Source organism: Pagrus major, chromosome 5 (assembly GCF_040436345.1).
Source record: "Pagrus major chromosome 5, Pma_NU_1.0".
NCBI classification, from domain to species: Eukaryota; Metazoa; Chordata; class Actinopteri; order Spariformes; family Sparidae; genus Pagrus; species Pagrus major.
Genome location: NC_133219.1, coordinates 39831874 through 39953769, shown reverse-complemented (window position 1 = coordinate 39953769; position 121896 = coordinate 39831874). Strand labels below are relative to the sequence as shown.

The 121896-nt window shown below is 40.5% G+C and overlaps 14 protein-coding genes across 16 annotated transcripts; 6 read left to right on the top strand and 8 right to left on the bottom strand.

Annotated features, from left to right (window-relative positions):
* Positions 1–216: 216 nt before the first annotated feature.
* Positions 217–26704, top strand: LOC140995343 (RNA-binding protein Musashi homolog 1). Of its 2 annotated transcripts, none has more exons than XM_073465308.1 (15): positions 217–379; positions 590–630; positions 1098–1179; positions 1347–1431; positions 10362–10403; positions 12315–12407; positions 17115–17163; positions 17621–17703; positions 19141–19258; positions 20809–20889; positions 22738–22794; positions 23143–23205; positions 23610–23764; positions 25108–25153; positions 25235–26704. In XM_073465308.1, exons 1-14 carry the CDS (start codon positions 321–323, stop codon positions 25147–25149), a joined length of 1050 nt encoding a protein of 349 aa, XP_073321409.1. In that variant the 5' UTR covers positions 217–320; the 3' UTR covers positions 25150–25153; positions 25235–26704. The 2 variants fall into 2 exon arrangements, with proteins under 2 accessions (XP_073321409.1, XP_073321410.1); XM_073465309.1 differs by having other exon boundaries at positions 251–379; positions 19141–19249; positions 25235–25323.
* A 2169-nt stretch (positions 26705–28873) lies between these two features.
* On the top strand, positions 28874–34983 carry prkab1b (protein kinase, AMP-activated, beta 1 non-catalytic subunit, b). Its single transcript, XM_073466189.1, has 8 exons — positions 28874–29248; positions 30053–30205; positions 31051–31220; positions 31294–31387; positions 31482–31596; positions 32620–32753; positions 32839–32907; positions 33161–34983. The coding sequence occupies exons 2-8, from the start codon at positions 30059–30061 to the stop codon at positions 33236–33238; spliced, it is 807 nt and encodes a 268-aa protein (XP_073322290.1). The 5' UTR covers positions 28874–29248; positions 30053–30058; the 3' UTR covers positions 33239–34983.
* Positions 34110–35481, bottom strand: LOC140995999 (acidic phospholipase A2 HTe-like). Its single transcript, XM_073466190.1, has 4 exons — positions 35442–35481; positions 35129–35285; positions 34916–35043; positions 34110–34231 (listed from the first exon to the last, which is right to left on the bottom strand). The coding sequence occupies exons 1-4, from the start codon at positions 35479–35481 to the stop codon at positions 34110–34112; spliced, it is 447 nt and encodes a 148-aa protein (XP_073322291.1).
* Positions 35482–39579: 4098 nt separating this feature from the next.
* Positions 39580–41583, bottom strand: LOC140996056 (phospholipase A2-like). Its single transcript, XM_073466276.1, has 4 exons — positions 41544–41583; positions 41231–41387; positions 41009–41145; positions 39580–40464 (listed from the first exon to the last, which is right to left on the bottom strand). The coding sequence occupies exons 1-4, from the start codon at positions 41581–41583 to the stop codon at positions 40343–40345; spliced, it is 456 nt and encodes a 151-aa protein (XP_073322377.1). The 3' UTR covers positions 39580–40342.
* Positions 41584–44395: 2812 nt separating this feature from the next.
* LOC140996057 (phospholipase A2-like) lies at positions 44396–45329 on the bottom strand. The gene is made up of 4 exons (XM_073466278.1): positions 45290–45329; positions 44977–45133; positions 44763–44890; positions 44396–44517 (listed from the first exon to the last, which is right to left on the bottom strand). Exons 1-4 carry the CDS (start codon positions 45327–45329, stop codon positions 44396–44398), a joined length of 447 nt encoding a protein of 148 aa, XP_073322379.1.
* Positions 45330–48077: 2748 nt separating this feature from the next.
* Positions 48078–50047, bottom strand: LOC140996115 (phospholipase A2-like). The gene is made up of 4 exons (XM_073466373.1): positions 49989–50047; positions 49676–49832; positions 49463–49590; positions 48078–48803 (listed from the first exon to the last, which is right to left on the bottom strand). The coding sequence occupies exons 1-4, from the start codon at positions 50026–50028 to the stop codon at positions 48682–48684; spliced, it is 447 nt and encodes a 148-aa protein (XP_073322474.1). The 5' UTR covers positions 50029–50047; the 3' UTR covers positions 48078–48681.
* A 6666-nt stretch (positions 50048–56713) lies between these two features.
* On the bottom strand, positions 56714–58066 carry LOC140996153 (phospholipase A2-like). Its single transcript, XM_073466439.1, has 4 exons — positions 58027–58066; positions 57733–57892; positions 57511–57647; positions 56714–56936 (listed from the first exon to the last, which is right to left on the bottom strand). Exons 1-4 carry the CDS (start codon positions 58064–58066, stop codon positions 56815–56817), a joined length of 459 nt encoding a protein of 152 aa, XP_073322540.1. The 3' UTR covers positions 56714–56814.
* Positions 58067–61087: 3021 nt separating this feature from the next.
* On the bottom strand, positions 61088–62697 carry LOC140996782 (phospholipase A2-like). Its single transcript, XM_073467267.1, has 4 exons — positions 62643–62697; positions 62371–62530; positions 62156–62283; positions 61088–61385 (listed from the first exon to the last, which is right to left on the bottom strand). Exons 1-4 carry the CDS (start codon positions 62680–62682, stop codon positions 61261–61263), a joined length of 453 nt encoding a protein of 150 aa, XP_073323368.1. The 5' UTR covers positions 62683–62697; the 3' UTR covers positions 61088–61260.
* A 1985-nt stretch (positions 62698–64682) lies between these two features.
* On the bottom strand, positions 64683–68038 carry LOC140996781 (C-type lectin domain family 4 member E-like). Its single transcript, XM_073467265.1, has 8 exons — positions 67980–68038; positions 67406–67489; positions 67241–67324; positions 66497–66583; positions 66346–66396; positions 66124–66263; positions 65936–66051; positions 64683–65001 (listed from the first exon to the last, which is right to left on the bottom strand). The coding sequence occupies exons 1-8, from the start codon at positions 68026–68028 to the stop codon at positions 64848–64850; spliced, it is 765 nt and encodes a 254-aa protein (XP_073323366.1). The 5' UTR covers positions 68029–68038; the 3' UTR covers positions 64683–64847.
* A 1760-nt stretch (positions 68039–69798) lies between these two features.
* On the top strand, positions 69799–72151 carry cox6a1 (cytochrome c oxidase subunit 6A1). The gene is made up of 3 exons (XM_073467268.1): positions 69799–69916; positions 71593–71735; positions 71838–72151. Exons 1-3 carry the CDS (start codon positions 69814–69816, stop codon positions 71925–71927), a joined length of 336 nt encoding a protein of 111 aa, XP_073323369.1. The 5' UTR covers positions 69799–69813; the 3' UTR covers positions 71928–72151.
* A 1394-nt stretch (positions 72152–73545) lies between these two features.
* LOC140996698 (uncharacterized) lies at positions 73546–78077 on the top strand. Its single transcript, XM_073467167.1, has 7 exons — positions 73546–73815; positions 74895–75069; positions 75155–75225; positions 75309–75482; positions 76356–76453; positions 76526–76597; positions 76684–78077. Exons 1-7 carry the CDS (start codon positions 73800–73802, stop codon positions 76825–76827), a joined length of 750 nt encoding a protein of 249 aa, XP_073323268.1. The 5' UTR covers positions 73546–73799; the 3' UTR covers positions 76828–78077.
* A 1629-nt stretch (positions 78078–79706) lies between these two features.
* On the top strand, positions 79707–88783 carry hps4 (HPS4 biogenesis of lysosomal organelles complex 3 subunit 2). 2 transcript variants are annotated; one of them, XM_073467165.1, is made up of 12 exons: positions 79707–80036; positions 81161–81251; positions 81678–81821; positions 81961–82068; positions 82991–83107; positions 83555–83649; positions 83748–83820; positions 84560–84678; positions 85526–86156; positions 86671–86797; positions 87070–87181; positions 87463–88783. In XM_073467165.1, exons 1-12 carry the CDS (start codon positions 80005–80007, stop codon positions 87632–87634), a joined length of 1821 nt encoding a protein of 606 aa, XP_073323266.1. In that variant the 5' UTR covers positions 79707–80004; the 3' UTR covers positions 87635–88783. The 2 variants fall into 2 exon arrangements, with proteins under 2 accessions (XP_073323266.1, XP_073323265.1); XM_073467164.1 differs by having other exon boundaries at positions 79789–80036; positions 85511–86156.
* Positions 88784–89354: 571 nt separating this feature from the next.
* On the top strand, positions 89355–94557 carry LOC140995722 (uncharacterized). The gene is made up of 3 exons (XM_073465800.1): positions 89355–89760; positions 93902–94046; positions 94136–94557. Exons 1-3 carry the CDS (start codon positions 89355–89357, stop codon positions 94431–94433), a joined length of 849 nt encoding a protein of 282 aa, XP_073321901.1. The 3' UTR covers positions 94434–94557.
* Positions 94558–108596: 14039 nt separating this feature from the next.
* Positions 108597–118626, bottom strand: mlec (malectin). Its single transcript, XM_073466915.1, has 6 exons — positions 118457–118626; positions 117818–118041; positions 115309–115487; positions 114370–114546; positions 110619–110676; positions 108597–108896 (listed from the first exon to the last, which is right to left on the bottom strand). The coding sequence occupies exons 2-6, from the start codon at positions 118020–118022 to the stop codon at positions 108652–108654; spliced, it is 864 nt and encodes a 287-aa protein (XP_073323016.1). The 5' UTR covers positions 118023–118041; positions 118457–118626; the 3' UTR covers positions 108597–108651.
* Between the last annotated feature and the right edge of the window lie 3270 nt (positions 118627–121896).

Below are 121896 nucleotides of genomic sequence, written 5' to 3'. Positions count from 1 at the left end.
TTCATAAACATCAGTAATCAAAATATGTTATTTTTATCGATTAAAAATAAAATGGAATTCGGCTTTTATTTTGAAAGGCGGCGGCGGAAGCGGCGTGGTTCGTATCCGGCAGCTTGACGTCGCAGCCACGTGCCCCTCGGGCCGGAGGAGGGGGCGGAGTCAGCCGGTCCGGCCCACACCGGCCCTCTCCCCTCGCGGTCACCCCGGGCCAGACCCGCCTCGCTCCTCTCACTCTGCGCCCGCTCTCCCGCACGGCACCGCACGGCTCGGACACACACGGCCCTCACTTCTCACACACACACGCACGGCTCGGACACGGAATGGAGACAGAAGGGAGCCAGAGCGCCCTGTCCGCCGCGGACTCCCCGCACGACCCCTGGTAACTACCAACTTTCTGTTCAAACTCTAGAATTCACTGTTTTCTAAGTGGAGTCTGGTGTGGACTGTAAAATCAGAGATGCTGCACTCTTTGAAGTTTGTTTTTATTTCCAGGAAAAAACCTCAATAACTATTTTATTTTATTGTGGAAAAACCCTTAAATATTCACCTGAATGAGTCCTCATAATTTATTTTTATTTTTCTTCCACAGTAAAATGTTCATAGGTGGACTCAGCTGGCAGACCACACAAGGTAAATCTTTGAGCTCCCTTAAAATGCCTCCATATGTTCACAGATCCCAACACGGCTCAGGTGGAACTCATAGAAACTTGTTTTTATAAAGCTCTGTCTCTTAATATTTTTGTTTGCCTGCATTGAAATAGTTTATTTATTTATTTTTTTCACTTCTCTTTAAAGTTTTATATAAGAGCCCTGCTCCAGAATGAATGCACCCATTCAGAACTGCATAGACGGAATCAGTGATTCTGAAAAGCTCATTTAAAAAAAAGTGTGAAATTCAGTTTGAATTATGTGATTTTATGGTTTTTGGACTCTTGCTAACAGTTTAGTTTATGTTGGAAAATTGTTTGAACTTTCTTGAGGAAAATCTCAGCAGCGGAGTGAAACAGTCGCACTAAGACGTCTTTGCTAATTTTCCTGTTTCGCCCTGTTGATTCTTCGGCTCTCGTGTCTTCTCTCCATCTTGTTTTGTCCCTCAGAGGGTTTGAAGGAGTACTTCTGCAAGTACGGCGAGGTGAAGGAGTGTATGGTGATGCGAGATCCGGTTACTAAGCGCTCGAGGTGAGGGAGCTGCGAGCCCGGCTTCTCGGGCCGCAGTTGAAAGTTTATCTGACCTGTGTGATTCCTCCCTGCTCATAACGTATCATTACATGTCAACATCAGTTTCTGTGTCATTAATACTCCCCCTCCTCCTCCATCCACCTCCTCTCCCTCCCCGATGTCTGCAGAGGGTTCGGATTCGTCACCTTTGTTGATCAGGCAGGCGTGGATAAAGTTTTGGCCCAAACCCGGCACGAGTTGGACTCCAAAACAGTGAGTTCTCTGTATTTACTTCCCACCACCAGCTAATCCCATCGCTCAGTGTTTGATTAGTGGATTTTCCAATAATCCGCTGCTACATTTTAGCGTGTTTACTGAGGTTCCACTATGCTGATGTTTCCTCAAACCGTGCCCGCCGCCGCCACACCTCAGATGTGATCGCTGTGACACGTTTGAGTCGGCCGTAGACACATGGAGGCACACGGAGAATGTGCTCTCTCTTCAGCCAACACAATGTCACCCGGTGTCAATTTCCATAGAAACAAGGAGGGGAAGCAGACGGGCAGAGTCGCTCTCACTGCCGAGCTTTGATTTGCTCTCACCAGAACTTTCCTCCCCGAGGGGAAACCGAGCCCAGAAAGTTTCTCAGGTGTGAAAGAAGCAGCGAGTCGACAACTTCCTGTTGATTTCAGGGAGAATTAAACTGTCAGCTGTCTGAATTCTTACTCAACATATATCAGTTCCCTGCAGCGCGGTGTCATTGATGAATGTGCGCTCGTTTGGGAACAATGTGGTCGCCATAGGGACCGCGGCCCCAGCCTCTCTCCTGCAGGTCACTCACTGTATTTAAATGAGGAGCAGCTACTTCCTTTTGTGCTCTTATTAGTGACGCACTTCTTTCAAATCTTCAGGAGTTAACGGAGAAGTTCGGCTCGAAAATGAAAACTGAAAATGCCGATGGAAAGTCAGCTGAAGTCTCGTAGTCCACGACACATTTCTGGAGCTTCACAGTAAAACAGAGTTGCAGCGTTCTGCTAAACAACTGAAGCAGCTGGAGATGATTTAAAACAGAAAAACAACCAAAAAACATAATAAAATTCTCCAAAACTACATTTAAACTTTGCTGAATTAGCTTTAAGCACTTCCTGTTTGCAGTGAACCTGTGGACATACAGACAACTATCACTGGATTACTTTGATACTGAAGAAAACTTAAAAACATGATGTTTCTAAGGCAAGTTCTGCACATATAAGGACCTTCTTTTCTTAAGGATTTCTAAGCAGATTTCAGCCATCATCTCCTACTGATGATATAAAGTCAGGTGAAGTCTCGTAGTCCACAAACATTTCTGGAGCTTCACAGTAAAACAGAGTTGCAGCATTCTGCTGAACAACTGAAGCAGCTGGAGACTTGATTTAAAAACGGAAAAACAACCAAAAAAATGCATAAAATGGCTCCATGCAGCTCGTGCGTGCTAACACCTTTAGCTTAGCAGCTACAGCGAAGGTTTTATCTTAAAGAGCGTCCTTTCTCAGGGCTTCTAGACACTTGGACGAGCTGTTCGGAGCCATTTTATGTTTTTCAGGGATTCGTTTTTTTACATTTTCACCCTTTTTGGAGCTGAAATCTTCACTAGCTGCGAAGCTAAAAGTGTTGGCACGCACCCCAAGATCAGTTTGTGATCTCGGGGCTTCTGGAGACTTTGACGAGCTGTTTGGAGCCAAATTATGTTTTTTTGGTTGTTTTTTCCGTTTTGAAACGTCTCCAGCTACCTCAGTTGTTTAGCAGAGTGCTTGTTGAAATGTTTTGTGGACTATGAATTATGGGTGTGGCAATATATGAATTATATATATATGTGTGTTAACATATTAAAGGAGCACTCTGCAGTTTAAAGATCTTCACTGACTGATTTTAAACAAACTGAATAAACAAACTGACCTTAAAGGACAACACAGTTTTACTCAGTTCATATGTGGCGGACCCTGCCACCTTTATAGCTTCTAGCTTATTTGTATTGTTACCTCATTAATATTGTAAATATTAAATCAAAACGACATAGTGCTGTTAATATGGTGTTAATAATACACGTATGCTGATACGGTCAGAATGATCCAGCGAGGATGTTCGGCCTCGTGCGTCTTTTCTTTACGAGTTCATCGAGTCATTTTTCTGTTGATACACAGACTCTGTTACAGACTCTCTCCGCCTCCCCACACTCGTATTTTGTGGGCAGTTTATTCGCTTAAAAATGAGACGAAAACACAAAATTGCTAACATTTAAAGAAAGAGTTTCGACAGGTATCCTGATAATATCGTTAGTAGTTGTAGTTGCAGCTAAACAACTGAAGTAGATGTTTTAAAGCGTAAAAAAACAACTGAAAGAAACCGAGAAATGATTGGAAAAGATGTCATTTTCACCCTCGACGTGCGGTTGAGCACGCCAACACTTTTAGCTTAGCAGCTACAGCGAAGACGTCGGCTTAAAATAACGTTTTTTCGAATCATTTGGGATCTCGGGGCTTCTGGAGACGCTGAACGAGCTCTGTGGAGCCATTTTGTTTTTTTGGTTTTGTTTTTTTGAGAATGCTGCGACGCTGTTTTACTGTGAAGCTCCAGAAATGTTTTGTTGACTATGAAACTTCACCTGACTGTCCGTCAGCATGGAGGGAGGAGATGATGGCCTGATTTTTGTGTGAGCTGCTCCTTTAAGTGGACGCTCTGAAGCAGAAAACGGAGAAAGAATAAGAAAGTTAGGAGAGAATCAGATCATTTAGTTGCTCTGAATCTAAAATTAGCAGCATTGGAAGCTGTTTGATTGTGAAACTGAATGTAGTTTCACTTGCAGGCGCCCGAGCTGTGACAAGTAGCGCCATCATGCTTGGACGCCAGTAACTCGCCATGGGGTTTGTTTCCATAGTGACCTCCCCCCCCTCCTCCTCCACAGCTGAAAAATGGCTCTGTCACAAAAGACAAAAAGGAAGATAACAAAGCGTTTCATTAACAATCATTTCTTGGGTAAGAGAAATGCAGACAGCGTGAACAGATAGAGGAGGTCACGATGCCGACTGTTTGTCCTCACGTCGCCTCCTCTGATAAGTCATTAAGTGTATTCATGGAGGACCCCAGAGACGACGGTTCCCTTTATTTTAATTTGAGTTTCTCCTCTTAACTCCGGCCTCGTGGGCCGCGGCGGGGCCTCTGGTGGCGGGCGGTCGGGTGTGTCGGTGGCGTTTTTTGCGGCCTCGGATAGAGTGTGTGTGTCCGGTGCGGAGAGGGCTCAGCGATCAGCCGCAGGGGTTGGATGGTGAGTAGAGTGGGGCCTTTGCAGAGCGCTCACCCTGCCCCCCTCCGCCTCGCTCTCATGCAGACAGGTTATCCTGTTAGAGAGAAAAGTTCTCCAGTGGCAACAGAAAGAATGTGCCATGCTGTGACCGACTGAACCGCTCCGCCGCTGGAATTAACAGAGCTTTGCACAGGCGAGAGGCTAAAGAGCAAATACAGTGCTGCAGAGGAATTTATTGGTACTTATTGTGTTGAAGGACAGATGCGGCCCGGTTTTGACGAGGCAGTTTTTACTGAGATTTAAGAGTGCGGCTCTGTTAGTCGCCCCTCTGGGTGCCCTCCCGGCTTCCTGCTATCTGTAAAGCCGGTGACGGCCGATGTAAACTGCACCTTTGTGGGACAAAGTTTCCATTCAATCGCAGCTCCGAGGTTCAGCGGAGAGTTTTTACAACGGTCACACAGCTCTTTGCGCTGTTGCATATTTGTGGCCCCCGTTAACCATTTCCATGCTGACCAGAGTGTTGAGGAGGAGGTGGAGGAGGTGGAGGGGCAGGATAACCCCATCTGTGATCAGTATGGCTCTCCTGACTAATAGGATTGGAGTCAACAAGCTCGAGTTGTTCCTCAGAGATGTTGAGTGCTGCCCAATCGGCATGTTGTGTTAAGTGCGCTCGCAGCTCAGGCTGTGACGGGCGGCGCGCTCGGCCAACTGTTGCATAGCTGGGATGTATTTGGTCAAAGGGGATTGGCCTGATTACATAAACCTCTCTGAGAATTACCTCCAGCTTCTTCGCCGTTACCTCGCTGTGAGTGCGGGGAGGTAAAACTACCTTCAGACGGCTCCATAGATGTTGTTTAAGGTGAAGATCTGCGTCAGAAAGGTTGGATGACATTTAAAAAACACTCTGCTTGGAAAAATAATAATAAAAATGGTTATTATGACGATTACAAACTAACTGCTGGACACAAGATGTCCCCCACTTCACTCAAAACAACATTTTGGGGCAACTGACGTCACAAAGCATCGTAGTAAATTCGGGGCCAGTTCACCGTGAATCAAAAACACACATTGTTCCTCTCACCTGTGGTGATTTTATCCATCTAGATTGTTTTGGTGTGAGTTGCAGAGTTTTTAAAGACGTCTGCCTTCTCCTCAGTATAATGAAACTAGACGGTGCTCAGCTGGTGGGGCTCAAAGCACCAACACAAAAATTTGTCTCTTTCAAGAAAATCGCGACCTGGTTACCAAAGATAATCCCCAGACCTCGTCGTGAGCAGTTTCATGTAGGAACTACTTTCCTTCTGTATCAACGTGCAGACTGAAGCGTCCATCTTCTGATGGGGTCCTCCCGGCTGAGCTGTAACGTTAGCTAGCCTCGTGAAGTGGTCGCTCATCCACGGGGACTTGTAACTTAAAGCAGAGATGATTGTTTTACCTTCGTTATCATCGCTGTTTGTGTCCTGTGAGACCATAACCACCCAACAGTCCCCTTTACTTCAATCAAGTCTAACTCATTATCACAAAATAAAACTTTTAAGTCCACCAGAGCCACATTTTTAGTTGGATCCACATCAGATTGTACTCACTCGCAGATACCAGCCACCTAAACATGCTCCGTTTTATTCATCAAGATCCATGAATTATTCCCTGAGAAATTAATGTAAATGTCATAAAAAGTCATAACTCGCAATGTTAAAGAAAGTGAGAAATAATCCCTGGATCCACACTGAAAGTTAATGAGGTTTATTCTGGGCCGAGACTCGTCCTCCATCTGAGTTTGGTGGAAATCCTTCCAGTAGTTTTTTTGTAACCCTGCTGACAAACCAACAAACAGACAACAAGGAGTTTCTGAGCTCAGCACGGACACCCGTTGATAGGTGATTACTCGTGACGTGTAACCTTTGAAATATTGTTGTTATCGGCACGTTGAGTGAAGACAGAGTGGTCACTGTAGATGGACAGAGGATTTTTAAATTAATTTATTTTTATTGGCAACTGGACTCCAAAAACACAGATACTATACAGAACTGAAAAAAAGCTGAATATTGCTCTAAAAAGAAAATAGTCTGACGTTAAACTGCTCACAGCGACGTCTGTGGACGATCTTGAGTCGTGATTTCTGCAAAGAGACTCGTATCTCCAAGCGTCTGCGTGGATAAATGACGCTGCAGGCGAGAGGACAGATTTTCCTGGTGGTCTGTTGAAGGTAAGTACAGAGAAAGTGTCGTCCTCCTGCAGATGAACCAAACATCTGCAGAGTGAAGCTTTAAACTCATCAGCACCGTTTGATGCCAGCAGCCACTTTCTGTGTTTAATGTCCACAGTTTCCTCCCCCCTCCTCCCCCGACCGCCTCCCCCCGGACGTGCTGTGGGCTGCCATGTGTTTGATTCTTGTTTGTTTGTGTGTGTGTGTGTGTGTGTGTGTGTGTGTGTGTCTGTTTGTTTTTGAATGTGCACAGGAGTGTTGGACATCAGGAGGGTTGGTGACCGGAGGTGACTATGAGAGTAGTGTAGCCACCATAGAAACTAAACAGTAGACTCTTGCATCTGATCCTCCAGTTTTAGCCTCTAGTCTTCTCACTCTGCTCTCTAGAAACAACAGACAGAAACGTGACAAATAAAGAAAAATGAACAAAAACTGGACGGTGACTGTTGAGTAGAGTCGACACTGTCGGCCTTCACTCTGGTAAACTCTGGCATGTGTTTTACCTCAGAGGCTGTAGCTCTCTGCTGTAGTTCAACTCTACCCTCTCATGGTTACGGACTAATCTTAGTGCTGTACTGTCTCACCATCTCTTAGAGTAACTGCAGTACAGTGTGGAGTAGTCTTAGTCGTTCTCTAGCTCTGTTAGACCAGAATAGACTAATATAGAGGTCTGAGACTCGGCTCTGTCCACACGCACGCGGACGTTTCTGAAAATGGAGGTTTCTCTACGTGGTTTTGGCTTTTTCGTTCACGTGGAGACGACGTTTCAGGACACAGAGGACGGACGAAGATATCCAGACGGTCTGTCGTCAGTGTTTACGTCTGGACGAGCAGAAAACACACTTCTGTTTGCTGATTGTGTGTCATCGTCAAAATGCAAACACTGTTTATTATATTCGTGTATTTAGTATTTGAGTGTCTGTATTGACGGATGGATGTTTTTCTGTCTGTATATAGACGACACAAACAGACTTTTAAATACAGCAGCGGGACGGACGGACACATGTGTCTGTTGACAATGTTTTAATAACTAGAATGGGACTCAGTAGTAGAGTGCATACCTCCGCCAAGTCCCAACTGTCCCCTCTAACTTAATGAAGCGTAATCCGATATTAACCTCGATCGCTCCGTGTCAGAGTTTTGTTTTACAATATATGCACAAAAAAACACAGAAAATCAAATTTCTTTTTGTATTTTTTCTGTTGAACTCAATATCACGTGTGCTTACGTCAGCTTGAACCGACCGCTGTCAACCAATAATATCTCCTCATCAACCCGTCGATCAGTCTTTAACTTTGAGCGCTGAGCGAAATGTTTTACTGTGAAACTTTATTCAGTGATTTGCTACCACAAAGGCCAATCAACATTTTTAACACGTAAATATGTGTAAGCAGACAGTAAATCTGGGCCGATTCTCTCCTCCATCCAAGTTTGGTGGCGATCCGTTCTGTAGTTTTTGTGTAATCCTGCTCACAAACCAACAAACAAACAAACAAACGGTCCCTGGACGAGTTGAACACAGAATTATCCAGGAGGATTCTGGGAGGAGCAGTCACGTGTCACTGCGTCATCATTTTTGTCCTGTTTTGAAGGAAACCCGCTCTGATCCCATTTATAACAGGAACTCAAATTAAAGTAAGTCCGAAGGAGACGATTAAGAGTCGGTGAAAGCAGAATTCGTCTCAGAACCAGAGCTCAAACTGAGATCGTGTTTGTCTTTAAACCTCGTTGACGAGCGTCCTCGTGTGCGTGTGGACTCGGCCTGCATGGTGTGGTTCTCTCTCCAATCTTCACCGTGGTGCCGTGTCAGTCAGACGATATGGATTTGTGTTTTATTCTGTGTTCAGATTAATGTGAGTTACTGAAGTGAAGCTCTGTCGAGTGTCGTTGTCGTCTGAGGGAGGCAAAAACAAACACACACACACGAACGAGACTGGGTGGATCTGCTGTCGGTGTGGTTTGATTGACAGCTTCCCTCTCCTCTGTCCCGTCCTCCTCTCCTCCGTCCTCCGTCCGACACACTCGTCCTTCGTCCCGGCTGGCTCTCGTCTCCTGGCCGGCCGGCCTGTCGAGCCGAGCCGAGCCGAGCCGAGCGGAGGTGTGTTTGTGGTTGTAATGCCTGTGTGAGATTCCAGCAGATCACATGTCACATGATGGTGACGAGAGGCAGAGGTTCAGAGGACATTCACACACACAGACACACACACACACACACACACACACACACACACACACAGTGGCAGAAGTTTCCAGATCCTTTATTTTAACCCCAAAAACAGAGAAAGCTTAAAAATATCTTATATATATATCTTATAATTATATAAAATGTGTAATAACTGTTAATCTGATCCAAGTCGAGTTTCTCTGCTTTTTTTAAGTCTTGTTTGAGCCTTCAGGGGCACCGTAGTGAACGTGATTAAGCCGTCACGTTCTGCAGAACTGGTTCCTTAAGAAAACCCACGTAGTTTCTTCCTCCGGGCCGACGGGCAACAAGCTGCGTTTGTGGTTCATGTTCGATGGGTCGTATATTTCTCTGTCTACATGTTCAGTGAATGAAATGTAGGATTACACCTGTTTCTCACTGAAAAACTCAGAGGATGATGTTATAATAATGTCTGTGACTTGATGAGAAAAAGGTCAGATGGAGACAGAAATTCATAAAACATCCAAATGCGTCATTTTAAATAAAAAAAACAGCAAAATTGACTGTTGTTTTTTTTAAATTGTGGTAAATTCATCCATTCTCGATTGGGACTGAAACTTCAGGTTTCTGCTGAATCAAATGATTTATGACACTTGATGGTGAGTGATAGACTGAAAAAATACAAGGAGGAAATGCGAAATGTACTTTAAGTTAGACAGTTCATATTATATCTGATGTTTTTGGATTAAGGTGACCAGATTTCTGAAATGAAAACTGGCGACTTTCCAGTTCAGCGATCAATCAATCGTCAATATATTCAGTTTTATTATCTATCAAATGGGACAATTTTGGTTTCATGTATTTTATTAAAATGAATTTAATTTTCTACATTTAATTTCTCCACTTTCTCATTAAAGTTCGTGTTATTTATAATGTATCCTCTTAATTTACTCTCAAAGACTTCAAAATGTGGAAGTTTATTTGTGTTTTACTTTTATGAACTTAAAAGTGGGTCAGTTTAATCCCAAGAAGTACTGAAGCAGTAAAAGTATATAAGTATACTTAGTACATAAAGTAGACCTGGGAAATATACATGAAACTTGAAGTGTACGACTTCTTTGAAAGGGAAACCTCATTGTTATATTTTCTACCATTTCTTATTTATTTTAATTTGATTTATTCCTCTTGATTCTGCTCTCAGACTGAACCAGGCGACAGACAATATGAAGAAATCTGAGTTTCGACCCGTTAGAACGTTTCGTTTAAGTTTTGGCCTCCGAGGGAAAACGTTTGCAACCCGACACGACGACAGAAGACGTCAAACTTTATTCTTTGATAATAAAAAGGATTTTCTCTACATTTCACATCAACTTCACCCAGATTCTCCTTCAGCGTCATGACTGCCGCTCTGTCGTCCAGGCGTTTGGTTCTGCTTTAGGATTGGTCGACAGAGACGTGTCACACTTCAGTGATGAGTCGTTAAAGAGTGAAAGTGTGTGATGTCACAGAGGGAAGGTGTTCACCTGAATCACAACACAACACTGACCTGTTCCACTTCTTCTCTCCTGTAGATCGATCCAAAGGTTGCGTTCCCTCGCAGAGCTCAGCCCAAGGTGAGTCAAACACTGTGTGTGTGTGTGTGTGTGTGTGTGTGTGTGTGTGTTGTTTGCAGCAGGTTAGTTAGTGTGTGTGTGTGTTGTGTTTCTTATCGGGGCTAATGCCTGGTAATCTGATGAACCTGAGCAGCGCTGACATCACCGGACTGTTACGTGATCGTGTGTTAACAAAAACGTTCACAACTTCAGAGACACTCACTATTGTTGACGCTCGCTAAACGTCCGGATTATGTTTCCAGAACGCTCTGTTCCTAACATCCACAACAACACGGTGTGAAAGGGAGAGGATCGCTTAAAGGAACAGTTCGCTTAGAAAATGAAACTTCAGTCATTATGTTCTCAAAGTCAGGTGAAGTTTCTGGAGCGTCACAGAAACACAAACAGCTGAAGAAGCCGGGGACGTAAAAAACAACCACAAAACATGAAATGGCTCCGAACAGCTCGTCCTGCATCAGTTTGGGGTCTCGGGGCTCCTGGAGACCTGGATCACGCCTGACGAGCTGTGTGGAGACATTATTTAATTATTTATATCTTATATCTTGATATTTTGTTTTAAAGGTGTAATTTGTAAAATACGACCAGAATTCGAAGGCAGCGTATCACCAGAGTAACTGACAACTGCTTCCTGCCAGCTGTCGGCTGTAATTACCTACCATTAGCTCGTTAGCTCATTAGCTCATGAGCTCATGGCTCAGTTAGCCACCAGAGTTTATCTGGAAATGACTTGTGTTATTCTTAAAATCTGTGTTTTTTTTTTTGTATGTATAAACTATTACTATTAAAAAGTGACAGATGTATATAAATGACTGGGTGATAAACATTTGGAAACATTTGTTTAGTTAGTAACAGTTGTATTTAATCAGTCGGGTGTAAAACACTATTTTCATCACGATATGAAATCATAACGATTCTTCGGACAACGATACGACTGATCTGATTCAGCCTCGATAAAGAAAATAACAACACATAAATGATTGTTAAGTGCAGTAAAATGTACTTTAAACTAGTAATATAAGATTTGACAAAACACTTGTTTTTTGCTAGTCAACATTATTAGCTTAATCTTATGGCATTTTACATTACATAAATTAGCCTAGCAGCTTGTAAACTTTTTCCTCTTCTCATATCTAACAACAAACTAAATGTATTATTATTATTTTATTTATACTTTCTTACTCTTTAACTCACTGCATCTCCCGACTCAACATCACGGGTGAATTTCAGCAACAAGTTAACTGTTGACGCATCTTTTCTCCAAAGTATTTCCACCTCGTTGATTTATTCTTGTTATAGAGAGGAGTAAACATCCTCCTCCTCCTCCTCCTCCTCCTCCTCCTCCTCCTCTTCTTCTTCTTCTTCTTGGCTGTTTGCACTGTTTGAATGTTGAGGAAGAAGAAGGTGACACAGAATTTCAAAATAAAGGCGCATCTTAAAATTGATTATGGTTCAATGTTTTCATAATTATCTGCATTAAATTGTACTCACTCATAGACACCAGCCACCTAAATACGCTTGATTTTTTTCATCGTGGTTGATGCATTATTCCCTCAGAAATCAACGAAGAAGTCAAGTTAGAAAAAAGTCCTGGATCCGTCTCTTCATCAGGATCCACACCAAATGTTAACGGGCTCTTTTCTGAGCCGAGACTCATCCTATGTCCAAGTTTTGTAGAAATTTGTTGAGTAGTTTTTGTTTAATCCAGCTGACAAACCAACAAACACACACAAACACGATAAGGAAAAAAATAAATGGATAAAAAACGAAGTTTGGATGAAATGAAATAGGATAAAAAGCAGAACGAGGCCGACTGGAAATGAGTTAGAAAGGGACTTGACACAAACCTCAGAGGGTGGAAAAACACGATAAAGTGCATAAAAATGTGTTGATCAGCGTCTTTCTCTCTTCCAGTTAGTGACTCGAACCAAGAAGATCTTTGTGGGCGGCCTGTCGGTGAACACGACCATCGAGGACGTGAAACAGTACTTCGACCAGTTCGGGAAGGTGAGTGAGGTTTAAAGAAAGTGATTATCGTTAACGTCGTCCTCGGCGGATCAGAATCATAAAATCAGGATCACTTCTGTCGGTTATTGGGGATTTACAGAAGTTGGCGTTTGGTGCAGAAACACTTGTTACCGCATCACAGCTGCTCGAACTATCTGAGAAAAACTTCACTCGGAGCGAAGCCGACCCGCTTGGAAGTCAAGGGGGTTACAGCGAGAGGGAGAGAGAGAGAGAGAAAGGAGGGAGAGAAACTCGTTGGAGAGGCTAGGAAGGGAAAAATAACGAGGCTGAGAGGCTCCGGGAGCAACGGGCGAAGTTCTGGGGACTTGAAGAGGGGAGAGCGAGGGGCGAGCGAGGGGCGAGGGAGGGAGGGAGGGAGAGAAAAGTTTTGTAATGTGTGTGTGGTGATTGTGAAGAAGGAGGAGGGATTATCAGAATCTGAATTAATCTGATGTAACAGCTGCTCCTACCCACAACCCCCTCCTGGCCCGTTACCGTGGCGACCTGGCTTGCCTATTGTCCCCAAGTAATTCTGTGGGTGAGGGGGTGAGGAGAGGGTGAGGGAAGGGACGGGAAGGGACGGGGGGGTTCGCTGCTCTGAAGGAGGAGGGATGAGGTGGTGGTGGTGGACGGGGGCTGTGAGCATGTGAGTTCAGGAGTTTAGTGACAAAAAGTCGACAAAAACCTGCTCGAGCTGCTTCTTCTTCTACTTCTTCTTCTTCTTCTGCTTCTTCTTCTTCTTCTTCTTCACGTGTTTTTATGATATTTGATGTAAAGTTTTCTAAAGTTTTTCGAATTGTGACGACTGAAAGACACGAGGCGGAGAATAGATGATGGGCTGACAAAAGGAGGGAGGAGGGAGGGAGGGAGGGCCTGATTGAGAGGGAACTGGGGCAAAGATGGGGTGTGTGTGTGTGTGTGTGTGTGTGTGTGTGTGCGTGCGTGCGGGGGGAGTTTACGAGGGCCATTATGCCTCGGCACAAAGCTGGACAAATATTTTGTTGGTTTGCTCAGAAGTTATCTGCATACTGGGAAGTTTTGTGGGTCGTTCGCACTCGTCGGGGAAACTGTGATTTAAAGTGCAAAACAAGAAAACATCACACAAACTTTCTCAGCGAACAGCAGGTGCACAATCATCGTCCAACTTTACAAAGTCAAACATGCCGAAGACTTCTGTCTCAGCCGCTGCGTTTCCGACTGCGTGGCACTTTATTTTCAGCGCCGGAGGTTCGGCCTCGAGTTTCCCCGAGCTCCCTCCTCAATCATAACGCGGAGATGAATTTTTGCCGAGAGAGATATCGAGGGATGGACGGTGAAATGCGGGCTCCAGCCATCCATGGAAGTTCCTGATTATACTGCCTCACTGGACCTTTTGTGTCCCGTCCTGGTGAGGACAAAGGAGCGCAGAGAGGGATGGGCAGGGGATAACAGGGAAGATGAGAGGTGGAAAAAAAGAGGATAAGAGGGAATATTGTCCGGCGGTACGCCATTAAAATGCCCAGTGTTTGAAATATAAAGAACGATGTGCCAGTAACTCAGTTTGTGGCTGTTTTCACTGCAGGCGTTGTTGTGATGTTGTGATTGGATCCTTCAGAGCGATTGTGTTGTTTTAAAACACTAAAGAATCCTGTTTGTTTGTTTGTTTATTAAAACCTGAACTCTATATTTACATGTGTTGCTGTGGAAATGAGTCCGACTTACCAAAAGTTTTGGGACGGGTCCAGTAGATCTCCTCAGCTGGCAGCCTCGACTCGACTGCCGTGTAATCTTTGGGGCAACTGCGACCGTGACGTTGCGTCCACTTAAAGGCTTTGTTCCTGTCACTGACGGGCTGAGGTCGTTACTCTAACTGTCTGACAACATTACAGAAATGATCCTTTTTGTGACCAGAAACAGAAAGTCTCACTCTGAAGTGACCTCGAGAGATGTGAGCTGTTGCAGGAAGACGACGGTGGAGACGTGAGTCAGAGTCGGAGTTCACCTCGAGGAGCTGCGAGCTCGGTTTGGGCCATATCCAAAATTTATATAAAAAAATATTGTCCCGCCCAAATATCACGATCAGCAAAGACGACATGTAGCCTCATTCAAATCCTTCGGCTCGCCATTTTCTCTCGCTGTAAACCCGAAATAATACCCGACTCCTCCGTGTCTGTATGTTAAAGCGCTGTGTGCATCAGACCAGTTAACCTGTCGTAACACTGGCCGGCCCGGTCCGACTCACACATGTTGCCTTCGCTGCCACGACAGCTCAGTGTGAGTTTTCTTTTCAAAATAAAAGCTTGAAGATGCCGTAACAACAGTTTGATTTTCGATATTGTGAGAAATATTGAAAATGGCTGTGAATACACTGCCAGAAAGAACTCATTTCCAAAGTCACGACTGAATATTTAGCTGATTTTGACGATCTAGATGAGACAACAACAACTCAGAGACTTCTTGTGTTTCTGGTTACTAAAGGATCTTATTGTTAAACAGAATAATTCTCTTTCTGTAGGAATTGTTTCAGATTATAATGTAAAAACAAGCCTGTTTAGTGGACCTAACTTTGATGGTCGCAGTTGCCCCAAAGGATTACATTACAGTCATGTCGCAGTGATCTGCTGGACTTATCCTGAGCTTTTAGTAAGTGTGAATCAATAACAGCAAAACATGGGTCCTGGTTTAAAATAGCAGAATCCTCCTTTAAGTCTGGATGTTGTAATCAGCTGGAACTTGGATCTGTAGCATTAATGACAAAGTGTCAGCTGTTGGTTTAGTTTCAGTCAGTTAGATATGAGACAGTATGAAAATGTCCTGTCTTGATTATCCTGTCCAACATAATTGTGATACATGATATTATCCTGATACATTTCAAAATATTCTTAAAACTTTAAAGTTGCAATATGTAAGAATTAGCCACCTGCCACGTTAGCGAATTAGCTCAGTTAGCCGTGCAACTAGAGGTCCAGACTGGGAGCTCGGAGAAAGTGTTGGCGTTTACATCGCTAGCACAGGAGCTTTGGACGAGGATGGGCCGAGGCTAGCTGGTTAGCATGCTAATAACTTAAGTAGATATCACTGCAGTGAGGTCATAATGAAAAAAATAATTTTTGAAAGTTTTCAGCTAAGATTTTTACATATTACGCCTTTAATACTGCATTAAAACATATTATATTTTTATTGCGTCACAGAGAGGACACACGATAAACAATCAATCACAGAGTCTTGAATAAATAATCATAAATCATAAGGCTGTCCTGCACACATAGAGGATGAATAAATGGTGGGGACCTCTTCTTCATTGTCGTTCTTTAGTTTAAATCCAATTTTAACAGGCTGACGCACTTCAAAATAAATCAGGAAACCAGTTCAGGACTGAACATCAACCACTTCCTCGACACACTCGTGTGAGGATATTCATGATTATGCTGATAAAGAGTGTTTTTTCTTATCGTCCCATCTCTTCAGTTGATTGTTTATTAGTTTTTACAATCTGAGGAGCTCCTGCGGTGGGTCGGTCGGTCCGTCTCAGATAAAAGTGTCAGCTCAGATAAAGAGACGCAGAGTCCAACATGTTGCCGACTGGAAGGAAGCGCTGACTCGAGAGGCATCAGAGTAACAGGTCCTCTTTCACACTGACACTCCGCGCTCACCTTTGACCTTTCTGTAGGCAAACTGCCCTTAGGGGTCCACACACACACTCACACGCACACACACACACACACACACACACACACACACACACACACACAGACTGTGTGCTAGTATGTGACCAAGACAGATTGTTCAGTGGAGCAAATCCAGTAAAACTTATTATAGCTCCGAGATTCATTTACCAAATGTTTATGCGGAGACTGGAGTGTAAACATGTCGGGAAAAGACGAGCGAGAAACAGTTTGACATAAGAAACTCAGTGTGTGTGTCAGTGTGTGTGTGTGTGTGTGTGTGTGTGTGTGTGTGTGTGCAGCAGACACCTGTGTCTCTGCTCCATAAAGGGAGGCCGGGCCGGAGGGAGAGGTCAAAGGGAGAAGAGGAGGAGGACTTCTGGCTGACTGTGCCAACAAACAAAGCCTCCAGGCCTCTTTGTTCTGCCTCTCTTTGTCTCTCCTCTCTCCTCCCTCTCCACTTTGACCCAATCTTTCTCCCCTCTCTCTCTCTCTAACAGGACTCTCTGTGCTCTCTCTTTCACCATATCTCCACCTGTCGCTATTCCTCTCCTGGCTATCAGCGCTGCCCCTCTCATCGGGTCTCCTCCGGCCCACCTTTTCTGCCTCTGACTGGCTACTTTCTCTCTTTGTCTCACTGGCCACTCTCCCACTATTCATAAGGCATATTTGATGTTGGCTCGAGCTCTTTTATATGGACTTTTTTTGTAAAGTTGCCATGGGAATGTCAAGCTTTGGAGGGCAGATTATGGGCTCACTGTGCGAAGGATTGTGAGCACAACTTCACAACTAAGTCATATCCAGCAGCAGCAGCAGCAGCAGCAGCAGCAGCAGGGCTTGTTGTACAGTATTTCTTCCTCTCTTCACCCCTCCTCCTCCTCCTCCTCCTCCTGCCGGCCTCCTCTTTGTAACCTGTCGCTCGTCTCCCTCTTCCCCCTCCTCTCTGTCCATCTGTTGCTGAGCCTCCCTGCAGAACTTGAGAAGGGCTGAGGTCAGGCAATATGCCGCGTGGCAACAGAGAGCGAGCAGGAACTAAAAAACGGTGTTGTTTGTCTCCCCTCAGGTCGACGATGCCATGCTCATGTTCGACAAGACCACCAACAGGCACAGAGGTGAGACGACTGACCCCGTCTCCCCGTCCCATCGCTCCCTCACTTATCTTCCTCCATTTACTACTCTTCCTCCAGTCCTTCCACCATATCTATCGATCCCCCTCCACCCCCCGCAGGCCTCCTTCCTGTGGGCTGAGCTGGAGGAGACGAACGGGGCTAGTCTAATTAGCCAGTCCGTTAATCTGGATAAGGATAAAGCCTCCTTAAGCACCTCCTCCCCACCCTGGGACTGATCGATTATGACAGCCTACCAGCTTTGCCCGGGCCTTCTGGCCTGGAGGGGAGGGAAGAAAGGATGAGTGCAGAGTAGCAGTATTGAATCGGGGGGAAGGGGGGCAAATGTGTTAAGCGGCTATTACAGCGCTGATTACTGGAGACTATTAGCTGCAGAGAAAAGCCTTCTGTCTGAGTCCACCGCACTGTGTCTCCTCGTGAACACTGCCTCGTCCTCCAACAGGTTTCGGCTTCGTGACGTTTGAGAACGAGGACGTCGTGGAGAAAGTCTGCGAGATCCACTTCCACGAGATCAACAACAAAATGGTGAGCGGTGTGAAGGGAGAACTGGAAGTTCAGTCGGTAACTCACCCCCCCCATGGTGATGGAAAGTCAGGTGAAGTTTCGTAGTTCACAAAACATTTCTGGAGCTTCACAGCAAAACAGCGTCGATGCATCTCAAAAAAACATAAAATGGCTCCATACAGCTCGTCTTCTGTAATCTGAGTCTCCAGCAGTGCAAGAGGCAGGAAGTGACAAAGTACAAATACAAATACTGTACTTCAGTACATGTTTCAGGTATCTGTACTGTACCTGAGTGTCTCTGTGTCTTTCCCTCTCTACATCTGAACACAAACATCTGAACTTTCTCCTCCTCACAGCTTCAAACAGCCTCGTTACTTTAGTTTGATGCATTTGAGGTGAATTATGGATTATTGTTATTTGGCGTCATCGCACGCCGCCTTCCCAACATCACAAGACTGATGTCGACCTATCAGAGCACATCACGCACGGCAGACGCAGCGAGACGAAACAAAGACGTAAAAGACGTAAACAGACGGAGAGGGAGGCTGAATGGGGAGAAAAGGCGTGTTAGTGTCTCGTATCTGCAGAGATTTTCTTATTTTCTCACTTTGTTGCTGCTCGGGACGCTTTACCAACCCAACATGTGGCTGTTTGACGTCCTGGGAATGAGACTCAACAATCAACTATCTTTGTGGTGCGTTCAGGAACAGCTGGGACAAATCCTACTGACTCTACCTTTAACTTTAATAGTCTTTGAATTATATTAATATGACGTGAGCTTCAGTTAGCTTTGACCACAAATGTCCTTCAGAGGGAGACTTTTTACTCTGATACTCTGAGTACATGTCAGAGCCTGTACTCTATTACTTTTACTGGAGTAAACAAGTTGAATCAGTACTTCTACTTTGTCCGTCCGTTCACTCTTGTTCTGCCTCGGTTTCTATCATCGCCGTCTTCACCTTCTTTGCCTCCTCCATCAGCGAGCTTCTTCTTCTTTTGCAGAGTAGTTTCCTCCGTTACCTGTGGACAGTGACCGGGGAAAACGATGCCTACAGCGAGGAACCAATCTTTATATGGATGGTTTCATTTAAAACATTAAACTGTGACATCGGGATTCACTTCAGAATGAGAAGTTAAAGCCAAAAAGTTGTCCAGTTTACAATGAAATCTCTGCTGTAGCTGTTCAGCTAAAAGCATTAGCACGAGCTCAACCACACATCGATGGTGTAAATACGTTTTAGCAAATACATTTGGGATCTTCAGGAGACTTGAATTACGCCTGACGAGCTGTACGAAGCCATTTTATGTTGTTTTGTCGAGTGTGAAGCTCCAGAAATGTTAACCTGACCTGAGGTTTCATCAGCCTGGAGGAGATACTGACTGGATTTCTCTCATTAATGAGGGAACTATTCCTTTAAAAACAACATAAATGCTGATTTCTCTTCCGTCTGCTAACAGGTGGAGTGTAAGAAAGCTCAGCCCAAGGAGGTGATGTCCCCCACGGGCTCAGCCAGGGGGCGCTCTCGCGTGATGCCCTATGGGATGGACGCCTTCATGCTGGGCATCGGTATGCTGGGTAAGGTAATATTGATCAGGACAGGAAGGAGCCAGACGGGCCCTTAAAGGTCACCTGGTGCCTCGTGGGGAGACAGCTGACCACTTAACTGAGCTGCAGCCTCCATTATAGAACAAAGAAGTGATCCGTGTAACTAAGTACATTTACTCAAGTACAGTACTCCAGCACGAATCTGAAGGACTTTACTCGAGTCTTCTTCTCTGCTTCTGCTCCTCCACACCTCAGCAGGTAGCATTGTACTTTTTAATCTGCATGTAATCTGTTTAACTGCCTCCAGTGATGTCACTCAGTGGCTGAGCTGCATTGTGGGTAATGTAGGTCCCTTAAGGTTTTGAGAAGCAGCCGGCCATTTGACTCATTTTGGACGGTTTAAGAATGAAATCGATCCACCAGAACCAGAGACATCGACTTGTTATTCCATGTTTTCTTCTACCTTTTCAAAACCTGGAGCCTACATTACCCACAATGCACTTTAGCCACTGAGTCACATCCCTGGAGGCAGTTTATCAGATTACAGCAGCTTCCTCTGGAGCCACAAAACACTTTATACTCCTCTTTTCTTAACACCTGTAAACACACTTTAATGTGGAAAATTTGTGGAGTTACCCTTTAATTAGTAAAGTAACTAGTAACTAAAGCTGTCAGATAAATGTAGTGGAGTAAAAAGGACAGTATTTCCTCCTGAGATGTACTGAGATGTAATGGAGTAGAGGTAGAAAGCGGCCTGAAAAGAAGAGTAACTGTAACTGTGAAAGCTGAGGGGGAGAATTAGTGGAATGGCCCTTTATCGGTTCTGATCCGCTCATTATCCTCCACAGACTCATTAACAGTTTATTTGGACTCACAGGAGTCGGGACCTGTTGCTTCACCGATGCTGCCACCTGCTGTTCAGTCTGAGAACGGCAGCTGTGATTTTAAAACACGTCGATGCTGCCGACAAATTCAGAAAAATCAGATATTCACAGAAAATAATGAAGTTAATTAGACTTTACATCATTAAATAAATGATCTTTGAACTGTTTTCAATTGAGTAGAAGTCGATAAAAGATCAGCTGATTATATCAAATGTGTTTTAATTATCTTTTTACCAACATCACAACTTTTTTGGGAGGTTTTGGGTTGTAAAATATCTTGTGGGACTCATAAGAGATTGTCTAAGTAATAATAATAACAACAACAATAATAATAATAATATGTCTTAAAGGGTTTTCTGAAGAATTTTACACAAATTATGACGTTAAAAACAAGAAAACAGGTCTCAATAATAACAATAAAAAGCATTAGTTAAGAAGAGATGTAAAGGAGGTGGGCTGTTGTGAGGTCACTTCTGCAGCTGTCGGGTCGTAAACAAAAGAAATCTGTGCTTTGTTCACGGCTGAGACTAAAGTCTGCTCGGTCCTGTCCTCCTGAAGAAATCCAGAGCTCAGGTGTTGAATATCAGCACCTGCTCAGACTGTACCAGGCCTCACCGACAGGGGGCAGCGCACACTCACCTGTGTTGTGTCCTGTGTCGGCTCTCAGATGTTAACAGCGGTTCTGTCTCCCTGCAGGCTATCCGGGCTTTCAGACGGCTACTTACACCAGTCGGAGCTACGCTGGCATCACTCCTGGATACACCTACCAGTTCCCTGGTAATCACATTACTGACACACTGTCACATGACCTGATGGATCAATACACAGCCAGAGTTAGTCAGCATGTCGTGTTACAGTATTCACTGCTGTAGATGTTCGGTGGTGACGGCTCAGTGATCGCCTCAATCAAAGCACTGACACTGAATCATCCTGTCGTCTCTTGTAGCCTGTTCACACTCGCAATTATCTAAAATGACTCGCTGCAAAGTCTTCCAGCTGGTTTTTAAACACATTTTATATAATTACAGATCAGAATCTGCAGATATAAAAACTCTTTTTAGAGATTAAAACAGAGAAAAAGATGCTCGGGGTGATTTATAAGGATTAAACTCCCTGTTTCAGTTCACTGATGTAAATGTGAACGATACAGTTTATTGTTGACCTGTAAAAAATCCTGATATAATGCCAACATGGTTCACCGTCACAGTTCGGGTTGTTAGCATGCTAACATTTGCTAATTAAACCAAAGTTGGGTTGTTGTGTTACTGATAAGAAATCAGACATGGTGCCTAAAAATGTTGGCTCAGGTGTCGGTGACTGCCCGAGTCTGTGCTCCGCTCTGACACCACGTCCTTTATATGTTAGAAACAGGAAGCTGCAGCGTCCCGACACCTTAATGCAGCATAACAGAGTCATGACAGGGTTCACACGCGTCCTGGAAAACCTGGAAAACTAAAATAAAAGCAAAATGTCCTGGAAAATCTACAGTATTAGTAGTATACTGTATAGTATTATAAAACATAGATCTTTCTTCAAAGGAAACCAGTTAGTCTTATTTTTTCTTTTTGTATATTAACTGTTGCTCTTCATTAAAGCAAAACTTCCAGCAACCCTTAGTTACAGGTGTTCATGCTATTCAGGTATTGGTGTTCAGGCAGCCGTGGATCATATCCTGTAATTCATAAGAGAAAAAGGCGTCGGGGTTATAAATTGATTAATTAAGGAACATACTAGTGTACGCCTTCTCCCTGTCTGTCGGACCGGCTGGATGGTCACTGCAGAAGTCCTGGAAAACCTTGTGTTACTGCACATTAAGTCAATAAACTACGATCACACAGGGTCAGCAGTGTACAGCCGTTAAACAAACAATTCTGTATCAGGAAGGACAAAATGGTGTCAGAGTGGATGAATTGAAACTATGACCTGATGGTGGAGAAGACGTCAGAATTTATCTTATAGAAAATATCACTGCGACCCGTCCGACCGTCGTCAAGATGTCAGAACAACAAGATGGCGACCTCACGGTGGCGCTAGAGGAAAAAGTCAGTGTGAGACGTGTGGACCGACTGCAGCGGGTCAACATGTTGTTAAACAGGATGGTTGTGGTGTCAGTGCTCCTCTGAACAGATACATTAAGCTTGTGTAGTTGTGCGTTTAACACTGTCACAAATACAAACATGTTTCCATAGAAACACGTCCGACACTGTAAAGAGAGTAAATGGCTGCTTGTAAACATCAGGGAGTGGAATCACATCTGCTTCACCTGTAAACAAGTGTGTGTGTGCGTGTGTGTGTGTGTGTGTGTGTGTGTGTGTAGCATGTGTGTGCGTGCGTGTGTGTGTAGCATGTGTGTGCGTGCGTGTGTGTGTGGCAGTGTTTTAACATGTTGGTGACATCAGAACACACTCCTGAACTGAAGTTTTCTGTAACGTTTGCTGTGTTTCTTGCTCTTCTCAAAATGATTTTTAACGCTCATCCTTTTTATAATTCCTGTTTGCATTCCTCGCCCTGTGTTTGTGTTTAATTATACTTCCTGTCCTCGCCCCAGTGTGTGTGTGTGTGTGTGTTTTTGTCCTTGCCGGCGGCGCCGTGTGTCTCAACAGCACTCTGATGTTTCTGTTTTAGAGTTCCACTTAGAGAGGACTCCCCTTCTGACTTCACCCCACCCCCCTGAGCTCACAGGTCAGTCAGTCCCTCCTCTGGACTTTACAAGCAGCACGTTGTCAGTCTGCTACACGACACGTTAGCACCAACACCTCATCACTCTTCTGTGGTCTGCATGTTTGTGTTTGTCAGTCCTCCTCGGTCTCAGTCTGAAGGCAGGATTGCTGACAGTAAATGAGGAAGGTTGAAAGTCTTCCTCCAGCGACCTCCTCTTTGTTTTCTGCTACTTTCTTCTGTTGTAATCACATTTTTTTAAAAGTTTGAGGCGTCACTGGAGGAAGACTTTACGTTCTGTGATTAGTTATTTGTTATGTTCATGTTAAGACACATTTGACCTCAATCTTTGTATCTTTTCCGTCTCTTCAGCGATTCCTCTCACAGCGTACGGGCCGATGGCGGCAGCAGCGGCGGCGGCGGCAGTAGTCCGAGGTACGAAAACTGAAACGTGACACTTTAAGATTAACATCTTCATGCAGGTATATTAAACACATGTAAGCCTGCTGGGAGGACAGCAGGTCTGTGGAAGGTTTGCCTCTCTGTTTCTATGTTTGCATTATGACAAACACGCCGGAAACACAGGGACCAGCAGAAAAGCAGAGGAGGAATTTAAAATAACAAAAATATAACTTGCTTCCTTGAAAGTTATTTAAAGTTGCTAAAAGAAACTTTATAGTTGATGTGGCGACTCCGGCCACATGGAGAGACTCCTCAAACATCCTCAGCACTCAACCAGAGTAAATGTTTTAATTTTATGACTTCTCCAGCTGACAGGTAACAGTAACTATAGTATATATAGAAAACGCTGACACTGTTGTTTTTTATTCTACCTCCAGGCTCCACCCCGTCTCGTACAGCTGGATTTCTAGGAACCAGCAGCCCGGGCCCGATGGCCGACCTGTATGGAACAGCCAGTCAGGAGTCGGCTGTCAGCAGTTACCTCAGCGCTGCGAGCCCGGCCCCGAGCACCGGGTTCAGCCACAGTCTGGGGGTGAGACGAGCTCTTTACTGAAACATCCTGAGCCGTGTTACAACAGTTTCTCTACCAGCTTCTTTTAAGAGTTTAAATGTTGTTTCTATACACATTTATAAGTGAGGGCGAAAGATTACAACGTTTATGCAACTCACAGCTGCTCCGCTTTAATGTTATATTTTCATTTACGTACTCGATTGTTTTTTACATCCACACTTGCTGTGTTTGGCTCTTTTCACTCCTCTACTGTTTTTTTAATGTGGCTTTCTGGGTCGGCAGAAGAATTAGAGTCCAGTATTTTGGGGAAATACACTTTAGACAGAGCCACACAAGCCTCTTCCTTGTTACCAGTTTTTGTGCTAAGCTAAACTAACAGCAGCAGCAAAGGACGATGTTGGTGTGGCCTCTTTTTCCCTGTTACTCGCCTCAAAAGCTGCACTTGAACACACCACACAGATTACAGCTGACGACAACCAGCTCAAGCTTCTGCACCTGCATGAGAGGACATAACTCTCCACACCACCAGGTGGCAGTAGTCTGTATTCATCATTCATAAAGAGAAAACAGGAGACTGACAGGACTGCATGTCTTTACATCCTGTCGTTATTATAGTCGAGAATACGTCTGATAAAAAGTTGATGGCAACAGACAAGAGGAGGAAGAGAATAATAAAGATGTAAACAATAAAAAAGTTTGATATTTTAACTCTCAGAGATGTAGACAGCCAGCAGCAGCTAACGATATCTACTGTTCCAACATGTTTAATAACTTTTGAACCTCTAATCCTTTAATAACTCATGTAAAGTGGAGTTTCTCAGCTTTGCAGTCGAATCACCTTCATTCAGGCGCATCGTAGTGAACATGATTAGACCATCACGCTCTGCAGCATTGATTCATCAAGGACAGCCACAGCATGAAATGAAGGACTGAAAGCATCAGATAATATTATAATAAATGGCTTTAACTTGTCTAAAACATCCAAAAACATCTTTTAGAATGAAAAAACTAAACTTCCTGTGGTTCTGTCTGAGATAAATGAACTGATTCTCAGACAAAGCGAAGGTAAAATTGGGACTTTAGATGAGTCAGACTGAAACTTCAGGCTCTCCTTAAATAAATGATGTATGACACCTGATGCTGACGGAAAATCTGAATAAATACAGGAGATTCAGGCGCCCGGAAACTTGTTCCAGGTCTCTGAGGGTTAAAGAATGAGCTGCATCAACACCTTCGTCAGGTCTCAAGCATAAACACACTGAATGTGAATGTAACAGGGCCCCTTTAAATAAAATGACAAGAGGAAGAAGCAGAGGTCCAACTCAGCTGTCTGTGCCATCACTGAACTTGTATTTGCTCCACAGGGTCCTTTGATCGCCACGGCCTTCACCAACGGCTACCACTGAGAGTGTGAGTCGCTTTTCTTTATGATCCTCGTGCTGTTTTTAAACCTGACGCTGACCTGTGAGTAACCCGGCCGTCCTCTCTCAGTGCAGAGCTGTCGACTGAGAGCTGGAAGGAGTTGAAGCCGCTCTGGAGCTGATCTGGTCCGTCTCTGTCCACCAGCCCACCTCTCCGGCCGGGGCAGCCGAACCACCACCCCTGACGATACTGACGCCTCACTGAACTCCACCTCCTGAGAAGAAGAAGAAGAAGACGTTCAGGACGGGAGCGAAATGTTTCTCACTATATCGTACAGATGCTGTATTTTTAGTTTTTTCCTGTCGTTATGTTTGCTGTTTTTTTGTTTTTTTTGTGACGGCTGCGTCGTTTCTTTGTGTTTTATTGGGTTATCCTGATCTCTGATGAGAAGAGAGCTCTCTCTCTCCACGTGACGCCTGTTTGAAGGTCATGAGCTGTAATTTGTAGTCAAACTGTATATTTGTCTCTAGTTCATACTGAATGTTAACAAAACATTTGTGATTAATACGATTTCTTGACAATGTGTCACAAAGTGTATATCTTGGTAGGTTTTTAACTCGTTACACTAATAATGGTCATTAGTCACAGTTACGTAATAGGCTGACATGAGCTGTACAATTCTGTAAAATATTGTAAATACGACTCTGGTTTCTGGGAGGGATCTGCTGATTTTTGTGTTGGGCGGCGGGAGGTTTTTGGAGAAAAGGTTCGATGGATCGCGTCGTCGATCCTTCTGTGTTGGAGACTGTTACACATCGTAGCTTCACGTGAAGGTCAAGAACACGTCGGTACGTTTCACCAGCCGAGACGCTGGGACGCTGTACTGATGTTGATGTTTGGGTGCGAGGGGATGAAAAAAAAAAGATGCTGTTTTCTTACTTTGTCATATTGTTGTTATAACTGTGATTTTCAATATGAGACGATTGTTTGTGAAGGAAAATGAAGGACTAACGCAGACGATCAGTTGGGACTCTGCAGGTTGTGTTGATGTGTGTGTGTCATACGGTTTTAATGCTGTTTTTCGGGCGGGGCGGTACCTCAGCTGCAAATGTGAAATTTGTGAAATTTCAATCTGATTTTTTTTTGTTGTTTTTACATTAACATCGATGTCAACGTGTGGATGTTTGAACCTTTAGAAAGGTGAGAGCGTGAGGTGTTTTTAACTCTGGTTCACCTCCCCGATCATCACTGCGTATCACTGGAGGTCACAGCTGTAGCAACGTGACGGCTTCTTTAGACCAAAACTAAATGTTCAGAGCTACATAGGACGTTGCACTGGCTGATCACGGTAAATGTTTTTATTTTATTTTTTTTCCTTTGAATGTTAGTTTAAGAACAAACACTCTGGATCTGCCAGTTTTTACACTTTCATACACTCGCTCACACTGCTGGTAGTTCACACTTTGATGCTGTTTTCACTGAGAAATAACAATCTTGTCGACACTGTAACATTTTCTGATTTTCTTTTTTCTGTCATGTTTTATTCCGTTGAAAAAAAAATAACTTCTTAAAATTCCTAATAAATTATTTTAAAACATTCCATTAATACGTCCTGTTTGACTTCTTTGATGCAATTATTTGGCTGTGCTTGTTCTTAAAGGGTAACTCCGCTATTTTACCTATAAAAAAGTATTTAATTGTTTTCTTACTTTATTGCTTTTATAAATGAAATCTTGGTCGACATACAAAAAATGTACAAAACAGAAAAATTACAAAAAACAAATCTTTAATGTCAAAGTGAAGAAAGATTTTCTTCAAAGTCATGTGAATTAATTAAAATATATAATGTAAAATAAGTGATTGCAGTATTCAGCTGACCTAACTCAACAGAGGTCCAGCCAGTTGGTGCCGGCAGCCTCACAATTAGTGAAATGGAGATCAGCTGTCTCAGGTGACTGTAGAGTAAAGACACCTGTGTCTGAAGGTCCAGTCGCTGGTTAATATGTGTTCCTATATAAGATTAATTTTCCAGCATGACAATGACCCGAAGCAAACAGAGAAAGCTTCACAGAACCGGTTTAAAGACGACAAGGTGAATGTTCTGGAGTCAAAGCCCAGATTCAGAGTCCAAAGGTGCATCTTCTACATACTGACGTGAATACTTATGCAATCACTTATTTTACATTATATATTTTTAATTAATTGACATTACAATGTAGAAATCTGTTTCCACCATGACACCAGAGATTTTCTTTTGTAATTTTTTTGTCTTGTATATTTTTGTATATCGACCACGAGTCCATTTATAAAAGCAATAAACAAACTAAGGGGCTGAATACTTTTTATAGGCCCTGTATGTGAAAAAGTATTAAAAAGGTGAATACCCGTCAGTGATGTCACTCAGTGGCGAAGTTGCATTGTGGGTAATGTAGGCGGCACATTTTGAAAAGCGGTCCGCTGCATTTTATTCCCGTCACACTGTTGGACTCATTCTGGACAGTTTAAAGAACAAATGATCCAAATCGATACGGCAGAACAAAGTTATCTCCTTCTTACTCCACATATTCTTCTTTTTCACGACAGACGGAGGAATAAGAGAGAAAAATGGATGTTAATTAAAGGTCATCCACAGTCAGTCTTCAGTTTGGTATGAAACAAGTATTGAGTAGTGATACAGAACATTAAATAGTTAAATGTTACATTAAATGTTACATTAAATGTTACATTAAATGTTACACGGGGCTGCTAGAGGAGAAAATGTGAAATTACAGGTGCTGTTCAGTCTCCAGCACTGAGAGTCTCTGCTGACACTGAAACACTGATGTGAACTCTGGACATGAAACAGAAGAACCGTGAGAACGTCTCAGAGGAACCAGTGTGAAACGGGACGAGACCAGACTGTTCTGCTGACGTGCAGAAGTCTTTATCACCGACAGACGTCCTCACGTCCACCACACAGCATGAAACATGTTCACTCAGCTAAATAAAACACAACTCAGCCACACAACATGAGCACAGGAGCTGATCCATGCTGGGAGCTGCAAGTAACTAAGTAAACTTACTCAAGAGATACTTTTACTTTTCTGAAACATTTCCAAATCTGCTATTTTACACCTGAAATATTGTGCTTTCCCCCAAAACGTTAATGTGATGCCTTTAGTCAGGTACCAGATTCAGATAAACAACATCTAAAAAATAAATTAAAGAATACATTATTATTATTATTAGTAGAAGTACTAGTAGTAGTACTAGTATTAGAAGTAGTATTAGTAGTTGTATTAGTCATAGTAGTAGTAGTATTAAATATAATAAAGTAAAAAGGAAGTAGCAGAAAATGGAAATACTCAAGTAAAGTAGAAATATTGTAAATTGTACGGTACTTGAGTAAATGTACTCAGTTACCTTGTATCCTGCCCTCAGTGTGTATTTGATGAACTTTGCAGTACTTGAGTAAATGTACTCAGTTACATTGTATCTCACTCTCAGTGTGTATATTATGAACTTTAAGGTACTTGAGTAAATGTACTCAGTTACCTTGTATCCCGCCCTCAGTGTGTATTTGATGAACTTTGCAGTACTTGAGTAAATGTACTTAGTTACATTGTATCTCACTCTCAGTGTGTATATTATGAACTTTAAGGTACTTGAGTAAATGTACTCAGTTACCTTGTATCCCTCAGTGTGTGTCTCAGTGTCCTCGGTCACAGTGGGGTTAAACTTTAACTCCCTGAGCTCGAGGACAGGAGGCGGAAGAGGTGTGTTTTCTTCACTTCACGCACACTCACTCACTCACGCACGGACACAATCACGCAATCTGAAGTTTAACAGGAAAAAGGAGAAAAGTTGCGGGTCGCAGCTGCTTAAAGGAGGTTTACAGGAGAAGACGCGGAGGCAGGAGACAGAACCGAGCCGACAGCAGCTGGTGGATCCGCATCTGTGGACTCGGCACCGAGTTTTCAGCCCGAGAGGAAAAACTGCAGCTGCGGAAACAACAGACACAGCGGAGACACGACAGAGACACGACAGAGACACAACAGAGACACAACAGACACACAACACACGGTCCAACTCCAGAGACGCACTCAGATGTTCATGAGCGCACAGACCTGCACCTCCACGTAGACGCAGGAGCGCAGGATTCAGGTGGGGTCGTGGTTTTATTTTGAAATCCGCTCGTGCAGCTGGAAAAGTGAAACTTGTGCTTAAAGGGTCATTCCGACATTTTACACATCCAAGTGTGTTCACAGGTCCGACAGGGGGAAGCTGCTGCTGCTGCTGCTGCTGCTGCTGCAAACTGAAACTGTCAGGAAAACCTGTAAATAATCAGAAAGTTTGAGGATTCAGGAGTCACATTGTTATGCTCAGCAAAGCATTATGGGTATTAGGGTTTAAGAGAAACTGGACTTTTCACTACTTTCACTACACATCTAGATAGATAGATAGATGCATAGATAGATAGCTAGATAGATAACATTGATGACAACTTGTTCTTTCACAAAATATTAACACGATTACATTTTTGACAAATAATCATCAATAATGTGGATCTGACCACTAAGTGACTAAATGACTGAGACGATATAAAGTCTCATATCACGATAACGATATAATATCTTTGTGTTGCCAGCCCTAATAGATAGATTACTTTATTAATCTGCAAGAGAAATTTCACTGTCGCAGCTGCATATTCACACAGAATCACAAAAAACTCACGCACAATATAAAACAGACACAATAATGACAAATATAACACAATATTTACAAATATATTTACACGTACACATGGAGAGATGGAGGAAATAGATTTTATGAGCTACACTGTGCAGGTCAGGAAAAAGCTTCTGGAAACGTAAATGTTAGATTTTTATATCTGATTTTAAACCTGAATCAGCAGAGACACATGAAGGTATAAATGAAATAACTCCGGGTGTGTTTGATGTGTTGCAGAGCGAGATGGGGAACAGCAGCAGCGATCGGTCCAGCGGGGGTCAGGGGGACCGGACCTACAGAGATGGACAGCAGGGAGGGAAGGAGGCTCGTCCCAACATCCTGATGGACAGCTCCGAGGACGCGGACCTGTTCCAGAGAGAAGACCCGAAGGTGTGAGAACGAGCTCGTACCAGAACCCCAGACGGACTTTTAATAACTTACACATAACATCAACTCATGAACGATCCTCCCATGACAGTTTTTATTGACAGAATTACAAAAATCAGTAGTTTTTACACCACAGACCAAAGGTGAGACGAAGATGTTTCAGGTATCTGTACTGTACCTGAGTATCTCTGTGACTTTCCCTCCCGACATCTGAACACACACATCTGAACTTTCTCCTCCTCACAGCTTCAAAACAGCCTCGTTACTTTAGTTTGATGCATTTGAGGTGAATTATGGATTATTGTTATTTGGCGTCATCACGCACGGCAGACGCAGCGAGACGAAACAAAGACGTAAAAGACGTAAACAGACAGAGAGGGAGGCTGGAATGGGGAGAAAAGGCGTGTTAGTGTCTCATATCTGCAGAGAGTTTCTTATTTTCTCTCTTTGTTGCTGCTCGGGACGCTTTACCAACCCAACATGTGGCTGTTTGACGTCCTGGGAATGAGACTCAACCATCAAATATCTTTGTGGTGCGATCAGCAAACTTACAGCAAATATACAGGATGTGCTGCATGTACAGTCGTATATTTTGTATAAATATATTTAGCTAACTGATTTGGATAAATTAAACTTACCTGAAGGTCCAGTCAGAAGAACCAAATCTGAAAATGTCCAAGAAGCTCGTGCACTTCGTCTCTTCTCTCCTGCTGGTGTGAGGAGGACTCACAACACGAAGCAGAGATCAGATAACATCCAGAAAAGATGGTGTAGATGCAAACACATGAACTGGCGCATGTTCATGTCCCTGTCAGCTGCCAGCAGCTCACTGATGTCATGTTCTTCAGGCTCCACAGGAAATACAGGAGTTTCTGGCCTGGCAGCAGGACCTGGAGAGCGAAGGCAAGAGTCCGACGCAGGCCAGACCCACTGTGTTCAGGTGGTCCGGCGTCGCCAAGGAAGTCTTTGTGTCCGGCTCTTTCAACAACTGGGCCACCAAGATCCCCCTGAACAGGAGGTAGTTTGACTCTCGCTGAATACTGAATGATCTGTGTGTGTTGGTGTCACTCACGGTTTCCTCTCAAACTCAGTCAGAAGAACTTTGTGGCGATTATGGACCTGCCGGAGGGAGAGCACCAGTACAAGTTCTGCGTGGACGGACAGTGGACCTTAGATCCTACCGGGGTGAGAGAGAGAACGCTTCAGAGACAATCCTCCTCTTTAAAATACATCACTGTACTCTTAATTTGTGACTTTATCTGTTCTCGCTGTCTCCCAGGCCGTCGTGACGTCTAAAACAGGAACAGTTAATAATGTCATCCAGGTGAAGAGAACTGACTTCGAGGTGTTTGATGCCCTCAGGATCGACTCAGAGGATTCTGCAGACCTCTCAGGTACTCACACCTGTATTCATTCGTCAATGACTCCTTTCAGACCGTCCAGAAACGATTAACACGAGTCCGTTCAGACCTGGTGTCAACATCCGTCCTGAGTGATCCAACCCCAGAGACCTCAAGACACATTGATGACACAATGTAGAGAAGGAGAAGAAGAAGAGGCATTGAACTAGTCACCACAACATCACCAGACTCCCTTAACAAATGCAGTGATTTTAAGAGTTGTTTCATGAGGAGAAACTTAAACTTTGTGAAACGACTACGACAGATTCTGAATCATTGTCTCCTTCTTGTAAATTCAGCATTAAATGAAAACAGTAAGTTGTGTGTTTCCTTGTAAAAAGTGTCAGTTGGTGGCAGCATGGCTGCACCAGCCTGTCTGCTTCTGTGTCTAAAGTGCTAAAGTCTGACCTGCCAACATTTAGCAGCTGTTTGAACACACTGTTTACACTGATTTCACCATTTACACTCAATTTATGAAAGAAGAAACATTTTATTGATGCTAAACATGTCACATTTTACAAATACACTAAACAGTAACCAGTATAGGCTACTTCTGGGAGAAGTCCCCAGACTCCCTTGAAAAATCGCTCAATTTAGTGAGTTGTTAAGTTGGAGACACTTTATAAACTTTGTGAAACTCTGTCTCTGACTAATTCTTCATTATCAGGGTTTTCTTGTAAATTCGGCAAATGTGCTACATGAACTTCTTTCTGTCTTTGTGTAAAAAACATGGTGTCCGTTTGTCCCAGTGATGTTTATTTGCGTATAGAGCTGGAAAGTGACACCTGATCACAGGTGGTCACTCAGGACGGATGTAAATGTCAGGTGTGAACTGACGGACTGAGCTGAACACTTGTGATCGGATCACTCAGGATGAATGTTGATACCAGGTCTGATCAGCCTCTGATTATTTTAATCCGCTTGACACTAGCTGCAGTTACATGGCTGCACAGACCTTCTTTATTCATTAAATGTACGGCTGTTTTTAAATAGTGTCGTGTGGTCTTTCTTCAACAGACTTGTCCAGTTCCCCTCCCGGTCCCTACCAACAGGATCCATATATCATCCGATCAGAAGACAAGATCAAAAATCCTCCTTTTTTACCTCCACACCTGCTGCAGGTGCTGCTCAACAAGGACACAGGAGTCTCTGTAAGTACAGACTGCACGACTCTGTAAATCTGCTACTACAGCATGCAAACTAGTGAAATGCATCCTCTCTCTGATTCTTCATCAGTGTGACCCGACGCTGCTTCCAGAGCCGAACCATGTGATGCTCAATCACCTGTACGCCCTCTCCATCAAGGTAACAAGTTCACCTGGAACACAAGAGCTTTTATTGTGAAACTGGGGGGAAATCATGGCTCAACTCCTCTGTCTGTTAGACAAAAGATCATGGACAACACTAAATGGTTTTTTTTAGATCTGTCATTATCCAGAATCTTGATGCTGCAGCTCAAATCTTAAATGTCAATAATCGGTATACTTTAAATTATTTTCCTATTAAATTGAAGAAAAAGTGATAAAAACATTGTTAACCTCCAGCTTTATTTTTTCAGGATGGGGTGATGGTCCTCAGCGCAACACACCGATACAAGAAGAAGTATGTGACCACTCTTCTCTACAAGCCAATATAATCCACAGAGCCATGATCCAGGCTCTTATTTTGAAATAATAATAATAATGTGTTGTTGCTGCTACTTGGAGTGTTTTGTTAAAACTGGACCTAAATATTCTCCTGATATTTTTACCTTCCTGTAATCTCAAACTGTGGAAATCTTGAGCCTATTTTAGTTCAAATTTCTGCACAATGATTGTGTATTTATAATCCAACCATAATGACAGTTTAAAGCTTCCTCTCTTATAAGTTAGTATCAATCAAAAACTGACAGAAGACACGAGAAACACACATGAATGCTTTTATTTTAATATTGAACTGATTGGACCCAGATTTGTCAGTAGATTTGTAGTTACACATGATGAATAAACAGACAACACATGATGTTGATTATTCTTTAAAGGAACAGTTTACCCACAAATGAAAATTCAGTCATTTCATGTTTCTTTGGTTGTTTTTCTGTTTTAAATCAAGTCTCCAGCTGCTTCAGCTGTTCAGCAGAATGCTGCAACTCTGTTTTACTGTGAAGCTCCAGAAATGTTTTGTGGACTATGAGACTTCACCTGACTTTCATCAGCATGGAGGGAAGAGACGATGGCTGGATTTGTATTTTTAAGTGAACTGTTCCTTTAACTGATAAAACAGTAGAAATCATAAGAGACTGTGACTGGATGGTGAGATAAGCACAGATCTGCTACAGAAGCTCTGCAGACATGAGGACACAGAGAGGCTGAAATCCAAACTGAGAATCTCACTTCCTGTCTTTGATTTAGTGAAACATTTTTTATAGAATCAAACGCCTTTTAAATCAGGTTTTGTTTAAAAATCATAAAGAAATTAAACTTTAGAGAGAAATCCAACGTTCTCTCTTGTGTTTTTTGTTGGTTAACTCATTTTTTACAGAGTTTCTGATCCAGGTGCCAGTGTTTACGGTTGTATTTGGCCCGAGCGAAGCAGAGAGCTGCTGCCCGATCACACTCACATGCAGCAGCCTTGCACTTGTTGTTGGTCGCTGTGGAGACAGAAAATACACATAATACAGATTGTGAGGTTACAAACACTAAATAAATGAAAGTTCTCCACAGAACTATGAGAGAGTTTGTTTGTGGACAAAGTACTCAATCCCTGGCTGTGTAATACCTATATATAGCTGTTTAAAGGGACAGTTCACCCCAAAATCAAATAATACTCATTGTTCCTCTTTCCTGTAGTGTTATTTATCCATCTACATAGCTTTAGTGTGATTGACATGGCATTATTTGATTCATATTTTTCTGAAAATTAGACATTTTCTACCCCAGGAACAGATGCACTCTACCCTGGGAATCTCAGGAACTGCACTTGTTTTTAAGGTATAACTTCAGTTACAGCCAAAAACTAAAGCAACAAGGAGAAATATGCATATTATTAACAGCTAACTGTACCAAGTTAACACGGTCAGTGTTGGTACTGAACACCAAAACAAAACAAAAAAAATACAAAACAAAAAAAAAAATTAAAATAACACTACAGGTCAGATATGCATTTTTGATTCTGGGGTGAACTGATCCTTTAAATTCACACACAGTAAGAAAAAAAAAGGCTTTTTGTCAAATTGTCATCAGCGTCGCTGCAGATTTTCACCACAAAAGAGTTTAAAAACACCTCAAATTTGATGTTTAAATTGTTGTGTTGAAGCATCCTGGTTTAGTCTTACCTGAGCAGGTTGCCTGGCCTTTTGAACAGGTGTAATCATATGTAATAAAATATGGCTTGTCAAAGAAACCGCTGCATTCAGGAATCTTCATTTGTGCTCCATAGCAGTCATCATGAACTTGGCAGCACCTGAGAACACAGAAGGAAAGAGTGCATGTTTGAGAAAATCACACATTTATTTAGTTTTCAAATGTTGACTGGAAAACAAACTTACCTGTCCAGGTCATCCACAGGAGTTCCCTGCCCACCATAGCCGCAGTAGCAGCCGTAGTCGATGTACTTTAAAGGGTCAACACCAGGCTGAACACAGTTGATCATGTACCCAAACTGCCATACAGCATTGGACTGGTCCTCACCGCTGACCGTACAGGCTGCAGAGGCACACAAATACAAATATGGATCAAATCAGCAGAACAGAAATATCCATGAAACAGTGGTACAACATTGACAGAGAAGTGGTGGATTAAAAAAGACCTAAAAGAGACATAAAGATCATTTCATGGTGCATATTGTCAGTTTTTTCTTACCAGTGAGAAGCAGCATCAGCAGAGGACCTGACACATTCATGGCTGCAGTCAGAAATGGTATGGATGGTGAGGATGTTGGTGCAGCTGTTCTTATAGAGCAGCAGGGGAGAAAAAAAGAGATAAGATGGAGACAAGTGGGTGTGAACTTTAAATAAGGGCTTACCTGACAAACTGTGTTTGGATCAGTTCCAAGTCTGACAATCAGTTCATGAAACAAACTCTTGACGACATTGAAGAGACGTCCAGTGGAGAGCCAGAATTAAAGGTCTTTGACGTCTTTTAAACGATCACTAGTGATGTCCAGGTGACGTCCTCACAGGGTTCAGAATTAAAGTTTTTACAATGTAATGTCAGACTTCTTTTCAACTTCAGTCACAGACGTCTAAACAACTTATTGTGGTTCAAAATTAAAGTTTTTATGAGGCAAAATGCTGAGCCTCCACCTCATCAGGCTGCATGAAGCATGTACCTCATCAGGAGAGCTACTCATCAGCTTTAATAAACACCATGTTTGGTCACCCAACCTTGGAATATCAGCCGACCTGATGAAGGCTGGATGACCTGAACATGGTTAAAGCTGATAAATAGCTCTCATGTTGAAGTACATGCTTCATGCAGCCTGCTGAGGTGGAGGCTCAGCGTTTGAATCCTCTCTGTGGTTTTTGCTCATTATTGATCATTATTATTATTGATCATCATCATTACTGAATTATTACACACTGAAAAAATGAAGGTCAAGGGAGTAGAATAAAGTCAATCAGAGCTGAAATTACAGAGTATTAGAAGAGTATCGTTATGATGCTGCTTGAAAAAAGTTTTTTTTAGTTAAAAATAAAAAATATTTGACTTTGCTTTATCTAAAAATTGCCACATGTAAACATTTCCTGACTAACTTGAGAACAAATGATCGTTTTAATAATATGAATTCAAAGATATAAATTACTGAATAACTTTAAATCAAGATATTTCATCTCATCTCTCCAAAATCTAAGATTTTAAATCTTGGTGAACTCAGAAGTTTTTTGTTATAGTTGATCATCTTTCCTCAGTTAGATGAACATTTTAGCTGCTCGTCATCTTGTTTGATAGAGTTAATACACAGGTGTTGAATTTGTGCAGCAGCAAAAGCATTAAGATAAGATTTAAACAGCTCATAAAGTTTATGAGGACTGATTAAAGCGTGTGTTCAGTGACACTGATAAGAGCTGTTAAAAGGAGTTCTGGCTAAATCCGGGATCTCGCAGACTGCCACCGGCACCTATTTGATCAGGATCAGTCACCTCCTTTGTCACTACCAGAGAAATATTAGTGTGTAAACATTTTGGCATATGGCCACTGTAGAGTTCACAAGAAACTGGGAGTTATCTATCCATGAAGGATTCAATATTCTTATTTAATAGTCCCGGATTCTGTCAAGGATCTGGGTCAAAGTGAGCTCTGATGACACTGGTCACACTCTAATTGGTCCTCATTAACTACACTGCCCGGCCAAAAAAAATAGTCACACCCTCTCATATTTCATTGGACCGCCTTTAGCTTTGATTACAGCACACATTCACCTGCATCAGTTTGATGAGCTTATACAATATCACAACATTTATTTCTGTCCAGAGTTGCATTAAAGTTTCGCCAAGATCTTGTATTGATGATGGGAGAGTCGGGCCGCTGGGTAAAGTCTTCTCCAGCACATCCCAAAGATTCTCAGTGGGGTTCAAGTCTGGACTCTGTGGTGCTGATAATGATGTCTCACGCTGCCTGAACCACTCGTTCACAGTTTGAGCCTGATGAATCGTGGCGTTGTCATCTTGGAATATGCCGATGTCATCAGCGTAGAAAAAATCATTGATGGAAAAACCTGCTGATTCAGTATAGTAGTGTTTCATGCAACAGTAATAGGGAGTTTTGGGTTAAATTTGACTGTCAATGATACTTAATGATTATCAGGGATTATTATTAATTATGATAAATATTAAGATTCAATTTACATTAGATCAGCTCGGGGCACCACCCTTGAAGAAGAGAAAAGAGCCAATTTACCAAATCCGTCCCATTAAAAGTTACTAAACTGTCAGTTTGTAACTCTGATTAATAATTAACTTAATAACTACAACCAATATTACAATAACAGCTGTAATGGTTGAAGGATTTCAGAGTCCTTGACAGAGTAGAGGTTGGCAGCATTCACTCTTGTACAATATTAAAATAGACAGCATGAAGGTTCAAAAGCCTTTTATCTAACACAAAGATGAAAACACACTAACATGTACTGTATACAGATGTGTGTGTGTGTGTGTGTGTGTGTGTGTGTGTGTGTGTGTGTGTGTGTGTGTGTGAACAAAAGCAAAATGGTGGCTAGGGTTCAAAGTGCCCCGCAGCATAGCATGGCCAAAGAAAGACTACAAACAAAATGGCTGATCGGAGGGGGACTATAACATAGCTGACGAGGGGTGGACTCAGGTCCAAGATGGCGTAATTCGACTAACATCAAATTAGCCATGTAGCAAAGCAAACTACCAATAACCTGACCTGAGATCACAATAACACCCGAACAGTGAACAAACACATAGACTGGACACATGTGCATTACATCAACCAGAGTTAAAAAGTCCTGTGCTTGGCCGTGCTATGCTATGATGTGTGCTATCTGGGCCCAGTTCAACACTACCAGTCTTTGAAGAAAAGGTGCTGGTGGTTCCTTGGCTGATGAGCCAAGCATGAGAAGGTTGTAATCCCAATGTTGAACAATGCTGTTCTTACTGTGCAATGTCTGATGAAAGACAGCAGGTGGAGGAAACTGGTCGTTCCTTTCCTTTGCAGGGATAGCAGCTGGGTGCAAACTTGCTTCGTGTTCCTTGGATTGTGGAGTAAGCTGGTCAGCTTTGTGTCGCAGTTGCTGGTGCTAACTGAGCTGGGGTACTAGCAGGACCTCATGTCGCTGCTGTGAGGAGAAGCATGATGGGTGCATCACTTCATCTGCCTCTCTTCTTACCCTGATGTGTCCATCAATCTAGAACAGGGTCAATCTGGACTCATCAGACCACATGACCTTTTTCCATCGCTCCAGAGTCCAATCTTTATGCTCCACAGCAAACTGAAGTCTTTGTTTCCGATTACCCTCACTGATAAGTGATTTTCTTAAGACTACACAGCTGTTTAGTCCCAATCCCCTCAGTTCTCTTCACACACATACCAAACGTTTAAGTGATCTCCGAACACGATCATTCAAGGATTGTTTTTCCAACCACATTTCTTCCTGGAAGACGATGGGTCACCACTATCCTTTAAGGTTTTAATAATGTGTTGGACAGTTCTGAACATAATTTTAGTAGTTTCAGTTGTTTTCTTTGCTTGATGCAGGCCAATAATTTGACCCGTCTGAAACAGAGTAACATCTTTTCAACGACCACAGGATATATCTTCTGATATAGACAATGAGAAGGAGAAGCATTGAACTACTAACCCAATATCACCAGACTCCCTTAACAAATCAAGCGATTTAAAGAGTTGATGATTAAGCAGAAACTTAACAAACCTTCTGAAACTTTGCTATGACAAATTCTATATCATTGGTGCCTTCTTGTAAATTCAGCATTAAACCAAAACATGAAGTCATTTGTTTCCTTGTAAAAAGCGTCTGTTTACACTGATTTCACCATTTACACTCAATTTATGAAGAAACATTTTATTGACTCTAAACATGTCAAATTTTACAAACAGTAGCCAGTATAGGCTGCTTGTGGAGAAAGTCACCAGACTCCCTTAAAAAATGGCTCAATTTAGTGAGTTGTTGAGGTAGGAAATAGAAATGTTACTACAGCATGCAAACTAGTAAAATTCATCCTCTCTCTGATTCTTCATCAGTGTGACCCGACGCTGCTTCCAGAGCCGAACCATGTGATGCTCAATCACCTGTACGCCCTCTCCATCAAGGTAACAAGTTCACCCGGAACATTAGTGCTTTTATTGTGAAATAAGGGGGAAATTATGGATCAATCGCTGTGTCTGTTAGACAAAATATCATGGACATAGTTCAATTTTGCTCAATGATTGTGTATTTATAATCCAACCATAATGACAGTTTAAAGCTTCCTCTCTTATAAGTTAGTATCAATCAAGAACTGACAGAAGACACGAGAAACACACATGAATGCTTTTATTTTAATGCTGAACTGATTGGACACAGAGTTGTCAGTAGATTTGTAGTTACACATGATGCATAAACAGACAACACATGATGTTGATTATTCTTTAAAGGAACAGTTTACCCACAAATGAAAATTTAGTCATTTCATGTTTTTTTGGTTGTTTTTCCGTTTTAAATCAAGTCTCCAGCTGCTTCAGGTGTTCAGCAGAATGCTGCAACTCTGTTTTACTGTGAAGCTCCAGAAATGTTTTGTGGACTACGAGACTTCACCTGACTTTATATCAGCATGGAGGGAGGAGACGATGACTCCATAAATCTGCTTAGAAATCCTCAGAAAAAGACACTCCTTACATGTGCAGAACTTGCCTGAGAAAAATCATGTTTTTAAGTTTTCTTCAGTATCACAGTAATCCAGTGATAGTTGTCTGTACATCCACAGGTTCACTGCAAACAGGAACTACTAATAGATAATTCGGCAAAGTTTAAATGTAGTTTTGGAGAATTTTGGAGAAAAAATCATGAGAGACTGTGACTGGGTGTTGAGATAAGCACAGATCTGCTACAGAAGCTCTGCAGACATGAGGACACAGAGAGGCTGAAATCCAAACTGAGAATCTCACTTCCTGTCTTTGATTTAGTGAAACATGTTTTTATAGAATCAAAACGTCTTTTAAATCAGGTTTTGTTTCAAAATCATAAAGAAATTAAACTTTAGAGAGAAATCCAACGTTCTCTCTTGTGTTTTTTGTTGGTTAACTCATTTTTCACAGAGTTTCTGATCCACGTGCTTGTGTTCAGGGTTGTATTTGGCCTGAGCGAAGCAGTGAGCTGCTGCCCGATCACACTCACATGCAGCAGCCTTGCACTTGTTGTTGGTCGCTGTGGAGTCAAAAAATACACATAATACAGATTGTGAGGTTACAAACACTAAATAAATGAAAGTTCTCCACAGAACTATGAGAGAGTTTGTTTGTAGACAAAGTACTCAATCCCTGGCTGTGTAATACCTATATATAACTGTTTAAAGGGACAGTTCACCCCAAAATCAAAAATACACATTGTTCCTCTGACCTGTAGTGTTATTTATCCATCTACATAGTTTTAGTGTAATTTGATTAATGTATAACTTCAGTTACAGCCAAAATCTAAAGCAACAAGGAGAAATATGCATATTATTAACAGCTAACTGTACCAAGCTCCAAGTTAACACAGTCGGTGTCGGTACTGGACACCAAAACAATCAACAAAAATAATTAAAATAACACTACAGGTCAGATATGCATTTTTGATTCTGGGGTGAACTGATCCTTTAAATTCACTCAAATAAAAAAAAAAAAAATCAAGCCTTTTGTCAAATTCTCACCAGCATCGTTGCAGATTCTCACCACGAAAGAGCTTAAAAAGCATCCTGGTTTAGACTTACCTGAGCAGGTCACCCGGCGTGCTGAACAGGTGTACCAGTAATGAATACTTTTTGGTTCTAACAGAAAACGGAAGAATCCGCTGCATTCAGGACTCTTCATGCTCGCTTTATAGCAGTCATCATGAACTTTGCAGCACCTGAGAACACAGAAGGAAAGAGTGCATGTTTGAGAAAATCACACATTTATTTAGTTTTTAAAATGTTGACTGAAAAATAACTTACCTGTCCAGGTCATCCACAGGAGTTCCCTGCCCACCGAGGCCGCAGTGGCAGCCGTAGTTGTTGTACATTAAAGCTGTAACATCAGGCTGAACACAGTTGATCATGTACCTAAACTGCCGCCCGGAGCGTGCACTCTTCTCACCGCTGACCGTACAGGCTGCAGAGGCACACAAATACAAATATGGATCAAATCAGCAGAACAGAAATATCCATGAAACAGTGGTACAACATTGACAGAGAAGTGGTGGATTAAAAAAGACCTAAAAGAGACATAAAGATCATTTCATGGTGCATATTGTCAGTTTTTTCTTACCAGTGAGAAGCAGCATCAGCAGAGGACCTGACACATTCATGGCTGCAGTCAGAAATGGTATGGATGGTGAGGATGTTGGTGCAGCTGTTCTTATAGAGCAGCAGGGGAGAAAAAAAGAGATAAGATGGAGACAAGTGGGTGTGAACTGTAAATGAGGGCTTACCTGACAAACTGTCTGTTTGGTTCAGTTCCAAGTCTGTCCATGGAGCAAGATAATTTGACTTGACGAGAAATCTTGAAATAAGTTAGAAATGATGAAGCTCTGATGGTGTTCAAAGGTTGGAAACAATAAGTGCAAAATGGTTTTACATTAAATTGAGATCAGACTTGCTCGTCATCTTGTTTGATGAAGTTAATACACAGATGTTGAATTTGTAAAGTAGCAAAAGCATTAAGATTAAACAGCTCATAAAGTTTATGAGGACAGATTAAAGTGTGTTCAGTGACGCTGATAAGAGCTGTTAAAATGAGTTCTGGCTAAATCCAGGACCTCGCAGATTGGCAGTCACATCCTGTGTCACTACCAGAGAAATGTGTGTAATAAATAATCTTATCTCTGCTGTCGTCCTTTTATTTGCCAATGAAGTTCCTGTCCTTGTTAGTGTGTAAACATTTTGGCATATGATCACTGTAGACTTCTCAAGAAAGAGGGCGTTATCTAACCAGGACAGGATCATTTAAGATTAAATATTACACTTATATTATCTGACAGTGATGAAGGAGGTGCCGGATCCTGATCAAATTGGCGCTGGTCCAGATCTTGGAGGTCCTGGATCCCGTTCCAGCAGGATCTGGCATAAATGAAGCCCTGATGACACTGATCACACTCTAAATGGTCATCATAAACAATATGAGCTATTGAAACTGCCCTTGTTATATTTAACCAACATATCCTTCAGTGTCTCCATCTCTAAATGTTTTCGATGTCTTTTAAACGATCACTAGTGATGTCCAGGTGACGTCCTCACAGGGTTCAGAATTAAAGTTTTTACAATGTAATGTCAGACTTCTTTTCAACTTCAGTCACAGACGTCTAAACAACTTATTGTGGTTCAAAATTAAAGTTTTTATGAGGCCAAATTTTACTTCATGCAGCAAAAACTACAGAGAGGATCCAACCCCAATTAAAGTTCACGCCCACTTGTGTCAGTCTTATCTGTTTTTTCCTCCCCTGCTGCTCTATAAGAACAGCTGCACCAACATCCTCACCATCCATACCATTTCTGACTGCAGCCATGAATGTGTCAGGTCCTCTGCTGATGCTGCTTCTCACTGGTAAGAAAAAACTGACAATATGCACCATGAAATGATCTTTATGTCTCTTTTAGGTCTTTTTTAATCCACCACTTCTCTGTCAATGTTGTACCACTGTTTCATGGATATTTCTGTTCTGCTGATTTGATCCATATTTGTATTTGTGTGCCTCTGCAGCCTGTACGGTCAGCGGTGAGAAGCTGATCGGTGCTGATTTCTTTTACTGTGTTTGAATTTAAAGGATCAGTTCACCACAGAATCAAAAATGCATATCTGACCTGTAGTGTTATTTTTTCCGTCTAGATTGTTTTGGTGTTCAGTACCGACACCGACCGTGTTAACTTGGTACAGTTAGCTGTTAATAATATGCATATTTCTCCTTGTTGCTTTAGTTTTTGGCTGTAACTGAAGTTATACCTTAAAAACAAGTGCAGTTCCTGAGATTCCCAGGGTAGAGTGCATCTGTTCCTGGGGTAGAAAATGTCTAATTTTCAGAAAAATATGAATCAAATAATGCCATGTCAATCACACTAAAACTATGTAGATGGATAAATAACACTACAGGTAAGAAAAACAACGAGTATTTTTGATTTTGGGGTGAACTGTCCCTTTAAACAGCTATATATAAATATTACACAGCCAGGGATTGAGTACTTTGTCTGCAAACAAACTCTCTCATAGTTCTGTGGAAGAAAAAAGAAGTATGTGACCACTCTTCTCTACAAACCAATATAATCCACAGAGCCATGATCCAGACTCTTATTTTGAAATAATAATAATGTGTTGTTGCTGCTACTTGGAGTGTTTTGTTAAAACTGGACCTAAATATTCTCCTGATATTTTTACCTTCCTGTAATCTCAAACTGTGGAAATCTTGAGCCTATTTTAGTTCAAATTTCTGCACAATGATTGTGTATTTATAATCCAACCATAATGACAGTTTAAAGCTTCCTCTCTTATAAGTTAGTATCAATCAAAAACTGACAGAAGACACGAGAAACACACATGAATGCTTTTATTTTAATATTGAACTGATTGGACCCAGATTTGTCAGTAGATTTGTAGTTACACATGATGCATAAACAGACAACACATGATGTTGATTATTGTTTAAAGGAACAGTTTACCCACAAATGAAAATTCAGTCATTTCATGTTTCTTTGGTTGTTTTTCTGTTTTAAATCAAGTCTCCAGCTGCTTCAGTTGTTCAGCAGAATGCTGCAACTCTGTTTTACTGTGAAGCTCCAGAAATGTTTTGTGGACTATGAGACTTCACCTGACTTTCATCAGCATGGAGGGAAGAGACGATGGCTGGATTTGTATTTTTAAGTGAACTGTTCCTTTAACTGATAAAACAGTAGAAATCATAAGAGACTGTGACTGGATGTTGAGATAAGCACAGATCTGCTACAGAAGCTCTGCAGACATGAGGACACAGAGAGGCTGAAATCCAAACTGAGAATCTCACTTCCTGTCTTTGATTTAGTGAAACATGTTTTTATAAAATCAAAATAAATCAGATTTTGTTTAAAAATCATAAAGAAATTAAACTTTAGAGAGAAATCCAATGTTCTCTCTTGTGTTTTTTGTTGGTTAACTTATTTTTCACAGAGTTTCGGATCCCTGAACTTGTGTTTACGGTTGTATTTGACCCGAGCGAAGCAGAGAGCTGCTGCCCGATCACACTCACATGCAGCAGCCTTGCACTTGTTGTTGGTCGCTGTGGAGTCAAAAAATACACATAATACAGATTGTGAGGTTACAAACACTAAATAAATGAAACACATATGCATTTTTGATTCTGGGGTGAACTGATCCTTTAAATTCACACACAGTAAAAGAAATCAAGCCTTTTTGTCAAATTCTCACAAGCGTCGCTGCAGATTTTCACCACAAAAGAGTTTAAAAACAACTTCAAATTTGATGTTTAAATTGTTGTGTTGAAGCATCCTGGTTTAGTCTTACCTGAGCAGGTCACCTGGTTTTCTGAACACGTGTACCGATAATAAATAAAATATGGCTTGTCAAAGAAACCGCTGCATTCAGGAATCTTCATTTGTGCTCCATAGCAGTCATCATGAACTTTGCAGCACCTGAGAACACAGTAGGAAAGAGTGCATGTTTGAGAAAATCACACATTTATTTAGTTTTTAAAATGTTGACTGGAAATCAAACTTACCTGTCCAAGTCATCCACAGGAGTTCCCTTCCCACCATAGCCGCAGTAGCAGCCGTAGTTGTTGTACTTTAAAGGGTTAACATCAGGCTGAACACAGTTGATCATGTACCCAAACTGCCATACAGCACGTGACGTGTTCTGACCGCCGACCGTACAGGCTGCAGAGGCACACAAATACAAATATGGATCAAATCGGCAGAACAGAAATATCCATGAAACAGTGGTACAACATTGACAGAGAAGTGGTGGATTAAAAAAGACCTTAAAGAGACATAAAGATCATTTCATGGTGCATATTGTCAGTTTTTTCTTACCAGTGAGAAGCAGCATCAGCAGAGGACCTGACACATTCATGGCTGCAGTCAGAAATGGTATGGATGGTGAGGATGTTGGGTGTGAACTTTGTGGGTGTGAACTTTAAATGAGGGCTTACCTGACAAACTGTCTGTTTGGATCAGTTCCAAGTCTGACAATCAGTTCATGAAACAAACTCACTGAGCAGGAACATATTGAAGAGACGTCAAACCAACGTCTTTGATCACGTTGAAGAGACGTCCAGTGGAGAGCCAGAATTAAAGATCTTTGACGTCTTTTAAACGATCACTAGTGATGTCCAGGTGACGTCCTCACAGGGTTCAGAATTAAAGTTTTTACAATGTAATGTCAGACTTCTTTTCAACTTCAGTCACAGACGTCTAAAGAAGTTTCATTATGATGCTGCTTGAAAAAAAAATTGGCTTTGCTTTATCTAAATTTGCAAATTCTTAACATTTCCTGACTAATAGAAGAACAAAAGATCATTTTATGATAAAAATTCAAAGATATAAATTACTGAATTATGTAAAGTTTATGAGGACTGATTAAAGCGTGTTCAGTGACGCTGATAAGAGCTGTTAAATTTAGTTCTGGCTAAATCCGGGACCTCGCAGATTGGCACCGGCACCTTTTTGATCAGGATCAGTCACATCCTTTGTCTCTACCAGAGAAATGTTATGTGATATTTAATAATATTTGATTATGTAATCTAATATGTGCTGTCCTTCTTTTATTTTCCACTGATGTTCCTATCCTTCTTGGTATGTAAATATTTTGGCATATGATCGCTGTAGACTTCACAAGAGGGCATTATCTAACCATGACAGGGTAGTAAGATTAAATATTTGTCTTGTAGTGACAAAGGTGCCAGATCCTGATCAAACTGGCGCTGGTCCCGATCTACGAAGTCCTGGATTCTGTTTCCAGCAGGATCTGGGTCAAAGTAAGCTCTGATGACACTGGTCACACTCTAATTGGTCCTCAGTAACTACACTGCCCAGCCCCCCCCCAAAAAAAGTCACACCCTCTCATATTTCATTGGACTGACTTTGGCTTTGATTACAGCCCACATTCACCTGCATCAGTTTGATGAGCTTATACAACATCACAACATTTATTTCTGTCCAGAGTTGCATTAACGTTTCACCAAGATCTTGTATTGATGATGGGAGAGTCGGGCCGCTGGGTAAAGTCTTCTCCAGCACATCCCAAAGATTCTCAGTGGGGTTCAGGTCTGGACTCTGTGGTGCTGATAATGATGTCTCACACTGCCTGAACCACTCGTTCACAGTTTGAGCCCGATGAATCGTGGCGATGTCATCTTGGAGTATGCCGGTGTCATCAGCGTAGAAAAAATCATTGATGGAAAAACCTGCTGATTCAGTATAGTAGTGCTTCATGCAACATCAACAGGGAGTTTTGGGTTAAATTTGACTGTCAATGATACTTAATGATTATCAGGGATTATTATTAATTATGATAAATATTAAGATCCAATTTACATTAGATCAGCTCGGGGCACCACCCTTGATGAAGGGAAAAGAGCCAATTCACCAAATCAGTCCCATTAAAAGGTACTAAACTGTCAGTTTGTAACTCTGATTAATAATTAACTTAATAACTACAACCAAAATTACCATAACAGCTGTAATGGTCGAAGGATTTCGGAGTCCTTGACAGAGTCGAGGTTGACAACATTCACTCTAATACAATATTAAAATAGACAGCATGAAGGTTCAAAAGCCTTTTATCTAACACAGAAGAAAACACACTAACTAACATGTACTGTATACAGGTGTGTGTGTGTGTGTGTGTGTGTGTGTGTATGTCTATGCCTGTGGAAAAACAATAGCAAAATGTTGGCTATGGTTCAAAGTCTACAAGACTACAAACAAAATGGCTGATCGAAGGGGGACTATAACATGGCCGACGAGGGCTGGACTCAGGTCCAAGATGGTATCACATGTAGGTGTGATATGGTCCAGGCTGAAGGAGTGTGTGTGTGTGTGTGTGTGTGTGTGTGTGTGTGTGTGTGACGTGATGCCAGGTTATAGAAGATGGTTAGTTGAATGCAAAGATCCTGAGTCTGTGTGAAGCATCATTCAACTAACATCAAATTAGCTGTGTAGCAAAGCAAACTACCAATAACCTGACCTGAGATCACAATAACACCAAACAGTGAACAAACACGTAGACTGGACACATGTGCATTACAACCAGAATTCTGGGGAACTGAGTTCAGTTCAGAGTCCATTATGAAATCCACAATGAATGGCTTCACCTGTGGGTCCCAACAGTATATTCAGGTAATCAGCTGACCTCATTTTTGGGCACATAACATTGCTGAACCTTGACTTGACCAACTGAATCAACCCCAGTTCATAACACTGCCCCCACAGGTGTGTATGGTAGGCACTAGGCATGATGGGTGCATCACTTCATCTGCCTGTTAAAGGTCCTCAGCACAACACACAGATACAAGAAGAAGTATGTGACCACTCTTCTCTACAAGCCAATATAATCCACAGAGCCATGATCCAGACTCTTATTTTGAAATAATAATAATGTGTTGTTGCTGCTACTTGGAGTGTTTTGTTAAAACTGGACCTAAATATTCTCCTGATATTTTTACCTTCCTGTAATCTCAAACTGTGGAAATCTTGAGCCTATTTTAGTTCAAATTTCTGCTCAATGATTGTGTATTTATAATCCAACCATAATGACAGTTTAAAGCTTCCTCTCTTATAAGTTAGTATCAATCAAAAACTGACAGAAGACACGAGAAACACACATGAATGCTTTTATTTTAATGCTGAACTGATTGGACACAGATTTGTCAGTAGATTTGTAGTCACACATGATGCATAAACAGACAACACATGATGTTGATTATTATTTAAAGGAACAGTTTACCCACAAATGAAAATTCAGTCATTTCATGTTTCTTTGGTTGTTTTTCTGTTTTAAATCAAGTCTCCAGCTGCTTCAGTTGTTCAGCAGAATGCTGCAACTCTGTTTTACTGTGAAGCTCCAGAAATGTTTTGTGGACTACGAGACTTCACCTGACTTTCATCAGCGTGGAGGGAGGAGATGATGACTGGATTTGTATTATTAAGTGAACTGTATCTTTAACTGATAAAACAGTAGAAATCATAAGAGACTGTGACTGGATGGTGAGATAAGCACAGATCTGCTACAGAAGCTCTGCAGACATGAGGACACAGAGAGGCTGAAATCCAAACTGAGAATCTCACTTCCTGTCTTTGATTTAGTGAAACATGTTTTTATAGAATCAAAACTTCTTTTAAATCAGGTTTTGTTTAAAAATCATAAAGAAATTAAATTTTAGAGAGAAATCCAACGTTCTCTCTTGTGTTTTTTGTTGGTTAACTCATTTTTCACAGAGTTTCTGATCCAGGTTCTTGTGTTCAGGGTTGTATTTGACCCGAGCGAAGCAGTGAGCTGCTGCCCGATCACACTCACATGCAGCTTTCTGGCACTTGTTGTTGGTCGCTGTGGAGACAGAAAATACACATAACGCAGATTGTGAGGTTACAAACAGTAAATAAATGAAACACATATGCAACTATGAGAGAGTTTGTTTGTAGACAAAGTACTCAATCCCTGGCTGTGTAATATTTTTATATAGCTGTTTAAAGGGACAGTTCACCCCAAAATCAAAAATACACGTTTTTCCTCTTACCTGTAGTGTTATTTATCCATCTACATAGTTTTAGTGTGATTGACATAGAATTATTTGATTAATATTTTTCTGAAAATTAGACATTTTCTACCCCAGGAACAGATCACTCTACCCTGGGAATCTCGGGAACTGCACTTGTTTTTAAGGTATAACTTCAGTTACAGCCAAAAACTAAAGCAACAAGGAGAAATATGCATATTATTAACACCAACTGTACCAAGTTAACACGGTCGGTGTCGGGACCAAATACCAAAACAATCAAAAAAGTAATTAAAATAACACTACAGGTCAGATATGCATTTTTGATTCTGTGGTGAACTGATCCTTTAAATTCACACACAGTAAAAAAAAAAGCCTTTTTGTCAAATTGTCATCAGCGTCGCTGCAGATTTTCACCACAAAAGAGTTTAAAAACACTTCAAATTTGATGTTTAAATTGTTGTGTTGAAGCATCCTGGTTTAGTCTTACCTGAGCAGGTCACCTTGCGTTCTGAACAGGTGTAATCATATATAATAAAATATGGCTTGTCAAAGAAACCGCTGCATTCAGGAATCTCCATTTGTGCTCCATAGCAGTCGTCATGAACTTTGCAGCACCTGAGAACACAGAAGGAAAGAGTGCATGTTTGAGAAAATCACACATTTATTTAGTTTTTAAAATGTTGACTGGAAAATAACTTACCTGTCCAGGTCATCCACAGGAGTTCCCTTCCCACCGAGGCCGCAGTAGCAGCCGTAGTTGTTGTAATTTATAGGGTCAACACCAGGCTGAACACACTCGATCATGTCCCCAAACTGCCATATAGCACGTGCCCTCCTCTCACCGCTGACCGTACAGGCTGCAGAGGCACACAAATACAAATATGGATCAAATCAGCAGAACAGAAATATCCATGAAACAGTGGTACAACATTGACAGAGAAGTGGTGGATTAAAAAAGACCTTAAAGAGACATAAAGATCATTTCATGGTGCATATTGTCAGTGTTTTCTTACCAGTGAGAAGCAGCATCAGCAGAGGACCTGACACATTCATGGCTGCAGTCAGAAATGGTATGGATGGTGAGGATGTTGGTGCAGCTGTTCTTATAGAGCAGCAGGGGAGAAAAAAAGCAGATAAGATGGAGACAAGTGGGTGTGAACTTTAAATGAGGGCTTACCTGACAAACTGTGTTTGGTTCAGTTCCAAGTCTGACAATCAGTTTATTAAACAAACTCACTGAGCAGGAACATATCGAAGAGACGTCAAACACACTGAATATGAGCAAAAAATTCTCAATTACATTTATTGTAAATCTTGATTCTATCACACTGAAACAATTATGATCAAAGAAGTACAATGAAGTCAATCAATCAGAGCTGAAATTACAGAATATTAGTGGAGTATTGTTCAAAATAGTTCAAAATAAAAATATTTGGCTTTGCTTTATCTAAAAATTGCAAAATGTTAACATTTCCTGAATGATAAAAGAACAAAAGATCATTTTAATAATATGAACTCAAAGACATAAATTACTGAATAACTTTAAAACAAGGTATCTCATCTCAACTCTCCAAAATCTAAGATTTTAAATCTTGGTGAACTCAGAAGTTTTTTGTAATAGTGATCATCTTTTCTCAGTTTGATGAACATTTCAGCTGCTCGTCATCTTGTTTGATAGAGTTAATACACAGATGTTGAATTTGTACAGCAGTAACAACATAACAGTTATTAAAACTAGTTCTGGCTAAATCCAGGACCTCGCAGATTGGCACCGGTACCTATTTGATCAGGATCAGGCACATCCTTTGTCACTACCAGAGAAATGTGACAAAGGTGCCAGATCCTGATCAAACTGGCGCTGGTCCAGATCTACTGATTCCTGGATTCCATTTCCGGCAGGATCTGGGTCAAAGTAAGCTCTGATGACACTGGTCACACTCTAATTGGTCCTCAGTCCTCAAGTGGGTGTGAACTTTAAATGAGGGCTTACCTGACAAACTGTCTGTTTGGATCAGTTCCAAGTCTGACAATCAGTTCATGAAACAAACTCACTGAGCAGGAACATATCGAAGAGACGTCAAACACACTGAATATAAGCAAAAAATTCTCAATTACATTTATGCAATTCTTGATTCTATCACACTGAAAAAATTATGATCAAAGAAGTACAATGAAGTCAATCAATCAGAGCTGAAATTACAGAATATTAGTGGAGTATCGTTCAAAATAGTTAAAAATAAAAATATTTGGCTTTGCTTTATCTAAAATTTGCAAAATGTTAACATTTCCTGACTAATAGAAGAACAAAAGATCATTTTATGATAGAAATTCAAAGATATAAGTTACTGAATTATGTAAAGTTTATGAGGACTGATTAAAGCGTGTTCAGTGATGCTGATAAGAGCTGTTAAATTTAGTTCTGGCTAAATCTGGGACCTCGCAGATTGGCACCGGCACCTTTTTGATCAGGATCAGGCACATCCTTTGTCTCTACCAGAGAAATGTTATGTGATATTTAATAATATTTAATTATGTAATCTAATATGTGCTGTCCTTCTTTTATTTTCCACTGATGTTCCTATCCTTCTTGGTATGTAAATATTTTGGCATATGATCGCTGTAGACTCCACAGGTAAGAGGGCATTATCTAACCATGACAGGGTAGTAAGATTAAATATTTGTCTTGTAGTGACAAAGGTGCCAGATCCTGATCAAACTGGCGCTGGTCCAGATCTACGAAGTCCTGGATTCTGTTTCCAGCAGGATCTGGGTCAAAGTAAGCTCTGATGACACTGGTCACACTCTAATTGGTCCTCAGTAACTACACTGCCCAGCCCCCCCAAAAAAGTCACACGCTCTCATATTTCATTGGACTGACTTTAGCTTGTGATTACAGCACACATTCACCTGCATCAGTTTGATGAGCTTATACAACATCACAACATTTATTTCTGTCCAGAGTTGCATTAACGTTTCACCAAGATCTTGTATTGATGATGGGAGAGTCGGGCCGCTGGGTAAAGTCTTCTCCAGCACATCCCAAAGATTCTCAGTGGGGTTCAGGTCTGGACTCTGTGGTGCTGATAATGATGTCTCACACTCCCTGAACCACTCGTTCACAGTTTGAGCCCGATGAATCGTGGCGTTGTCATCTTGGAATATGCCGGTGTCATCAGCGTAGAAAAAATCATTGATGGAAAAACCTGCTGATTCAGTATTGTAGTGCTTCATGCAACATCAACAGGGAGTTTTGGGTTAAATTTGACTGTCAAAGATACTTAATGATTATCAGGGATTATTATTAATTATGATAAATAATAAGTTTCAATTTACATTAGATCACCGCGGGGCACCACCCTTGAAGAAGAGAAAAGAGCCAATTTACATTAGATCGGCTCGGGGCACCACCCTTGAAGAAGAGAAAAGAGCCAATTCACCAAATCAGTCTCATAAAAAGGTACTAAACTGTCATTTTGTAACTCTGATTAATAACTAACTTAATAACTACAACCAATATTACCATAACAGCTGTAATGGTAGAATGATTTCGGAGTCCTTGACAGAGTAGAGGTTGGCAACATTCACTCTAATACAATATTAAAATAGACGGCATGAAGGTTCAAAAGTCTTTTATTTAAACACAAAGATGAAAACACACTAACTAACATGTACTGAATACAGGTGAGATAAGTACAGATCTGCTACAGAAGCTCTGCAGACATGAGGACACAGAGAGGCTGAAATCCAAACTGAGAATCTCACTTCCTGTCTTTGATTTAGTGAAACATGTTTTTATAGAATCAAAATAAATCAGGTTTTGTTTAAAAATCATAAAGAAATTAAACTTTAGAGAGAAATCCAACGTTCTCTCTTGTGTTTTTTGTTGGTTAACTCATTTTTTACAGAGTTTCTGATCCAGGTGCCAGTGTTTACGGTTGTATTTGGCCTGAGCGAAGCAGTGAGCTGCTGCTCGATCACACTCACATGCAGCAGCCTGGCACTTGTTGTTGGTCGCTGTGGAGACAGAAAATACACATAATACAGATTGTGAGGTTACAAACAGTAAATAAATGAAAGTTCTCCACAGAACTATGAGAGAGTTTGTTTGTAGACAAAGTACTCAATCCCTGGCTGTGTAATACCTATATATAACTGTTTAAAGGGACAGTTCACCCCAAAATCAAAAATACACATTGTTCCTCTTACCTGTAGTGTTATTTATCCATCTACATAGTTTTAGTGTGATTTGATTAAGGTACAACTTCAGTTACAGACTAAAACTAAAAGCAACAAGGAGAAATATGCATATTATTAACAGCTAACTGTACCAAGTTAACACAATCGGTGTCGGGACCGATTACCAAAACAATCTAGATGGATAAAATAACACCACAGGTCAGATATGCACATACAGATATACATTTTTAATTCTGGGGTGAACTGATGCTTTAAAATCAAGCCTTTTTGTCAAATGTTCACCAGCGTCGTTGCAGATTTTCATAATGAACAAGATATGGATTTAAAAAAAGATACAAGAAACCCCCAGAGTCAGGATTATTCATTTGTTCTCCATAGTTCATGAAACAAACTCACTGAGCAGGAACATATCGAAGAGACGTCAAACCAACGTCTTTGTTCATGTTGAAGAGACGTCCAGTGGAGAGCCAGAATTAAAGATCTTTGACGTCTTTTAAACGATCACTAGTGATGTCCAGGTGACGTCCTCACAGGGTTCAGAATTAAAATTTTTACAATGTAATGTCAGACTACTTTTCAACTTCAGTCACAGACGTCTAAAGAAGTTTCATTATGATGCTGCTTGAAAAAAAAATTTGGCTTTGCTTTATCCAAATTTGCAAAATGTTAACATTTCCTGACTAATAGAAGAACAAAAGATCATTTTATGATAGAAATTCAAAGATATAAGTTACTGAATTATGTAAAGTTTATGAGGACTGATTAAAGCGTGTTCAGTGACGCTGATAAGAGCTGTTAAATTTAGTTCTGGCTAAATCCGGGACCTCGCAAATTGGCACCGGCACCTTTTTGATCAGGATCAGGCACATCCTTTGTCTCTACCAGAGAAATGTTGTGTATATTTAATAATATTTAATTATGTAATCTAATATGTGCTGTCCTTCTTTTATTTTCCACTGATGTTCCTATCCTTGTTGGTATGTAAATATTTTGGCATATGATCGCTGTAGACTTCACAAGAGGGCATTATCTAACCATGACAGGATGGAAAAGATTAAATATTTATCTTGCAGTGACAAAGATGCCAGATCCTGATCAAACTGGCGCTGGTCCAGATCTACGAAGTCCTGGATTCTGTTTCCAGCAGGATCTGGGTCAAAGTGAGCTCTGATGACACTGGTCACACTCTAATTGGTCCTCAGTAACTACACTGCCCAGCCCCCCCCAAAAATAGTCACACCCTCTCATATTTCATTGGACCGCCTTTAGCTTTGATTACAGCCCACATTCACCTGCATCAGTTTGATGAGCTTATACAATATCACAACATTTATTTCTGTCCAGAGTTGCATTAATGTTTCGCCAAGATCTTGTATTGATGATGGGAGAGTCGGGCCGCTGGGTAAAGTCTTCTCCAGCACATCCCAAAGATTCTCAGTAGGTTCAGGTCTGGACTCTGTGGTGCTGATAATGATGTCTCACGCTGCCTGAACCACTCGTTCACAGTTTGAGCCCGATGAATCGTGGCGATGTCATCTTGGAATATGCCGATGTCATCAGCGTAGAAAAAATCATTGGTGGAAAAACCTGCTGATTCAGTATTGTAGTGCTTCATGCAACATCAACAGGGAGTTTTGGGTTAAATTTGACTGTCAATGATACTTAATGATTATCAGGGATTATTATTAATTATGATAAATATTAAGATCCAATTTACATTAGATCAGCTCAGGGCACCACCCTTGAAGAAGAGAAAAGAGCCAATTCACCAAATCAGTCCCATAAAAAGGTACTAAACTGTCAGTTTGTAACTCTGATTAATAATTAACTTAATAACTACAACCAATATTACCATAACAGCTGTAATGGCCGAAGGATTTCGGAGTCCTTGACAGAGTCGAGGTTGGCAGCATTCACTCTTGTACAATATTAAAATAGACAGCATGAAGGTTCAAAAGCCTTTTATCTAACACAAAGATGAAAACACACTAACTCACATGTACTGTATACAGGTGTGTGTGTGTATATGTGTGTGTGTGTGTGTGTGTGTGTGTGTGTGTGTGTGTGTGTGTGTGTGTGTATGTCTGTGGAAAAACAATAGCAAAATGTTGGCTAGGGTTCAAAGTCTACAAGACTAAATGGCTGATCGAAGGGGGACTATAACATGGCCGACGAGGGCTGGACTCAGGTCCAAGATGGTATCACATGTAGGTGTGATATGGTCCAGGCTGAAGGAGTGTGTGTGTGTGTGTGTGTGTGTGTGTGTGTGTGTGTGTGTGTGACGTGATGCCAGGTTATAGAAGATGGTTAGTTGAATGCAAAGATCCTGAGTCTGTGTGAAGCATCATTCGACTAACGTCAAATTAGCTGTGTAGCAAAGCAAACTACCAATAACCTGACCTGAGATCACAATAACACCCGAACAGTGAACAAACACATAGATTGAACACATGTGCATTATATCAACCAGAATTCTGGGGAACTGAGTTCAGTTCAGAGTCCATTATGAAATCCACAATAAACAGCTTCACCTGTGGGTCCCAACAGTATATTCAGGTAATCAGCTGACCTCATTTTTGGGCACATAACATTGCTGAAACTTGACCTGACCAACTGAATCAACCCCAGTTCATAACACTGCCCCCACAGGTGTGTATGGTAGGCACTAGGCATGATGGGTGCATCACTTCATCTGCCTGTTAAAGGTCCTCAGCACAACACACAGATACAAGAAGAAGTATGTGACCACTCTTCTCTACAAGCCAATATAATCCACAGAGCCATGATCCAGGCTCTTATTTTGAAATAATAATAATGTGTTGTTGCTGCTACTTGGAGTGTTTTGTTAAAACTGGACCTAAATATTCTCCTGATATTTTTACCTTCCCGTAATCTCAAACTGAAGAAATATTGAACCTATTTTAGTTCAAATTTCTGCTCAATGATTGTGTATTTATAATCCAACCATAATGACAGTTTAAAGCTTCCTCTCTTATAAGTTAGTATCAATCAAAAACTGACAGAAGACACGAGAAACACACATGAATGCTTTTATTTTAATGCTGAACTGATTGGACACAGATTTGTCAGTAGATTTGTAGTCACACATGATGCATAAACAGACAACACATGATGTTGATTATTCTTTAAAGGAACAGTTTACCCACAAATGAAAATTCAGTCATTTCATGTTTCTTTGGTTGTTTTTCTGTTTTAAATCAAGTCTCCAGCTGCTTCAGTTGTTTAGCAGAATGCTGCAACTCTGTTTTACTGTGAAGCTCCGGAAATTTTTTTGTGGACTACGAGACTTCACCTGACTTCCATCAGCATGGAGGGAGGAGATAATGACTGGATTTGTATTTTTAAGTGAACTGTTCCTTTAACTGATAAAACAGTAGAAATCATAAGAGACTGTGACTGGATGGTGAGATAAGCACAGATCTGCTACAGAAGCTCTGCAGACATGAGGACACAGAGAGGCTGAAATCCAAACTGAGAATCTCACTTCCTGTCTTTGATTTAGTGAAACATGTTTTTATAGAATCAAAACTTCTTTTAAATCAGGTTTTGTTTCAAAATCATAAAGAAATTAAACTTTAGAGAGAAATCAAACGTTCTCTCTTGTAAGTTTTGGTGGTTAACTCATTTTTGACAGAATCTCTGATCCAGGTTCCAGTGTTCAGGGTTGTATTTGGCCCGAGCGAAGCAGTAAGCTGCTGCCCGATCACACTTACATGCAATAGCCTGGCACTTGTTGTTGGTCTCTGTGGAGACAGAAAATACACATAATACAGATTGTGAGGTTACAAACAGTAAATAAATGAAACACATATGCAACTATGAGAGAGTTTGTTTGTAGACAAAGTACTCAATCCCTGGCTGTGTAATACCTATATATAGCTGTTTAAAGGGACAGTTCACCCCAAAATCTAAAATACACATTGTTCCTCTTACCTGTAGTGTCATTTATCCATCTACATAGTTTTAGTGTGATTTGATTAAGGTATAACTTCAGTTACAGCCAAAATCTAAAGCAACAAGGTGAAATATGCATATTATTAACACCAACTGTACCAAGTTAACACAATCGGTGTCGGGACCAAATACCAAAACAATCTAGATGGATAAAATAACACTACAGATCAGATATGCATATACAGATATGCATTTTTGATTCTGGGGTGAACTGATCCTTTAAATTCAAACACAGTAAAAATAAAATCAAGCCTTTTGTCAAATTCTCACCAGTGTCATCAAAAAATGTTACCACAAAAGTGACAAAAACAACAAAACAACTTAAATTTTATGTCTAAATTGTGTTGAAGCATTTAGTCTTACTTGAGCAGGTCACTTTGCGTCTTGAACAGGTGTAAGCATAAGGAAGAGTATATGGACTCAACAAAAAAGACCAGACACCACTGCATTCAGGATCGTTCATTTGTACTCCATAGCAGTCATCATGAACTTTGCAGCACCTGAGAACACAGAAGGAAAGAGTGCATGTTTGAGAAAATCACACATTTGTTTAGTTTTTAAAATGTTGACTGAAAAATAACTTACCTGTCCAGGTCATCCACAGGAGTTCCCTTCCCACCATAGCCGCAGTAGCAGCCATAGTCGATGTATTTGTGAAAGTTAACATGAGGCTGAACACAGTTGATCAGGTTCTTGAAATCCCATAAGGAACGTCCCCCCCCCCGATCGCTGACCGTACAGGCTGCTGAGGCACACAAATACAAATATGGATCAAATCAGCAGAACAGAAATATCCATGAAACAGTGGTACAACATTGACGGATACCTTAAAGAGACATAAAGATCATTTCATGGTGCATATTGTCAGTTTTTTCTTACCAGTGAGAAGCAGCATCAGCAGAGGACCTGACACATTCATGGCTGCAGTCAGAAATGGTATGGATGGTGAGGATGTTGGTGCAGCTGTTCTTATAGAGCAGCAGGGGAGAAAAAAACAGATAAGATGGAGACAAGTGGGTGTGAACTTTAAATGAGGGCTTACCTGACAAACTGTCTGTTTGGTTCAGTTCCAAGTCTGACAATCAGTTTATTAAACAAAATCACTGAGTAGGAACATATCGAAGAGACGTCAAACACAGTGAATATAAGCAAAAACTTCTCAATTACATTTATTGTAAATCTTGATTCTATCACACTGAAAAAATTATGATCAAAGAAGTACAATGAAGTCAATCAATCAGAGCTGAAATTACAGAATATTAGTGGAGTATCGTTCAAAATAGTTAAAAATAAAAATATTTGGCTTTGCTTTATCTAAAATTTGCAAAATGTTAACATTTCCTGACTAATAGAAGAACAAAAGATCATTTTATGATAGAAATTCAAAGATATAAGTTACTGAATTATGTAAAGTTTATGAGGACTGATTAAAGCGTGTTCAGTGACGCTGATAAGAGCTATTAAAACTAGTTCTGGCTAAATCCGGGACCTCGCAGATTGGCACCGGTACCTATTTGATCAGGATCAGGCACACCCTTTGTCACTACCAGAGAAATGTTGTGTATATGTAATCCTTCCTAGTCCCTATCCTTGTTAGTGTCTAAACATTGTGGCTTGTGATCACTGTAGACTCCACAGGTAAGAGGGCATTATCTAAACATGACATGGTAATAAGATTGAACATTTATCTTGTAGTGACAAAGGTGCCAGATCCTGATCAAACTGGCGCTGGTCCAGATCTACTGAGTCCTGGATTCTGTTTCCAGCAGGATCTGGGTCAAAGTAAGCTCTGATGACACTGGTCACACTCTAATTGGTCCTCAGTAACTACACTGCCCAGCCCCCCCCAAAAAACGCCACACCCTCTCATATTTCATTGGACCACCTTTAGCTTTGATTACAGCCCACATTCACCTGCATCAGTTTGATGAGCTGTCCAGAGTTGCATTAATGTTTCGCCAAGATCTTGTATTGATGATGGGAGAGTCGGGCCGCTGGGTAAAGTCTTCTCCAGCACATCCCAAAGATTCTCAGTGGGGTTCAGGTCTGGACTCTGTGGTGCTGATAATGATGTCTCACGCTGCCTGAACCACTCGTTCACAGTTTGAGCCCGATGAATCGTGGCGTTGTCATCTTGGAATATGCCAGTGTCATCAGCGTAGAAAAAATCATTGATGGAAAAACCTGCTGATTCAGTATTGTAGTGCTTCATGCAACATCAACAGGGAGTTTTGGGTTAAATTTGACTGTCAATGATACTTAATGATTATCAGGGATTATTATTAATTATGATAAATAATAAGATCCAATTTACATTAGATCACCTCGGGGCACCACCCTTGAAGAAGGGAAAAGAGCCAATTCACCAAATCCGCCTTTGCGGCCTTCGAAGGCGAGTCCTTCGGAGGTAACTTCAAAAGCAGCGTTAACCGTTGATAAATGGGACGGTCTAGCCTTCGGAGCATTTCCTGGTTGCGTCATCAGATGTTCCCGCCCCTTACCCTTACGTCACGATTTCTGCCGCCCAGGCCCGCAAAAGTGACGATCTACACCACTTGAGGATCTTGGGATATGGGAGGCCGCGAAGGATAGTAGCGGTGCATCCTCCAAAAAAAGGGAAAAGAAGGCTGCATTTGGAGGGGCCTTCGAATTGGGACGGCCTTCGCGCAGCGTTGTGATGTAATTGGCCTTCAAATGCGCCCTTCGAAGGCTGCAGCCCCTGAATTGAGACACAGCTTGAAACAAACTGACGAGGGGTGGACTCAGGTCCAAGATGGTATCACATGTAGGTGTGATATGGTCCAGGCTGAAGGAGTGTGTGTGTGTGTGTGTGTGTGTGTGTGACGTGATGCCAGGTTATAGAAGATGGTTAGTTGCATGCAAAGACTCTGAGTCTGTGTGAAGCATAATCCAACTAACATCAAATTAGACCTGAGATCACAATAACACCCAAACAGTGAACAAACACATAGACTGGACACGTGTATTACATCAACCAGAGTTAAAAAGTCCTGTGCTTGGCCGCGCTATGCTATGCTATGTGCTATCTGGGCCCAGTTCAACGTTACCAGTCTTTGAAGAAAAGGTGCTGGTGGTTCCTTGGCTGATGAGCCAAGCATGAGAAGGTTGTAATCCCAATGTTGAACAATGCTGTTCTTACTGTGCAATGTCTGATGAAAGACAGCAGGTGGAGGAAACTGGTCGTTCCTTTCCTTTGCAGGGATAGCAGCTCAGTGCAAACTTGCTTCGTGTTCCTTGGATTGTGGAGTAAGCTGGTAAGCTTTGTGTCGCAGTTGCTGGTGCTAACTGAGCTGGGGTACTAGCAGGACCTCATGTCGCTGCTGTGAGGAGAAGCATGATGGGTGCATCACTTCATCTGCCTCTCTTCTTACCCTGATGTGCCCATCAATCTAGAACAGGGTCAATCTGGACTCATCAGACCACATGACCTTTTTCCATCGCTCCAGAGTCCAATCTTTATGCTCCACAGCAAACTGAAGTCTTTGTTTCCGATTACCCTCACTGATAAGTGGTTTTCTTAAGACTACACAGCTGTTTAGTCCCAATCCCCTCAGTTCTCTTCACATTGTTCGTGTGGAAATGCTCTTACTTTAACTATTAAACATAGCCGTGAGTTCTACTGTTGATTTTTCACAACTTGATTTCACCAAACGTTTAAGTGATCTCTGATCACGATCATCAAAGGATTTTTTTCCCGACCACATTTCTTCCTGCAAGAGTAGTTTCAATTGTTTTCTTTGATGCAGGCCAATAATTTGACCCTTCTGAAACAGAGTAACATCTTTCATTCAGAGGTTTTGGGTGAACTGTTCCTTTAACTGATTTGTAAAAAGAGAGAGTGTACCTGTGAGATAAGCAGCTGTAACCTCTCATACAGAAGCTCTGCAGACGTGAGCAAACAGACGTGAGGACACAGAGGTTGAAATCCAAACTGAGAATCTGACGGCTAGTTTTTATTTTAATGAAACATTTATTTCTTGACAAACTCTAACTTCAACAAATCAGGATTGATTTACAAATTATAAAGAAATTAAACATTGAAAAGAAATCCAGTGTTCTCTGATGTGTGTTTTGTTTAGTCTGTTGGTGAAGTCAGTTGACACAATGGACTTTCTGATCCACGTTCTTGTTGTCGGGGTTGTACTGGGTCTGAGCGAAGCAGTGAGCCGCCACCCGATCACACTCACACACAGCAGCCTGGCACTTATTGTTGGTCGCTATGGAGACAGAAATGAGCGAGGAAATTAATTACAGCTGCTCAATAATCAGAAAACATGAAGCACATAAGGAGATAGTGAGGTTAAAAACGCTAAACACCCATTTACATCTGTTTAAAAGGGACAGTTCACTACAAAATCTTAAAATATTTAATCGAGATAATCAACAGACCTTCTCGTGAGCAGTTTAATGTTGGAACTATTTTCTTTCTATTGAACTTCAAACGCCAACGAAGGCTGCAACTAATGATCTTTATTTATTTCTATTTTCTTGGCTATACAGATGATTATTTTCTCGATCAATCAATTAGTCATTTGGTCTATAAAATGTCGTAGATATTCAGTTCACTGTCACACTGTCTTCTTAAAAAAAATATCCAAATTGATGTATTGATCATCAAAATAGTCATCAATATTGCCGGGGAGTTTTTCAAACATCAAAAACTCTGCACCTCACACTAAAACAATCTAGATGGATAGATAACACTCCAGGTTTTGATTTTGGGGTGAACTGTCCCTTTAAAGTCACATGGGGCCACAGTTGTTTCATTTAAGCTTCGTTCACTGAATACTGTAAATGCTGGAGCTGCTTTCAACCTGCCAGAAAATGCTTTAAAGTTTGTAGAAATGAGTAAAATATACAACTCAAATTCATCAATAAAGCCGAGCCTGCTGAAGTGATCTGTGCCCGAGGAGCAACAGTTTGAGAAAAACACTGGTGGTGTGTGTTTTTGTGTCAAAAGTGTCAGAGCACCCTGGTTTAGTCTTACCTGAGCAGGTCACCTGCTGATTGGAACAGGTGTGATCATAAACAAGAACGTAAGGAAGGTCAGCGACAGCCGTGCATCCAGGAGCCAATCTGCTCGCTTTGTAGCAGTTGTCATGAACCTTACAGCACCTGAGAGCACAGGAGGAACGAGTGTGTGTTGAGAAAATACCACGTTTCTTTCTTTGTTTTGAGAATGATGACTGGAAAACAACCTACGCGTCCACGTCATCCAGAGGGACTCCCTTCCCCCCGAAGCCGCACCAGCAGCCGTAGTCGTTGTACAAAAAGGGGTTAACACCAGGCTGAGCACACTGGATCATGTTCCCAAACTGCCATAAGGCTTTTGGCAGCATGGCACCGCTGACCACACAGGCTGCTGAGGAGCACAAATGCAGATATATAGCTCAGGAATCAAATCAGGAATATCCTAAAAATAGTAAGAGTCATAAAGATCATTTCATGGGTGAATACTGTCCGTTTTTTCTTACCAGTGAGCAGCAGCAGCAGCAGAGGACCTGACACATTCATGGCTGCAGTCAGAGAAACTAGGATGTCGGTGCAGCTGTTCTTATAGAGCAGCAGGTGAGGGGGAAGTGGGAAAAAGAGATAAGACGGCAACAAGTGGGTGGGAACTTAAAATGAACGTTTACCTGACGAAGCTTCTATATTTGGAGAGTCTAAGTGCTGTATCGTAGACAACTGGACTTCAGTTTCAGAGGAATTAGGGCCACTTGTGGGTCGCTGACCCAACCGGCCTTCATGTGGGTTGCCAGGGCTCGGTGGGTCCAGGTGTGAATGGTTGTGAAGCTGTCAGGGGAGAGAGATCAGTACAGGCCACCTCCTCTGTTCAAAGACGGTCGTTCCAGTTTGACATAGATGGATTCTTTTACTCCTCTTTCAAACCATCTGTCTTCTCTGGACAAGATGTTCACAGTGTTGTCCTCAAAGGAATGATTTGTCTCCTTCAGATGTAAGTGGACATATATTTGGAGAAGTGAGTGAATCTGTTCATGAAACATATGATCAGTCTGTGAGACCAATCAATGACTCCTTTATCTGAAAAACACTTATCTTAAAAGGAGCAGTTCAACCCAAAAATATAAAATGTCAGTCATCACCTCCTCTCCTCCGTGCTGATGTAAAGTCAGGTGAAGTCTCGTAGTCCACAAAACATTTCTGGAGCTTCACAGTGGCGTTGAAGCTGGAGGCAGGAGATGATGACTCCATAAATCCACCTAGAAATCTTCAAACAAAAAGACATGGGCAGAACTTGCCTAAGAAAAATCATTTTTTTAAGTTTTCTTCAGTATCAAGAATTTATGGACAACACAAGAACAGTAATTCTTCAAACCTTTGGTCCGGTCAGCTCTTTAGTGACGCTCTGATCCGATCTAATAATCGATCGAGCTGCTTGATCATCATGTTTAACGCACAAGAGACTTTAACTTTGTAATGTAGCAAAATCTGTGAGAATGAGTGATATTTTAATCGCTCATATAGTTGATGAGGTGTGAGTGTGTTTCTTGTTTAACATTAAAAGCTCAGATTAAATCTCTAAACCTCTTTATCATCTGCTCAGAGTTGAAGCGTTCAGGTAAATTCACACTGTTGTATCACAGTGATGGATGAGACAGCCACAGGAAACACAGCAACAAAAAGACGATCAGTGAAGGTCACATTTTGGACTCAGGTTAGCTGGTCTGCTCGATATATTAAATATTATATTAAATATAACCCGTACGTTTACACTTCCTAATCAAACGCTCCCTAATCTATTTGCTCTTTGCCCTCCTCTCACTCTGTACTCACTCTGTACTCACTCAGTTTGCATTTTCCTTCTTTAAATAAAGTTGAGTTTAAAACAGCTGTTTAAACAGCCGGCACCTGCAGCAGTTCTCACCACTTTCCACTGCACAGGACGACTCAGGCTGAGTGTTCTGGTGTTAAATCTAAAGATTTACTATATGTAACACACCACACACATGTACAAGTGTCCAGTATGTGCGTCAGAGTGTATATCTTTAACTCTGTGTGTTATACAATCTCTATACATTCAAGTTGCATAATCAGGACGGACGGGTCGACCGCTGGCAGCTGGTCAGACCGGACCACCTCTCAGCCTTCAGCTTTATTCACACGGTCACCTGAGAGACAGTCTCAGCCAGGGAAATGATTAAAAACTCATTTTTAACTCATAAAACACATTTTTGGGCATCATTCAAGAATTCATGCGATAATTACTATGCAACTTTTCACACAAATGTCTGAGAGGATAAAATGATGAAGGCATTTGTCACTGTTTTTTTAGTTTCAACTTCCTGTCATCACTCTGGTGTGGACAGGAGGGTTTGATTAGCAAATCAGTGTATGCGGGAGCTCTCTTTTCTCTTGTCGATGGATATTTCCTCCTGCACACCTGTAAACACAATAAACTGACTGTGTATGCGAGCCTTTACAGCTGAGATACACATGCAGGTAACGCTCACCTCCCCAGGGCTCGCTGCAGGGAATCAATAAGTGAGAATATGTGTCATTATAATCAAAGTTTTATTGTCAAACAAAAGCCTCACACACTTTCTGTATGGAAGTTAATTACAGAAGAACTGATTTCAGAAACATAATTTCCATCTTCTTTCCGACACGTCGGCTCAGTCTCGTGGGTTCAGGAGCTCTGAGACGTTCACTGTCTCTCATCAGGACTTGATTTCACAGATGAACCGGTACGTCAGGTGACAGTCTGCATCGTTCCACATCTTGCGTATGCGTTGTTGGGATCCGTGAATCTGCCCGCAGTCCTCTCCGTTCTCTCTGTAGTCCCAGTTGTCAGGCTGACCTTCATCCCAGTAACTGAACACAAGCAGAGACGAGGAACAATTTATATCTATATTTTATATGTTTCTCTTTTCTACTTCTATGAATATTTCATATCATAACAAATGATAAAGAAAAAACTTACAAACCTGTGAAATTAACAGCAAAAGCAACAACTTCAGAAAGTTTGTGCAAAACCAGATATTTAAATGCATTTTGATCAGATTTATTCCAGTAAATGTAGCGTCAGTTCTCAGGTTTGTTGTTTTGTTTTGTTTTTAACAATCATAAATGATTAACATGCTACATTTTGAAAAACGGCTCTTCTCCCTGATGCTTTAGCTTCTGTTCAGGATTATATCTTAAATAACAGTCTAAACTTTAAAAAATAAGCATTTCAAGTAGCTTTCTTCACAGGCAGGAATGATTTGCTGAGATATAGGCTGACATATATTTTTTAAAGCAGCAACAAGGAGCTGTCATATTGTGTTGATTCTGGCGCCTCCTGTGGACGAAATCAGCATGACCACCGCCTGTCTACAGATCATGAACCTACTAGTGAGTGCGCAACATGTTTTTATACTGTCTCTATATTTTTAAGCACAGCTGTGTAAACTTCAAACTATAAATCTACCGACCCAGCTTTGAGTCAGTCTCACACGTGAAGGGCTCCACAGTCAACATCAACATCAGACTTTCAAAATAAAGCTCGCTGACAAACATTGTCAGCCCTTACCTCTCGCTGATGGTCTCATTTGCTTATGTAGCTCACATACAGACACCAGTATGAAATTAAGCCTTTATCATAAGAAGTTAAAAACTCCTTGTAGTACGTTTAAAATCAAGAAGGCCTCACGACCACATGTGAAGTTTCAGCGGCCCACTATATATATATAGTGTAACATATTAAAACAATCAGAAACATTTCTCTGTGATGTCGTCATTTATTACAGCATGATATCTGTCTTACGTTGGGGTTGAGTTGAAGTCGGTTCCATCCACCCAGCTCCAGTGTCCCTCATGTTCTCGCTCCACAAGTCCAATCCAGTAGTTGCGCGGGATTTCAACTATTTTTGAAATGAAGTCCTAGAAATGAAACAACAGCAGCGTGTTATTTTTTAAGTCTTTTCACACACTCACGTGTAAACTGAACCTCACCAGTTCCTCCACGCTGTTCAGAACCACCAGGTGTCCTCCGGGTGCCCGGCACTTCTCCTCAGCTTGACTCCAGGTGAGAGTAGCGACTGACAGCATGTAGCAGCTCCTCTGGAAAGACACCCATCCTTCCCTACATGGTCCTGGAGGGGGGAGGATCAAGAAAAGTAAAGAGGACTGGTCGGTGAGAAAACACTGAATTTCATCGATCTATTCAGTGTTTACCTCTAACTGGGGTAATTTTCTGCAAGGGGACCTTCTCCACAGGTGCAGCACCTTTAGTTTGAAAAGCCAGAAGATAAAAGAAAAATCCTTACAGAGGGCATCAATAAAACAGCTGTATCATCATATCCAGACCTGAAAACCTTTTCCTGACCTGCAGTGGACGATGAACCTGCTCCTTTATGGCTCATTCTCTCCAGGTGACCTTTGACGTCACTGATTTCCTTGTTCAGCTGGGAGACTTTGAGAGAATTGTCATATGATGAGACAAAAAAAAATGATTTAGCGACATGAAGTTATTTGATAATAGGCGTTATCAAATAACTTCCAGCTCTGGAGGAGAGAGTCTGTGCAGATCCAATAAACACCCAGATCACATCAGATTCTGCTCTGATCGACGGGAGGAGAGCTCAGAGATTACTTCTTAACTTTTGGGATTAAAAAGTGGATTTATCTTCACTCCTGTTTATCAACTTGACTGCAGCAGTGATCTGCGGAGGTGACCTCCATTGTCGGCTGTTTATGTTCTGTTTATGTTTCTGCAAAACCACAGATAAGTCGAAACTTTACATTAAGGTCAAGCCTAGTTTAACTGATGGTTTGGGATGGCGGCCGACCCGTCCTATAATCCCAAAGTTTCAGTTTTTGACGAGTTGGGAACAAACGTTCACAGTCGACTTAACATTTGAGAGTTTTATTCGCGTTACTCTGACCATCTCCTGGAAGTTACAGCGACCAAATGAAACGCACCGTTACTTTGAGTGAATGTGTGGATTTCTCTGGTTTGAACATTGTTGGATGTGAGAACACAACTCAACAGCATATAAAACAAAGGTCGAGCTGTTTTTAGACATTTTACTGCAGAAATCTTAAATATTATATCTTTAAAAAAACGTACATTTAATGCCGGTGACCATCAGCAGGATCAGCAGCAGCAGCACCAGGACTGTATAGAGGACGTAGGCCACGGCCCTCTTCATACCTGCGGACACACACAGACTTTTTCTCAATGTCTGAGTTGACTTTTGAAATTATTGGCTCACATTCAAATGACATGTTGTACCTCCTGGTTGTGTAGACATCCTGTGCCCCCCTTGAACCGAGCTGTTATCAGATGAGCTGAACTGCTGATACTGAGAGTCCATTACTGAAAGAGATTTTGTTTTTTTAGACTTTTTAATGCAATAAATAAACATGTATACTTGTCACTATAAAACTGTCATTGGCAATTTGTCAAAGAAAAGCTCATAGTGTTCAGTCAATCCTCATTTTGCTAATCTCGGAGTGCAGCGGCAAATCAGAGGTCAACTAAATCTGTCCTGTTTGTTCTAAAGCTAAATGTGTTAACTATTAACGGCTCAATAAATAAAAGAGATTTATGTCATTATATAAGATATAATGCATATCCATTATCAAAGAAATGCAGCTAATTTTACTAAATAACTCACTAAATTTAAATGATGATATACAAGCTTTGTCTTCACTGATAAAGATGATTTAACAGTCTGATTACTGGTGTCATTTACAGATACACATGACATCAGATTAATGCACATTTCTACACATTTCTAGAATAATTTAAAATATATTTAAATAACAAATAAACTAAAACAACAGAGAGAACTTTTATCACTTACCGTCATCAACCAGAATACATCTGAATTTCTGTGGTTGGACTCTGACCATGAGATCACAGATATCCTCCCCTTTAAAGAGAAACGCTTCTGAAGTTAAATCACAGGAAATGTTGTTTTTTTAAATGTGCCAATTTAAATACAGTTATTATTTATCATCATCATCAACCGTCACATAATCAGACAGGAAGAGAGAGTTTGCAACAGAATGTGAGGTGTTTACGAGAGTGTTTTTCATTTCTCACATAGTTTTATTCAGATTTGTTTTAGGGGCCTGAACAAGTAAACTAATGGTGAACTGTTGCCTCAGAAGATGCAGGAGAAATATGATTCATAAAGTATAATTCAACTCCTGGAAACATCTGTTTAGTTTCTTGAATAGGATTAGGAAAAATAGGAATAGAAATAGGAAAATTGGATTGCTGAGATAAAACAAGTGAAATAACTTGACTCAGTGTATTTCACTGTTAATAGCCTATAACACTCTTTAATCAGTGGGTTAAATTATGGAATGATGCAAATATAAATTTAAAAATTTTGGTTTTCAAAAGACTATTTTTGACTACTTAATACATATACTGTTGGCTTTGTTTACACAATTTATATTTATCGTATCATCTGTGATGACTTAAAAAAATACTACTGCTACTTAACCTCCTCTAAAGCGCTTCATAAATGTTCGGGCAAAATCAAAAATCACAATATTTTTGACCAAATACCTTGATATCAATATTGGTACTTTCACAAAATATTAAAGAGGTCATATTATGCAGATTTTCAGGTTCATGCTTTTATTTGGGGGTCCTAGTACAATAGCTTTACATACTTTAATTTTCAAAAAACACATTATTTTTCTCACATGATTCAGTTCTGCAGCATTCCTTTACACACTGTGTCTTGAACGCTCCGTTTTAGCCACAGAGTGAGACATCTCGCCTCTGTTCAATCTTTGGTGAGAGTTGCACGTGCGCATTACTTAACAGTCAGGATGTAGCCAATCAGAGGCGGAGTGTGGCGGGTCATGCCGAGCAAGGTAGTGTGATCTAAAATAACGCTGCTAGAGCAGTAGCACCTGTGTCTGCTGACCGACTGGAGTGTATTATTTTATTATAAATATATACAGAGTACAGCTTTTACACACCTTAAGATCGACAGGTGTGAAGGAGAAGACCGAGGGCTGACAACATCAGGAAACAAAACTCCTGCACACTCAGGTTATCTTGTCTTATCTTAGACAACCTGATGAAGGTCTAAGTACCAAAACATTGTTGTCAGTTGGAGTATTTTTTCATGACAATAAATATATAAAACTATATATTAATATAACGCCTGTTAGATAGTGACGCACATAAGTTACGGAAGTGAAGGCTCGACTCCAAACCAGGCGTTTCAGGCGGTGCAGGAGCAGTGTTTTCTGTGGGAGAGAGTAACTCCCTTTGGCGTGGACTTTTTCACTTTGCAGACCTTTTTACAGGCACTAAAATGCTTCATAACACAATAAAGGAAAGCGTAATATGACCTCTTTAACACAATGAGATTTTTGATCAATAATCATCAGTAATTGCTGAAACTAAGCAGTGACTTAATTTCTTCTTACAAACAGACCTACATTCTTACATTTAATTCCCTTGTCTTGTTATATAATAATAATAATAATCCACATTTCAAAGTAAAACCCCCTGAAGTGTCTCAATGACACCAGAGTTGACCTGTGTTTCCTCTGAGTCTCCCTGCAGTTCTCAGTCTCGCCGCTCGGTGCAGCAGCGGCGCTGTCGGACCTCCACGTGACTGCTCCGTACAAAGTGCTTCCGGTCTCCGCGTCTCTCAGAAAAGCAAAATGGCGGCTCTCGGACGGCTCTCTCAGGCGCTGCTGCGGTCTCCTCTGACCCAGAGCCGGCGTCAGCTTTCTGCTGCTGCTCACGGACACGGCGAGCAGGCAGGTAACTGTATCGCTCCACTTTGAGTCAGTAATTGTGTTTAATGTCGTTTGTTTTACGTGAACTTTTTACTTTTTCCACCGTGACCTTGCTGCGCTAGCGTTAGCTTTTAGCATTAGCGGTTAGCTTAACATCCTTGAGCGGGCAACACGTAGAAGAAGCAGCCAAAACATCAGCTCCTTAACTGTAATCCTTTGTGTTATTCGACCTGTCAGCTCATTAAAACACTCGCTCTCAAATGTATTTGTGTAGTTACAATTTATTTGTGTGGCACAAAAGTGTAGATGTCACGAAAAATGTGTCCTGTTAGCTAAAGAGCAACGACCAAGTGTCACATCAGGTCAACGAACATCACGTATTTTTAGCTCCTCAGGTTTTAAAATACAACACAGCACAGTTAAACAAACGAGGGAGGGAAGAAACAACAGTTAAAGCTAAGGAATCAGCCAAAACACATGAATATATACTTTATAAAGGGGCAATGGTAAACTTAAACAGTGTTATCCCTTCCAAAATAAATGTGTACATACAAGAGACTAGTACAATAAGATATATAACTCGTATGTATGTAGTTTTATGCTTTAAATGAGACGACTCAGCAGAGATAATGTTGACGAGAGGTGTTTATTAGACCACCTTAAATGTGAATGTGGTTATTAATACTCAGTGAAAACATCAAATTAATAATATCCAGCTGGTTAGATGCTCATGTGTCTTTTAAAGGCAGATCTTAAAGCTCTGAGTTGAATGTCACCTCAGCTAACAGCAAGCTAACGTGGCGTAATATGACTTATGTGGGACCTTATAGAGGTCTTTTAAGGTGTTGTGGTAAACTGGGTACAAAGTCTGTATCACAGAGCTGCTTCGACTTTGATCATCACTAATCAGCACATTTATTCAATCACAAAGCTAAAGAAAAATAATATCACCACTGCTGTGTATTTTTATCTAAATTGTTTCTGTAACTGATGATGAACCCGTTCTAACATCACAAGATTATGTTTTTAAGAAGATCTACAGTGAAAACATTTTGCATCATATATGATATGTCTTTTGCAGATAAATATATTTTTGTTTGAAATGTTGATATTTTTGTCGGCCATAACTGCGAGGTGAAAGATTGAATCAGGAAGCTCTCAACCTCAAGACTGTTTTTTATCATCCTGACAGTCAGTCCTTCATAAGCTAACTCAGGTTTATAAATCCACTTCAAGGGCCGTCCACAACAAAATGATAACTACATCAAAAAACTACAAATGCAGTACATTGCTTAACTAACTCAAGCGAATGACCACACTGCAACTATGAAGACAACAACAGAGACAAAATATATCTTGCCAAACAGTATGATGGGGACTTTGAAAGATGTCAGGATAATTGATGTAAACTCATACAAAATTATTAATAAAACTTGTCTTCAAAAGACACCAAGTCTTGTTACGGTGTTTGAATCTGCAAACTCGTCTCCTGTTTGTAGAATTTCATAGAACAATATCCCTGAACTAACATTTATGTTGGCTGGCATTTCCTCATGTCAAACCATGTCAGTGCAGATACGGAATAAAGTAAATAAACGTGTCCCAAAGGAGCGTTTTACCTCTAAATAATCATTGAATTCTCAACAGTCTTAAACATAAATCCTTGTTTGTTAAACTCATCATTATTGTCTCCTTTTCCAGCCCGAACATGGAAGATCCTCTCCTTCGTGGTGGCCCTGCCCGGTGTTGCAGTGTGCATGTTGAACATGTACCTGAAGGAGCAGAGTCACAGCCACGAGCAGCCGGAGTTTGTCCCTTACAGCCACCTTCGCATTCGCAGCAAGGTCCGACTTTAAGCTGCATAAATAATTCACATTCAAAAATGACTGTTCTAAAGGCCACGTTTTGACTCACTCATGTGTTGTCTTACTTTGTAACTCCCACAGCGTTTCCCTTGGGGTGATGGCAACCATTCTCTTTTCCACAACCCACATGCAAACGCCCTTCCTGACGGCTACGAGGGTCACGATGAGTAAACCCTCCCTCCAGACCTCCTAACTGGCACCGGGACCAGTCCTCCCTCAGCATCTGTTACTGGACCACTCCTCATTCACAGTTTACTCTCCATTCTTGTTGCGTTTGTTTACCTCTGTGCTCTCGACACGGGGCACCTGAACCAACTGTTTATTCGCTCTGGACCATAAAACAAAATGTCCGTTTAAACTGAATTAACATTAATAAAGTAACTATTAATACCTCAGTTCACGGTTTATGTCTTCTGTGTGTTGACATGAAGTGTTTGAGGTTTTTCACCTTCAGAGTATTTAAAGGAAGAAGCTTTTCAAACGGGTCAAAACAGTAAAAGTTTAGGTTTAAATAATAAATATTGATGGCTGAGTTCCATTCAGCTGCTTCAGTTTGAGGCTCCTGGTACCGTGCATGCTGAGTCACTGCCACACTGTCAAATTATACACAAACATCTTTAATGTTTTAAATAACAACATACTTGTTTATTTATTTATTTTTTTTACCTGTTCAGGTGGGACAAAATACAACTAGTGAGTTCTTACTACCAGTGTGAATGAAGAACATGGTTAAAAAACAAACCAATGAGATTATTTTGACAGATATTGCAGCTGCCATAAAATCTGTGATTCGTGGGAACCATCATTTTTGCATCACATTTTTTACATTTTCATTGAAAATAAAACTATTGAAGTCTTAAGTATGTGATATTTGTTGGGGTCTGTACCAAACAAACGTCGTCTCCTCCATCTGGAGAACAGAGATTTGTTGGCCGGGACATCTGCAGCTCTACAGAACTTTATTCAATTTATTTGAATCAGAAATGTTCCAGTATCATGTCTTACCTTCCCAGTATCAATTCTGATACCTGGACTTTGTGTATCGGCTGATTCCAAGTAACAATTCGTACATACAGTATTTATTTAACAGCTGCATGGATGCTGGCCACTTTGTGCACTAAGAAAACAAGTTTTTAAGTTGTAGGAGACGCTGCTGAGAAGAAGCAGGGTGCCATCAAAGTAAACAGAGTACATTGATGCCACATAATTTGCTTTTTATATGTATGTGCTTTTTTTTGCAATTTTGATTTTAATGTTTTCTTTCAGAGTCTGAAAAATGAAGCTATAAATCTGAGAACAGTGAATTCACCTGAAGATGACAACCACCAAACACACTGGAGTCACATCAGTGGGTATAACTCTCTAAATATCCTTTATAAAGGAAGAACCTCACATTTAAACTCTAACAGGCAGATATATTTGACTCGTCTCCATGTATTTCCACATTACAATAACAGGGACAGTTCACCTCAGTGTGAGACCACAGACTGTCTTTATCTTTATAACAGAAGCTGAATGAGTGTAGAGGCACTTTATTCCTTCCTGACACTTTCACCACATGTTGTTTATTTTTGAGGGATTTAAATGAAAGTGCGAGCATCAGCTGTTCTCCTTCACTGCTCACACCAACATGGCTCCTGTTAACGTGTCTGTCTGTATAATCTGAGTTATTACACCTTCGTGTCTCAACAATGGTTAATATCGGAGTGTTTGATGTCTGCACCACGTGACTCTTTGTTCCCGACTCCACCTCCTTCACGTGAACGCGCCATAAGCCGAATTAGAAAATCCTGGGTTAACAAAGCTCGCTGATATCCGGCTTCTCTGAGCCGGTTCTCTCCCGCCTGTTCCCGCAGCGCACGCAGCTATTGATCACCTGACGCGGGTCGGATTTAACCGTCGCATCGATTAAATCCCGGGTCTGTTCCGTCTCACGTCCGGAAGGTTCCGATCTGATTATTAAATCTTGCATTGAAACATCTCGGATAACTGCGCGTCCCCGCGTCCACATCAAGGGGAGATCAGTCGAGCTCCGATAGCAGGATGAACCCAGACAGAGGTGAGCAGATCCACTACACACTACACACAACACACTACACACTACACACAACACACTACACACTACACACAACACACTACACACTACACACAACACACAACACACTACACACAACACACTACACACTACACACTACACACAACACACTACACACTACACACTACACACTACACACAACACACTACACACTACACACAACACACAACACACTACACACTACACACAACACACTACACACTACACACTACACACTACACACAACACACTACACACAACACACTACACACTACACACAACACACAACACACTACACACAACACACAACACACTACACACAACACACTACACACTACACACAACACACTACACACAACACACTACACACAACACACTACACACTACACACAACACACTACACACTACACACAACACACTACACACAACACACTACACACTACACACAACACACTACACACTACACACAACACACTACACACTACACACTACACACAACACACTACACACTACACACAACACACTACACACTACACACAACACACAACACACTACACACAACACACTACACACAACACACTACACACTACACACAACACACAACACACTACACACTACACACTACACACAACACACTACACACAACACACTACACACTACACACAACACACAACACACTACACACTACACACAACACACTACACACAACACACTACACACTACACACAACACACTACACACTACACACAACACACTACACACAACACACTACACACTACACACTACACACAACACACTACACACTACACACAACACACTACACACTACACACTACACACAACACACTACACACTACACACAACACACTACACACAACACACTACACACTACACACAACACACTACACACTACACACAACACACTACACACTACACACTACACACAACACACTACACACTACACACAACACACTACACACTACACACTACACACAACACACTACACTTTGGACTCATTCATGAATAAGTGATTTACTTTTATGTTTTATTATTTTTTTTTTATAGATTTCCAGATGATGAGAAAAAATGAGCGGGCACATTTCTTCAGCCCCAAAGAGCAGGAACTCATCCTGAAGTTGTACGAAGAGGAGAGAGAGATTCTGACGGCCAAGTCCAACACGACCAGCGCCTCCAAACTGAGAGAGGAGGCCTGGCAGAGGATCGCCGATAAAATAAACACGTAAGAGTTTAATTTAAAATGTTATTCGGTCTTAATATTTTTGACTTTAACCTTTTGACACGTGTTCTGCCTCATCACCTCCCAGTGTGTCGGACAGCGGCTACAAGAGGTCGTGGCAGCAGGTGAAAGTCAAACACAAAAATATAGTGCAAACAGGTAACCACGTGTCTGTAAAGCTATATTATCAGTGATGAATTGTCCAGGTGAGTGTTTAACAGCTCAAATGTATCCTCATACAGCAAAAAGAAGAAGGGCCGGGGTGTTGAGGACCGAAGGAGGGTCTGCAACCCCGTCACTGACCTCTGCAGAGGAGGACGTGCTGCAGCACAAAGACAGCAAGCTGAGGGTGGAGGTCCTGCCTGGAGGGGCCTGTATCGAGCCTCTGACTGGATCTGACAGCTCTTTCATTAGTAGTAGGTGTACTTCATCTCAGCAGCCGCCATAGTACAGGTGTGAATGTTCCTATGTGAGATCTGATCTCTCAGACCACATCAGAGGTGGTCTGGACCTCATGTGACCACATTCTCTTAGCCGTGTGTGTGCATGTGTGTCTTGGGTCACACTTAAGGACCATCTACTCATGTGACGTCCTCTGTGAGACACGAAGAAGAAGCCACAACAACTACAACTAGTAACCATAACATCACCAGGCTCCCTGAACAAATGTGGTGATTTTAAGAGTTGTTTCATGAGGAGAAACTTAACAAACTTTGTGAAACTCATTTAAAACAGACTCTGAATCATTGTCTCCTTCTTGTAAATTCAGCATTAAATGAAAACAGTAAGTTGTGTGTTTCCTTGTAAAAAGTGTCAGTTTGTGGCAGCATGGCTGCACCAGCCTGTCTGCTTCTGTGTCTAAAGTGCTAAAGTCTGACCTGCCAACATTTAGCAGCTGTTTGAACACACTGTTTACACTGATTTCACCATTTACACTCAATTTATGAAAATACAAGTAAACGGTAACAAATATAGGCCACTTCTTTGTCGCCTGTGGAGAAAGATCCCAGACTCCATTGGAAAAAAAGCTTAATTTTATGAGTTGTGGAGTCAAGAGAAACTTTATAAACTTTATTAAACACTGCATACAACATTTTTTTAACTGTTTGGGCCTTCTTGTCAATTCGGCAAATGTAAAAAATATATCTGTCCCAGTGATTTACGTGTTTATTTGCAAACACAGCGGCAAAGTGAGATTGGACGGATGTTAATACCAGGTCTGAATTCTTCTCTCTGATTTAAAATGAATTTGTCATAATCTAATTCAATGTTGGGCTTCACTCCTTCAGTCTCAGGTCATCCTGTCCTCCTCCTGCCTGTAACAAAGACTGAACCAGAGAGCCTGAGCAGTGACGAGACAGACGTCAGTGACTCTCATTTCGAAGGGGTAAGTTCTTCTAAACATGTATCTTTGAGGCGTTTGTCTGTGAATACTTAACATCTGAACTTTTATTTGTAGGATTTGAACAGCAGCAGCATCCAGGAGAGGGCCAACTCAGCGTATGCTACATCCGGTGGCAAACATATAGAGGTGAGGCGTATGTGTCAGATGTATGTTACGATCATGATTAGTTTGAGAACAATGTAAGCACATGTGTTGTTCGACTTGTTTTGCAGAGGCAGACAGACGACCTGAGAGCTCTTTACTGCAGCTACCTCCGAAAGGAGATGGAGAACCGAGACCAACAGATGGCATTCAGAGCGCTAAAAATGAAGAAGTTGGAGAAAGAAATCTTATTATTAGATAAACAGCTCATGTGACCAAGTGATAAAAATGCTAATGTTTTTTTTTTATATTACACAAATGTTCAACGTGTCAGACAATTTCTCATCGTTGTAGATTTGCTCCGTGCGACAGCACAGACAGTATTAAGTGCAGTCTTCAGACTGTGATGGTATTTGAGTCTTTGGTTATTTAATTCCTGTCATTGTCTCAGCGAGACGCCTCTAACTGAGGGTTCAGAGCAGGAAGGTCATGAAGCTGCTGTGGAGCTGCTGTGGAGCTGCAGGGTCGCCCCTCTGCCTCAGGAGGATTCCTCTATCACATGAGTTACAGCCCACTGGTGCACTTTTACTTCTGTTGGCTCTGAACTCTGATTTAAACTGAATGAATCAAACATCTGTCTTCAGTCTGAGGTTCCTTAAAACCACATCAGAGAAGTAGTGATGACAACTTAAGGAACTGTTCGTCTTGTATTCATACTCACAGCTTTAGGAGACAGTAATCGGACAAGTCGACATAAAGAAAGTCATTAAATTTCATATCTGGTTTCAGATCCTTGCAGTCACTGACAGGCCGAGGTTTGACGGAAACCAGCAGACACTTAATATTTTCCCTGCTGAGGCTCTGACAGGCCTCGACTGCAGCGATCGTCCCTTATTGCTTATTTTAGAGGATTTTTTAATGGAGTCTGGTCTTCAGAAAGTGAGGTCAGGTAACTTATTTGGCCTGTTAAGACCACTTTTTGGTTGCCTTGTCTGTATGAGTTGGACACACTGGACAAACCCCATGAAACACTTGTAATCACAGGTAACGTGAGGCAGATTTCTGCCACCAGCACAGGATACATACAGTATTTTTTGTATAAGTTATGGGACTAGGATACCTGTAAATTTACACTGTGGTAGATTATGTCGCCCTTTAAATCCCAACAGAACATGAAATCGGTTCATCCTTATTTTAATAATGGTTTTTTTGTTGTTTCAAATCTTAATCTGATCAGTTCTGTTCCATTTATCTGCACAGAAAGAAGAAAACAGCTTCAAATTAATTTTACAATCACACCTGATGATAAATATTTCATCTCATTCTGATTATTAACTAAAATCATTTAAATCAATTTGCTTTTATGTTTTTTTTGTTATTTTTTGTACATTGTTTTTATTTTTCTATTCTCGTGTTGTATTTATTTATTTTATTTCTCCACATTCAGCAGCTACATCAACATTTTATGTTTCTCATGGAAAGAATAAATGTCACGATAACAGATAATAAAAGATTTTGTAGCTGATATTTCATGTAAGATTAACATTTTATAAAACATGGTCTTCTGTGTTCTTGTATTTGAGCTGAATCCACTTCCGGGTTTGTTCTCTATCGGATCTTTGTACAAAGTCAAAATGGCGGACACGCTAGCGGCTCATTCACGAGCCCAGTTTTCCCTCCGACGAGTTCGCGTCGAACCGGGACCCGAACTTGAATCCTGACCTCACGATAGATCAGATACCTCCGCGTTTGTCCCCTCCCGATCAGCTGATTCCAGATCGATCGAGTTTTGAACGCCGCCATTGGCTGACAGAGCTGCGCGCGCTCTCGGTGTGTGTCTGCAGGCAGCGTTAATCGAGCGGTGAAAACCGGATCGACGAGCTTCAGAGGCTGAAGCGTGAAAACTGATGTTGGACTCAGTTCTGCTCGTTACTGGGCCTCAGCGGGTCACTGTGAGCACACGTGACTCCCTGAAGATCAAACAGCTGTTGAATAAGCACAAAACGTGATTTAATCCTCATATGAAGCAACATATTTACAATAAATAACTCGATATTGGATTATAGCCATATCTCTAACTGCATTAAACTATTTTGAACCTTTATTACTTATTACAGAGCAAAAAGAAATAAAGGTAATATTATTTGCAATATTATTTTTTATTTTTTTATGAATTAAAAGGCTCAGAAAGAGTCTCTGAAGACAAATCAACACATTTGTAACGGTGTTAATATCTGTGCAGCCCTGGGTTGAAAGTCTGACTGTACATCTGTTTATTTATTTTTTTTAATATCCTACTTTAGGTACTTTTGATACTATCGATTACAGGATATTGTATCGTTTTAAACATGAGCCGTGTACTTTGACAAACTTTAGTCGGCCTACAATCTGAAATGACGTCGCTGATCTCCATGTTTTGTCACATTCTGATTAAAAACATGATTTAATGTCTCTGAACTGAACCTTCACTTTACCACTAAATCACAGTGTAATCCAAAAGGGTTAGGGTTAGCAGAAGGGTTTTAACAAGAGCGTCCATAAGTACATCAAATCCCTTTATTATTATATGCTACTGGATACTCTTTCTTTCAGTGCAGTTAAAACTACATTTGGCCTTTGTGGTCATTTTGAAAGCCACTGTCTTATTATCAGAGTTGGAGAGTAACTAAGTACTTACTGTATACTCAAGTACTGTAGGCTACTTATGTAAACTACAGTACCCCCATTATATGTTACATGATACTTATAGTTATATTATCAACTATATATCTGTACATATGTTTTATTTCTCTCCATATAAACGCCTGTAGTTGTCATATATCACAGTTTTAACATACTCTTAATGTCTTATTATCTTTATTTTATATTTTTCTCACATGTATATTTTAGAAGGAATCAATAAAAATATTCCTGATTCTGGTTCTGCTCCACTACATTTAACTTTTAACTACATTTGTTGAATTAGTTTTTATTTTTATTAATTTAGCTTTTTTTTAAGATTAAAATTACAAATAAAAAACATAAACTCGCTTCATGACTTTAACTTCTGTTACACTTATTTAAAACACACTGAGTCAGCGCTACTTTAACTTTCAGTAACTTTGTGTTTGAGCGGTTTTTACGTGACGCACTAGTTTGTCCCTGTGCGCTCGCCGTACTTTCACATGACTCGCGCTGCGTGTGACTGACCCGCATTCCTCAGGTGGTTCCTGACAGGCCGAGTCCGTCCGGAGTCCGTCCGGAGCCGAACCGACAGAAAGCGGCCGTGTGGAGATGTTGAAGCTTCGCTGTGGCTGCAGCTCCGCGTCCAGCAGCTGTTTCTGTTTCTGAGCCGCAGCTGAGAAAAACAACCTCCAGTTCTTCTTTTCGTCGGATTCACGTTCAGCTGCAGCTGCTGGAGGAAAAACCGATGACTGAGAGACTTCTCGCTTCTTCTGGGCTTCGTGTCGGTGATGGCTGAGCTGCTGCCGCCGGATGTGAGAAGGTGAGATCCAGAAACACTGAAGAGTCAGAGTCAAACCTCGATCCTGCTGCTGCTGTGACTCCACTGATGCACCGTGAAGTAATCGTGTTGCCTTCAGGGTCCAGTCAGCCTGCAGATTTCTGTCTCCTGCACCTGGATCATCAGCTGCAGGAGCATCAACAGCAACTTTATTAATGACCTGACTGACTGAAGCAACTTCCTGTGTTGTGGCCTTCAGTCTGCATCAGGGACGATATGTAACTGACACAGAGATTATCGGCCCAATAATGGGAAATTTACATTGTCAGTTATCGGCAGATAAAGAATAATAATAATAATAATAATAATAATAATAACTTTATTTATGTAGCACATTAAGAAACAACCGTTACAAAGTGCTTCACACAGAAAGGCAATTAAAATAAAACAATCAATATAAGATACAGTCTGTAGTCAACAAATAAAACCAAGGTAGGCACAGATAATAAGAAATAAAGTAGTTAATCAAACGGTGGAGGTGAGTTTAAGAGATGATGATACGATCGTACTGTCGTGGTGAAAGTCTGGCAGCTGCAGTCATAGTTTGCTGAAGGCATGTCGACACTGCGTTACAATAATCCAGGTAATAAACACGAGTCACTCTTTCAACATCATTAACAGGAAATAAAAGACTAAACAAATAAAAGAAGTGAGACTGAGCTCGACGTTTGACACGCGAGTCGAGGGTGAGATTCTGTTGGCTGACGATACGAAGACAAATAGTTTTTGTTGACTCAACAGGTGATGGTTCACACCTTTACAGGTGTTTTCTGGTCGGCCAATAAAAACAGAAGAAGAAGAAGAACAAACACGCTGATGTCGTGCTCATCAGCAGGAGTCTTATCACAGCTGTGGAATATCAAACAAACCGTCTCTGCTCACTACGTTTTACACTTTCTTGCATAAAAAAGCATTTATGAGTTTTTTATCGGTATCGGCCGTGAGAGTCAGGTGATTATCGGTTATCGTATCGGCTGAAAGAAATCCGTATCGTGCCTCCCTGATCTGCACCAAACACACGACTCTGCAGCCTGCGACAGCAGCTGCGTTTGCTCTTTGACCATTAGAAGCAGATTGATCAGTTTCTCTGTGTGTTTGTTCTGCAGGTGCACTTATTTCTTCCTCTACGATGGATCCAAAGTCAAAGGAGAAGGCGACCCGACGAGAGAGGGGATCTGCTACTTCTACCCTGAAGAGGTCTGACTCTCAAAATGACACGTTTGGTTACGATGAATAAAATAATAATTAACAATAATGATAATAATTAAATTGTTTTACTGTTGTTGGTATTGCTCAGCAGGCTCTGTGTGTAAAAGCAGTCTCATGTCGTCCGTATGTTGTTTTAATAAGAAGAAACTTAAGATAAAGACGAAAGTAACGAAGACTAAAGATCGTGACTACAAAGTAACATTATTTTTATTTTATATTTATGTTAAAATGGCCGCACAGCAATGCAGTGAAGATCCATAATCCATCCAAACACATGTATAATGTAAACTTTAAAGTTATTTATAGAGTTTAAATTTAAAAACGTATGTATTTATTGTCAGCGACCTGCAGTACCTTCACTGTGTGTGTGTGTGTGTGTGTGTGTGTGTGTGTGTGTGTGTGTGTGTGTGTCAGACCCCTCTGGACAGACAGGAGCTGCTCTGTGGTCAGCTCGCCGGCGTCTGCCGCTGTGTCTCTGAACTTTCCTTCTCTCCGGTGCGAATACTGAGGCTGCGCCGCCACAAGTTCGCCATCCGCATGAAGGACGACTTCTTCTGGGTGAGCGAGCGCACCACCAGGTGGTCCAGCTGCAGCTTCTCAGGGTGGTTCTGGCTTTGTGGTCCCCTGAATACGAGTCTCTGTTAGTTATTCAGAGGATATGTTTCTACTATTTTTATGTTTCTGTTGTCCCTCTCAGGCTCTCGGCTGCTCAGCTGAAGTCCCCACCGTCAGCGTCTGTGATCTCCTGGATCAGCTGATAAATCTCTTCTGCTTCTACAACGGTTCTGTCCGACAGAGCTACCAGGTGAGGACTTCATTTGTCTGGTAGTCTGATGGTGCGTACAGACCAAGTGTGAAGCAAAATATTTGCACGTCACTTGTATTACAAAAAATAAAAATAAAAGTCTTAAAATTAGAAATCAGCTGGGGACGTTTCATGGTGATGTCGAGGAGTTAAAACAATTTTCTGTCTAAAAATTTAATTTTACGATCCAGCAGCTCGTTCAGACACCAAACTCTTTATTCTTCTCTATAATCTGAAGGTTTGTACAGGCGGATCTGTCCATGTGTCATTCACAGCCTGATTTATAAAACAGTTTATTTATAAAAACATGAAGAAAATAGATTTTTCAGTATTTTCTCATGTATGGAGTTTTGATGTAAAAACTTTTTTTAACCTGATTTTACTTGATGTTCATTCTTTGTTCTGGAATCCAATGCAAATTAGTTTCATGCTGAAAAAATATTATCCTATTTTTTAATCTAAAATATTATTTTCATTATCAGTCATTTACACGGTTTATTGATTAATCCATAAAATCTCCAGAACAAACATGATTAACACAAGAAACAAAGGAAATTCTCACATTTAAGAGGCTGGAAGCAGCAAATGTTTGATAATATTGATGAAAAAGACTGAAACAATTAAGCAACTCATTTTCTTTCCATTAACTAAACGATTAATCGTTGCAGCTCTAAACGAAAATGTAAAATTTGATTTTTTTTTTTATATATAGATGTCGACAGTATTTTGGGATTTATAAAGTGATTAAAAGAGAAATCTAAAATTTCCTCTGTAGAAAAACTTTTGACTCTAATATGTCAACAACATGAACTGGAGTTTAAACCTGACTTCATCCAATGTGCTTTTTTAAACTTGACAATTCTTAATTTACATATTTAAACATAAGACTTTAGAAGACTTGTAACTTCTTGTTTCTCTGCAGCTCAACAGTCAGGAGGCTCTGGCCGCTCGCTGGGCTCAGTACCTCTCACACCTGCAGTCCGGATCCTCAGAGCTCCATCACATCTTCAGCTGCCTGAGGACCATCGACTCCACTAACGTGAGTCCGACCTGTCGTCACACTTCTGTGTTTAACCTGCAGCGTCTTTACTGAAGCTGCTGCTGCTGCGGCTGCACGTCGATGTCCTCAGACAGGATGTGACTGTTGCAGTCCTGTGTTGTTGTGAAATCACGCAGGAGGCTGATTTCTGCATATTCATTTGTAGCTTCAGAGTAAATGTAGATGTGCACAAGCTGCCAGCTAAACACCGGTTAATCCTGAATATTTCTGGCCACTTAAAAGGTGAGATTAAACGGTACAATGTGCCATTGTTGGTGCAACAATCTGTCACATGATGCAACACACAACATCTTAAGAAGAACATATTCACACAGTCAGAAAAGTCTTTATGGAAGATTAAACTCGTAGTATAAATCATATACATCATCTCTCAGTCTGTGTGTTTTAAAATGAGCTGAATGATAATAGTTGGTCTTCTGTCTTCAGGTTGACCCACTTCTGCTGCTCAAAGCTGCCCTCATTCTTCAGGCCTGTCAGCGCTGCCCTCTAGTGTTGGCAGGCTGTATTCTCTTCAGAGGAAGGTGAGCTGACTGTTGAACATCATCCTGCCGTCAGGCGGAGACGTTTCTGTTGATAACAGGGTTTGAAATGTTCTGACCTTCCTGCCGTTTGTCCACAGAGTTGTGAGCACACAGATGTGTCCGGAGCTCACGATGAAGGTGATGGTTCATGAGAGCGAAACGTACACCAAGGTAAGACACGATGAAGAACACTGAACTCATCACTGCCTTAACGAAGCAAGCGTATGTTCACATTTACTGAATAATATAATGTCTCTAAAGCATAACGAGACAAAACATATACATTACGTGACAAATAGATATAAACACAGCCAGCTAAAGCAATTACAAAGGAAGAGAAGAGAGAGATCAAAAGGAAAAAAGCAGAAAAACACAATAACAGTAGGGATGAACGATATATCTCGGACAGATAAAGTAAAACTTACATTATCAGCAGATAATGAAAATTACAGCCGATGAATAGAACTGATAATACGAAGCCGAATTGCTTTAGTTGACTTAAGAAGTGCAGCATTTACACACAGAATGTGGCGGTATGCACCTTTAAAGTTGGTTTGCCATGTGAGGTTTTTTAGTCCACATATTTTTAACAATATATATACATTTATTGTCATTTTGCTTCAAGAGCATATTACAAAATGTAGTTTGATTACACTATGTATCTGAAAAAAATAATAAAGATACTAGTTATATATATTTTTGTAAAATATGTTTTTATTTGATACAATACAGGAAAAACAGCAATAATTGGTATATTTGTAAACATAAAGAGAATTTATTATTTGACATGTTAAAAAAATACAATAACTTTATTTATGTAGCACCTTTAAAAACAAAGTTTACAAAGTGTTTTGACAATCAAGCCAAAGAAAAGTTGTGATCCAGTGTTTTCACGTTGATTTCTGCTCAGCGGCCCGCTGCACACGGCTCCTCCAGCCCATTCGGCGGCGCTGTGAGCTCCACGACCGTGTTCCTGACTCTGTCTGAACTTCAGTACCTGCAGTCTGCTCCTGTCAACAAAGACCTCAGGTAGTGTCTTCACTTTACGAGTTAGTGACTTTGTTTATAGAAGGTATTTAACAGAGGAGGTTTATAATGTCCTTTACAGCACTTAAAGGAACAGTTCACACAAAAATGTCAATTCAGTCATTATCTCCTCCCCCCATGCTGATGGAAAGTCATGTTTGTGATCTCGGGGCTTCTGGAGACCTGGATTACACCAGACGAGCTGTATGGAGACATCTGATGTTTAAATCATCTCCAGCTGCTTCAGTTGTTCAGCAGAACGCTGCAACTCTGTTTTACTGTGAAGCTCCAGAAATGTTCTGTGGACTACGAGACTTCACCTGACTTGTCTGTTCCTTTAATGTCCCTTTTTACAGTCAAAAATCATCTCAAAGTGATTATTTTTACAGTAGTATTAATAACTGCTAGCAGCAGAAATACCAGGTCTCTCTTGAGAATGAAATTGTGTAAATTAAGGTTAAATAAAAAGTCAATCAGCTAAAATATCTCAACAACTTTGTGATGGATTGTGACGACATGTGGTTCAGACATTCATGTTCCCTTCAGGATGGATCGTAATAACTTTATGATCCTCTGACTTTTTTTTTTGGTTTATGACCAAATACCCAAACAATAAGAATCAGGATTAGTGAAGCTCAAACTCACAGCCGTCATATAATGACAGAATTTTCATTTTTGGGGTGAACTTTTCCTTTAAAATACCTCAAAGTATGAGGCAGCTGCACATTTTTTATTAACATTCAGACACATTATTATTCCCACCTCCAACAGAAAACCTTCTGTAGGGTTTTTCCTCTCAAAGTGAATAAAGTTGTTGGTGTCGTGTCTCAAACAGTTTTCTGCCCTCCAGTTCTGAGTCTACTCCACAAAAAGACACTCCCCCGAGGAAGACCCGCCTGTCGAGGACGTTATCAGACATGCCCTCCACTGATTCGGATCCGTCCGATCGCGGCTCCCTTCAGTCCCCCCAGCAGGAGTCCATCAGCCCTCAGCTGTCAGACAGCTCCGTGTTCAGCCCGGTTCCATCTCAGGGCGCCGCTGATCCACTTCCCCCCCCAGCGCAGCCGCTTCAGCCTCCTTTCTCAAACGGAAAACACTCCAATGAAGCTGAGGACGAGGCGCTGGAGGAGCCGTCGTATTATCACAGCTTTCACAGCAACGGAGGAGACAGTCAGACGGACGCCTCGGCGTTTGAAGAAAGCTGCCAGGTGAACGGTGGAGGAGACGGAGACGCGGCCTGTGAAGTGTTCGACTTCAGGGAGGCTGCAGATGATGAATCACATGACAGGAAGGAAGATGGCTGCAGGAGCGCTCCGGACCCTCCTCGTTCTCCTCCTCCTCCTCACTGTGGGGCTTTTGACGACCCGGAGGAGAGTCCACTGATCCCCATGACGCTGTACCTGCACCGGGTCAAAGGCCTGGTCCTGGCTCTGCTGGTGGAGCCTCACTTCCTGAGCGACACAGCTTCTATGGAGGAAGTGGTGAGAAACAACCCGGTTAATAACTCACAAGTCACCAGACTCCCTTAACAAATCACCTGATTTTAAGAGTTGTTTCATGAGGAGAAACTTAACAAACTTAGTGAAACTTATTTATGATAAATTCTAACTCATTGTCTCCTTCTTGTAAATTCAGCATTAAATCAAAACAGTAAGTTGTTTGTTTCCTTGTAGAAAGTGTCAGTTTGTGGCAGCATGGCTGAACCAGCCAACAGTAACCAATATAGGCTACTTCTGGAGAAAGTCACCAGACTCCATTTAAAAAAAGCTCAATTTAGTGAGTTGTTGAGTTGGAGAAACTTTATAATCTTTGTGAAACGCTGTCTCTGAGAAATTCTTCATTATTTGGGCCTTCTTGTAAATTCAGCACACGTTCTACATGAAGATATTTCTGTGTGTTTGTCCCGGTGATGGACGAGTTTATTTGCAGACAGAGCAGTGAACTCACTCAGGACAGATGTTAATAGCGGCTCTTCCTCTGTGGTTTGTTCTCCAGTATCACAGCAGCCTGGCCTCTCTCAATGGACTGGAGGCCCATCTGAGGACCGTCTCTCCAGGAGCCCCGAGCGCTCCAGGACCTTACATCTTCGCCCATTTTGACTGCATCCAGAGCACGCTGACGGGTGAGGCTCCCGTCGACTCTCTCATCCCTTCACTCTCATCGACTCTTTACTTTATTTCTGTCTCTTCTAGTTTCCACTTGTGTGAGTGAGTTTAAGCTCTCAGCCCAACATCTCTACCTGGGCACAGAGGAGGGGAGGGGGGTGTGTTTGGTTTATATTTGTCTTTGCATGAGCTAACGGCTAATTAGCGAGGCTGTGATCAGGATTCCTTTGTGCAGCAGACATGTCCGTCCAGGTTAATGTGAGTATCTTCTCATTGTGTGTCTCTGCAGCCAACCTGTCTGGTCGACCAGGGGGAGCCCTGGAGCGTCCTTTTGTCAGAGCCACATCACTTCTTCACTCGCATTTCTGTAACACTGAAACTCTGCAGGAGGCTATTATCAGGTCAGTACGGCAGTGACGTGGTGGAGGTGGTTTGAGGGGGCGGGGGGGGGGGGGGGTTTCTTGTCTTTCACGGCTCTTCTAGTAGAAGTCGGGGGTGGGGGTTGGATCTGTCAGGTCATCATGCTTATCATCACATCCCACCAATCCCTGCTCTTCCTCCACAACACTGCAGCAGCTCACATTCACAGAAAAAGGAAACTTGTTTTATGTCTCCACTGTCACTCGGCTCTCTGTGTTGCGTGGCATTAATCTGCATGCTTGAAATGTAAATGTCCCTGCAGGAGTGCCGGAGCTGCTGTGTATGGAACCCGCAGTGTGGCTCAGGAGACTTACTTCCAGCAGCACGGGGGATCGTTCAGGAACTCGGGCATCCCTAACCACCAGGACAGCGCCTTCTCGCTGCCCGGGAAGGCCCGACACAGACTGCTGAAGCACGGCGTCAACCTGCTCTGACAGGACGGCGTCACGAGGAGGTTAAAATATGAAGAACTGTCCTGTGAGTAAAACCAAACAGAGGAGATGTGAGAATATTGTATCGTATGATGGTCACGTGTGCTGAACTATGGACGCAGAACTTTTGATATTGTAAAGTTTGCTATGAGAGAGAAGGAGGCTTGTTAAGTTTTGTAGAGTAAGTTTCTGTTGTACTAAAACACTGGTTTGTATCTACAGCTACAGTTTTACAGTTTTACAGTATTAAGCTCCTCTTCACACACTTTGGTGCACATTTTGTGATCTCGCTTTAAAGATATTTTCTGTTCGGTCACATCTCTACAGGAGATCATTACAGCCGCTGTGAAAAATGTATTTGTGTTCTGACTTTTTCTAAGAATTAAAGTCAGAAAACAACTAAAAACTACAAAATTCAGACATAAAAAAAACATTAAAAAAAAGTAATTTAAGAATTGTGAGACAAAAAAAATCTAAATTCTGAATTTAATCTCAAAATTATGAGAGAAAAAAATGAAAATGAAAATTTAAAAAAATAATTCTAAATTTCAGAATTCTGAGAGAAAAATCACAATTTTAAAAAAGTAATCTAAGAACTGCGAGAAACAAAAAAAACAAAAAAAAACAAAAAATCAAAAATCTGAACTTAATCTTGGAATTCTGTCAGAAACATTTCAGAGAGAAAAAACACATTTAAAACTGTGAGAAACAAAAACAAATGAAAATCTACATTTAATCTGAGGATTTGTGAGAAAAGTCAGAACTCGAACACATTTTTGTCACAGTGGTTTTGTTCGTCATCTCAGTGCAGTAAACATAATTATTCCTCTTACTTGTAAATATTCATGAAATAGGAACTTTTTTAAAGCCAGATGAAATATTTAACACTTTATATAAAGTTTGTACAGAAACTCGCTGCACATTCTGCAAAACTCTGTTTGTTTTATTACACAAACGACTTTTAATAATCTGAAATAGTTTTTTATAAACATGTTTATTTATTTAAAATCAACTGTTTGGTAACAAAACACTGTTTTTTTTTCTCTCTCTCTCTCTTGAACGTGTCATTTGTTTAAAGAAGTGTTTGTATGAGCTGCGCTGTGACGTCATGTCGAGCATTATTAGTGAGAATTAAATGAATACTGATCCTCAGTGTTGAGTCTTGTGTGAGCTTCTTTTCTCGCTGCTTGTGTAAAACCACGGGGGCGACACGGCTTTATTAGCGCCATCAGCGGCCTGTGAGTGACCCTGCAGTCCGCCTCATTGTTCCGCTGCTCGGCCTTTAAACGCCTCTCAGTCCAAAATGTCCCAGCTGAGCCCGAAGGACGTGCGCGAGGCTGTTAGAAAAGCCAAACACGAGCTCATAAATGTGATTATTCATGTTGTGTCCACATGTTTGTGCGCTATATGTGCTGTAAATAAAGATCCTGATGATCCAAATATGGAGTGATTAGAGTCATTAGCCGCGGAGCTGAATGTGAATGGATGAGGTCGCGGCTCTTCGGGGCGCCTCATTATGCACGCGCATTAAAAGAAAGCGCTGGGGGGTAAATGGGTGGTTAGGGGCACGAACAAAAAGAGGGGCAGGGTCTGTGAGGAGGGCCAGGATTCAAATTCTAAGTGGGAAGATGTTCCCATTGTCGGCGGGGTATATAGCAGGAGGGCTTGGAGAGCCGGCACCGCGCAGCAGCTGAAGACTCAGACACCAGGATTTAAAACCACCATGGCCTCCGCTCGCTGCTCCTGGATCGCTCTGTTTCTTCTCTCGGTGATGACATGTGGAGTATCCGGTCGCGCGGTGAACACGCAGGGATTTGCGCCGCGGGACGAACCCTCCGGACAAACTTTACGCACGGACGCGCTGAGGCGGTGGAGGCGCGCGGTGGCCGGGACGCACCGGGAGCGCTGCGCGGAGCTCGCGGCGCCTTGGCAGGAAAACACACGAGCGGCTCCCGAGGATGATGCGACCCTGCTGCAGCTCCGTGTTCGGCCCTTCAGCCCGAAAGCCTCCCAGGGCCTCGTGTTCCCGGATAAGTCTCTGTTCAGCTTCGTCCGGAGGGTTTACCACTGCTGTCAGGAGGGGCTGAGCTGCAGGAGCCTGAAGGGAATACAAGGCCGCCTGAGAGGAGGTAAGACAGAGCGGATCAAGCTCAAACACACGTCTGCTCCAGTACTTTCATTTTCTTTCTCTCCTGAACAACTGGAGCCCTCAGGGCCTCTGATGGGCTGCAGAGCTCAGCTTTATTCTGTGTGCAAAAAAATGATCTCTGAGTTTGAGCAGAAAACGACTGAATGCTTCTGAAATGGTATCTGTCCTGCAGCAGGTATTTCAACTTGACAGGAAGTCTAGAAATAAGAAGCTCTGATAGAAGAGAGAAGATCAGAAATAACCAGACAATTCTGTTTTTTAGATCAAATTACTTCAGGATTTTTTTTGCTTTCTTAATTTCATCATACTGGAATAAATTCACATCAAACGTTGCTTCTTTGAACACTTAAGTTGCTCAGTTTTAAGACTTGAGGCGTAAAAGACAAATTCAGGGAGAATTTAAGACTTGAAAGCGACTTTTTAAGATTTTAAATCTTGACAATCACAGAACTTTTTGCGGTGTCAGGTCAGGAGCTGGTGGCCTGAAGGCCTCAATCATCAAGCAGGATTTTGACCAGTTACCGATGACAAATTCTCCCACTGCACCTGAACACACCACTGAAACATCAGATATGGAAACAAGAAGTCTGCACAAATAAATCAGTCAACAGTCAGAAGAAGAGCAGCGGTGCTCTTTAAATTCACTTTAACTCCCCTTTTAGTTTCCAGATAAAGACGATGGAACGTAACTAAGTAAATTTACTCAAGTACACTATTGATGTTCTTGTACTTTGCTTGAATATTTCCATTTTCTGCTACTTTATACTTCCACTTTTAGAGTCAAATATTGAAAGAACAAGAAACGACAGACAAGAATAATAGTTAGAAAAGAAACACAAGAAATAAATAAAAGCAGAGCGGACAGACGGACACAAAATAATATTTACATGAAGCAACAGAAATTGTCAAACACTTTAACTTTGTTAACAATTTCGAAAAGGAGTGAGAGGAAGTATAAACTTATTTAATCTAAACTTGTCTGAATATGATATTGATTACCTTTTATCTATCTTTACCTTCTATCTTATCTATCTTTTATCTTTAATTTACTTGAAGTACATTTAATATCAGACGCTTTAAGACTTTTACTGGAGTACTATTCATATGGGTGACTTTCACTTTTATCAAAGTAATATTTCAGCACCATTTCTTAACTTTTACTGGAGTATGACGTCTGAGTACTTTTTACAACACTGGCTGTCAGTTACTTTTTAAGATTTCGTAGAAAAATGAGCGGTGAGGACACGACGCAGGCGTTCAGGTTTGTGTAGCTGAGGGTCGCTGAAGACAAACAGCTGGTTTGCAAATCTAAAAACATTTTTAGGACTTTTGAAAGATAAAAATACGCACAATCTGGTGAATCCCATCAAGTTACCATGCAGAGAATACAGGGAAGGATGAGCGCTTCATTGAGCCAAAAGAAGATTATAAGATTAAACAGCCACATGCAGAAATACATGTTGAGAGAGAGTGACACTGTGCAGGATCATAATCAGCTGTAGAAGTGAAGCTGGAGCGTTTTAGAGGACATTAATGTCCTGACGAATGCAGCTGTAGAGGAGCAGATCATCTGCATACAAATGAGCCTCAGCTGCTTAACGTCCCGCTGACAGATTAACGAGGTATTAGGAGTGAAAACATCACCTCTGTGCTGGAGAGCCGGGTGTTCTCACACGGGAGCCTCACATGAAGTGTTGTAAGACGTACCCAAGAAGTCATACTCCAGTAAAAGTAAAGATATGGTGTTAAAATATTACTTTGGTAGAGTGAAAGTCACCCATATGAAGAGTACTCGAGTAAAAGTCTGAAAGTATCTGATATTAAATGTACTTAGTATCAGAAGTACAAGTAAAAGTAAATGATACATTTATTTATATGTACGTTCTGTATATACTGTATGCGGCTCAGTCTGGATGATTATTGCATCCAATACTCAGCATTTGTCTGATTATCAAAATCAGTGTTTTTCTTTTAATCTGATTACTAAAAAGATAGATTACTTTAAAAACTCACTACTTTGGCTCTGATGCAGCATGTAATCTTCAACTTACCTAGTAACTAAAGTTATCAAATGTTTTGGAGTAAGAAACAAATTTTGCCTCTAAAATGAAGCGGAGTGGAAGTATAAAGTAGCAGGAAATATAAATACTCAGAGAAGTATAAGTACCTCAAAATTGTAGTTAAGTACAGTACTTGAATACATGTGATTAGTTACATTCTATCACTGAGTATATCATACGTGTAAGTATCAAATATGACTTTTGTACGGAAGCCCTGAAGGCCATTTGAAGTCTGATCTAAATTGTTTTGCAGGATAATCTTTGTAAATTCCTTAACTTTTGTTTCAATCTGTGAAAAACACATGAAATTTTTTTTCAGGAAAAATGTTTTTGAAAGAAAATGTCAGAAGATTTTCTTGGGAGATTTTTTATAAAGAAAGAAAAAAAATTCTCCTGGAACAAAATGTTTTTTTCACACATGAAAAAAAATGTGTGAAAAAGTGAAAAAGCAACAATTTTTCAGGAGATTTTTTATTGAACGTTTTAAAAAAGTAAATTTGGTTTCAGACAATTTTTTTGAAAAATAAAAATGATCTTCAGAATTTTTTACTTTTTCAACATGAAAAAAAAATCAGACAACAAATCAACAGTCTTTTGGAAAAAGTTTCAGCAGAAAACTTTTTGAAAAGAAAATGTCAGAAGATTCTTTTAGGAGGATTTTCAAAAAGAATTAAAGAAAAAAATGATGGTGAAATAAATTCTCCTGTAAAAACATTTTTTTCACAAATTAAATTTTTTTTACCTAATTTTTTTCCCCAAATATGGAAAAAAAATTTAAAAAGGAGATTTTTTTTCTTCTTCTTTTACTTTTTCTCCTTAATTTTTTCTCTAAATTTCTTTTAAGTTATTTTCAGGAGAAGCTTTTTTTTAAACGTTTTTTGAAAGAAAATGTCTGAAGATTCATTTGGGATAATTTTTAAAAAAAGAATTAAAGAAAAAAGATTTTGTTGAAAAAAATCCTTCTGAAAAAAGATTTTTTCACACATTTTTTCGAACAAAAAATTATCTTCAGATTTTTTTACTTTTTCACACATGAAAAAAATCCCCTTAGTCTTTTAAAGAAAAATTCAGGAGAAGGTTTTTTGAAAAAAAAATTGAAAGAAAATGTCAGAAGATACTTACATTTTTTTAAAGAATTAAAGAGAAAAAATTATGGTGAAAAAAATTCTCCTGGAAAAAGTTTTTTTTTTAACACAAAAAAAAATCCTGAAGTTTTATCCCACATGTGAAAAAGTGAAGAAAAAAAACCTCTTCAAAGAATTTTTTTTTTCTTTAAAACTTTTTCTTTTTTTTTACAGAAAATGTCAGAATATTCTATCGGGAGAATTTTTTTTGAAAGAATTTAAGAAAAAAATTCTGGTGGAGAAAAGTTTCTTTTTTTTCACTTTTTCACAAATGAAAATTATTTTTCCTAAAATTATTTTGCATGAAAACATGAAAAAAAACAACTATTTAACTAAAAATTCTCCTGAAAAAGTTTTTTTGGACATTTTAAAAACATACTGTACTTGTGGAAAAAAGTTTTAGGAGACTTTTTTTTAAAAAATAATTTTGGAATAAAAAAGATTTTTTCCACTAAAGAACTAAAAAAATTTTCAGGTGAAAAAATTCCCCTTAATTTTTTTTTTTCACTTTTTCACACATGAGGAAAATAATTACACATGAATACAATTCTCTGATTTTTTTTTTTTTTTCACAAAAAATTTCCCGCCTGGTTTCATGCATTAAAAAACAGAGAAAAAAAGTCTCCCGAATTTCCCTTTTCATTTGGTTTGACACATGAGAAAGAGTTTAGATTTTATTTGTTTCACAGGTGGAAAAAAAACAGGGAACGTTGAAAGATTGTCCGGGCAAAACAATTTAGATCAGCACAGAGTATGTCTGAGTATAAAAGTTTAATATTTGTCCAAAATGTAGCAGAGTTGAAGTATAAAGTATCAGAAAATGGAAATAATCAAAGTGAAAGTACCTAAAAATTGTACTCCAGCACATTACTTGAGTAAATGTACTCAGTTGAGTGTGTGTTCTGTGACTCTGACCGTCTCTGCTCCTCCTCCTCAGATACAGATGTGGAGTTTCTCCTCACCGGGGACGTTTTGTCGTTAACTGTCATGAGAGCCGAGCTTCACCTCCGACTGTCCAACCCACAACATCTGGACATCCACCCGGTGCTCTCAGCGATGGCGAAGCGCGACCTTCCTACCAGGTAAAAACACAAATCATTATCTCACTTCGTCAGCCTGAAATGTCCTCTGGGAGTCTGGTTGTGACCCTGTTGTCTCTCACCTCCTTCAGGTACAGTGTGTGGTCGCGGGGCAGCACGGTGGAGCTCAGGGTGGATCTGCTCTTCCTCTTCCAGAGTCTGCAGGAGGCGGCAGGTGGAGCAGGAGGGGGTCCCAGCCTGGTGAACATGCGGCGGGTGGCGTTTTCCTCCAGGGGGGATCCTCTGCAGGACACTGCGATCACCGGCACGCTGCCCGTCCTGGAGCTGGGCCTGGTCCTGGGCTGCAGCCAGGCTGGATCCAGGGTGTCCTGTGGAGCGGGTGGGGTCCAGCTGTCACACACACCCTTCATGGCTCTGTACTACAGGTGAACCCACCGAGACTGGACTGAAACCTGCAGACTGGACCGAAACCTGCAGACTGGACTGAAACCAGCAGACTGGACTGAAACCTGCAGGGAAACATTTCATCTGTTGGATCAAACAGCTGCTCGAAGCCTCGGAGGAAATCATGCACTTCAACTTCAAATCTATTAATTTATAAATGTTATGTTTTCTTAAATATATTAACATGTGTAAATAGTGAATATGATATACTGTTGTTCTATGGAGTCATTCTTTTGTTATTAAAGCTCAGTTAAACGTGTGCTGGTTCTACCGGACGTGTGTTCTGTTCAGCTGTGTTCCTGTTTCAGGTTCTGATCCTTTTAGATCTGTGTGTCTATTTAAAGAAGTTAAACATTTGGTGGAAAAAACAGCAGCTGGACAAACAAAGGTTCTGTTCTGTACCTGGACTGAGACTCTGCCGGACTTCACTGTGATTACTTAAAGGAACAGTTCACCCAAAAATGTAAATTCAGTCATTATCTCCTCACCTGATGGAGCGTCAGGTGAGGAGATAATGACCTGATTGTCCTGATATTTTTCCCCACTCGGTTTCACAAATGAACATTTTCTAAATTATTTTCTCCTGAATTTTTTTTTGTTTGTTTCCATAAAAAGAAATTTCTGTTTTTTTTTTTTTCACTTATATGAAAATAAATTCAGATTTTTTTCCCCCACTTGGTTTCCATGAATTTTTTTTTCTCCTAAATTTTTTCCTTCACTGTTTCCATGAAAAAACAATAAAGACAGGAGAGAAAAACATTGTTCCCCAACTTTGTTTCCATGATAATATTTTTTTTTCACTCGCATTTTATTTTCCTTAAGATTTTTTTTCTACTTTTTTTTCTAAATTTTCCCACTTGGTTTCCATGAAAAAAAACTATCTGAAAATGTTTCCTGAAAATCTCCTGACATTTTGTTTTCACTTGGTTCGACACAAGAAAAAAATTCTCCCAAAAATAATTTCCCTCAACATTTGTCCTGAATTATTTGTTTTCTGGATGAAACATTATTTTTTCATGTGTCAAACTGAGTGAAAACAAATAATTCAGGACAAATGTTTTTCTCATGGTGACCTAGTGGGGAAAACATTTTGGGAGAATTTTTTTTTTCTCGTGTCAAACCAAGTGGAAAAAAGACTTTCTGGTAAAAAAATTGAAAATTCTTGTGCGAAACTGAGAAAAAGAAAAAAATCGCAATGTTTTTTCTTGTGTCAACCCGAGGGTAAACTAAATTTTCAGATTTTTTTTCATGGAAACCAAGTGAGGAAAAATTCCAGGACAAAAAACAAATAATTCAGGAGAAATGTTGAGGGGAAAACTTTTGTTAGAAAAGTTAGTTCATATCAAACCAAGTGAAAACTAAATTTCAGATTTTTTTCTTTTTTTCATGGAAACCAATTTTTTTTTTGTAAAATTTTAGGATATTTTTTTCATGTATTGAAGCGAGTGAAAACAACATTTCTAGAAAACAATTTCAGGATAAAAAAAATTATATGCAAACTGAGTGGAAAGAAAACCCTTGATTTTTTTTTTCAGAGTTAGAGTGAAACTCTCGCCAAAATGCAACCTAGGCTTTTTTTGTGAAGGAACCCGAGTCAAACCTTCGTGTAAAAGCATAATTACGACGAAAAAGCCACTTTTAAGATTTACCGTATTTTCGTTTTCGGGTCAAAATCATTTTCAATGGTGTGCTAGGGGCAACTTTACGGTAGCATCAACAGGAGAGTGAAGGTGGAAAGGTCCTAAAGCTTAGTTCCATATAAATGCACGGATAATTAAATTAAATTAAATTAAATTAAATTAAATTAAATTAAACTAGAACTAAGCTTTAGGAGCTTTCCACCTTTACTCTCCTCCATGTTACGTTGCACTCGGGGATCGATGCTTCTCGACTGGCAGGACGACGGCGAGCGGAGCAAGCTACTGCTAGCATGAGCTGTTCAAAAACCTTCTTTTTAGTAAACTCTGTGTACACAAACAATGTCCTCAATGCTCGTGTTCATGCGTAGAGACCCTGGTGATACAACGAGCAAAGTTTCATGTTGTGTCGAGTCTTCTTAGTGTTTTAAAAATAGAAATTTTGATGCTACCGTAAAGTTGCCCCTAGCACGCAACTGAAAATGAATTTGACCCGAAAATGAAAAAAATACGGTAAATCTTAAAAGTGGCTTTTTCGTCGTAATTATGGTTCAAATAGGGTTCCTTCACAAAAAAAGCCTAGGTTGCATTTTGGCGACAGTTCTTTTTTCATTGAAAACCAAGAGGCAAAAACATTTCAAGAGAATATTTTTTTCAGAAGGATTTTTTTTGGTTTGTTTTTTCATGGAAACCAAGTGAAGAAAAATTCCAGGAATTTTTGTTGTCAGAAATTTGGGAGAATTTTTTTTTCCAAGTGGAAGAAAAAGAATTCCGAAGAATCTTTTTTTGTTTTTATCCTAATTAAAATTTTCTCCTCAACATTTGTCCTGAATTATTTGTTTTCACTCGGTTTGACACATGAGAAAAGAAATTATTTCTCCTGGAATTTTTCTTCACTTGGTTTCCATGAAAAAACAAACAAAAAAAATCTCCTGAAAATGTTTGGTCACTCGGTTTGACATGAGAAATTTTTTTAGTCATAAATTATTTTCTACACTGTTCCCACACTTAGTTTCAATGAAAAACAAAATCTGAAAATTTTGTTTCCGCTCAGTTTGAAAAGAAAACCTTTTTTTTCTTCTTCTTGGTTTCATACAAGAAAAAAAAAAGTTTTCCAGAAAGCCTTTTTTCTACCTGGTTTGACGTAAGAAAAAAAAAAAGTTTTTTTTTTTTTTTTTACCCGTATTTGAATTCCATAAAAAACAAAATCTGAAAATTTTGTTTCTCATGGAATCCAAATGCAGAAAAAAAATTCAAAATTTTTTCAAATTCTGAAGTATGACAATTTTGTTTACGCTCAGTTTGACACGAAAAAAAAATTGTCCTGAAATTTTTCTTCCACTCAGTTTCCATAAAAAATGTTTTATTCTGAAATTGTTTTCACTCGTTTAACACATGAAAAAATATCCTAAAATTTTGTGTCACTCCGTTTGACGAGAAAAAAAATCTCAAGATTAAAAAAAAAATCTGTTTTTTTCTTTAGTTTCATAAAAGAAAAAAATATTCCCCTGAAAAATGTTTCCCACTTGAAAATAAACAAAAAACCCAGAAATGTTGTTTTCCCTTGGTTCGACACATGAAAAAGAAATCTTCAGAATTTTTTTTTAATTCTACTTGGTTTCACTTTAACACATGAAAAAAAACCTTGAGTTTTTTTCCTACTCTGTTTGACAAGAAAATTCTGGATTTATTCCCCACTTGGTTTCCATGAGAGAAAAAAAACCCTCAGAACTTTTGTTTTCTCTACGTTTGACGCATGACAAAAAAATTGTACGAGGGAAAAATTTCTCCTGAAATGTTATTTTTTCCACATTTGGATAAAAAAAAAAAAATGTTTTCACACGATTTAATACAACAAAAACAAAATCTCCAAAAATGTTTATTTTTCACTCAGTTTGACACGAGAAAAACATTTGTCCAGAAAATGTTTTCCCACTTAGTTTGAAATAAAATAATTCTCTTGAAATATTTTTCTTCCACTTGGTCCTAAAAAATGTCCCCTAAACATTTCTCCTGAATTATTTGTTTTCACTCAGTTGGACACATGACAATAAAACATTTGGTCCTGGAATTTTCCTCACTTGGTTTCCATGAAAAAAAAATTAAAAATCAGATATTTTGTTTTCACTACATTTGACAGAAAATTGTCAGAATTTTTTCCCCACTCTGTTTGAAAAAAAAAAAAATTATTATATATACATTATCTCCTCACCTGATGGAACGGCAGGTGAGGAGATAATGACCCGATTCTCCTGATATTTTTTCACACGAGGATAAAACATTATTTTTTCATGTGTCAAACTGAGTGAAAACAAATAATTCAGGACAAATGTTTTTCTCATGGTGACCTAGTGGGGAAAACATTTTGGGAGAATTTTTTTTCTCTCGTGTCAAACCAAGTGGAGAAAAGACTTTCTGGTAAAAAAATTGAAAATTCTTGTGTGAAACTGAGAAAAAGAAAAAAATCGCAATGTTTTTTCTTGTGTCAACCCGAGGGTAAACTAAATTTTCTGATTTTTTTTTCATGGAAACCAAGTGAGGAAAAATTCCAGGACAAAAAACAAATAATTCAGGAGAAATGTTGAGGGGAAAACTTTTGTTAGAAAAGTTAGTTCATATCAAACCAAGTGAAAACTAAATTTCAGATTTTTTTCTTTTTTTATGGAAACCAAGTTTTTTTCTCGTAAAATTTTAGGATATTTTTTTCATGTATTGAAGTGAGTGAAAACAACATTTCTAGAAAACAATTTCAGGATAAAAAAAATTATATGCAAACTGAGTGGAAAGAAAACCCTTGATTTTTTTTTCAGAGTTAAAGTGAAACTCTCGCCAAAATGCAACCTAGGCTTTTTTTGTGAAGGAACCCGAGTCAAACCTTCGTGTAAAAGCATAATTACGACGAAAAAGCCACTTTTAAGATTTACCGTATTTTCGTTTTTGGGTCAAATCCATTTTCAATGGTGTGCTAGGGGCAACTAGCACACCATGGAATCCAGGAATTTTTGTTGTCAGAAATTTTTTGTTTTATCCTAATTAAAATTTTCCCCTCAATATTTGTCCTGAATTATTTGTTTTTACTCGGTTTGACACATGAGAAAAGAAATTATTTCTCTTGGAATTTTTCTTCATTTGGTTTCCATGAAAAAACAAAACAAAACAAATCTCCTGAAAATTTTTGGTCACTCGGTTTGACATGAAAACATTTTTTGTCATAAATTATTTTGAAAAGAAAAATATATTTTTTTCTTTTCGGTTCCATACAAGAAAAAACATTTTTTTTCCACAAAGCCTTTGGTTTGACGTAAGAATTTTTTTTTTTTTTTTTTACCCGTGTTTGGATTCCATAAAAAACAAAATCTGAAAATTTTCTTTCTCATGGAATCCAAATGCAGAAATTTTTAAAAAAATATTTTTCAAATTCTGAAGTATGACAATTTTGTTTATGCTCAGTTTGACATGAAAAAAAATTGTCCTGAAATTTTTCTTCCAGTTTCCATAAAAAATGTTTTATTTTGAAATTGTTTTCACTTGTTTAACACATGAAAAAAATATCCTAAAATTTTGTTTTCACTTAGTTTGACGAGAAAAAAATCTCAACGTTTTTTTCTTCAGTTTCATAAAAGAAAAAAATATTAATATATAAAATATATATGAAATATTAATATTATTCTTCCACTTGGTCCTAAAAAATTCTCCCCTAAACATTTGTCCTGAATTATTTGTTTTCACTCAGTTGGACACATGACAATAAAACATTTTGTCCTGGAACTTTTCTCGCTTGGTTTCTATGAAAAAAAAAAAAGCTTGACACAAGAAAAAAAATGTTTTTCTTCTTCTCAGTTTCATACAAGAATTTTTTTTTTTTTTCCAGAAAGTCTTTTTTCCACTTGGTTTGACACGAGAGAAAATAATTTGTCCTGGAATTCTTCTTCACTTGGTTTCCATGAAAAAAAACCAAAAAAATCTCCTTACATTTTGGTCACTTGGTTTGACACGAGAAAAAAACTTGTCAGATTTCTTTTCACATTGTTTTCACTCAGTTGGACACGTGACAATAAAACATTTGGTCCTGGGATTTTTCCTCACTTGGTCTCCATGAAAAAAAAAAAAAAAAAAATCAGATATTTTGGTTTCACATTTGACAGAAAATTGTCAGAATTTTTTCCCACTCTGTTTGAAAAAAAAAAAAATTCTCTTGAAATGTTTTTTCACTCGTTTAACACAAGAAATCTTCTTTTCCTTAAAATTTTCCCACTTGGTTTCCATGAAAAAAATCTGAAAAGTTTGCTTCATTCATACAGAAAAAAATTTTTTTTTCATGAAATTGTTCTACTTGGTTTCCATGAATAAATAAATACATTTTGTTTTCACTTGGTTCACCATATGAGTCAAACATTTTTGGAAGAAAAAACTTCCTGAAAAAAAACCTGAATATTTTGTTTTCTCCCGGTTGACACGAGTATAGATCTGTGTGTCTGTTGATAAAGGTGGAAAACAACAGGCTCGGTTCTGGTTCTGTACCTGGACTGACACTCAACAACTCAGGTTGTTCCTGTTTCAGGACGTTCAGATCCTTTTGGATCCGTGTGTCTATTTAAACAAGTTAAACATCTGGTGGAAAAAACAGCAGCTGGACTGAGACTCTGATGAACTTAGCTGTGGTTACTCAGTTAAAGGAACAGTTCACCCAAAAATGTAAATTCAGTTATCTCCTCACCTTCATGCTGATGGAAAGTCAGGTGAAGTTTCTCCTGAATTTTCTTTCCCACTCACTCTCACATATGAAGATTTTAAAAATTATTTCATGACAAAACACATCTTTGTTTCCCCCACTTGGTTTAACACATGAAAAGAAATTCTCCACTTGGTTTCCGCAAATAATTTTTTTCTTCACTCAGTTTCCATGAAAAAAATGAAGACGGGAGCGAAAACGATTCAGGTCAGGTGCGTCTGATTAAAGCTGTTGATGTGTAACGTCACAGAAGAGATGTGCAATAAAAATATTATTAAAATATTAAATCAAGTTCTCTTTACCCGTTGTTTTTTTAAAAAAAATAAAATGATTGAAGTTATTCCAGCATGACTTTTTATATCATTACATGATACAAAGGGAACATAACTCCTTCAAAATGACGTATAGAAAAAAGTTCTATACTTTTACTGTATAGAGTTACTGACATGATTTTCACTTGTTTAAGAGTAAAAACAAACATTGGATAAAGATATTACTTTGTGGTTTAATAATTAATGCACAAAAAATGCTTTAAAAAACAGAAATGTGGACTTTGGCACAAAAGAGCTCGACACATTTTGACAAAGAGAAGTTAAAAGATGAATAAAACATATCAGACAACATTTTTGTGGCAATTAAAACGTAAATTATTTTTAATAAAATTTAACATTTTAAGACTTTTAAAGGACCTACAGACACCGTGACTGCAACTGCAACCCAGGAATGTTTGAGTCGAAAAACAGCCGCAACACATTCTGATAAAATAGCACATTTATTAAAAAGAGACAGCATTTATCAGCATTTCCCATGTTGCACATATACGCCACATCTGAGTGAGATCAGGGCTCTGAATACATTTCCCAGTCCACCTGCTGCCACCAGCCCTCAGAGGAACGACAGATCTGTACAGTCGGACTCGTACTGACACACACTCACACTGTGTGATCATCGTCTGCAGCCCTTTGTGTGTGTGTGTGTGTGTGTGTGTGTGTGTGTGTGTTCGGTCTGCTGCCTGGACCACAGACGGGTCGGCTGATGTTTTGATGCTCAGATTTGTCTCAGTTTAAATTCGTCTCACATGTTCAGTTGCTTTGAAAAATGAGAAACAAGGAAAGAAAACAGCAACATGCTAAAATTAAATTTACATTAATTACAGAGCAATTAAAAATAACTCTTTCAGGACGAGATTGGCGAAAAATTCATTAGTGGTGACGACAGATTTGATGATAGGATGCGATGTTTGCCCTCTTCTGGTTTATTCACGGCGAGAAACAGAAAGGATGAAGGAGATGAAGAACCGTTAGCGTCACGTCGAGACAGCGTTTAAGAATTTGGATGGAATGACGGAAATTCTTTGGTTCTGATGTTAAAAGAAATAAATCAGAGCAGATCTTCATTCCACTCCAGTTCATTCAGCTGTGAGAAAAATAAATATACAGGTCTGAAAAACGCTCGCGAGGAGATCGATATATAAGAAATAAGGGCTGGATAGAGACTTTAATAAGCTTTCCATTTGTCTGACTGGCTTCACTCTAGGAGAAGTCGAGGTTAACACAAAATATTCAAGGTATTTTAATTATACTCAGAGCTGCAACAATAAGTCGATTGAAAAAAATTAATTGCCAACTGTATTGAAAATTTTAAAAAAAGCATTTCATTCATTTTTCAACAAAAATGTCAATGTCACATTTGCTGCTTTTCTTTGTCATTTATGACAGTAAATTAAGAGTCTGTGGGTTTTGGACTGTTGGCTGGACAAAAAAAGAAAATTAGAGACGTCACTTCGGGCTCTGGTGAAATAGAAATGTTTTTTTCCCACAATTTTTTGACATTTAATTGATGAAATGATAAATTAGTAAAATAGGATTAATCGATAATGAAAATAATTGTTTGTTGAAAATCAAACCCTGAAAGTGTGTTCGACAGAGAAAAGAAATGAAAAGGAGAATAATTTGATTCAAGCCAACAAAAGAGCAAGCTCAAGGCGAATGATGGTAAAGCACAATGTATTCAAAAATTCAAGGCAACAAAGACAAACGAACAAAAAATGACATGAGGCAGTGCAAAATGTCACACCAATAAAACATCACGTTTTAAAAACAAAACAAGATCCTGAGGAAAAAATTCCAACACACAAATCCAAGCGTATTATAAAATCTCTCCAGATCAGCCCCACTCTAATTAAATTATATAGAATAGAATAGAAGATCCCACATTTTCAGACAAATCTCATTTATTTGACTTTCTGACAGTCAGTTCATCCGACTGCCCGTTAAAATTTATTTTTATACTCTGTACCAACAACCGTTCCCTCCCAGAAGAAAGGCCACAAAGACTTCCTCAGGAGAACATAAAAAAAACCAACCCAACACCTCGGCTACAAAACAAAAGTGATGAGAACAAAACGGTCGTCACACGATAAAAAGTGTGAGCTTGTACCTTATATACACACGCAGCTGTGTAGACTCGCAGAGGAACAGAACACGTGACGACTTTGGTGCTGAGTTAAATCAACTTCTTGCATCTTTTCAGAGGAAAGACAAAGGTGCCGATATGGTCTTAAATGTGTGGACGAGGAAGAGGGCCGCCGGGAAAGATGTGTTTGAGTTCACACTTTCTCAGAGTCACGACTTTTTCCTCATTATTCTGAGGTTAAAGTCAATAAAAGTCAAGGTCAAATTTGGGGAAAAAAGTGATTTCTGAGGGAAAAAAGTGAATTCTGGGGAAAAAAGTCAATTCTGGAAAAAAAAAAATTCTGGGGAAAAAGTCAATTCTGGGGGGAAAAGTCAATTCTGGGAAAAAAGTCAATTCTGAGGAAAAAGTCAATTCTGAGGAAAAAGTCAATTCTGGGAAAAAAAGTCAATTCTGGGAAAAAGGTAATTCTGGGGAAAAAAGTCAATTCTGGGAAAAAAAGTCAATTCTGAAAAAAAAGTCAATTCTGGGAAAAAAAAGTCAATTCTGGGAAAAAAAGTCAATTCTGGGAAAAAAGTCAATTCTGGGAAAAAAAGTCAATTCTGGGAAAAAAGTAAATTCTGGGGAAAAAAGTCAATTCTGAAAAAAAAAGTCAATTCTGGGAAAAAAGTCAATTTTGGGGGGGAAGTCAATTCTGGGAAAAAAGTCAATTCTGGGAAAAAAGTCAATTTTGGGGGGGAAGTCAATTCTGGGAAAAAAGTCAATTCTGAGAAAAAAAAGTCAATTCTGGGAAAAAAAGTCAATTCTGGGAAAAAAAGTCAATTCTGGGGGGGGGGGGGAGTCAATTCTGGGAAAAAAAAGTCAATTCTGGGGAAAAAAGTCAATTCTGGGGAAAAAGTCAATTCTGAAAAAAAAGTCAATTCTGGGAAAAAAAGTCAATTCTGGGAAAAAAAGTCAATTCTGGGAAAAAAGTCAATTCTGGGGAAAAAAGTCAATTCTGAAAAAAAGTCAATTCTGGGGAAAAAGTCAATTCTGAAAAAAAAAGTCAATTCTGGGAAAAAAGGTCAATTCTGGGAAAAAAGTCAATTCTGGGGGGGGGGGGGAGTCAATTCTGGGAAAAAAAGTCAATTCTGGGGAAAAAAGTCAATTCTGGGGAAAAAGTCAATTCTGGGAAAAAGTCAATTCTGAAAAAAGAAAGTCAATTCTGGGGGAAAAAAGTCAATTCTGAGGGAAAAAGTCAATTCTGGGGGGGGGGGGGGGAGTCAATTCTGGGAAAAAAAAAGTCAATTCTGGGGGGGGGAGTCAATTCTGGGAAAAAAAGTCAATTCTGGGGAAAAAATTCAATTCTGGGGAAAAAGTCAATTCTGGGAAAAGTCAATTCTGAAAAAAGAAAGTCAATTCTGGGGAAAAAAGTCAATTCTGAGGGAAAAAGTCAATTCTGCGGGGGGGGGGGGGGGGGAGTCAATTCTGGGAAAAAAAAAGTCAATTCTGGGGGGGGAGTCAATTCTGGGAAAAAAAGTCAATTCTGGGGAAAAAGTCAATTCTGGGAGAAAAAGTCAATTCTGGGAAAAGTCAATTCTGAAAAAAGAAAGTCAATTCTGGGGAAAAAGTCAATTCTGATGGAAAAAGTCAATTCTGAGGGAAAAAATGTGGATTTTGAGGTCGAGGCTGGTGACGAGTGTCCGACTCTCAGAGTTGGGGATCGTCCTTGATGAGGCGTTCAGTTGGACACCGACTGAGAACTCAGTTCAGGTGGAACGCACCATCAGAATCAGTAAAAAGTCAGAACTCAAAAGAAACTTTCACACGTGGCCCGAATCCTCTTCCGTATAAATACGAGTTGAGTTGAAACTTAAAAAAATAAAAGAAAAACAACAAAACCGACCAAATATTTTCTGGCACCATCTTCTCAGAAAAAGGAAGGAGAATGGATGAGTGAGGAAGGATCCACAGCACCTGAATTATTAACTGTTGTTCTAGTACTGCATATGGCAACAGCAATACTGGCAGGGAGGGGTCAGGAGACATTTAAGACGCATTAGTGAAACAGGCAAAGTTACAGAATCGTCCTCGGAGCAGAGTTAAGCACTTATGGGAGGTAACTAGATACATAAATAGGAGGGTTCACAACACGACTCCACTAAAAATGAAGAACAAAGCTGCTTTTCAGACCGTATGGAAAGCAAAAAAGGACATCATTGTCCAACACTGGAGACTAAAACACAGTCTGACGTGGCAATGTAGGGAAAAAAAGGCTCAACAATTCAAGGAGCAGAACAGGAAGCTTAATTGCACTCAGAGTTCACACTGCATGAACAAAAGCTGCAGTTACATGAGACAGTCGTGAGACAACAGACAGGAAAAGGTCGAGAGAATGCAACAAATGTTGGTTTGAAACATCGAGGAAACATTTTCTGCTGATGTTGTGCTTTCTCATCTCTGACTGCAGATGGAGCAGCTGTGAAGCAGCTGCATCGACTGGCACAGATTCTCATTAGTTATTATATTAATTAAGGGTGAGCTGCAGCGGCCTGTTGTCTCAGTTTCAGATGACACAGACGGCTGGTGACGAAAAAACAAGAATTCACTTTCCTCCCAGTTAGTTGGCAAACACTGTGGACGTACAGCAGCCTGAACTGATCCAGAGGAACAAACAGTCAGTCTCAAGCACTCGCCACAGAGGCGTCACAGCATTGTTTTAAAAGTTGTCAAATTAAAGAGGCCACCAGGTTTTCCTTCTCTAACAAAGCAAAGTAAAATAAAAGAAAGAAAGACATTCTTTGGTGAATCAAAAAGGCAGACATGCATCATGAATGAGTGAATAGAAAAGGCAACAACACAGAAAATACAGTGACGAAAAGAAAAAAGGTCCTGACTCACTCCAGGCCTCGTTCAGACCAGATCAGGCGTTCAGCGAAAACAACACTCCTCCTGGTTCATTCTGAGAAAAGCGGCGAATCATAGAAGTGTTGTTATTAAAGCTGTTGACACTAAAATCATAAGATAACACTAGAAAAGTCTTCAGCTCCGACTCTATGTCCCAACTGCAAACCAGTGTCCAGTGCAACAAGATGTCTGACTCCATTAAATATATTGTTACATCACATGGGTGATCATCTTCCTATGTTTTTACTTTTAAAAGGACAGAAAATATGTGTTCATACTGTGATATTTAGATATTTCTCCACTGGACATGACATACAATACAGCCAACTTCAGCTGCATGGTGATCTCCCTGCAGACAGCTGCCACCTTATTTAGGTTTTTGTAGAAAGAGGAGACGGTAATGTTCGGACAGCTCCTCATTTAAACGTGCTTTTGATGCGAGCGACAGGAATGAAAACAGAAACAAGGTGCCGGGCCGCTTCGTGCGGTGTCACTCCAATAGTTCCCCTTTCACAAGAGACAAAACCCACCAACATCTCGCTTTTGTCTTTAATGTGAACGTGTACAAGCAGCTTTCACTTCTGTGTCAAATGACTTTGAAGTAGACACGCTGAAGTTAACGAGGCTGGCGTGTTAAAACATTTCCATCCGTCTCTGTTCAGGCAGCGCGTACACCGCCAGTCGGCACAAAGTTTGAAAGACAGACTGAAACCACTGATTGTGGTCACTTCATTAATATCTTTAGGTATTAAAAATATATTTAATAGCTTTAGATATTAAAAAAACTTTGATGCGAGGGTAAAACAGATACTGCCATATAAGCCAAAAAAAAGAGGTCCACCAAATTTCTGGGCTTTTGTTGCTTGGCGCCTCAGATGGCACCAGCAGGGAGGAGATCTTTAGATATCAAAAAAGTGATCAACTAAAAAAAACCCAATGTGTGTAATTCAGGATTTTATCGATTCAGACTTATTAAAACAAGTTTGAACAACTTCTGGATGTAGTCTGATGAGGTATATGATCTGCTGCTTTCTATGGTTTCCTGTTTTTCCAGCGTGTTCGTGATGACGAACGTGACACACGAGAAAAAAAACAGAAAGGCGAACTCTTCTCCTGGGATTTTGGGAAAAGGTGTCAACCTGCGTTTAAAAAACCTGCATACACTCTCTAATCTTGGTGTGGAGGTGGTTCAGGAAATAATTAAATCGAGTGGATTTTGTTGCCGACGTCCCTTTTTTGTCACATGCAGTCAGGACACGGTGTAATGATTATAATAGAAGTTTTTTGACACGACAAGTTTGGTGTCATCGTAAAAGCAGTAAAAAAAAAGGTTCACCAAATTGTGTGGTGCGTCAGACTGCAGCAGCAGGGAGAAGAGATTCTCTGCAAACATGATGCAGATGGGGAAAGTCTTTCTGGAAGAGCTGCTGAGCCAGAAACCAGCGAGTTCACGGAGCAAACGATGATTTGTCTCCAGCTGTGTCCTTCACTGCAGCGCCTGGTTTGGTCTGAATGAAGCCTGAAGCATTTCACAGCATTAACTTTGCCTCTCACTAAATGCAACAAGGTTCGACATTCTCGCTTTGTAATGTAGAATTTCAATAATGGACCCATCCTTGGGGGAAAAAAATTAAAAATCAATATTTAATCAGCGTTTTCACGGCCTTAAATCGGTATTTGGTGGAACAATGCCAAGAAATCTTTTATGCATTATCACATCACCAAGAGATTTATAAAAGCCAACCTGTATTTACGTCAAGGCAAACGGCACATAACCCCGCCAGCTGCAGAGCTGCTCGCTCAACACCAACCGTTTTCTCCTTTACAAGTATAAGATGGCACGTCAACAACAAACTAACTACATCTGAGTGAAAAGACACAAAAATGAGACAAGTTGAGAAAAATGGGAGCCTCTGAAAAAGCAACTGTTCCACTGAGCGTCTGTCTCACGGTTTCGTTTCCATTTAACCAAATTCTCAGCAGCACCATCTCCAATTTAAAGGTAACACGTGTGACCAGATGCTGAGCAGGAGTGTTAAACAGAGTGTGCTTCCTCGCTACACCAGGTACAAAACAATGCTTTTAGTTTAGAAAACGGGCCGAGACAAATCACTCCCGAGCAGCCCTCACCTGCTGAAATGTGGCTTCAAACCTCAAAGACTGGCACCTGTGAATCCTGCACAGTCTCTGAGTGGAAATGACTACCATAGTTCAAAACGGTCAGCAGAGGTGGATGCGAAACACATTCACAAAGAAGCGCACAGCACACGCCCGTCCTACGTCTCCTCGGCGGTAGAATCTGACAGCAGCGTCTGCTTCGTCTCTCAGCGGCGTTCCGAAAAGTTTTTGTCTCTTCTTGTCCTCCATGGTCGAACTCTCTCCTGTGTGTCTGCCTTTACCTGTGCTGCTGCTGTCACCTTGAACCCCCCCACCCCCACCCGTTCCTCCCTCCCTGCCTGCCTCCCCGTCCCTCCCCCTCTCTTCATAGTCTCACGTCTGTCCGTTTGACGCCTCCTCCCCAGTGGCTGGTTGTGGCTCACAGCCGACAGAGGCAGAACAGTGTGGGGATGAACACCCCGAACGCCACCAGGATGGGGAACATTAGGCTGCTGTTGTCGGCTGCGTATGGGTTTGGTGTTCGCGGGCCCGACTGGACCCTGGACTTGGAACCTGGTGGGAGCTTTTTCTTCCCACCTTCCTCGCCTCCCTCGGTTTCCTCCTCTTCTTCTTCCTCCTCCTCGGGCTTCTCCAAGCCGGGGTGAGGCTGAAGTTGTGGCACATCTGTCAAGTAAAGAAGTTTCAGGGAAGACGGGAGAGGTTATTTCAAAACACACAAAAGAAAACTGGTACACTACAACTGCTGCACTAATGAGCTTACATCCAGTTGAGCAAGACTTTGCAATCCATTAAGAGTTTTCTAGAGGGCTTAGGTGTGTGTGGGTGTGTGTGGGTGGAAGAGGCATTCAGAGCCCTCATTTAGTAATCAGTAAAATCTACTTCAAGTGTCAAAGTGAAACTATTCGTTCTGCAGTAAAAAGGTCCCATGACTGATTTATGATTAGATTGCTAATAATAGTAAGTACATGTTTTCACGTGACTGATCACACTTCAGAACACCATCCTGAGACATTATTTCCTCTCTGATGGTGCTGCAGAAGATTTCTAAATGCTCTCAACACAGCAAAGCTCTCTTCAGTCATGTTTGTAATTTGGTAATGCACCATTTTGCAACCGTTGTTGGTGAAGTGCTTAGCGGACGGTTCATCACCTAATAACACAGCTTGTGATTAGTGAGGAGAGTCAACACATCTGCCAGAAATCTCACTCACCAAAACAGTAAAGACTTGTTCGTGGAGTCAGTACAGACTAGAATTAACACATGGTGTTTGTTCGCCTCCCTGCACCAGTCGAGCTGCTCTACTGAGCCGTGGCGTTTTTTGCAGGATATTATGATGTCAAAGTGCATTTAACCTTTGACCTTTTGGAAATCAAGTGTCATAACTTTATCATTTTATCCTATTAGACATTCGTATGTCAAATTTGATTGTAATTATCGTATGAATTATTGACTTATGGCCAAAAATGTGTTTTGTGAGATCACAGTGACCTTTGACCTTTGTCCACCAAAATCTAATCAGTTCATCTTTGAGTCATAGTGGACATTTCTACCAAATTTAAAGAAATTTGAAGAATGGGATGAACGGAAAACCCCTAAAACATAATGCCTCTGGCCACAGCTGTCGCCGACGTGGAGGCATAAAAACATTGAAGCGTTGCTTTCACTACTTTTCAAAAGTGTCCCGAAATAACACATTTCCTTGATGGATTACAAAGCCTCTGGCTGGATAATAAGAACAAGTAACGGCTCATTGCAACAGCTGAACAGCGCGCTGCAGGACAGTTTTTAAAGTAAGTCACTACATGCATCGGTTACAGAGATATTATTAAAATTATGATATCGGTGCTTTGCAATCGTAGATGACGGATGCCCTAGAGGCTGCAGAGATAAAGTGACAAATGAGCAAAAAAACATTGAAAGGGAGGCACATCTCAAATCTCAGAGACAGGAAGGACAAAATAATCACATTTCACTGGTTTGTTTGGCTCATATCATAATAGATATACGCTAACGTGTTTCGGCATAGAGCCTTCTTCAACATATACAGGTTCAATTCAGTGTGATACACAGGGGCAGAGCCGAACCAAAAACGTTTGTTACGACTGGCTAAGTTAACTACAGATGAAAAATTTACACAGAGGGCTGAAAGACACTGTGACTGTTGTCAGACGGTGCTGTGAACCCCCAAATAAAGCGTAAAATGTTTTGTTTGACTTTTATTTAACAGTGCTGCTGTGTACAGGCAGGACTTTAACATCAGCCCGTCCTGTGTGTCCGCTCATCCAGATGCTCACACGGTTTTTACCGTTCATTGGGCTGTTAGAGGCAGTGAATAATGGCATAATGGCAAGGAAAAGAGGTGCGTTCACAGTCTCAGGACTCACTTTCTGATGTCCCCTTCATCACATAGAGAGCGCAGACCTTGGGGTTGTCATAATAACCCTGAAAAGACAGAACACATCCGTTAAAACAGCAGAAACAACAGTGTCTAATATCAGTTAAAAGTAATTTAATGCCACACAGGAGAGACTGAGTGTGTCTGACTGTGATCATGCTCATAATCTTTTTTGGAGCTCCTTTATCCTGAGATAAAAAGTAAAGAATCAACATTTGTTGCAGGTGCATTTCTGCTGAAGACGTGCAGAGTGCAAAACAAAACCGCCTGTGCTGGGGAGATTCTGTCATTTCATTGTTTGAGTAGCTTTAACGTTTGCAAAAAAGAGCGAACAGCGTGTCCCACTTTTATCTTTTCAAAGACAGAAAACGCAGAGAGGGCCAGTGATCTACAGAAAATACAAAGAAGAAGAAAGAGGCCACTGCAGAGAAACTTTTTATGAAGCACAGATTTAGCCTCCAGCCACATGTTCTACAAAGCCACTGGCTGAATCTTTCATTTGTTCGAACACAGAGCTTGAAGGGAATACTAATCAAGATAAAAAAACAAAAAACAATATGGCCTCCAGCAACCTCATCAGTATTTGTGAGTAGTTCCCAAACTGTAAAACAAAATCAAAAAGGTAGCCCCTCTGACTGGAGTCCTATATGTGTCAGTCAAGATCATTCTAACTGAAAGTCATTGTGGAAATAACTTCACCTACTAACACAGTTTAGTTTGGGTTTTTTTATTAAGTATTCCTCACACAGTCGTGGGCATTAAGATGAAATTTAACCTGTGCAGACACAGTCAGTCATCCACCATCGCTCCTGACAAACCACTCTTCACTGAACGGTGGTTTTATCAGTCGATAAAAAGTTTACCTTGTGGGGGAGCCGGATTTGCAAAATCACACGATCATGCAAAAGCATCTATCCGAACCAACAGGAGCGGATCTACGGATATATCAAGGGAAATCTGGATACAGCGTCGGAGCCAGAGCCCCATTCATTCCTAAGAAAGCTTCTCGGTGGCGCGTGACGCCAAAACAGTTCGACTTCCTGGGTATTAAATTAGAGACGTCTGTTTGCTAAGCGGCTACCTTCCGGTTTAGCCCTCTGCTAACTTGAGTAGGGATAAAATGGTTTACTTGTGTGGCTCTTCTAGACTTTCTGAATGTTATCAGGCCGAATAGCTCAAATTCTGATAGTGAAGCTAGTCATTTAATTTCACATTGAAAAATTTCACAGCTGCATCATGAGATGTTGTAATTACACAGTTTGGCCATTATGTGGAATTGGCTTCAAAGCTCAGGGCTGTTCCTGCAGCGTGCTTTAAGGAAGCGGCTACAGGCGTGGTTGAGCTGTGACGACAAGCAAGAGAAGCGACTGTTCATTTAAAGAAAACCAGGGTGGCTCCTCAAGAGGTTCATGTAGCTGCTTAAGCATCTTGTTAAACCACAACTGGAGAGTATATTTAACTGAAAGAAGAGCAAAGAACAACACTGAAGGCTTTTCTTGTTTTCACTCTTCTCTCTCCGACTGTTCTTCTGATTGGTTCAAGTTAGCCCAAGATAGATGTTATTTAAAAAGGGACTGCGCTTTTCCAAACAGTTTCTAATGGCACCTTTCCAGATGGTTCTGTGTAACAAACCACGTGGCGCAGTCTGCCAAAGAGTGAATATAATGCACGAGGTTGCAGGAAGTGTTTAAAAAGCGGAGCGTTGATCTGAGACACTTGAACCAAACTACCAAACATTACTGCTGCAGCAGGCCCGTGAACAGGAGATGATGGATGTACAACCAGAGAATAAAATGTGACTAACTTCATCACAAAGGCAGCAACAGATAATACGACATTTTTATTGGTTTAGGATGGATTCACGGTGCTCATTGTTTATCTAGAGCCAGACTACAGACTCCAAAGTCAGCCAACCTCAACAGAACAAACTGTGCATGTCAGTCAGAACAGCTTTTTGTACATTTTAATGGCCTCTCTTAAAATCACAGTAATTGTATCCACGAGAAAGCGAAATGAACGGAACAAACTTTAAAAGCTTAACAGTGGACAAACAGAAACAGATTCACAGACAGCAGCCGTTTGGATGAATAAGCAAATGAGTTGAAGGCCGACCAGATGTGAGACTGTTGTCGGTCATTTGCATGACAGCCCACAAACACCAACAGGCTGTCAACAGCCTCTTTCAGACAACGAGTTCATTATGAAAATGTGCCGTTCAGTTTACATGTCGGTCTGATGTTTGAATAAATCCCACGTGTCACTTTCCTTTACAAGTTGTGAGGCGATATCCAACAAGTCTGACATGAGAGCCGTCGTGTTAAAGGAACATTTAACATATTTGGAAAATACTCTTATTGATATATTCATTTTATTGGATCTCGTTTGTGCACCTCCTAAACTCTGACAGGGACTTCATGGTGCATTCAAGTGCATCTTGTAAACTTGGAAATCTATATTCAAATGGCCACAAATCACAACATCATCCCTTCCATTTCTCCGTCAATTCTTAATGTAAACATTATTATTTTTATTTATGCACCAGGTTAGAGGGTTACTGATACACTTTACAGCATCTGCTCTATCGAATTAAATCAAATCACGTCTGTGATGATACCCGGCTCTAAACTACTTCTTCTATTGATTCTAGATAGATTCCTTTATTCCACTGAACTCCTTGGCATATTTTATTGCATTTTATTCTTATGTTATTTATTGCTCATCTATCTGTGTGTCTATATCTTTACTGTACGTTTTAGTATGTGTGCAAATCAAGCTTTTCAAAGAAATTGTCCCTGGTGGGATTAATAAAGTAGACAATGTTTTAATTGGTGCGGTTTAAAAGGGGCTGGTAGGTGGATTTTGTTGCCTTTGGATGGAGCCTGGTTAGCCGTTTCCCCTTTTTATGCTAAGCTAAGCTAAGCAGCTGCTGGAGGAAGCCTCATTTTTAACAGACGGAGAAGACTAATACAACGATAACAATCTTCTGATCAAACTCTCAGCAAGAAAAAATAATCATATTTTGCAAAATCCTTCCTGTTGTACTGAAGCGGATATCTTTATGACTACACTTCCTAATCCTCAAGTCATTTTAATATTAAGTAGCATTACTTGTGCACTCATTATTCTCCCAACCTGTCCATCACATATAGCTGCAAGTGTTGCATACTATTACATAAAGAAGTATATTAATAATTAACCCGCAAGGACACCAATTTAACAAATGATGAATGAACAGTCTGATAAGAAAATGATGTTACACACACAAGTCATTTGAATATCCAGACAAATTTGAATAAACTCTCAACTGTCGTAACGTGACCGTCATTACATAAAACCCTGGATCACATTGGATGTTTTCAATAATGTTTCTCAATTGAAAAAAATAAATAAAACTCTAATAAATGCATAAAAGATTCATCAAAATGCTTCAGGATTCCCTTTCTTTTGCTGTGAATCTTCAACTGCTACCTCATTATGTAAAAGAAGGCTAAAATAACTAGAAAACCAACCACAAAAGTTGAGCAATCATGCATTAATAATCCTGCAGCACTATGTAAATATTCAGATCTGTCCCTGCGTCATGTTCCACCTCACAACCCTGTTTGAAAAAGAGATCAACAAATCAAGCGAGCAGCTGAACGCTATTATTAAGTGCTGTTATAGGTGTCATGGTATAACAAGCAAACTGACACTCTGACAATGAACTCCAGGAGTTTCTCAAATAATAAAAAAAAACTCACCTTTACAAACTCCACAGTGAGCTTGCCGTTGAAAGTCGACACCTCTCCCTGCACGCTCAGCTTCCCACGTCGAATAGAAAAGGGAACTATCTCGTCATGAGCGGTGCTGTGACCCACTCGATCAAAGATGTCCAGGTCCTTCACCACCGTGTGGCCGTTTAGACGGACGTCAAACACCTGGAGAAGTATATTTTCAGATCAGTAATGATTAACCATTAAGACACACACACACACACACACACACACACACACACACACACACACACACACACACACACACACACACACACACACACACACACACACACACACACACACACACACACAGGTGTCCCGACTTTGATATCAAATCAAAAATTGATTGTTTCGAGCCATCAGTTTTGATCATCGTATGTAAAAGCAGGCGCGGTAATGGAGGGTTTATTTTCTTTTCCAGAGATCCTTTATTGATTTGTTTGGGAAGAGGGTTTACTCTGGACAGATTTGAGAAACCGAACTTTGTAACAAACAGAATTTCTATCTTTAATTGTGAATCCCTATTATCTACTATTATTATCTGAACTTGTCCAACCCCAGCCTGCAAAGATCCACCAAGTCAGTTGTAAATCACAGTTGTCAGGATATAAAGCCAACGATCTGTTGATCTCTATCAGTGAAGTCCAGATGTGATTGTCTGACAATGAACAAAAACATTTTTAAATCGAAAATCAAATTGAATTGTGACCCTAAAATCAAAAGTCAAATCGAGTCAAGGATTTAGAGAATCGCGACACAGCTAGTCTTCAAACAGCTCCCGCAGTACCGTCTGAATACGAGTGTGAAGCGACTAAAAAACGACATGACTTTCATCCTCAATATGAACGGGACAACAAAAAGCACATTAGCACATGGAAAGTGTACTAAATACGCTGAATACTGCTGATCCATTAATTGCCATACCTTCTGCTGTGACTGGGCGAAGTAAACCTCTGCGTACTTCATTACTAGTATATAGTCTCCTTCCTCGCGGATGGGAATATCATATCCGAATGTGTCCTCGTTGTAGCGCTCTGTCTGATACAGAACCTGGTCCTCTGGACTGGAGCGCAGGATCGGCAGACGCACCCCGTAATCAGATGCTAGAAGGAAAAGAGAAGAAGAGCAACAGGTTCAGTGGGAGTTCAGGCCGTATTAATATGAGAGGCAGAGGTGGAACAAAATATCAATACGCCAAATATCAAATCGCTTCCTCTTGCAGTAAGATTATCGATAGGCTGGCATTAAATATCGATATCTTTATTAAAACATGCAGGAGCTCTGAACAGACTCCCCCTCACAGCTCTATATAACTGTGAGCCAGAGTTATCTTTCCTTTAAACATTTAAACTCCAGAACTGTTCTGCTTTCTAGAAGTTCGGCCTTTTGCCAATTTATATCAGAGTGATGGTACATGTGGATGTTGTAAAGTCGCAGTCAGTTTGTGTGTTAAAGAGGCACTAAGCTCAGACTGTGTGCTTTTTATGCATCGTTGTATCAAAGTTCATGTAAATTTCTGTGAAAATGGCACCACAATGCAGTGATTAAACAAATAATTCATTTTGTTTGCATTGTTTGAAATGTATCCTACAACCTGAAGGTTTTCTGAATTGTCAACATTCACTGAAACCTTTATTTCTCAGCGTCGCGAGCAGATAGAAGGTTGAAATAAAAACCATTAAATCATTGCCTTTGCTCTGATGTTCATTAACGAATCACAATGCATTTCTTCAGTCACGTGTCTTGAAAGTTCAAAGTCCAACCACATCCCATCAGGCTCGAAAGGGAAAGTCAAACCTGGTCTGAATGGGTCAAAACCCAATTCAAATGAGAATAGTATTACCAGGGGACCTTATTTCTGATTTAAAAATTACCTCACCATGTTTGTGTTTCATGTGGTGATAAGTTATGTTTGTATTTTACTGACTATCTCCTGGATATGATGTCAAGGCTCGGTGTAACTTCAGCCATGTTATTCATATAGTTTAGAGTTCATTTGCTGACTTTATGCATGTTTTACAGGCATAACTACACATTTGTAGCTCACTTGGATCAGGTAAAAGATGCTTTCTGGCTGCATATCCAAGCACACATGCCAATCTTGAGACCTCAAAAACAAGGAGGATTTCGAAACCAATGCGCGGTTCTGGGGGAGATTCAAGGAAACTTGTGTTTCCTGAATTCTGATGAGATTTAAGGAATGAAAATAACAAACTAATAAGTAAAATAAGAGTCTGTGCAGCCACTTCCCTGTTCGTCCACCTCTCGATGGGGACTGACGCAGTATGACCCCAGTGACTGACAGAAAAAAAAGGATGTGGGAGATTGAACAGACGTATTTCCTTTACAACTTCGGCGTCTGAAATATATTTAAAAAGTTCTTGTTCCTCTCCATACTGCTCTGCGTCTCTCACTCATTGATAAATTTGGAGAAATACAGGAGAATTGTGACCAGGAGAGAAACCAGGAGAGGTCGAAGACAGACAGGAGTCTGCTGAGAAAATCTGGAGGGCTGATGTATCTGAGAGCTGTAAGAGAGCAACTGGACTTGATCACTGACATTCTGATTTGCACAATATACGATATACGATATATATCGTGTGGCAGAATACAGCATATTTTTATATATTATGGACAAAAATCCCCTGTAGTGTTGTAAAGAGTATCAAAATATGGATACTGAATATTTGAATTATCCAGTACTAGCTGTGTTTTTCGCTCTCCTCTCTGACAGCGAGTTGACACATGTACCGCTGGAGTGCCCACATAGTCCCACCTCCCCCATAAGTTACAGTCAATGTAACTTGCCAATGTTGTGCAAGTTTTTCCCCGTGGTATCGAATCTCGATATCTCTCAAGGTCTTGTATCGAAGACACTAGTCCTCCACTATTATCACAAATCACCCAGGCGATACTAGTATGAATTTTGTGTTCATACGTTTGCAGATGATTGTCCTGCCGTGTATTGATTATCGTAGATTTGCTGTGGTTGATACTATTGTGAGTTACTCTGTGATTCCCACCCTGAATTAATAGCTGCATTACTGGAAAACAGATCAAGCTCTAAGTGCACATTACACAAGCCTTGACCTTTCCCTGCACCCACTGAAACACAGAGTCCTTCTGTCTCAGATGGCTTGTGTTCGCTCCAGCTTGAAAATTGCAGTATCTGAGTCTCATAACTGGAGCCAAGAGTGACTGTGTACAGTCAGTTTGATCGTATCGTCACCTGCTTCCTCTGCACGCTGACAGGGGCGGAGCTGCAGCCTCTGTGCTGACTCCTCATTAGTTTGTGGTTACTTGCGGAAGCCTGACCGTGCAGAGGTTTTCTCCTGCTCCTCCGAGGAGCAGCTTTTTTTACCTTCACAATGTCACTCAGCGGCACCTCGCAGGTGTAGCGCCCCAGTCAGCGGCTCACACAACATCCACTCACCTTTGCCGACCTTCCCTTCCAACGGGTCCTTCTTGAAGTGAATCCCGTGCACGTCTACGTGTGATTCACCTCCGGCGTTTACAGCCCAGATGACCCGTTCAGCGAGGCTGGGGCCCCCGCCGCCGTCCGCCCAGCACTGCTCCGCCAGCAGCGACAGCACCGCTGCGACCAGCCCGGCGACGAGCTGCGCCGTGACCCGCTGCATTGCCCCGCACCGCCCGGTCCTACACACACACACACGGACACACACACAGAGTCGGAATCGGAAACTCACAGTACGGAAGCAGCTCCTCATATGAAACATTAACCATAAGGTTAGCTAGCGCAAGGAGCTAGCCAGCCTGTCCTGATGACATGCAACATGATATGAGTTAGCCTGTATGCTAACCTTAACAGTACCAGTACCGGCAGTAGCGTTAGCACGGAAGCTCACACAGAGCCAGAACATGACAGAGAAATCATTAACAAGTCTCCTAGCTGAGCGTTAAACACACCAACGAGACACCACTTGTGTGTCAGCGAGCCGCGCATTAAAATATAAGGAGAAACCAGCGGTGGTCGGGGGAGCTAGCTAGCTAACCTACCTGTCCAACCAGAAATACTTGGTGGTGTGATGAGAGTAATTCAAACGTCTCTCACCTTCCCCTTCCACAAATGTCTCCGAGCCGTCCTCTGCCAATGTGTGAGCTCGTGTCTGCTGTTAAAGCCTCGGCAGGTGAAGTCAGGCCGTCAGGTAACTTCACTGAGAGGAGATAATCTCAGCTGCTGCTGTTCACAGCCTGCTACACCGACTTTCATTCAATGTGTGCGCCCGGACTCACAGTCGCTCCGCTGCTGCTGCTGCTGCTAGCTCCAGCGGCAGGGGGCGGGGCCGTGCTACCTAACCTTACACTTCCGGTGGCCGATGAGTGACAGGTGCTCCGTCCAATCACAGCCTCCTGTTGAGATTCACCATTAAACACCATTTTATGTCTTATTTCTAAAATAAAAATTACAAGAATATCATAAGTCATATATTTGAACCATTTATACTCATATTCAAATCTTGACGGATGGAAACTTATTTTACCTTTTATTGAAAATAGAACAGTTTGCAAAGAATTGGCCTGAATCAAACTTTAGCACATATAAAGTGACTATAAGCGAAGATAAAGCTACATAAGGACATCAACCAGTGAGAATACAAATAAGTACATGGACAAAACATAACAGAGAAAAATAAAGACAGATGGGTACATATTGGCTATAGATCAATATAGACATCATCAGACAGGTTTCAGGGTTAAAGGGTTCAAAATTACTCAGAAATGTATTAAATTATTATTTATTAACTTTAGTGATTTAAGTTTTAAGTTTAGTTCGAAAGGAAAAACTGAAAATTTGGGAAGAGATCTGGAGAATTTCTGAAAATGTTCATTTTTTTTTTTTTAATCATCAGGATTATTATAGTAACAAACAATATCTTTAAAGTTAAGAGAGCTGGCTCAAGAAGTTAGATTCAATGTGTCTCCAGAATTCATAGTAAAAAAAAAAGATTGTTTCTGTACTGTGTTTAAAAAAGTACAAACCTGAGGTCCTGCTGGAAACCAGTGAGGATTCCAGTGGATTTCTTTAAAAGACTTTATTTCCCTTTTATCAGAAAAAATATTTGGCTCTTGTAGAATTTTCACAGTCGTATTGGTTTATTTATTAACATTTTGGACGACTGGTTAATGTTAAATTATATTGCAGATAGTTTAGTTTTAAGTCAAGAACAAAATGCTAAAGAAAAGGCATTCAACAGTGTTATAAATGCGTTTATTATTAATTGTTTTACATATAAAGTGATTTTCTTTGCCCACTTGTTTAATCATTAATCTCTGCAAACACACACGAGTCGAGATTATATTTATTTTATTTCCTACATTATATTTTTGAGAGACTTTATATATTTTCCATGAAATCATATCGTAATATTACACGTGTCCTTTTAAAAAAAGCTGCACGCCCCCTCTCTGCTTCCGGTATGGTATGGTCCGACCCTCGTCCAATCAGGAGAGTCCAACGCGGCAGCGCGCACCCGGCGCACTCCGGCACGGAATGAATGAAGATAGTTGCTATGGCAACTGCAATGGATGACAGGTGTTTTATGGCTGTTTTTACCTCACACACACACACACACACACACACACACACACACACACACGCACACACACACACACATGAAGCCAACATGCAGCTGGAGAGAGGAGACGGATTTGTTGATGTTTGTAATAAATGCACAGAAAACCTCAGACCTTTAGCTCTCGCTGTGTTTGTGCTCGACACAGTCTCAGAGTGCTAGTTAAGATATTTCTGAATGTTGTCAGACTATCTTTATCCCCCTTTCTGCTTTAATGACAGCCTGCACAGCTGGCACGGACTCCACAAGTCAGTGTGCTGCTGACTCATGTTGTCCCGGCATGATGTGACAGCATCCACAAAGCTTCTTCAAGTGCCCCCATAGAGTCCAGACTCCAGGACAGTCCGGACTCCTCGGCTCTTCTCTGGTCTTTGAGGTGTGTTTGGGCTCATTATCCTGCCGCAGGATGAATCCTCCTCTACAAAGATCAAACCTGAGGCTGGAGCATGTCTCTGAGCGGTAAAACAGCCCCCGAATATATATCTATCACTTGGGTTCATCAGTAAATAGACTTTTTCCATCATCCACTGTGAAATTCTGGTGTTTCTCCGCCCACCTCAAAGTGTTTGTCCTTGTTTCCCTCCTCAGAAGTGGTTTAGAAACTGTCCCTCGTCCTCTGAGACACCACGAGACAGCTTTCTTCTGACAGGACGGCTGCTGGTTGGAGTCTCGTGTTGTTTATTTGTTCTGTTAATTCTGTATCTGTGATGAAGTTGCTTTTCTTTCTCTCAGTGAGCTCAGCTTGATGCATTGATCTTCTGATGGTGTGGAAACTGCCTGATCGCACTTTGGAAACAACCGATCCAGTTTTACATGCACTGCCCCCTCAGAAACCTTGAGAGCCACGATTTGAAGCTGAGAAAGACAACACTTTCAGATTATTTCCAGGTTTATGTGACATATGTGGTCTCAGACTTTTGGACCTCGCTGTACTTTGCATCAACACATGTGCAAACATTTGCTGTGTTTTCTCCAGAAGTGGCCCAGAGGCAGCATCTGTCATAGAGCAGTTTTCTGGTTGGTGTTGCAGACATGTGATTCAAGTCATTTGGCCCAAATCTCAAGCAAGTCCCAAGTCATTTTTTCTTGGGCGAGTCAAGTCAAAGTTTGCGCCAAGTCGAGTCTTATAAACAAGCCGAGTCCTAGAAGTCACCTTTTCCCTCCCAAATAGTGCAGCCTTACCTTCAGTATCGGGTCCTTTTGAAGAGAAAAGACAGCATCAGTAAGCAATTAATCTAACCTGTTCAAAAAGCATAACACTGAATTGAATTTGTGTTTTAATCATTGATATTCAGTGAAATAACTAAAATCTACGGAGCCCTGGAAGGGACATTGGGGAAAAAATGCAGGCTGAAACAAAAAAAGATATATTTGTATCATTTTTTTTTTTCATCCTTTGATTTGTTTCCCCTAATGTCCCCTGGTCAGGTCTCCAGCAAATGAGACTCATAATCACCTTTTCTTACAAATTGGACCTTTAAAGCTTATTTCTTAAATTCTCTCTCAATCAAAAAGAAAATCCTCTCCGTCACTTGTGTGTGAAAGTGTGAAATACTGACAGCAAGCCATCTCTCATCTTTAGTGTTTAGTGTTACAGTTTTAATTGTATCAACTGTGACATAAAATGACTGCAAATGTTCGGTACGTAAGAAAAGCATGTAAACACTGTCTGTCACTTCCTAAATAATGCAAGACATTTGTTTAAGATGCAATTTATGAATACTGTGTAACTATCTAATATATCTTTGTTGGGTCTGCACAGTTAATCAAAATATTATCAAAATCATACGATGGTCAAATCACAGAAGTTGCAGTTTTCTGATGAAGGTGAAATGTGCAACATGTCCGACCTGGCCGCCTCTTGAAACAAATAGCAGGCAGGATATTACCGTAGTAACTGCTAGCTGCATGGCCAATT

What these genes read in the sequence shown, in the direction of transcription:
- LOC140995343 (XM_073465308.1), top strand. Translation starts at nt 321, where the DNA reads ATGGAGACAGAAGGGAGCCAGAGCGCCCTGTCCGCCGCGGACTCCCCG. An exon ending in GACTCCCCGCACGACCCCTG is followed by an intron (nt 380 to 589) that starts GTAACTACCAAC and finishes TTTCTTCCACAG; the next exon opens with TAAAATGTTCATAGGTGGAC. An exon ending in GCTGGGCATCGGTATGCTGG is followed by an intron (nt 19,259 to 20,808) that starts GTAAGGTAATAT and finishes GTCTCCCTGCAG; the next exon opens with GCTATCCGGGCTTTCAGACG.
- prkab1b (XM_073466189.1), top strand. Translation starts at nt 30,059, where the DNA reads ATGGGGAACAGCAGCAGCGATCGGTCCAGCGGGGGTCAGGGGGACCGG. An exon ending in TCCAGAGAGAAGACCCGAAG is followed by an intron (nt 30,206 to 31,050) that starts GTGTGAGAACGA and finishes CATGTTCTTCAG; the next exon opens with GCTCCACAGGAAATACAGGA. An exon ending in GGATTCTGCAGACCTCTCAG is followed by an intron (nt 31,597 to 32,619) that starts GTACTCACACCT and finishes TTTCTTCAACAG; the next exon opens with ACTTGTCCAGTTCCCCTCCC.
- LOC140995999 (XM_073466190.1), bottom strand. Translation starts at nt 35,481, where the DNA reads ATGAATGTGTCAGGTCCTCTGCTGATGCTGCTTCTCACTG. An exon ending in GCTGATGCTGCTTCTCACTG is followed by an intron (nt 35,286 to 35,441) that starts GTAAGAAAAAAC and finishes GTGCCTCTGCAG; the next exon opens with CCTGTACGGTCAGCGGTGAG. An exon ending in CCTGTGGATGACCTGGACAG is followed by an intron (nt 35,044 to 35,128) that starts GTAAGTTTGTTT and finishes CTGTGTTCTCAG; the next exon opens with GTGCTGCCAAGTTCATGATG.
- LOC140996056 (XM_073466276.1), bottom strand. Translation starts at nt 41,583, where the DNA reads ATGAATGTGTCAGGTCCTCTGCTGATGCTGCTTCTCACTG. An exon ending in GCTGATGCTGCTTCTCACTG is followed by an intron (nt 41,388 to 41,543) that starts GTAAGAAAAAAC and finishes GTGCCTCTGCAG; the next exon opens with CCTGTACGGTCAGCGGTGAG. An exon ending in ACGCCGGGTGACCTGCTCAG is followed by an intron (nt 40,465 to 41,008) that starts GTAAGTCTAAAC and finishes TTGACTCCACAG; the next exon opens with CGACCAACAACAAGTGCAAG.
- LOC140996057 (XM_073466278.1), bottom strand. Translation starts at nt 45,329, where the DNA reads ATGAATGTGTCAGGTCCTCTGCTGATGCTGCTTCTCACTG. An exon ending in GCTGATGCTGCTTCTCACTG is followed by an intron (nt 45,134 to 45,289) that starts GTAAGAAAAAAC and finishes GTGCCTCTGCAG; the next exon opens with CCTGTACGGTCGGCGGTCAG. An exon ending in AAACCAGGTGACCTGCTCAG is followed by an intron (nt 44,518 to 44,762) that starts GTAAGACTAAAC and finishes TTGACTCCACAG; the next exon opens with CGACCAACAACAAGTGCAAG.
- LOC140996115 (XM_073466373.1), bottom strand. Translation starts at nt 50,028, where the DNA reads ATGAATGTGTCAGGTCCTCTGCTGATGCTGCTTCTCACTG. An exon ending in GCTGATGCTGCTTCTCACTG is followed by an intron (nt 49,833 to 49,988) that starts GTAAGAAAACAC and finishes GTGCCTCTGCAG; the next exon opens with CCTGTACGGTCAGCGGTGAG. An exon ending in CCTGTGGATGACCTGGACAG is followed by an intron (nt 49,591 to 49,675) that starts GTAAGTTATTTT and finishes CTGTGTTCTCAG; the next exon opens with GTGCTGCAAAGTTCATGACG.
- LOC140996153 (XM_073466439.1), bottom strand. Translation starts at nt 58,066, where the DNA reads ATGAATGTGTCAGGTCCTCTGCTGATGCTGCTTCTCACTG. An exon ending in GCTGATGCTGCTTCTCACTG is followed by an intron (nt 57,893 to 58,026) that starts GTAAGAAAAAAC and finishes TGTGTGCCTCAG; the next exon opens with CAGCCTGTACGGTCAGCGAT. An exon ending in ACGCAAAGTGACCTGCTCAA is followed by an intron (nt 56,937 to 57,510) that starts GTAAGACTAAAT and finishes CTGTCTCCACAG; the next exon opens with AGACCAACAACAAGTGCCAG.
- LOC140996782 (XM_073467267.1), bottom strand. Translation starts at nt 62,682, where the DNA reads ATGAATGTGTCAGGTCCTCTGCTGCTGCTGCTGCTCACTG. An exon ending in CCTCTGGATGACGTGGACGC is followed by an intron (nt 62,284 to 62,370) that starts GTAGGTTGTTTT and finishes CTGTGCTCTCAG; the next exon opens with GTGCTGTAAGGTTCATGACA. An exon ending in TCAGCAGGTGACCTGCTCAG is followed by an intron (nt 61,386 to 62,155) that starts GTAAGACTAAAC and finishes CTGTCTCCATAG; the next exon opens with CGACCAACAATAAGTGCCAG.
- LOC140996781 (XM_073467265.1), bottom strand. Translation starts at nt 68,028, where the DNA reads ATGGTCAGAGTCCAACCACAGAAATTCAGATGTATTCTGGTTGATGAC. An exon ending in GATGGTCACCGGCATTAAAT is followed by an intron (nt 66,584 to 67,240) that starts GTACGTTTTTTT and finishes ATTCTCTCAAAG; the next exon opens with TCTCCCAGCTGAACAAGGAA. An exon ending in GACTTCAACTCAACCCCAAC is followed by an intron (nt 65,002 to 65,935) that starts GTAAGACAGATA and finishes GCTTGTGTTCAG; the next exon opens with TTACTGGGATGAAGGTCAGC.
- cox6a1 (XM_073467268.1), top strand. Translation starts at nt 69,814, where the DNA reads ATGGCGGCTCTCGGACGGCTCTCTCAGGCGCTGCTGCGGTCTCCTCTG. An exon ending in CGGACACGGCGAGCAGGCAG is followed by an intron (nt 69,917 to 71,592) that starts GTAACTGTATCG and finishes CTCCTTTTCCAG; the next exon opens with CCCGAACATGGAAGATCCTC. An exon ending in ACCTTCGCATTCGCAGCAAG is followed by an intron (nt 71,736 to 71,837) that starts GTCCGACTTTAA and finishes TAACTCCCACAG; the next exon opens with CGTTTCCCTTGGGGTGATGG.
- LOC140996698 (XM_073467167.1), top strand. An exon ending in ATCGCCGATAAAATAAACAC is followed by an intron (nt 75,070 to 75,154) that starts GTAAGAGTTTAA and finishes ATCACCTCCCAG; the next exon opens with TGTGTCGGACAGCGGCTACA. An exon ending in GTGACTCTCATTTCGAAGGG is followed by an intron (nt 76,454 to 76,525) that starts GTAAGTTCTTCT and finishes TTTTATTTGTAG; the next exon opens with GATTTGAACAGCAGCAGCAT.
- hps4 (XM_073467164.1), top strand. Translation starts at nt 80,005, where the DNA reads ATGGCTGAGCTGCTGCCGCCGGATGTGAGAAG. An exon ending in TGAAGGACGACTTCTTCTGG is followed by an intron (nt 81,822 to 81,960) that starts GTGAGCGAGCGC and finishes TGTCCCTCTCAG; the next exon opens with GCTCTCGGCTGCTCAGCTGA. An exon ending in CAGCTTCTATGGAGGAAGTG is followed by an intron (nt 86,157 to 86,670) that starts GTGAGAAACAAC and finishes TTTGTTCTCCAG; the next exon opens with TATCACAGCAGCCTGGCCTC.
- LOC140995722 (XM_073465800.1), top strand. Translation starts at nt 89,355, where the DNA reads ATGGCCTCCGCTCGCTGCTCCTGGATCGCTCTGTTTCTTCTCTCGGTG. An exon ending in ACAAGGCCGCCTGAGAGGAG is followed by an intron (nt 89,761 to 93,901) that starts GTAAGACAGAGC and finishes CCTCCTCCTCAG; the next exon opens with ATACAGATGTGGAGTTTCTC. An exon ending in AAGCGCGACCTTCCTACCAG is followed by an intron (nt 94,047 to 94,135) that starts GTAAAAACACAA and finishes CACCTCCTTCAG; the next exon opens with GTACAGTGTGTGGTCGCGGG.
- mlec (XM_073466915.1), bottom strand. Translation starts at nt 118,022, where the DNA reads ATGCAGCGGGTCACGGCGCAGCTCGTCGCCGGGCTGGTCGCAGCGGTG. An exon ending in GGAAGGGAAGGTCGGCAAAG is followed by an intron (nt 115,488 to 117,817) that starts GTGAGTGGATGT and finishes TTTTCCTTCTAG; the next exon opens with CATCTGATTACGGGGTGCGT. An exon ending in TCACTGTGGAGTTTGTAAAG is followed by an intron (nt 110,677 to 114,369) that starts GTGAGTTTTTTT and finishes CTGTCTTTTCAG; the next exon opens with GGTTATTATGACAACCCCAA.